The sequence below is a fragment of the Talpa occidentalis genome, unplaced genomic scaffold (assembly GCF_014898055.3).
Source record: "Talpa occidentalis isolate TD23 unplaced genomic scaffold, MPIMG_talOcc4v2.1 talOcc4.9, whole genome shotgun sequence".
Classification (NCBI taxonomy): Eukaryota; Metazoa; Chordata; class Mammalia; order Eulipotyphla; family Talpidae; genus Talpa; species Talpa occidentalis.
In genome coordinates this window covers 34,606,786-34,750,964 of record NW_023605305.1, presented here as the reverse complement: position 1 = coordinate 34,750,964, position 144,179 = coordinate 34,606,786, and the positions used below count along the sequence as shown (strand labels likewise).

At 46.1% G+C, this 144,179-nt stretch overlaps 1 protein-coding gene, 1 non-coding gene and 1 pseudogene across 2 annotated transcripts; 2 read left to right on the top strand and 1 right to left on the bottom strand.

The window, feature by feature from the left end:
• Positions 1 to 31,421: 31,421 nt before the first annotated feature.
• On the bottom strand, positions 31,422 to 138,260 carry SH3PXD2B (SH3 and PX domains 2B). The gene is made up of 13 exons (XM_037500256.2): positions 138,157 to 138,260; positions 108,757 to 108,837; positions 96,381 to 96,456; positions 89,963 to 90,039; positions 79,253 to 79,344; positions 70,118 to 70,143; positions 63,517 to 63,651; positions 59,513 to 59,617; positions 55,689 to 55,806; positions 52,670 to 52,896; positions 49,675 to 49,724; positions 48,463 to 48,588; positions 31,422 to 37,549 (listed from the first exon to the last, which is right to left on the bottom strand). Exons 1-13 carry the CDS (start codon positions 138,229 to 138,231, stop codon positions 35,966 to 35,968), a joined length of 2,772 nt encoding a protein of 923 aa, XP_037356153.1. The 5' UTR covers positions 138,232 to 138,260; the 3' UTR covers positions 31,422 to 35,965.
• LOC119235819 (60S ribosomal protein L4-like) lies at positions 44,757 to 47,026 on the top strand (annotated as a pseudogene).
• On the top strand, positions 47,609 to 47,681 carry TRNAM-CAU (transfer RNA methionine (anticodon CAU)). Its single transcript has one exon. It is a non-coding gene; the product is annotated as a tRNA-Met (tRNA).
• Positions 138,261 to 144,179: the final 5,919 nt, after the last annotated feature.

Sequence of the window (144,179 nt, the reverse complement as noted above, 5' to 3'; positions counted from 1 at the left end):
GGGGTGAGAGGATTCACCAGAGACAGAGTGAGGAACAGAACAGGCAGATCCACTGAAATACACTGCTGAGGGGAGGAGCAGGGCGAGGCAGGAGAGGTCTGCTGTGTCCTATAGGTTGGCAAAGCTTGATAGCTCAGTCTTTAACCCCTGCGCCACCAGGGAGGCCCCTCTTATCCCTTTTAATCCCTCTGTACTGCACCTCCGCAGCCACTTATCCCCAGCAATACATTATGTTTTACATCACTATAGATTATTTTACATTTTCTAAACATTTCTACAAATGGAATATACAGTAAGTACTCTTTTTGGTAGGTCTTCTTCTACTTAGCCTAGTAGTTTTGAGATTCATCTATATTGCAGGGTTTATTGCTCTTAATTACCACGTAGTCTTTCCATTGTATGCATATACCAGTTTGTTCAATCACTGGTTGTTGAACATTTGAAATGTTTCTAGCTTTTCCTGATTACATGTTAAGTTGCTATTAACATTTGTGTACAGATATATGTGTGGGCACAAGCTTTCCTTTCTCTTGGGTAAATGCCTAGCAGTGGAATGAATATGGTAGTTTGTTTGTTCTTTTATTTTTTTTTTCAGTTTGTTCTTTTAATGGAATTGCTAAATTATTTTCCAAGGAGGTCTTACTATTTACATTTGACCAATATTGCATGAAAACTCCAGTTCCTCCCCATCCTCACCCACACTGGAGTCAGTTCAATATTGGCCTTTCTAATAGGTGGATAGCAGGTATCTTACTGTAATTGTAATTTTAATTTTCATTTCCTTAATGACTAGTGATGTTGAACATCTTTTCATGTACTTATTTGCCACTTATTTATCTTTTTTGTTAAATGTTCAGATCTCTTGCTGATTTGTAATTCGGGTTGTTTTCCTTTTACTGAATTTTGACAGTTCTTTATATTTTGTGCATATAACTCTTTTATCTGAACAGTGATTTGCAAATATTCCCAACCTTTGGTTGTCTTTTTATTCTCTTATCAGAATCTTTTGAAAAACAGAATTTTTTTTTAAAGATTTATTTATTTATGCATACAAGAACTGGGGTACAGACCCGAGGTGTGGAGCATGAGAGGATTCACCAGAGACAGAGTGGGGAGCAGAACAGGCAGACTGACTGAAATACACTGCTGAGGGGAGCAGCAGGTGAGTCAGGAGAAGTCTGCTGTGCCATGTGGGTGGCTCCCTGGCTGGCCTGGGATCGAACTCGTGCTTTGGTGGCTGCGGATAGCTTCATAGGTTGCACCTTAATCCCTTGCACCACCAGGGAGGCCCTTGAAAAAGCAGAATTTAAAAATTTGGATGATGTTCGTTTGATCTATGTGTTCTTTTATGGATCATGCTTTTGGTGTCATGTGTAAGAAATCGTTCCCCAATTTAAAATCAGAAAGGGGGCCTCCCTGGTGGTGCAAGTAGTTAAGTCTTAGCACTATGCAGTTATCTGCAGCCACTGCAGCACAAATTTGATCTCTGGCCAGGGACCTGACCCACATGGCACAGCAGACCTCTCCTGACTTGCCCACTGCTCCCCTCAGCAGTGTATTTCAGTCAATCCACCTGTTCTGCTCCCCACTCTGTCTCTGGTGAATCCTCTCTCTCCGCCTTCTACATCTGGCCTGCACCCCAGCTCTTGTATGCATACATAAATAAAACTTTAATAAGAAAAATAAAGTCAGAAAGGGTTTCTCCCATTTTCTTCTTGGTGCTTTATTGGGTTTTACATTTAGGTCAGTTATCCTTTTTGGATTAATTTTTATATGTGGTCAGAGGTATGGATAAAAGTTTCTTGTTTTGTTTTTCCTTTTGAATATAGAAATCCATCTATTCAGCAACATTTATTGAAAGACTATGCTTTTATGACTCAACTGCCTTTATGTCTTTGTAAAAAAAAAATTGTATAGGTCTGAGTATATTTCTGGACTCTATCCTTTTTAATTGATCCATTTGTCTCCCTTGATGTCAATATCACATTTTCTGATGACCTTAGCTTTATGATAAATCTTGAAATCAGGTTATATTAATCCTCCAACCTTGTTCTTCCTTTTCAAAGTAGTTATAACTATTCTAGATTTTTTGCATTTCTTTATGCATTTGAGAATCACCTTTTCAACTTCTTCTTCTTTTTTAAAGATTTATTTATTTATGCATACAAGAGTAAGGGCACAGGCCAGAGATGCTGGGTGGGGTGGTAGTGAGAGGATTCACCAGACAGAGTGGGGAATAGAACAGGCAGACTGACTGAAACACACTGCTGAGGGGAGCAGCAGGTGAGCCAGGAGAGGTCTGCTGCTCCATGTGGGTCACCTCCCTGGCTGGAGATTGAACTTGTGCTACAGTGGCTGTGGATAGCTTCATAGTGCTGTGTCTTAACCATATGCACCACCAGGGAGGCCCCCATTCTTCACTATCAAGTATGATGCTAGCAGTAGATTTGTTTGTTTTTAAACACTGCAGCAAAAAATGCATAACAAAGGGCCTCCCCGGTGGCGCAGCGGTTGAGCGCTGGGTTGCGAAGCTGCCCGCGGCCTCTGCTGCGCCGGTTCGATCCCCGGCTGCTCCCCGGCCACCGGAGGAGGGTCCCACATGGCGCGCAGACCTCTCCTGCCGCCCGCTGCTCCCCTCAGCGGTGTGCTTCGGTCCTTCTGCCTGCTCTGCTCCCCGCTCTGGCTCTGGTGAATTCTCTCACCCTCCCGCGCTTCTGACTGTACCCAGTGCATGTATAAACAAAAACAAACAAACAAACAAATAAATAAAAGCATGCCTCTATTAAAAAAAAAAAGTTTAAAAAAAAATGCATAACAAAATGTCATCATTTTAACTATTTTAAATATATTTCAGCAGCATTAAGTACTTTTATAATGTTTTGCAATCATCACTATATCTAGTTCCAGTAGTTTTATACCATCTCCAAAGAAGACTTGGTATCCATTATAGTCACTCCCCATTGCTCTTCTTTCAATTCCCCAGCAATTTCTAGAGTTTTATTTATTTTTTTTTATTTATTTTTTTTTAATAGAGGCATGTTTATTTATTTATTTATTTGTTTGTTTGTTCTGTTTACACATGCACTGGGTACAGTCAGAAGTGCGGGAGGGTGAGAGAATTCACCAGAGCCAGAGCGGGGAGCAGAGCAGGCAGAAGGACCGAAGTACACTGCTGAGGGGAGCAGCGGGCGGCAGGAGAGGTCTGCGCGCCATGTGGGACCCTCCTCCGGTGGCCGGGGAGCAGCCGGGGATCGAACCGGCACCGCAGAGGCCGCGGGCAGCTTCGCAACCCAGCGCTCAACCACTGCGCCACCGGGGAGGCCCTCCCCAGCAATTTCTAATCTGCTTTCTGTCTCTAAGAATTTGCCTATTTTGGATATTTCATATACATCGAATCATACAATAGATGGCCTTTTGTCTAGTTTCTTTCACTTAGCATGTGTCAGTACTTCAATCCTTTTCAAGGCAGGATAATGTTTTATTGTGTAGATATAACACTTTTATTTATTTATTCATCTATTGATGCACATTCATGTACAAATTTGGTTTGTTTTCAATTTTGGGGGATATATCCTGCCGCGGACCAGCACAGCAGTAGACGATGAGGCCACCTCAGGGTTGAGAGAAGCGTGCAGGGTGGTCAGGGCGTCGGCGAAAGAAATGACAAACAGACACACTTCAAGAGTGAAAATCTGAGTGTAATTTTCTTTGAGTTTGTGACCAATATATATATGTTTTCCAAAAGCACAGGAATGAATATCAAAGAAATTAGCTTGCTCATGGGCTCAGTCTATCACCATCAGGGAGGTGATCTACATAACAAACAATGACCATTATGGAAGAAAGAAGGAAGTTTAGAAAGACAAATAAGGGATTAAAGTTTGTAGTTCTAGAAAGAGGGGGGGGGGGGGGGGGGGGGGGGGAATATTTTTAGCATTCTTGTAGTGGTTCTTGGTGGTCGTTATCTATTGATAAGCTTCTGCCTTTTCAGGGAACTTCGTTGCACTTCCTCTGCTTCAGGCTGTTCTCCCCCCCTCACGCTGGTTGCCCAGCCGGATCTAGGGACCGTGGCGAAAGCCATTCCTAAAGATCACTGCGGGGGGAGGTGCAGCAGGTAGGGTTTTGCTGTTCTTCCCCTGCGCTGGTTGCCCAGCCGGACCTAGGGCCGGTTAGCCCTAAAGGTCGCTGCAGGGGGAGGTGCAGCAGGTCCCCCTTTGTTTTTAGAACGGAGCTGGAAGGCGTACATATCTCGTTGAAGATGATGAATGGACCTGTGAAGTAAGCGGACACAGAGGGGAAGGAGTAAACAAAGGAACAGGACGAGTAGGGAAAGAACAATAAAGGAGAGAATGAGATGATACCAGTGAGTAGGAGTCAAAGATTGGAGAGTAGAAGCTAAAGAATGAGCAAAGGAAGAGAGTGAAGTGTGCAGAAGAGACTTACTGACAGCAGAAATTTCAGCTTGGAGAGACGAAAGGTCATGAGAAAGGTCATTGTCTTGCCAGATGCCTAATAGGTGATGTTTGGTAAGATTCCAATGTAAGGAAGAGTTATAATGTAAAGGCGTAACACAAATGAAACAAAACTGAACATGGCAACGAGTAGACAGTTGTTTGAGAAGTTGAACCTCATTGCCAATAGCAATAACAATTTCTTCCAGAGCATTTAACTTTTTTTTTTCTAACTTATAATCAATGTCCCGCTGTATTGCGAGCGCCATGGACACGTTTTTGGTAAGCTAACAATAGAATTGATCTTAAAGAATTCTAATTATCGTATGATAATTTTATGTTTAATTTAGTGAGGAACCACCAAACTTTTTTCTATGGCGGCTGCGTCATTTTACCTTCCCACCAGCAATGTTTAGGTGTTCAAATTTCCTCAGTTCAGGGAAGGGGAGGAAGAGGGGCCTAAACAGGGGAGGGAAGAGCACAAGGGACCATGGTGATGGTTCACGTTGCTGTGATGGTCGGAGAATTATGGCGACTACACCTGAAAGGAAAAATCAAATATTGTACAAAAATGAACAATGATATAAGAAAATAAAGAAAAAGGGACTCCCTGGTGGCACAGAGGTTAAAGACAGCACAATCAAGCTAATGCCAGCCACTGCAGCAGGAGTTTGATCCCAGGCTGGCCAGGAGCAAACCACATGGTCCAGCAGACCTCTCCTGTCTAGTCCATTGCTCCCCTCAGCAGTGTATTTCAGTAGATCCTCCTGTTCTGTTTCCCCACTGTCTCTGGTGAATCCTCTCACCCCCTGTACCACTAGTCTACACCCCAGTTCTTGTATGCATAAATAAATAAATCTTAAAAAAGACAAGAAAGAAAAAAAACCCAAACAAATTTCTTCACTTCTTAAACAACATTTGCTCTTTTCTGAATAATTGTTACCATCATTGTCATCATCTGCCTTATGGGGTATGCAGTGGCATCTCACTGTGGTATTGATTTGTATTTCTCTTAAGACCTTGAGCATCTTTTCATGTACTTGTTGGGCAATCTTCTTTGGAGAAATGTCTATTCAAGCCCCTTTGTCCATTTTTAATTGGCTTTCCTTTTTGTTGTTGTGTTGTTAAGAGTTAATTGTAGGTTTTTGGGCCTCCCTGGTGGCGCAGCAGTTGAGTGCTGGGTTGCAAAGCTGCCCACAGCCTCTGCAGCACCGGTTCGATCCCCGGCTGCTACCTGGCCACCGGAGGAGGGTCCCACATGGCGCGCAGTTCTGCCTGCTCTGCTCCCCTCTCTGGCTCTGGTGAATTCTCTCACCCTCCCATGCTTCTGTCTGTACCCAGTGCTTGTATAAATAAATCTTTAAAAAAAAAAAAAAGAGTTAATTGTAGGTTTTTAATAGATAGCCGTTATTAGATTGAGGAAATTCTCTTCAATTCCTAATTTAGTGAAAGGTCTTTTTTAAAAAAAAAAAATAAATAAGGGATGTGTTTGGATTTCACTAAGTGCTTTTTTTTTTTTTTTGCATCTATGGAGATAGTTATATGGTTTTTTTTAAGTTTGTGATTATGGTAAACTACACTGATTGGTTTTCAAATATTATCCAATTATGGATTCTTTAGAGAAATCTGATTTGATTGTGATATTAGTGCTTTTCATGTACTGATTTATCCAATTGGCTAAAATTTCATTCAGAATTTTTGCATCTATGGAGACTATTTAGTTATAGTTTTTTTTTTAAGTTCTTTATCTTTGGTATCACATATCAGTTTTATGGAAGGGAAAAAGGAACTCTAAAGAACAGAGGAGTGATGGACATAAGAAATGGGAAAGCTCTTAGAGCTGAGTGTGCTAACAGAAGAGGTTGCTGTAAAGCCAAACCTTCTTTAGAGAGGCGATAACAATGGCTTGGTGAATGGAAGAGAGGTAACTATAATGCCACAACAGAGAAGTTGCTGGAAATCCACTTCCCAGTGCTGGCTGTAAATTTGCCCGGTAGGCTGCTGAAAAGATGCACACAGGAAGTATATCAACCTGAGCCATTTTGCTGCCTGAAGTGGAGTGGTGACTAGATGAACTCCTGCTTGCTAGGTATTGTTGACACCTGTGTGTTGCAGAAACTGTGCCTTGAAGAAGCTGTTGACACTGCAAGAGCTAATACTGGGGCAGCCATGTATCCTGAAAGAAATGCAAGGAAGAAGCTGTCTGTACTGAAAAAGCTAGGCTTTCGACAGGTTGCACATATAGCAGGAGCCTGGCCCAGCAGAAGAAGCCACCCATGCTGCTGGTGCCTACTGAGTGAACCAATGGGAATTCTTCCTGCAATGTCTCTCTAATGCCCTCTACTGTCAGAGCTAAACATTGTGCCAAATGGCAAAGGAACAATATTTAAATGGCTCTTGTCCATTTTCACAGAGTATGCAATGAAGAGTGAATTTGCATCTGAGATGCCATAATCTGACAAGTGGCATAATATTCCACCTGAAAACTTAAAAACCTTTATTTAATAATGCTTGAGAATAAGGGAATTACAGAAATTACACAATCACTATATATCAGAATCTATGATACATATACAAAGCACATATCCCAAGGGAAATGCATGACCCTGAAAGTTATATCAGTAGAAGTTTAACAATGAATTTAAATTAAAATTTGTTAAGTTTCAAATTAAGGTTAGAAAAACAACCAAAGAAACCACAAGGAGGGCCTCCTCTGGTGGCGCAGCGGTTGAGCACTGGGCTGCGAAGCTGCGCGCAGCCTCAGCAGCGCCGGTTCGATCCCCAGCCACGGGGCGAGGGTCCCACATGGCGCGCAGACCTCTCCTGCCGCCCGCTGCTCCCCTCAGCAGTGTATTTCGTCAGTCTGCCTGTTCTGCTCCCTGCTCTGGCTCTGGTGAATTCTCTCACCCTCCCGCGCTTCTGACTGTACCCAGTGCTTGTATGAATAAAAAAATCTTAAACAAAACAAAAAAAAAAAAAAAAAAAAAAAGAAACCACAAGGAAGAAAATTATAAAGACAAAAGCAGGAAGTAATGAAGTAGAAAACTGGAAAATACTAGATAAGAGAAAATAAAAATTCTGGTTCATTGAAAAAAGTCAAAGAATAGACAAACCACTAGCTAATTTAATTGTAAAAGGGTGGGGGGACAAGAAGACAGAAATATGTAGCATAATAAATGACAAGGGGAAAGTATTAATACAGAGAAAGCCAAAAAAATCATAAAAGAATCCATTACACACATAGCCCTATGCAAACAAACATGTAAAGGTAATGAAGTGAACAATATTTTGGGAAAATAAGTTGACCAAAATTGATTCCTCTAACAAATAACAAGTTAAAGAAATCAATTTATTTGTTTATTATTACTTTTAATTTTATATATATTTTTACATCATTTTTCATTTTTGCACAATGAAATCAATTTTAAGGAAGAACTATAGATGTTATCAAAGAGCTATTTCATATCAAAATACCAACCTCAATGTTTTCACAAGGGAATCCTACTTAATTTTTTTGAAAATTCCCATTGCTACAAAAATTGTTCCTTAATAAGGTAAATGAAGGTAAATTTCTAATTTTTTTTTTTTTTTTTTTAAATAGAGGCATGTTTTATTTATTTATTTATTTATTTGTTTGTTTTTTTGTTTATACATGCACTGGGTACAGTCAGAAGCGCAGGAGGGTGAGAGAATTCACCAGAGCCAGAGCAGGGAGTAGAGCAGGCAGAAGGACCGAAGTACACTGCTGAGGGGAGCAGCGGGCGGCAGGAGAGGTCTGCGCGCCATGTGGGACCCTCCTCCGGTGGCCGGGGAGCAGCCGGGGATTGAACCAGCGCCGCAGAGGCCGCGGGCAGCTTCGCAACCCAGGGCTCTACCGCTGCACCACCGGGGAGGCCCTAAATTTCTAATTTTTTGTGAAGCAGATTAACATTGGTACTTCAAGCTATAAAATTACTACATACAACAAGATAAAAGCATAAACCAATGTCATTTACAAATATAGTTTTAAAACCCAAAATAAAATATTAGTTAACGTGCAAATATCACATTAACAACATTATAAACCATGATCAAGTAGGATTTATAACAGGAAAGGATGGTTTGTATAAGGATGGTTCAGTATAAGGAAACCTATTAATATAATTCATGGGATTATCCCCATATGTGCTTTAAAAACTTAAGTTAAAAACTTAACCCCACTACTATTTAATACTGTCCTGGAAGTATAAGCCAATGTAATTAGACAAGAAGTCAAGATAGGCATAGGAATTGGGGAAAAAATAGATAGGTAGATAGATGTCAAGGACTGATAGTATTCCTGGTAAACCCTAGATTATCATAATAATTTTAACTCAAATAGTAAAAGAATTCTACAAGTCTTAGTATATAAATTAAGACAAGTAATTAATCACTTTCACACAGTAATCAGAGGAAGATGTAGGAAAATATTTTTACAATAGCAACATAAGTAAAACCCAGGAATAATTTTAACAAGAAGAAAAAAAGTCTTATAAGGAAAACTTTGACACATTCATGAAAAATATAAAGGTAAACTTAAACAGAAAAATATCCCTAATTCTTTGATAGAGTGATACAACTTTCTCCCTGAATTAGTTTACAAATTAAACCTAGTCCCAATAAAAACACTGACAAACTAGTTTAGCAAGTCAGACAAGTTGACATTAAGTTTCATGTGGAAAAGATAGAATTTTTAATAAATAGTGTTGGGGCCATTGGAAAACTATTTGCAGGAAAATGGTAACATTAGGTTAATTCCTAACCACACAAATAAGAAAAGCCCCAAACATATCAGAGCTTTAAACATAAACGATGAAACCAGATGACTAGATAGATATAGATTAGATGAAAACATGGGTGAATTTTTCTATGCTCTGGGAAAAGCTTTAAAACTATGTCTCAAAATGCAGCTGCAATATAAGAAAATGTTTATTCATTTGATTATAAAGATAAAAACTTTTGCATAAACTAAAACTTCACAAGGAGGTTTAAATGACAAATGACCAATATGCCAAAAATATTTGTAATTGACATCACAGATGAAGGGTGGATATCTTTATTTATTATCTTTAATACGCAAAGAACTTCAAACAAACCTGAGGAAAAAAACACCAAAAAAACTTACTATGGAAAATTTGGCAAAAGACATGTCTAGGCAATTCACACAGAAGAAAAGATGTCAAAATAACTTAAATATATGAAAATATGTTTACAAACTCATAATAAAATAAATAAAAATAAAAATCACACTGAGAATTGAATGTCAAGAAATAACCCCTTTTTTTGAGGAATAAGCTCTGTAAGATCAGGAGAAACAGATATAAGTTAATTTACCTGCTCTTAAAGAGGGTTTCAGAAAAGGGGTTAAGTTTTTTTAAAAAGATTTATTTCTTTATGCATACAAGAGCTGGGGTGCAGGGCAGAGGTGTGGGGGGTGAGAGGATTCACCAGAGAGAGTAGCTGCGGATTGCTTCATAGTGCTGACGCTTAACCAACCCTTTGCCACCAGGAAGTCCCAAAGGGTTTCAGTTTTATTATTACCAGATTAGAGTGCCTGGGGCCCAATAAAAATTAGAGAAGAAGAGAGGTAAGATCTAGGTTGTCAAGAATAATCCCTGAGAAGGTGTTCAAAAAGAAAGAAAGAAAGGACCTATTTTTATGGTCAATTGCTTTTCCATAAAGTTACCAAGGTAGTTCTTGTTTCTCATCATATATAAAAATTAACTCAAAATGAATCAAACACCTAACCTAAACATAAAAGGCAAAACTATAATACTCTTAGAAGAAAATGTAATGTTAAATCTTTATGACTTAGGGCTAGGCAACAATTTCTTAAATATAATACCTAATAAAAGAAAAAAATAGATCAATTGGATTTCATTAAAACTTTTGTGCTGAAAAAGAACACAAAAATGGGAGAAAGAATTTCTAAATCATATAGCTGATAAATTTCATATCCAGAGTATGTAAAGAATGCCTATAACTCAAGAACAAAAAGACAACACAAATTGTCAAAGGATTTAAAAGCCAAAATGATAAAAAATTAATTCCTAGTCCCAGGAACAAGAATTAACCCCAAATAGATGAGAGCTTTAAACATAAAAGATTGAAATCAGATGACTAGATAAAGATGAGATGAAAATATGGTTGAATATTTTTTTACAATCTAGGGAAAGACTAAAACTATCTAAAATCCAGATGCATTCTCTCGTCCTCAAGGCAGACAACAGCCTCCAGTTCCCCTGGAGCTACAGGAACAGCAGCTGGGAGGAGGACTAGTTGGTCAAGATGCTCCTGACCTAGCAAAGAATATGCAATGGAACACGGACAGTTTGTTCAATAAATGGTGCTGGGAAAACTGGATCATCACATGCAAAAAAATGAAACTAGACTACTACCTTTCACCGTGCACAAAAATCAACTCAAAATGGATAAAAGAACTGGACATAAGACCTGAAACCATAAAATATATAGAAGAAAATATAGGTAAAACACTACAAGACATACATTGCAATAACATCTTTAAATACTCATCACCCAAAGCATAGATAGTCAAGGAAAAGATAAACACCTGGGATTACATCAAACTGAAAAGCTTCTGCACAGTAAGAGAGACATTAACCAAAACAGGGAGACACCCCACTGATTGGGAAAAAAATCTTTGCACCTCAGTTAACTGATAAGGGACTGATCAAAAAGATATACAAAGAACTCACATGACTCAACAAAAACAAAATAAGCAATCCAGTCAAGAAATGGGCAGAAGAACTTAAAAGACATTTCTCCAAAGAGGAAATGCAAATGGTCAACAGGCATATGAAAAAATGTTCAACATACCTTATCATCAGGGAAATGCAAATTAAAACCACATTGAGATACCACCTGACATAAGTAAGAATGGCACATATCAAAAAAAACAAGCAACAACAAATGTTGGCAAGGATGTGGTGAAAAAGGAACTCTCCTACATTGCTGGTGGGAGTGCAAACAGGTCCAACCACTGTGGAAAGCTGTCTGGAGTTTACTCAGTCTACTAAAAATGGAGCTGCCATATAACTTGGCAATTCCACTCCTAGGGATCTACCCAAAGGACACAAAAACATTGATTCAAAAGAACACCTGCACCAGTATGTTTATTGCAGCACTATTTACAATAGGTAAAACCTGGAGAAAGCCCAAATGCCCAAAAATAGATGACTGGATCAAGAAGATGTGGTATATATACACAATGGAATATTATTCAGCAATCAAAAAAGATAAACTCATGCCATTTGCAGCAATGTGGATGGAGATAGAAGGAATTATGCTCAGTGAAATAAGCCAGAAGGAAAAAGAAAAATATCGGATGGTTTCACTTATAACAGGAAAATAGGGGAACCAAATAAGACATGAGTATAAAAAAATAATAACAGTACAAAACACAACAAAGCAAAAACAGACAATTATAAATCAGAGATATACTGCAGGGGAGGAGGAGGGAGAGGGATTAGAGGGAGGGAGGGAGGAGCACAGTAGACTGAGGTGATGGTGCATGGGAGCATTGACGAAGGAAAGTGTGGGGACTACACCTGAGGGGGAGGCAAATATTGTTTAAAAATGAACAATGAGGGTCTCCCTGGTGGTGCAAGTGGTTAAGCACTGTACTATGAAGCAATCCAAAGCTTCTGCAGCACGATTTCGATCCCCAGTCCACCAGGGAGCAACCCACATGGCACAGCAGACCTCTCCTGTCTCTCCTGCTACTCCCCTCAGCAGTGTATTTCAGTCAGTCTGCCTGTTCTGTTCCCTGCTCTGTCTCTGGTGAATCCTCTCCCCCCCCCACCACCACACACACCTCTGGCCTGTTCCCCAGCTCTTGTATGCATAAATAAATAAATCTTTATTAAAAAAATTAGATTATGGTGATAGATATACAACTCTGAAGATACTCTAAAATGTCGAACTTGGGCCTCCCTGATCGTGCAGGGGTTAAAGTCAGTGCTATCAAGCTATCAGCAGCCACTGCAGTATGAGTTCCATCCCTAGCCAAGGAGCTGACCCACATGGCACAGCAGACCTCTCCTGTCTTGGCCATTGCTCCCCTCAGCAGTGTATTTCAGTACATCCTCTTGTTCTGCTCCCCACTCTGTCTCTGGTGAATCCTTTCAGCAGCCCATGCCCCCCTCCCCACAATTCTGGCCTACACCCCAATTTTTGTATGCATAAATAATAAAATGTCAAACTTCACATGAAAGTCAGTGATATAATTCAGTCTGAATTTAAAGGCATGAGAATCAGAAGAACTGATGGTGTAAATCCTGGTTCAAGGGCAGAAGAGGAGATAAGATGTACCAACTTAATCAATGAGACAGAAAAATATAGAGGTGAGTTCCTCTTCCACCTTTTGTTCCATTAGGCCTTCAGTGGACTAGATGATGCTCACCCACATTCGGGAGGGTAAAAAAGAAAATCTACTGAGTCTGCTGATGCAAATACTAACTTCACAGAGACATCTAGAAATGTTTAATCTGAGCACTTCGTGACGAGTCAAAATGATGTAAAATTAACCATCATATGTACATTCACATGTGTGTGTTCACACACACATATATCTACTTATGTGTTTATATCACTCCCCCCTCTCCCTTTCTCCTCCTCGTCCCTTCTCCCCCTCTAGCAAATAGATCTTGGTTTCCAATACCCCTCCACAAGAAACCAGGACTCCTTGTAAATATGACATGTTCCAGGGCTGAAGGAGGGAATGAGCTCAAAACATCTTGTTATGCCATAAAATAAAGAAGTACTAAAAAAAGAACGATGGGGACATGTTATAAGAACACAAGAGTCAGCCTGAAGGAACTTTCATTGGCCAAATCTAGGGCAATTTGAGCACCAAAAAAATTAGAGTGGTCAATTATAAATCATTGAAAATAATGGGACTCCATTAGTGTATACAAATCATAATTAGCTAAATAAATAGTACAGAAAAGAGGGTTTTTGCTTACAGAAAAATCTTGCGTGCTGACTGGTAAACATGAAGGAAGTGCTGGAGTTGGAAAATCATCATTTTTCAACTATAGTAGTTGCTATGGTCTGATTGTTGTGCCCCTTGCTTATATGTTGAAGTTCTAAATGTGATGGTATTGGGTTGGGTAATTAGGTCATGAGAGTAGAGCCCCCATGATAAGCTTAGTGGCCTCATAATAAGGAAGAGAGCTAGCTTCGGCCCTCCCACCCATGCCCCCAACTTGCTCTGTCATCTGAGGTTGCAAAGAGAAGACAGCTAACTGAAAACCAGGAAGAGAACCTTTACCGGAACCTGGCCTTGCTGGCACCCTGATCTCAGACTTCCAGCCTCCAGAAGCAAATGTTTGTTGCTTAAGCCACCTACCTGGTCTATGTTATTCTGACATAGTAGCCTGGTCTAAGACAGGAGTAAAGACTAGTTCAGGCAACCATCATCAAAGGATGTAAATACATTAAGGAAATTGTGGTGAGGAACTGGGTATTTGCATCATCTTAAAATACCTCCCAATGGATTGCTTATTTATTGCAAGGAGAAAAAAATAGTAATTCTACAGAAGAAAAAAATGCACAATACCTTGACCAAATGGACATCATGTGCTTCCAGAGGGATTTCCTGAAATAACTGTTACTTCTATTCTGACTGGTATATAACCTGAAAAGAATCTTGGGGAATATTAAAAAAACCCATATGGAGGACATTGTATTTAAAAAGGGGTAGGGGGGCCTCCCTGGTGGCACAGCTTGTTGAGTGCTGGTTCCATTCCCAGCTGGCCAGGGAGAAACCCACATGGCGCGGCAGACCTCTTCTGTCTCGCCCGCTGCTCCTCTCATCAGTGTCTTCCACCCGTCTGCCTGTTCTGCTCCCCACTCTGTCTCTGGTGAATCCTCTTACTACCCCGCATCTCTGGCCTGTACCCCAGCTCTCATATGCATAAATAAATAAATCTTTAAAAACAAAAAACATGCCCCAAATAATTCAATCTACCATAGGTGCCAATAGGAATACATGATGATGCCATTTTAAAAAAATACTTGTGAAATTGTAACCAACCAGTAGCTAAGTTTGTAGGGATGAAAAGATTGTTTTTTCCTCTATTTTAGCCCCTGGAAGTATACTACTGCAGCTAATAAGTAGCAAAGAGAGATTGCTTCTGTGGGCCTGTCTTATTTAGTAGAGCCTGTCTGTATCTACTTTCTTTTCTTTTCTTTTTTTTTTTTTTTTTGTCTCTACTTTCAGAGGCTTTCCAAGTTCAAGTACCTGATTATATCTTTTCATTCAGGGAAATTATACTCTGGGAAAGGACAAGGAGTACATGTATACAATGGACCACCACACTACTCATGGACGCCTGGGAGAGAGCTACCCAGTCCTGGTCATCTGTGCCTGTCTCGCTCCTAGAGGGGCAGGTGGGACCTGTCAAGAGACCATGTTCACAAAGTTGCCCGTTAAGCAAATAATTTGAGCAGATGGAACTGGATATTCCTAAAGAATATTTTATTATGTTGTGACTACTTTTCTTTCTCTAGTCTGCATATAAAGAGATCAATTTTCTCTGGATAGCTGGAACCAATCCTGAAAATCCGAGTATTCTTTTCATTGGAAAATGTTCAAAAGACCCTAAAAAGTCTTGCCCTCCAGCACAATTTTTCGGATTCCATAAGGGCACACTGTATTATAGCTGGACAATGGATGTATTGCAACAGCAGAATGAAGGTTAGATTTCAGTCTGTGTAGTTTGTGCTTGTCCAGCATCCATTCCTCCTTCCTTTAGTAATAGTGCCCTGAATTCCCTTTGAAAGATCAATTCCTCTGTCCATATGGCTGTGATGGAGTCCACTCCATCCCCTACTCCAGTATGGCCCTGAGACTCACACTTTAGCTGATAGGTACAGTCCAAACCTATAACTGGTTTAGAGTAGGCATGCCACCCAACTTGGGCCAGTGAGAGTCAGATCCAGAACTTAAATTTTTTTTTAAATTTATTTATGCATATAAGAGCTGGGGTGCAGGCCAGAGATGTGGGGGGTGGGGTGAGAGCATTCACCAGAAACAGAGTGGGGAGCAGACTAGGCAGACTGACTGAAATACACTGCTAAAGGGAGCAGCTGGTGACACAGGAGAGATCTGCTGCACCATGTGGGTCACTTCCCTGGCCTGGGATTGAACTTGTGCTGCAGTGGTTGCAGACAGCTTCATAGTGCTACATCTTAACTCCTTGTGCCACCAAGAAGCCCCTCCAGAACTTTTTTTAAAAAAAGGAATTATTTTAAAGAAAGAATATCACTTTTTCTTAACATTTGGGAAGAAGTTGGAGCCATAAAGGGAAAAACCAGAACTGCTTTACAATTAGCAAGAGCCCATCCAAGAGGGATGCCAAAACAGTGGGATGTATTCCTGAGAAAAAGGGAAAAACCAAATCATCTGTGTTGGATCCAGTGATGCCTTCATCTACTTTCTGGAACTTTTAGTTTCGTATGTCCATCAATTTTATTTTATTTTACCTATCTATTTTTGGTGCTGAACCCTGGGGGTGAATTTTAATTTTAATCCATATCAATTTTGTTCCTTGTAGCTTGTGAATGCAGTCTTCATGCTTGAGGGGATAGAACAGGTTTTACTTACCTTTGTCTCCCAAGTATCTAGAACAATGCCTGGCATACTGAAGAGCTTTCCCTCTGTGCCAAGGTGAAGGGCTCAGAGGTTATCTGGGGTAGGCGAGGAGGAATCCAAGGGCTTTAAGTAGCAGACACATGAGGTATCTTGGTTATTGGGGCTATAGGTAGGTAGCACTTGGTGCATTTGCTGCTTTCAAAGCAAGCAAGGGTGCTGTGAGCACAGTGTCCTTACCTTATAGCCCACCTAGCTGAAATTACACATTTTCTGACACAGGCAATCAGAGCCATGACTGAGTGACAGTTCCCCCTGTAGGTATTTGAAGAATTAGGGGTTCTGTTTGGTAGTTGTCTCATTTCCTCCAGCTCAGTTTATGGACTTCTCCTCTTAGGGCACTTCTAGGTGTGGGTGAGGCTGGCAGTCACACATTCAGAATAGTCAGTGAAGCACTTCGCTCTTCATGGAGACTGTAGGCATTAAAGGACTCCTCAGGCTGCAGGTGATTGAAATCCAACTGAAATAGGGAATTGTGTGTATGGCTTCCAGAATCCAGGCAAGACAAAGCTGTTAATTGTCTCAAATTATCCCATGGTAAAGCATCTAGACTCCCTTCCTTCCTGGACAATTCTATAGCAAAAATAATCTTCCTCTGGCTCCTATTCCCTCAAACTCCTAGTCTCTCAGTTGTGTTACCATGTGAGTGTAGAATTTGCACTGCCCTCTAGAAGTGAACCTTGAGGGCAGTGACAGTCTTTAACCCCTAGTGTCCTTAACACCCACTGTTGAATTGATTTGGTGAAACTGAAGCTCTCAATCAGCTTAATTGAAGATAAACAAACTCTTTGACTCCCTGTGTATATATTAAGGCTCTTCCATGACCACTGACTCAACTCAAACTGAGTTAAGGAAAAACAGAAAGAAAAAAACAATCATTCACTCACCATCAGGCTTAGCACAATCCAAACAATGACATCAGACTTGACTTTGCTTTGGTTTCATTCTCAGGCAAGCTTTATAGTCAATCAGGCACAAATACCATCACCTACAGGCTAAATTCTGCCAGCTTAATAAGCTGAAGAAAAGAACTCTTCTTCCCCAAAATCGCTATCAAAAGTCCTGAGATCAAATCTCATTGGCTTGGCTGAGGTCATGTGTCTTTTCTGAACCAATTGTAGTCAGGAGACTTGGCTGCCACTGATGGACCATGTCTGGGGTACGTTTCCATTCTTGGAATCAAGGAGTGACCCAAATCATATGGATTGAGACTAAGGGGGATATGGTTCCCCAAAGGAGAAAGAGGGCGATATTACTTGAAAAAAGGAATTAGATTATGGGTAACTAAAATTCAATTGCAACTCTAGACATTTGATAATTGGGGTGTGTGTGTGTGTGAGAGAGAGAGAGAGAGAATTAACAATAGTGATAGCTACCATCAATTGGGTGCTTACTCTGTGCTAGTATTTTTCTAACTGCTTTACATCTCCTCATTCATTTAATCCTTACACCAACCCTATGAGGTAGGTGCTATTGTTATTCCTCCTTTTAGAAACAAGGATTTGGGGCCTCCCCGGTGGCGCAGCGGTTGAGCGCTGGGTTGCGAAGCTGCCCGCGGCCTCTGCGGCACCGGTTCGATCCCCGGCTGCTCCCCGGCCACCAGAGGAGGGTCCCACATGGCGCGCAGACCTCTCCTGCCGCCCGCTGCTCCCCTCAGCAGTGTACTTCGGTCCTTCTGCCTGTTCTGCTCCCCGCTCTGGCTCTGGTGAATTCTCTCACCCTCCCGCGCTTCTGACTGTACCCAGTGCATGTATAAACAAAAAAAAAAACAAACAAACAAACCAGCAAACAAATAAATAAAGCATGCCTCTATAAAAAAAAAAAAAAAAAATAGAAACAAGGATTTGGGTCTGTCTAAATGGAAATGTATCACCATGTACCTCGGCTCACATTAAGGAAACATAGGTCAGCAGCAAGTAAAGTATTGGTTTGATTTTTTTCTTCCCCTCCTATCACCTTACTGGAAGGGCCCAGTGACATAGCAAACACTAACATTGTAAGTTTGAGTCTCCTTCCAGATACTCAGGATACAGAAAAGTAACAGGAGGTCCTTGCCTGGAGGGGGCCATGTCTGATGGCAGAACAGGCACATAAGCACAGCATTATAGTGCAATGTGATGTTCATTATAGTGACATTCCCTCCAGAGTCCTCGCTTTTGTTCCCTTCTTCACAAAGTTTTTTTTTTTTATTTTTTTTTATTAGATAATAAATTTTATTGTTATATTCCCCATACAATTGCAGCGCCCCCATTCTGACCCCAATCCCTCCCCTCCCGCCCCTGCCCCACTAAAAGTGTCTCTGGTTCATAGTTTTTTGTTGATTTTGATTTTCACTTTCTTATAGTTATTCATTTTCCTGGTCCCTTATTTAAGTTTTCTAGATTCCTGCTATGAGTGAGACCATCCGGTATTTTTCTTTTTCTTTCTGGCTTATTTTGCTGAGCATGATCCCTTCCAGCGCCATCCATGTTGCTGCAAATTGCATGTGTTTATCTTTTTTGAATGCTGAGTAATATTCCATGGTATATATGTACCACATCTTCTTGATCCAGTCATCTATTTTTGGGCATTTGGGTTGTTTCCAAAGCTTAGCTATTGTAAACAGTGCTGCTATAAACATAGGGGTGCAGGTGTTCTTTCACAAAGTTTTTTTGGTAAAGATTTATTCATGCATACAAGAATTGGGTTATAGGCCAGGGGTTTGGGGGTGTGTGTGAGGATTCACCAGAGACAGAGTGGGGAATAGAACAGGCAGATTGACTGAAATACACTGCTGAGGAGAGCAGTGGGCGAGTCAGGAGAGGTCTGCTGCACCATGTGGGTCACCTCCCTGGCTGGCCAGACATGGAGCTCGTGCTGCAGAGGCTGCAGATAGCTTCATAGGTTGTGTCTTAACCCCTTGCATCACCAGGGAGGCCCCACAAAGAGTTGTTTTTTTTTTTTAATTTAGTGTAACTCAACAGTGTTATGAAAAGAGCATCAAAGAATTGCAATGAAAATCAAAATTATTTCTACCATGGGCCTCCCTGGTGGCGCAGCGGTTGAGCACTGGGTTGCGAAGCTGCCCGCAGCCTCTGCAGCGCCGGTTCGATCCCCAGCTGCTCCCCGGCCACCGGACGAGGGTCCCACATGGCGCGCAGACCTCTCCTGCCGCCCGCTGCTCCCCTCAGCAGTGTGCTTCGGTCCTTCTGCCTGCTCTGCTCCCCGCTCTGGCTCTGGTGAATTCTCTCACCCTCCCGCGCTTCTGACTGTACCCAGTGCTTGTATAAATAAATAAATAAATATTTTTTAAAAAAAAAATTATTTCTACCATGGACCTCACCAGACATTATGAGATCCAGAAAAGTGTGATCAAATGGGTAGTCCTGTTGCCTTCCAGAGTACTATGACCAATCTTTCACATTTCTCTTGTCATGTCTAGACTATGTTCCGGTAAGGATGATCCGTGCCCCCTTGACCTAATAAAAGTATTAAAATTAACCCAGTAATTTTTAAAGTGTGGGAAGGGAGAATTTGGAGTGGTATTTTTGTATGTATGAAACGACATCGAATTCTACCAAGCTCATTTTTACCACTTTCTGTACTCTAGCAATTCTTCTGTTTTAATGAAGTCTCAAATCACAGTTTGGTGTTAGTTTGTCTTTAACACCTCCTTAACACTTGCTAATGGAGGGCGGGTGGAGAGAGAGAGAGAGAGAGAGAGAGAAAAGAGAGACACACAAGAGTGAGCAGAACTTTGAATAGATATCTGGACCCAACTGGAGCCCAAAGACCACTTTTCCTCTCACTGTGTTTATTTTTAGTTACCATCTATGTGTGGAAAATAATGACAGATTTTCCAATTATCGTCATGCAATAAAGAAACATTTTTGACTCTTGCCTACATCAACTGAAATTAAAACATTGAGCAAAGGCTAGTATAGGTGGGATGTGGACATAGCAACATTTGGAAAAGTGCCACTCAGTTTGATTTTGGGAGACACTGCTCTCGTCTGTAGGGTCCACTGATTTTGTCCTCTCAGACAGCTTTTCCTAATTCCCACATACAGCCAGGTTCTTTCCCACTCCATGCCCCCAAAACAATTTGTGCAGTAACTTTCTCCTAATTGTTGCCAGCATTGCTGGAGTTGTCCGCCAGTCTCTCTGGCTAGAATCCACTTCTCTTATTCATCTCTTCATCCTCAGCTACCAACCAGCATGTAGTCTGGTGAGGTCCAGAACAGGGTCCAGGATTAGGTTGGTTATTGGTGAAGATGAAAGCTTCAGGATTGGCCACCCAGCCTCCCAGTCACCTGGTACCCAGGTAGTGCTGCCTTGTGGAAATCTGCCTGTCATGGACCTGCTAGTGTCTGTGAGGATGTAGACTCAGTTCGGGCACCTTGGACCCCTAATTGATGTTAGTGGCAAAGGGCCCGGGGTGTGTTCTTGGCTGCTGTGACTAGATGGTGAGGACAGACTATCCCTGAAGGGGACATATTGCCTTGAAAGGGGACGCAGGCTCCTTCTGCCACTTGCTAGTCCACTACTGGGCAACCATCTCTTCAGCCCATATAGAAGGGTCACTGCAGTTCATGCTGTAACATCCAGCTTCCAATGAGCGGTCAGCCCAGAAGTGGTCCCTGCACCTACTCCTTGAATTGGAGGGGAGGTAGGGAGGGTGAGAAGGTTTGGGTGGAAGCACCTGAACATTGAATCTTGCTTGGTCTCACCTGAGTCCCTGGTCCAGTTCTGAATACTTGAGGGGCACCAGGAGTTCCCTTTCCTCCCCACCTCAAACTTGCACTCCATAGCTGAAACACTACCGATTTTTTAAAAAAGGTAGTTAAATACAGGCAAAACTTAATAGAGGCATTCTGACATGTGGCCAGAAGAACGAAAAGAATTTGGAAAAGTAGTAGTTTGTCAGAAGAACTCGCTTTTATAAAGAAACCCTTTCTGCTTATACTTAAAGCATAAGCATGGGATGTATTTGGAGGGTTTTGCTCACTCTGAGAATCTCTACAACTCATCCCCCTTGGGGTATCTGGTTTTGATTGATAATAAACCCCAGGAGTAGAATATACCTGGAAGGAGCAAATCTCCTCTTTGGCTATGCCCTACTTACCAGTGGCAGGAATGAAGAATCACTTGCTTTCTTAGACTTTACTTACTTAAGTTTCCTTCAGGCACCTGGGGCCTGAGGCCTGGCCGGGAGCAGCCCACGGAAGCCAACATTTCTTTGAAGTCTGCAGTTTTATCTTAAAAGGTCAGGTGATTTTTCTATCTTACTATACATAACTTAACCCTGTTTGTTTCCACTTAAAAATGTGTATAGGGCCTCCCTGGTGGTGCAAAGGGTTAAGCACAGCACTATGAAGCTATCCACAGCCTCTGCATCACAAGTTCAAATCCCCACCCACCACCGCCCAGGCCAGGGAGCAATCCACATGGCGCAGCAGACCTCTCCTGCCTCGCCTGCCTGAAATGTGTGTAAAAAAAAGAAAAGAACTTACTGGTTCAATTGCTTAAATCTCTACTCCCAACATTTTTTTCTCTTGCCAGTTTGTAGGTAAAAACAAATTTCCAGAAGCAGCTTTGGGTGTCTCTTAACACGCTTCTGCTGTGTGCTCCTGGGGAGGCAGCCCAGTGTGAAAGCAAGTCCTTGGGTGATCCAGCAGTTTCTGAATGCCTTCTGGAGTAAACACAGAATGTCTGCACACACCCCTCCGGGGTGCATTCAGAAGATGAGAGGCTGGTGGCAAAAAGACTTCCCAGTTGGAGAGCATCTGTCTACTCACCCCCAGGGCTTGGCACAGTTAATAGGAAGGATTAGGTTTAAGGAGACAGTGTTCTTAGGTATGAGACTTCTCTATAAAAACGTTTAAGTTTTACATTTTCACATTGAAGATTTTTTTAAAGATGGATACACATTAATTCAATGTGTAATCTGAATGTTGGCTTCAATAACTGAGTTCTGCTAGGAGATGAATTAGGACCCCAGGTGAGTACAGTAAGTCCTCGTTGTTGATAGGTTCTTGGGAAATGTGACTTTAAGTGAAATGACCTATAATGAAACCCAGAGAAAACTCATGCAGATGTGGAGAAAATGTGAAAACTCCACACAAAGAGTGGCCCTGGCTGGGGATTGATTTTTTTTTTTTATGTTTATATTGTAACCGAAAAGCACTATTAGAGGGCCTGCTGTGCTTCCCATTTTACAGGTTAATGAGAAAAGAGCCAAGTTTGAGTTCACACATGTTATAGAATGAATGTTTGTGTCTCCCCTGTGGCCTCTCTTCCTCCTAAGGCCTCTGCACCTGTGTGCACATGGCCTCTCTGCGCACTTTGTGTGTGTATGAAAGAATTGGGTAAGGCACTCCTGCGTGACTGCCTTGAGACAATACCCACATTACAGGTGGCTGGGGATGCCTAGATAACTGTTGACTGATTGTGTGGTCAGGGTCCGAGACGGTCTGGGAGTAGCTCGGAAAGTACACCAAGTACCTGCAAGGGGAGTACTCCCTCCAATGTGACCGACGTGTCTCCTCATGTTCCCCATAAATGTTCATTACCCTTTGTCTCCTCTGGATACGGCTCCCACAAAGCTGACTATCCTTTGTGTTCTCCTGGGCCCCATTTCTCCTGCTGTTGTCACATAATCAATCATGCATGTACACTATTACTAAATAAATAACAAGAGGGCTGTTAACTGGATAGCAGAGTGTTCCCTAGCAAACCTGCTCCCTGATTCCTCTCTTTGCGTGTCCCCGGGGATACACTGGCATGTTCTTGACCACCAGACTCCCCCAAAAGTCATATGTTGAAATTTTATCCCAATGTGATGATTATCTGGAGGTTGGGCCTTGGGAAGTTATTTAGGTCAAGAGGGTGAGGTTCTTGTGAATGAGATTAGTGCCTTTATAAGGGACAAGATAGCTTGCTTGCTCTCCCTGCCCCCTGGCACCTACAATGGTGGAAGCTGGCGGTCTGCAACCCAGAGAGGTTCCAATCAGAGCCTGACCATGCAACCTGGTCTCAGACTTCCAGCCTCCAGAACAGTGAGAAATAAATTTCTGTCATTTATGAGTCTATGGTACTTTGTTATTACAGCATGAACTGATTAAAACAACACTTAAGTGATGTATATGCATCAAATGAGGGCCACATGTACCACAAGGTGCTACTTTAACAAACGTTTCCCCGTTAACAGAGAAGGATTAGTCAGCACAAGGCACAGAATATACAGGCAAATCAACTCCAAAACACTGTTCCAATGTGGTTGATTCTGTCACTGAAGGTGGAGATACAGTTTTGGCAGAGCAACATCAGCTCTTATATACATTTTACCATTAAAAAATAGTTCTTTAAAAAGCTGCCTTCATTCTCCTGATAATGTTAAGATGAACTCTTTTGGTTTTGTGGTTGGGTGTTTAATCTCTAAAAGTGTTCATTTTTTATTTGTATAATAGCTACAAAGAGAACACGTTTATGCATGGTTTATGCTAGGTAATATAATAATAAAAGTCCTTTAAGTCTAAACACTGTGAGTCTGTAAAAATTTTATTGTCTTTTTAAAAAAAAAAAGATTATTTTATTTATTTATGCATACAAGAACTGTGATACAGGCCAGAGGTGCAGGGGGTGAGAGGATTCACCAGAGACAGAATGGGGAGAACAGCTGATTGACTGAAATACACTGCTAAGGGGAGCAGCAGGCAAGTCAGGAGAGGTCTGCTCTGCCACGTGGGTTAGCTCCCTGGCCAGGGATCAAACTCCTACTGTAGTGCCTGGCAATTGCTTGATAGTGCTGAGACTTTAACCCCTGCACCACCAGGGAGGCCCCAAATTTTGTTGTCTTTAAGGTAAACAGGTAGAAATAGAAATTTGGAAAATCATTTTTTAAATATATGGAAAATTGTGATTTACATGGTTATTTGCTCTTCCTCCAGCTCCTGCCACAGAACCCCTAAAGTCCCTGGAAATTTATAAGTGTGAGAATAACAAAGGTATCTTTTCTTAAGTTAATGAGGATAGGAGATGGTTTTCTGGAGAATCAAACCTGTGATGAGAAGGTTGGAACTTTCAGTACACATGCTGACCTGGGAGAGTAAGGGCAGGAGGTTGAATCAATCCCAATGGCCAATGGTTTAATCCGTTATCTCTATGTCATGAAACCTCCATAAAGCCCCAAAGACAAGGGCCCGAAGAGCTTCTGGGTTGGTGAAGACAAGGCAGGGAAGCTGTGCACCGTTTCTTTACAGCTTGCCCGGTCATCTCCTCCCCTTGGCAGTTCCTGGACTAGCAATTGAGTAAGTAAAATATTTCTCTGAGTTCTGTGAGTCTCTCAAGCAAATCAGTTGAACCCAAGGAGGGAGTGGTTAGGATCTCCACTCTGTAGCATGTCGGTCAGAGGCTCAGGTGACAACCTGAACTGGCAACTGTTCCTGAAGTGGAGGGAGGGTCAGTCTTGCAGGACTGACTCCTTAACCTGTGGGGTCCTGACAATATCTCTGACAGTATCAGAATTGAGTTGAATTATAGAACATCTACCTGGTGTTAGAGACTTGCTGGGCGGTATGGGAAATACCACCTTCTTGCCCTCTCATCTCCATTCCTGCCAACGCATTGGAATTGGTAACAGAATATTTAGAGTTCCCCTCAAAAATGGGTCCAGGGCCTCCCCGGTGGCACAGCGGTTGAGCACTGGGTTGCGAAGCTGCCTGCAGCCTCTGCAGCGCCGGTTCGATCCCCGGCTGCTCCCGGGCCACCGAAGGAGGGTCCCACATGGCGCACAGACCTCTCCTGCCGCCCGCTGCTCCCCTCAGCAGTGTACTTCGGTCCTTCTGCCTGCTCTGCTCCCCGCTCTGGCTCTGGTGAATTCTCTCACCCTCCCGCACTTCTGACTGTACCCAGTGCTTGTATAAATAAAATAAATGAATGAATGAATGAATAAATAAATAAAAATTAAAAAAAATGGGTCCAGAAATTAACAACAGACACACAGTGTAAGTACAGTCACTATAGAAAATAATATGGTGATTTCTCAAGAAATTAAACCTAGAATGACATGTTGTAGAGTAAATGGTTTTCAGGCTTTTCTGCCCTCAGCCATTAGGATTGCCCTGCCTGATGGGGCACCTGCATTTTGTTACATTGTTATAAGTTATGTGTACTTCTGTGGGCCATGGCAGCAGTATTGAGATACTCACCAAGAGAAGCAGAGGCGGGAGAAAGATGCCCAGGGTGAAGACTTGCCAGGGGCTTGGAGGCCTACCGGCCTCCTGGCCCTCTCCCCTGCCCCCGGCACCCCTGCCTGCCATGTACCTGGTTCCTGCACCTCATGTAAAAGCTCAGTAAAAGCCCGAGAAAGCCACCGAGGGCTGAAGCACTCTCCCTTACCCATCTGGTCTGCTCAAATTATAGATATCCTGCTCTGTGGCCTTCCTGCCACTACACATGTAATCCAGCAGTTCCACTTCTGCGTTTGTAAAGAATTGAAAGTAGCATCTCGAACAGATTGTTGTATATTCATGTTCATGGCAGCATTATTTACAACAGCTGAAAGGTGGCACAACTCAAGTGTCCATTGATGGATGGATGGATGAATAACAAAATGTAAAATATACGTACCATAGAATATTGTGTAGCCTTAAAAAGGAAGGAAATTCTGATGTGCTACATACAGTAAGATGAACCTCGAGGACAGTATGTTAGTTGTCATGAGTCAGTCACAGAAAGGCAAATGTCTATGATTCCACCTACATGAGAGCCTTAGAGCTGTCAAAATCATAGAGACAGGGCCTCCCCGGTGGCACAAGGGTTAAGCACCGCACTCCGAAGCAATCCACAGACTCTGCAGTACGAGTTTGATCCCTGGCTGGCCCAGGAGAAACCCACATGGAGAGGCGGACCTCACCTGTCTCGCCCGCTGCTCCCCTCAGCAGTGTATTTTGGATCTTCCTGTTCTGTTCCCCACTCTGTCTCTGGTGAATACTCTCACCCCCTGCATCTCTGACCTGTACCCCAGATCTTGTATGCATAAATAAATAAATCTTTAAAAAAAAAATCATAGACAGAAAATGAATGGTGGTTGCCAGGACTGGGGAGGAGGGAGAGTTAGTATTTAATGGTAAAGCATTTCAGTTGGGGCAAAAAAGAGTTTCGGCTGGGGAACACAAAAAATTTCTGAAGATGAACAGTGATGATGATTGCATAACAATGTGAATATACTCAACACCCCTGAATTGTGCACCTAAAATTAGCTGAAATGGTAAATTTGCTGTTATGTATATTTTATCACAATGAAAATAATATCGTGGAAGTAGTTTGGCAAAACCATCTTCATTGTAACAAAGACGTGGGCTGCTTCTCAGGTCTCCTGAGTGCACAGTGCTGTTATTGGATCTCTTGAGCCTATGAAGAGGGAATTCCTTGCTCTCCAATTGACAGTTCTACGGTCCTGACATAAACACAGACAAACCCAGCAAATGCGCACTTCTTTCAAACTGAAGGCCAAGGTGGCCCGGTAACTCTGCTGAGGATGGTAACTAACACATAACATCCAAGTCATAGCCCTCAAATGTATGCATTGTAATTGAATACAGTGAAATTCATTCTAGAATCTACAGCAGCACTTTTCCAAAGTATATAGTGTGGGATGCTCATTAGGGTTACATGAAAAAGAATTTTGTTGTCAGATGCATTTGGGAACATTGCACTCAGCCGGGTTAAATAGCTTCTCCACCACAGGATTCTCAGACCCTCACTGTGCTAGCGTGTGACCTACATCTCTGAAGAGTGAGGCTGTGAGGCTACATAAAAATGACTGCCAAGTGGATTGAGCCACACAGTGCTTTCTCATGATCATGTGAGGGACTGATGTCCCATAAACACACTTTGGAAAAACTTTGATTTAGAGAAAAGCAATAAAGTAGGAGGTGGGGGATGCACAAGGCCAGGGTTTCGTAAACTGTAGCCCTTGGGTCTAAATCCATCCAGCTGCCTGTTTTCTCACAGAGCTGAGCTTGGTTTTTTACATATTCAGATGATTACATTTTAACTACTTATGTAAGTCCTTGCGTAACACTTTGGATTCTACTCTTGGCTCCTCAAGTCCCACATATTAATGCCTGTTTAAGTAAAGTTAATGAATTTTTGTACTGAACCATGAAAATATTGGAAGACTTCATTCTTGGTACTCTTCATAGAAACAGTAATGACTAGGTTGTGCTATTAGAAGTGCCTACTGTAGGCAAGGCCTGCGTTGTTTCCATTAATCCCCACGACAACAATCCCCCCAGGCAAGATAGCCCATTCTACAGATGAGGATGCTGAGGATCAGAGAGGTGAGGGTCTCAGAGCCAGTGGCAAACTCATGTCTGCCCAATCCCAAAGTTCCTCTGTCAGGGGTTTACAAGGTGAAGTCTATGCATCCCAGGAGGTGGGTAAGACCAACCATCGCAGTGCAGTGAAAAATGAGATCTTTCTCCCTTTCCTCCTCATCCCTTTCTCTCTATATGCATACGTAGGGAGAGAGTTAAGAGAGATAGGTCATCCTTCAGACACTTGGAATTTTATATATTTGTTTGATTGTAAAATATAATTGTTACAGTAATAAACCAGCTCAAATTGGCCTAATCAGTAGCCAATAGATAATTTTTAAGGAGCCTCATATCTTGTTTTCTTTCCTCCTTTAATTTTTAATGATGCTACATACACCATGAAAACCACTGGAAGACTCCATTCCACACTAGGCTGTGCAAGTGTGTGGCCAAGTTGCAAGTAGTTGAAACAGAATCAGACAACAGAGTATATTGTAGGAGCTGGGACCTGTGGTTCTTAAGAGGATGTTAACCTGGGCTTTATTAACTTGACTTTGAATGCTCTGAACACTGCCATGAATGTACAGGCCTCTAAAGGAAAACTTGATTATAAGGTGGAAAACAAATTCCACTCCTGGCAACTGTTTTCTGAAGTTTCCTATGTGCCTTGGTGACCTTACTATGGGGTAACCCATTCTGATAGCTCCAAGTTAGACCAGCAGCAAATAGGAAACCTTGAAGCTCATGAGCAGTTGTCCACTCAAAGAAGTTCTTTTCACGATCCTGTGAATGTTAACCTAGAAGATGAAGTTGCAGTAAGGGATGGATTTCCTCCTGGAATTATAAGGCGGCAATCAGCAAAGGATGGGAGAACTGATAGAATTCAAAGTAGAGTTGAAACAAAAAAATTGACCTTTTCCAGAGTTTGTGACATGAAACACTGTTCCTTCTAGATGCACTGTGAACTGTTTCAAGGTCAAGTACATTCGAGGAACCCACATGTATTCCTACTATCTGTTATCATAAAAGAAAACTTCAAGAAGAAAAAAATAGACCAAAAAAGTGCAATCAAAAAGCTACTTAACTTTATTTCACTCAGCATTTCTCAGGCAGTGTCTGCAGAACACTTACTTCAGGCATTATGTATTGTTGTTTGTTCTGGAAAACACTTTGGAAAATGCTGAATGGAAAGATGAGAGATTTGGGATTTGTGCTGGCCCATGCTTATGAGGGACTTTGGAGTTAGATATCCAAGTTCCTCCTCACACTGTCTGTGACCACAAGCATACCACCTCTCAGACTATTATTTCCTCATCCACAAAATGGGTATACTAATTCCTACCCAGAAGAATCTTCCAGTGGAGATCAAAGAGACACCATCTCGAAGGAACTCAGCCAATAGCAAGTACTCAACAGAAGTTAGACCTTTTCCCTTAGAGACAGAATTAGCTTTTTGAAAGAGGTAGTATTTCTTGAATGAGATCTTGAATCCAGGAAATAATTATATCAGGATGCGAAATGTGCTTTGGTTAGCATTTGGGAGGAGACCTGTGGGGTGAGAGCCAGCTTTGGGGCAAGACATATCATTGTACTGCCTTTGCCGTTCCTGAAACATAGTGCCTTCAGAGCTTCCTGAGGACCAAATAGTGTATGTGAAGTCTGGCCCACAGGCCTGGCACACAGTAAAGGTTCAGAAAAATAATGGTGATATTGAAAATATTGTATAAAGCACTGTGTTTGAACAGTTTAAACTATGCCAGGCAGACAAGGTGCTGAGTCTGGCCTTTTCTCAAAAGTAGAACACACAGACCATTTCCTCACAGTGCATATGTGTGTGTGTGTGTGTGTCCTAAATTGTTTATTGGGTAAAAATTTCATAAACATAACTTATCAGTGGTAATAGTGGAGCTAGAGAGTATTGTGCCTTCTCTGAGCCTTCCTTTGAAAACCACCAATTGTCTGGTGGAACTTGGGGCCTTTTCTGAGGCCTGTAGATGTCTACACTCCTGTGACATGTAGATGTCAGTCCTTGCATCTCCCTGTGCTGTGGACAGTTTGGTGGTCTGCTGGGTGTCAGGATTTCTACTGATAGCTTTGTGGAAGGATCCATGATGATAACCCCCAAGGATATCTATGTGGAATCCTCAGTAACCCAGTGAAAGTTCAGGATACTCAGAGCCACACTGTGGCATCTGGTCTCTGGTGTCAGCAACAGAGTGAAGGCTTCCAGCAAACTTGAGCAGGCTAATACTATGATGGAAAGACTGTCGTAGGTTGCACCCTTAGGAGTGGGTGGGATGTTTGTGGTCACCACGGTGCATACAAACCTGATACATGACATGATGTTGCTTAGCTTTTTATCTCAATCTGCGTGATTTACTTATTTTTTTTTAAAGATTTATTTTTGCATAGGAGAACTGGGGTGTAGGCCAGAGATGTGGGGGGTGAGAGGATTCAGAGTGGGGAGCAGAACAGGCAGATCTACTGAAATACAGTGCTGAGGGGAGCAGCAGGTGAGACAGGAGAGGTCTGCTGAGCCATATGGGTCAGCTCCCTGGTTGGGGATCAAACTCAAGCCACAGTGGCTGGTGACAGCTTGATAGTGCTGAGACTTTAATTCCTGCACCACCAGGGAGGCCCTCAGTCTGTGTGCTTTATGGGACCAGGTGGGTTGGGGGCGGGGCCCTGGGAGCACTGACAACTAGGGTACTGCCAGTAGCACAATCTGCGAAGAAAGCACATCACATGGGACCGTTTCTTCCTCTAGCGCTCCTGGGTGGACTTGCAAGCACCCATCTTGGCTTACCTGATGACTGCCACCAGATGGAAAGACCCCACATTGAGTTTTGTTTTGTTTTTTTATCTGAAAAAATTAGGTTTATTAGAAGAAAGGTTGCAGACACGGCACAGGTAGGCATTGAGTTTTTTCAGGAAGCAGAGTCCTGCTGGTTGCAACTTTTAGGAGGTGAAGTCCAGGGAGGTGCACTTTGATAAGCTAATCTGTAGGGTCACTAAAATTTGGGAGCCATTAATTGGGCGGCGTGGTTTGCACAATGCCACGGAATTCTACCTGGACCGGAATGACATTAAATTGAACAGGGGTGGACATTAGAGACCCTAGACTTTAAGTGACTCTATGATGTGAGTCTTAGATGGACAAGTTCACCTTTGGTGCAGGAAAAGCTTGCAGGTGCGAAGCCAGATGTGTCTGGTGTGATATTCTGGAACATAAAGGGAATGGCATATGTGCCAGTCCCAAATGAGACCTGAAGAAAGGTAATGGGTAAGAGGCCCTGAGTGACGAGTCAGGGTTGGCCCCTAACCATGGCCCTTCTCCCTTCCCACCCCATCCCATCAGGCCCGGATGCCCCTCCATGCCCACCCAGGCAAGCCCAGGCCATTGCCAGTTTTATTCTTGTGAAGCAACAGCACTCATGGTTTGGAAGATTTGGGAGGAAATGCTCCCAGGGGAGTCTGGAGACACCTAATCATTTTCCCTTATTATGGGGACAGAAATTATTACATGAATGACCATTATTTCTAAGCAAGGTCACTGAAAGGTCATTGTATTCTTTAAAATGTTTCCTCCAAGAAAGGATGCCTTGTATGTCATCCTTTGAAGTTCCTATTCAGTGACTCTGCAGTTTCTGATCTTCCCTCTAGGAAGTTGGGGTGGTGGAGTCATTTTATTTAAAGACCTACCCGGGACCAAGGACATTCAAAATTGGAGGCTGGTTCTGCCTCATCCCTGCCCTCTGGAAAGTAGTAAAAATGGCAGGCAATGGCCTCCACCTTCCAAGATGTCACCTTCCAACTATGGCCACACCCTTGCCCACCACCTTTTGCTGCCCATCAGGAAATGCCTCCAAGGGCTTCAAGTCTCCCTGGACAGTGGAGTTTTCCACCTTTAAGCTGAGAATGTGGGCGATACCCAATGAACACAATGAAGCATCCCTTGGTTTCTGGACACTGTAGTATAAGAAACAAGCTACGTGAGGCCCTGGTAGTGGAGTCACCCCTATTTCTGGGTAATTCCCAAACATAGCTCACACAGGCTTTCCTGTTCTTTGATCCCCAATCTCCCTCTCAAGAGGCACAAAGCTACGCACCCTTTCTTCAGTCAAATAAGATTCAACAAGACTGCATTTCACCATGAAGCTTGAAACCAGTCAAGCATTTTTTATTAAAAAAAAAAAAAGAAAAATTCTAACGGTATATAGTCGATACGTGCTACAGCTAATTGTCCATCACCCCCCCTCACATTATATATCCTCATGTATTTTTTCATATTAAAAGGAAACAAACACCACCACCAGAATGTGTCAGTTTGCCATGAGGGTATGAACAGTGATGAGAAATCCAGGGACATGTAGGTCATCCAACAGCAGAAATGAGGTGGGGCAATGCTGTCAGTGTCCACTGTTCCTGGAGGGATGCAAATGGACTAGTTAACTTGGTGGCTCCCTGAAGCAGGGAATGAGTTGTAGCTAAGGTGGCCATAGTTTATCATCACCCCTGTAAGAGGGAAAGGGGCACAGCCATCAATTACATGGCACCAAGGCATTGACAGGAGGACACTGGGATACACTGTGGACACCTTAGCTGTGTTAGGATTGCTTATTGCTGTAACAAGCCTGCTGGGGCAGTGCCTTCCGTCCGTTTATAGACCTCAATGTGAAGGCTACTGGCTGTGACACTGGGTTTGGCCTCTTCAAGGACAACAGAGGTTGGACCCCTTGTCCTGACTGGAGCTATGGGATAGATAATAAAATGGAGAGGAACGTGGAATGCTTAGTAAGATGAGAGGCTCCACAACTTGGCAGGGTAGCCCCAGAAACCAGTCATTACCTCATGGAGCTGGACGTCAAATCTGTGGGGTCCTCAGAAGGTGAAGACTATGGCACCTCCTGGTTTGAACCCCGTGGTTCCACCACTCTGCTGGGGACCCTCAGGGCTATGGTCTGTCTAGACATTAGAACCTCAGCCGAGTTAGGAGCAAGCCTACATGGTGAGGGAGGGCATCCCACACTCTCAGGTGTCAATGCAGTCAATTTCCCATTCAAACAGGCCACACGCTTTGACATTAGGTAATCTTTGGTCTATGGTCTGGTATGGCTGTTTGCAGTGAAAGCGCTGAAGGATGTGCCTGGATAGCCAAGCAAGGAGCAAGACCTTCCAGAGGCAGCCTGATCCATCACTTAAGAGGCGAGGCCACAACGAAAGGAGAGAGGACATGCCAATTATGTTCTTGTTCTCAACCATGTCTGCTGGCAATTATTTTGAGGGCGGGAGCAATTTCTTCTTTCCCCCACTCAGTGCTGGGTACTTGCTGCAGGCTCAATAAATATTTGACTGTCCACACCTCATTCTATTGTCCTGCCAAGACTTGGGGAGATTCAGCACCTGCTCTCCAAGGCGGCAGGTTTGTGTTGCTATGTTAAACCCAAAGAAATCCCCAGTGGGTTCAAAAGTGATTTAAGGCCAAAACTGCCAAAGAGATGGATGACACCGAGGGGCTCTGGAAGTCTGTTGTGGTTTCAGCAACTTTCAGTGGGTCAGGACTTTAAAAATGGCTGGAGCTAGTGCCCAGCTCTCCACAAGTCTCAGCCTGGGACAAGGACATAGACCCAAATGGCAAGGAGATACTGAATTGAACAATCTGAGCAAAGGCCTTTTTTTTTTTTTTTTTTTTTTTATCAAGTGGTGCTCCTAAAACTTGGATTTTCCAATGACACAATGGCACATGCTGTAGTTTTGTCCCAGGATATTAGAGTCATCACAAGGAAGCAGGGCTGAGGAAAGGGGGAAAAAAAATTCTACCTTTGCCTGCCTTTAGGGTTGGCATGTGGCCTATGACCCACCGACATGCACGATCCTGGGGTGGAGGGGGAGGGGAGCTGAAACCTAAATTCAGAGAGGTTAGCTGCCTCCTTGGAAGCTGCATGGTCATCTCACTGCTGATGGCAGAGGCAAAGTCAAGGGTATTGGGGAGAAAAAACCTGATTCCAATCTCAGCTCAGTCACTATTTAGACAAAGGGGGCATGTAACTTCATCCCCCCTCAATTTTCTCACCACAGATCGGGGCTGGTCCTCTGCACCTCACAGCATTGTGAGGATACAGATATATAAAGGAGGGGGTGTATCCAGGCACCGCTGACCTTCCTGGAGCCTGGCAGGGAGTTCTAACATTGGCCTGGGACATTTCCCATGGCTGAAACTCCAAGGGTTTTGCAATATGTTCTGTCAGATTCTCACAGAATAGTGGCCACGGTCCCAGATGCCGTGAACCTGAGTGCCCAGGCAAAGACGGCTGGGGAGGGCCACTGGCCATCAAGACCTTCCAGCTGCCCAGGGATGTGCCCACCACTGTGGTAGGAGCTGGAGAGGTGTCCTCAAAGCCAGAGTGCCCTGAGGAAAGACAGTGAACAGGGAGGGATGTGGCCTCAGTACCTTCAGTTCACATCAGAATATGACAAGGACTACTACTACTACTACTGCTGCTGCTGCTGCTGCTGCTGCTGCTACTGCTGCTACTACTACTGCTACTACTACTAAAAAGGCAGTTCTTTCCTTTGCAGGAAAACTTTCTGTCCAGAGAGAGGTGGAAACAGTTCATTCCCACTCAGTCATTGCCCAGGAAGAGGGAATGAGGCCAGAGACAAGCCCATTCAGTGGAATCAGCAAATAAAACTCACAGTTCTCCACAGCCAGGCATGGAGTCCCATGCACCTTGGACTACCTAGCACCTAGCACCTAGTAGGTGCTCACAATGAAAAGGTCAACGAATGCAGAAAGGAATCAGAAAAAAAGTAAGAATTTTACGTTTTGAAATATAGCAATTCCTGTGGCATAGCTTCACAAAGTCTATTTAAACCAAAGTGGATTAAAAACTCAGAGAAGTGTGTTAGAGGGCTCTCCCCCAGCCTGGCTGTCTTCTCCCTCCAAGGCTCCTGCAAAGGGCCTCGGCAAGTTGGGCGACAAGGGGCACCTGGTGGGTTCCCAAAGCAAAAGCAGCCTGCATACCTCAGCAAACCACATCTGCAAAATGGGTGGAAGGGCTACCCTGGCTTCCTCCTAGTGGCATAACAGAGAGGGAGAGTACATGAGGAAAAAAAAAAAAAGAAAAGAAAGCTACTCTACAGGTGCCATGGAGCAGGATGCCGCTGTGCAGAGGGACAGGTTTGTGTCTGGCCCTGGGTCCCTACCTCCTTTTGGGGCTACGGATTGCTGTGCCCAGCTTGGAGACGCAGCTGCTTGAGCCACCAGAGCCCCTTGAGGCTGGCACGTGAGGCCATCTTGTCTCTTTTTGCTCTGTGAACCACCCCCTAGGGGGAGCACCAGCTCAGGAGTAGGGAATAGGGCTCTGCACCAACCACCAGGGTCCAGGGCAGCTTTCTGTCTATGCAGCAGCGGGTGGGAGAGGTGGTGGTTGTGGGAGTAGCCACAAATGCCACTCACCTGAATCACAAGGAAGCCACGTAGCCACCTGCTCTCATACCCAGCTTCTCAGTTTTCTCTCCCTGGTTCGCCTCTTCCAGGAGGAAGGGCACAAGCATTGATGTCAAAACCTCTTTCCTCCTCTTCTTAGCTAGCATGCCCTGGGCACACTGACCCCAAGTTTCTGCATCAATAAAATGGGTATATTACGAAAGGGTTGTGTAAAGGCCAAGGACAGCAATTGGCACCTACTAGCTACTCAGCAAGGGGAATCTCACAAGGCAAGAGTAGGCTGTGCGAGGCCCCCTTATTTAAGCCAACTTCAAGATTCTTGCTCTAGGTAGACAAAAGTGAAATACCCCAAGAAGGGGCATGGGTTCTTATTTCAAAGTCCTGGATGGACAGGAGCCTGCAGAGGAAAGTGACTCAAGCTTGTAGGACCGATCAGGGTCCCAAGACACCAGCTGGGAGGCCGATGGCCCAGTGGCCCTCCATGCCCAACTCCCGGGGCAGCTGCATCTGGTCGACCCTGAGAGGCCTGTGAACCTGAGGCCTCAGAAAGAGGACACCTCCCTGGATTGGCAAGGGAGCCGGCTTCTACAGGATGTTCTCTCTAGTACCAGGCATTTTGGATACTGAGTGAATAAAGTCACTGAGCTCTAAGAGACATGGGCAAGTGGAGCAGGCCATCGTGGACTGGGTCGGGTAGCAAGGAGAGTTGCTCCTCTTATGCCTGGTCCAAACAATCAGAGACCTCTCCTGTAGTTTGCCCAGATGGTGGCTCCTGTCCTAGAGAATCTGGAGCATCAGGGTCCCACTGCTAGGAGGGCAGGGACACTGGTGGCAATGCCATCGGCCTTAAGGCAGCGATGCTGATGTGGAGAGAGACAAGGGTGTGGCCTCTGAGCCTCCAGAGGATGATGTGATGGGGGATCACTCTCCACCCCCAGGAGGGAAGAAACCACAGTGCTCCAGAGTCTTCCTTCCTTTGGAGCTGTGTGGAGAATGATAAATTAAGAGGCATATTAAATATAGGGGTAAAGCCAGCAGGGGCGAGTGGGACCTCCAGGCAGGAGGGAGGAGGCTACGGCTTCTTTCTGAGATAGTTGGAAGGAATCCACCCTTCCCAGGAGGGTGCCCCGCTCAGGACCTGGCAGAACCACCAGCCGCTGCTGTTCTTTTCCCGGACCTCAAACACTGTCCCCTCCTGGAAGCTACTGGTATCTTCATCTCCTTCAAAGTTGGCCACTGCCACATACAAAGAGTCCTTTGGGCCATCGATCTGGGGGAAAGGGGCCGCGGTCATCACTTTTTCCCGGTTTTCCCCCATCTTGCTTGTCCCACGTGGCCCTGGCCCACCTCTGCCTCGCATGTCATCTTGGCCCCCAGAAGAGTTGGAGAGAAAAGGTTTGGCTTTTGGAGGGATGAGCAGTGCCCGGCCTGGGGCAGGAGCTGCCTTGCCTTCATGGGCCTCACGCTGAGGCCCTCTGACATCTGGGAGGGGCCCTCTGACATCTGGGAGGGGCCCTCTGACGTCTGGAAGCGGCCTGGATGATGAGGTTTTCTTGGGGGGTGGTGGCCTCCGGGGTGGGACCACAGGCCGCTGCTGGAGAGCCTCTTGGAGAGGACTGGGAGCATTCTTAGGCACGAGGTCTGCAGTCTTGGCTGGCCTGGGTGGGGCTCTGCAGGCCACCTCCCTTGAGCCAAGCCCATCCTGCTTGCCTGTCCGGTCCTGGGCACGGCCAGGTCCCTCTGCAAGGAGGAGGTTGCGGCCGAAGGCCACATCTTGGCCCCCAACAGCCTGGTGGCTGCTCTCCCCATCCAAGAAGGGTTTCTCTTGGGACCTGGCAGGCCTGAGCTTGCTCCTGAGGTTACAGATGTCCACTTGGTCTTCACCCTGAGGTGGCTCTGTCCTGGGGGAAGGAGCTGGCTTGGGCCTAACCTGAGGTTTGGATTTCAAGAAGGGATTCTGTGTAATGGCTTCTGGCTTCTCCTCTGGGGGGTCAGCTTTGCATTTGGAGATAGGCCGGAGGTTGGGCTTCTTCACTTCTTTGACCAATACTTTGTGGCCACACTCCAGCCCCATCTCATTTTTTAGCTGGAACAACTTGCTTTTATCAGGTTTGGGCTCTGGTCTCCTGCTGTCCCGTGAGAGGGGGATGTGTTTAGCTGGAATCATTGGCAAAATCATGCCAGGAGGCTTAGGCGAAGAGCCCCTGAGCTGCTCCATCCTCTGCCGTTCCCGCTCCTGCAGCTCCCCCTCTGACTTGATGATGGATTCTTTCCGGGGAGGGAGGCTGGGTTTCTCCTCCAGGTCCGGGTCTGAGATCTCCTCATACCCTGCACACGAGGACATGTCCAAAGACACCTTCCTTAGGCTCTCCTTCCCACCCTTCCAGTCTTTGGACCATGATATCCCAGGGTCCACAGCACCATGGGGAGCATCAGGCAGGGGCCGGGAGGGGCCCATGGCTTCACTGCCTGTGTTGTCTATTGCTGCTGCATCCCCCAGCCGGAGCTGGGTCACCTCATTGGGCAACGGAGCCAGAAAGTTGGGTCTTGAGGCATTGCTGGTCTTCTTATATTTGTCAATGAAAGTTGCTGGGGCCCATCCTTCCTTATCTTCAATCTGAATGTACCACCAGCCACTCAAGTTCTTCTCGATTACCTGGAAGGACAGAGGATAGCACTTAGTAGGTCTGGCTCAAGGGTTGGCAGACCCAGGGTTGGCAGGATTCACCTTGATGGGAATTCTACAAGTGGGGTTTTACACTCAGTAGATTCCCAGAGAACATGAATGGCAGACCATCTGCGGAGACTTCACTGTGCTGCAGGAATCTCTTAGGTGGGGTAGATTCCTGTCTAACTTTGGATTTCCCAAAAGTACTCTGAGACTCGGACTTAGGTCCATCTAGTTAACTTGAGAGATGGTTTCCGGAAGCACAAGTGAGGAGGTTGGGAACTTGAGAGCCAAGGAGAGCATGGGCCGCTGGGGCTTACTCTACCAGGGTCCATGGACGGAACATGGAGAATAAGACTCAGTCCACTGTGGGTGGGGACCTTTGTCTCTCAACTCCTAGTCTCTCCCCTTAGGAAGGGGAAACTGTCAGCTTCAGAGACTTGTGTGTAGCTGCAGTCAACTCAGGTGGGTCTGGACGCAGGGTAGGGCCGTCAGCACCGTCTGCTATAACTAAAGAAGTTCAAGGCAAAACCCACATTCAGCTCTAATTAGCCTTGATCACTGCTGCTCTCACCAGAGCACTGGATAAAGGAGTTGGCTGGTGTCTAGGCCACGCTGAATGAGAAATACATATCCCTGAATGTGAGAATCACACTGGGCTCATGTTTAGATACAGTGGAACTGCTGCTGATGGAGGCAAGACAAACGCTCGAGTCATCTTCTCCCACTGGGAGACACACCCATTGAAAGGAATGGTGGGCAGACTCACCCAGGTTATTTAAGGTCTTATGTGTCCTGCCTCCTTTTTGTTCATAAGATATAGCTGAATTCACACAGGGGAACATACTTTGTGTTATGGGCTGAACAGCACCCCCCGCTCTGCCATCCATATACACATTTAAGTCCTAACCCCTATACTTTAGAATGTGACTATATTGGAAAAGAGAGCACTTTAAAAGGTAATTAAGCTAAAATGCAGTTGTTAGGGTGGGCCCTAATTCAATATGACTGGTGTCCTTATAAGAAGAGGAGATTAGGATACATAGGACAGACAGAATGAGGGGTGACCACAATGGACATAGCGAGAAGGTGGCTGTCTGAATGCTCAGGCGAAATCAACTCTGCTGACAACCTGATCTCAGACCTCCGGCCTCCAGAACTGTGAGAACATAAATCTCTGTTGTTTTAAGCACCCAGTTTGTGGTATTTGCAGAGCTAATGAATACACTGCAATTCCCCAGCAGGCTCTGTGCATAGGGGATGCGATGCTTACAACTGCCTATAAGGTGGGGCTTATCATGTTCTTTTACAGGTGTAGAGCTGAGCTTCAGCTGAGCTGAGGTAGTCACAGAGGGTCAAGCAGAAAGCCAATGGTGGAGGTAGGAATCAAAGGCAAGGTAGGGGGCTCTAGAGCGCCAGCCTTTACCACCACATCTTACCTCGGAAAGAGGACCAAGTGTGGGGAGGAGCCATGCCTGAGGTGAGGAAGTACTGGGGGCAAAGGCTGCTGCCCAGCTTAGAGAGGAATGGCAGCCACAGACTCATTTCTGGGAGCAGGGGTTAGGCCCTGGGCTGAAATTCTGGGTTATAGTCCTGCCTTCACCACTTGCTGCCTGAATGGCTCTGCCCAAGCTCCATGCTCAGATTCCACACCACAGAATGTAGCGATAGCAAGAATAATAACTCCCACTTGCAGGATCTGTGGAATGCCGTGTAAGCTAATGCATGCCATAGCACTTGGCAAATGCTGAAAGGTAAATGTTACTTATTAAATTATAAGGCGCAGTGGTTGAGCGCTGGGTTGCGAAGCTGTCTGCAGCCTCTGCACAGCTGGTTCGATTCCCCGGCTGCTCCCTGGCCACCGGAGGAGGGTCCCACATGGCGCACAGACCTCTCCTGCCGCCCGCTGCTCCCCTCAGCAGTGTACTTCGGTCCTTCTGCCTGCTCTGCTCCCTGCTCTGGCTCTGGTGAATTCTCTCACCCTCCCACGCTTCTGAATGTACCCAGTGCTTATATAAATAAATAAATAAATCTTTAATAAATAAGTAAATAAGTAGATTATAAGGGTGATCACTGAGAAAGCAGGGTGCGTAAGACAGGCATACACATAACAATCTCACTGGATTCTCTCCAGGAAAGGGTACAGATAAATGCGAGTCCTTCACATTGAGGGTGACCAGCGTCTTATCAATCTGGCAGCTCTAATAACAATTAAAGGTAATTCTGAGCATGAGAGTCATGGTTGGCACATCCAGGTAGCACTAAGACAGTCTGTGAGCAAGTGAATACAGGTCAATAATCAAAGTGAAATGTACCAATGAGGATTTGCTAAGCTTATATTCTATGCAAAGTACTATGGCAGAAATGCTAAACATGTATTCTCTCTCTCTCTCTCTCTCTTTTTTAAGACTTATTTATTTATTTACCTATCTATCTATCTATTTATTTATTTATTTATACAAGCACTGGGTACAGTCAGAAGCGTGGGAGAGTGAGAGAATTCACCAGAGCCAGAGTGGGGAGCAGAGCAGGCAGAAGGACTAAAGCACACTGCTGAGGGGAGCAGCAGGCGGCAGGAGAGGTCTGCACGCCACGTGGGACCCTCCTCCGGTGGCTGGGGAGGAGCCGGGGATCGAACCGGTGCTGCAAAGGCTGCAGGCAGCTTCGCAACCCGGTGCTCAACCGCTGCGCCACCGGGGAGGCCCTTTATTCTCTCTTTTGTTTTAAAAGATTTATTTATTTATGCATACAAGAGTTGGGGTACAGGCCAGAGATGCGGGGGGTGAGAGGATTCACCAGATACAGAGTGGGGAACAGAATAGATGTACTGACTGCAATACAATGCTGAGGGGAGCAGCAGGCAAGTCAGGAGGGGTCTGCTGCACCATGTGGGTAGCTCCCTGGCCAGCCAGGGATTGAACTCACACTGCAGTGTCTGCGGACAGCTTCATAGGTTGTGTGTTAACCCCTTGCGCCAATGGGGAGGCCCTAAACATTGTGTTCTTTTTTTTTCCCCTTAAACTTTCTTTCTTTCTTTTTTTTTTTTTAAAGATTTATTTATTTATACAAGCACTGGGTAAGGTCAGAAGCAGGCGAGGGTGAGAGAATTCACCAGAGCCACAGAGGGGAGCAGAACAGGCAAAAGGACCGAAGTACACTGCTGAGGGGAGCAGCAGGCGGCAGAAGAGGTCTGCGCGCCATGTGGGACCATCGCCGGTGGCTGGGGATCAAACCAGCACTGCAGAGGCTGTGGGCAGCTTGGCAGCCCAGTGCTCAACTGCTGCGCCACCAGGGGAGGCCCTAAACATTGTGTTCTTTTTTTTTTTTTTAAAGAGGCATGTATTTTTATTTATTTATGATTTATTTGTTTGTTTGTTTGTTTTGTTTATACATGCACTGGGTACAGTCAGAAGAGCGGGAGGGTGAGAGAATTCACCAGAGCCAGAGCGGGGAGCAGAGCAGGCAGAAGGACCGAAGCACACTGCTGAGGGGAGCAGCGGGCGGCAGGAGAGGTCTGTGCGCCATGTGGGACCCTCCTCTGGTGGCCGGGGAGGTGCCGGGGATCGAATGGGCGCTGCAGAGGCTGCAGGCAGCTTCGCAACCCAGTGCTCAACCGCTGCGCCACCAGGGAGGCCCAACGTTGTGTTCTTAATCATGATTTTTGGAGTTTCCATTTATTAGAGAGAAGCTAAGAGCTACTATAAATAAAAGCAAATGCAAAATCACAAGAATGAGGGGGAAAGAAAAGAGGGGAAGGTTTAAGACCTGGGTTCAAGTCACTGTCCCACCACTTATTAGCTATGTAACATTGAGCAATTTACCTAACCTTTCTTTGTCTCCTGTAGATCTGTAAAATCTGAAGATATAGACCTCTTAGAATCCGAGTGAAGATTAGTATCAAGTACTTAAGATACCTGGCACAGAAGAAGTGCCTATATCATTATCATCCTCATCACCATCAAAACATGTGATGACATTCCAAGTAGCTGGAATGTTGACGTTCCACTAAGGAATTCTGAAGGCGAAGATGACATGGAACCAGGAAGCAAAATCAAAGGAAAATATATAATTTATCACAAGGAAAGACCAGTTGGTTAAACCAAAAGCTACTTCTCACTTGAATCTCTCAATGCCCTTAAAGAATCTATGTAGAGGGCCTCCCCAGTGGCGCAGTGGCTGAGCGTTGGGTTGCGAAGCTGCCCATAGCTTCTGCAGCGCCGGTTCGATCCCTGGCTGCTCCCCGGCCACTGGAGGAGGGTCCCACATGGCGCGCAGACCTCTCCTGCCGCCCGCTGCTCCCCTCAGCAGTGTACTTCGGTCCTTCTGCCTGCTCTGCTCCCCGCTCTGGCTCTGGTGAGTTCTCTCACCCTCCCGCGCTTCTGACTGTACCCAGTGCATGTATAAATAAATAAATCTTAAAAAAAAAAAAAAAAGAACCTATGTAGACACCATGGAATAAGAAAGCAGAGAAGTCTTAAGGGAAGGTGACAGTGTGCTTCCTGGAAAAGAATGCTGGACAGGTGGATAATTAGCAAAAATAGACAAGAAAAAGGCCAAAAAAAAAAAAAAAAAAAAAAAGGGGGGGGAGGTCGCAGTTCTGGCTGAAATGGGGGTTGAAGTCTCTCTGGAGGAAGAATCCTTAAGACCTCCAGAAAACCCCAGAGATCCATTAACTGCCTATTACATGCTGGCCCGCCCTCAGCTTCAGTGCATTTCCCATGACATCCTGAGCTGCACTTGGCAGATTTTGGGATATTCTGAGCTGGGGAGTGGTGCTGCTTTATCAGCAAATGTTTAATGGTGTGTATTTGTACAAAATGCTAGAAACTCTTTGTCTTAAAGGAGAAGAAGTTTTAAATTTTTTTTTCCCCAACTCTCTTAGGGGATAAAAAAACCAATTGTATCTTGACTTAAATGATTAAGCCCAGTTTCTGGTTTCAAGGTGGAAGATGGAATGAACAACAATTTCCCCTGTATGCAACAAATCTAGGGACTAAACAAAGGAATACAAAGGCCAGTCAGAAGGAGAAGGGGGAAAAGTCAATAAAAATTGTGGGGAATCACACTGGTGGATAGATGTTGTAGCCCAGGATGCCTCAGAGGTTTGGCTGCAAAACTTGGGGACAATGCTGACATTGCCAGACTTCAAGGTGGTAGAGTATGAGGACGGGGAGGCTCAGTGCAGTGATGGCAATTATCAGGAATACTATGGCAGAAGCAGCCAGGCAGGCTAACTCCTCATTAAGCCCCTTACCCCATACTTGTAGGGCAGATGAAAAAAGATGGTGATTGACCACAGTGGGAACAATGAATGTGGGAGCTTTGGTCTGAAAGATCTAACATTGTTCAGTGTTTGGTTCAGAATCCCTGATATGGCACTGAAACCAGTGGAAGCTGATCAGTATCTTGAGTACACTCCTCAACTGGGCCATGTGACTGTCTGCTTTCTTTTCTTAAGATAGTCCAAGAATTGCCCTAACACCATAAACAGAACTGAAATAAATACCATTGCCACTGCAAAGGATTTACAACTGTGGAAAGAAAATAAACGGTAAGATAGGACCTTAAATATTTAATAGCCTTCAGAGATACAGAGGGCATCAACTTTGGAAAAGAACAGGATATTATGAAACAAGAACAGGTAACTATGATATAGAATCCAGAACAATTCTTAGAAATGAAAATTGTAGCTGTTAAAGTTATAGAAGCAACAGATTGAACTGTTAAAGATCAAATTAATAAGCTAAAAGATGGAGCAGAATGTGGCAGTGGGATGAAGGTGAAAAACAGGAAAGGAAACTTAATAGACATGAAAATAGGAGCAGAACTTCCCATGTCTATTTAATAATGGTATGAAAAGAAAAGAACAAAAGGAGAGAAAGAAGTCAATATTTAAAGAAGTAAATGTGGGGAATTTTCTAGGAAGACTTCCTGAGTTTTAGATTGAAAAGGCCTGTAACATGCTAAGCAGGATAAAAATGAGAAAGCAAACAAACAAACAAAAAACCAAAAAAACCCCCAAAACTCACACCTAAATACACTTTAATGAAAATGCCAGCATTTTGGGCCTCCCTGGTGGCACAAGGGAATAAGCACAGCACTGTGAAGCTATCCGCAGCCACTGCAGCATGAGTTCGATCCCCGGCTGGCCAGGGAGCTACCCACATGGTGCATCAGACCTCTCCTGTCTTGCCTGCTGCTCCCCTCATCAGTGTATTTCAGTCGGTCTGCCTGTTCTGTTCCCCACTCTGTCTCTGGTGAATCCTCTCACCCCCTGCACCTCTGGCCTGTACCCTGGTTCTTATATGTATAAATAAATAAATCTAAAAAAAAGAAAATTCCAGCATTTTAAAGATAACAAGGAACTCCTGATTCAGAGAAATGGCCAATAATGAACAAAAGAACAAGAACTGGCAGATAGTAGATGTTTACTAGCAACAATGAATGCACGAAGGGAACAGATGATGGACTCGAAGTGCTGAGGGAAGATGACTTTAAAACCGCAATTCAAGATACAATTACTGAAGAATGAGGGGAAAATACCACTGAACAGTAATATGTGAAGAAAGCATTAGGTACAGAGGTAAGGGGCTGCCTTAGCTAAGGGCTGTGATACAGGGCAAAGAAGCTGACACAGGGCAGGGAGGGAAACCTATGTGAACTTGAGAAGGCAGGGATATGGTGAATGAGTTGGATTTGATGTGGCAAGTTCAGTTCAAAAATGGCACTGAGTACCTTCTATGAAGGCAGGTAGAAGGCTAAGGAGCTGGGTTAAAGGAAGCTCATTGGGTAGGGAGGTGGGGAAAGGTCAGCCTGAGCTGTGGGGCTCAGAGGAAAACAATGGAAATGAGCGTGTTCATATCAGAACAGGACATATATACTTCACAAGAGCAAAATGAGGGAATCACTCAGGGAATTATCCTGTAGTACAAGCAAGATGTCTTTTGAGTTCTCTCTGTAGATTTGAAGTTGGGAAGACCAGAATGACAAAATCAAAAAACCAAAAACCACCCCCCTGTCATAACCTTGGGGTATTTCTGTTTCTCCTTGATTTCTCTGTGTGGATTTAAAGTTATAAATGTTAGTTTGAGCAGCTTCAGCTCAGGTTCTTTAAATACTCCTGTGGACAGCCCTCCTGTAGTGGGTTGAAAAGTGTCTGGAGGCCTGGGCAGAATCAAGGGTGGTGAGGTCCAGGATGCCACCCTGCAGCTCCCTGGGCAGCTGTCCTGGGAATGGAGGCAAAGAGAAAGAGGCAGGAAGTATGACACTGGAGGGAAAACAGAGGATGCTTTGGAGGCTGAGAGTAAGTAGAGACCCCAGGGAAATGTGCTGCACCTCTGTATTGACTCAACAACCATTCACTTACTCATAAGGGAATGGTCCAGTCCCGATTTTAGGATTTTGGGTAGGAATGAAGAAAACACTCCCTGACCTTCTAAGTGTTAAGCAGGAAGTTAGTAGGGAGACAAATTTTTATTTTTTCAACATTTATTGGAAACCTACCATGTGCTAGCTATGGGGATATTGCGTGAAAACAGTTATGGTCGCTGTCCTCCTGAACTTTCTAATTGTCGGGCAGATAAAAAAAGACCAGCTGTCCAACTGCCTGGTTTGGAGCATTTCTGCTTTTCCCTCAATTTCTGTGTGGATTCGGACTTGCGCTTCAAATTGAGACAAGACACATGTTCAAATCCTGGCTCTGCCACCTGTGAACTGTGACTTTGGACAGTACCTTTTTTTTTTTTAATGATTTATTTATTTATTTATACAAGCACTGGGTACAGTCAGAAGAGCAGGAGGGTGAGAGAATTCACCAGAGCCAGAGCAGGGAACAGAACAGGCAGACTGACGGAACACACTGCTGAGGGGGGCAGCAGGCGGCAGGAGAGGTCTGTGCGCCATGTGGGACCCTCACCTGCCGGCCAGGGATCAAACCAATGCTGCAGAGGCTGCTGGCAGCTTCGCAGCCCAGCGCTCAACCGCTGCGCCACCGGGGAGGCCCTGGACAGTACCTTTTTAAGAGCCAAGACTTCTTCACCTGGGAAATAGGAATTGAATAGTCCTACTTCCTAAGAGAAAATGACACTAAACTGTCTGGCACCTTATTGCTATCTCATAACTTAAAAGTTTTCCTAAAAATATGGGAAAAAGTTTTTCCTGTGGTAGCTGCCAGGTCGAGGCCCGCCTGCTGATATCTGTGTACTCCAAAAAGTGAGGTCATCTGGCAAAAATGTCACTTTGCCTGCTGTGTTCAAGGCTCCCATTTTATCAGATTCATCAACACCAACTTTCGCAAAAGTAACAGACAGCCCTGTGCTGTCAGTGAAAGAGCAGGTCATCAAACTAGTGCTGAGTCTTGGGGTACTGGTGGAGCTGTCTCCCCACTAACCTCCTGCTTAACACTTAGAAGGTCAGGGAGTGTTTTCTTCAGGGAGTGTTGAATTCCTAAAGTCTGAGCCAGTGGGACTCGCTGTTCTGGCCAGCGTGCTTTTGGAAATATGTGCTGTGGGGGCCACACGTTTGCACCAACCAAAACCTGGCACTGTTGGCACCACAGAGTAAACATAACACAGAAGTGATATGCCATCCGCTCTGCCCTGGCTGCCTGGGCCTTACCAGCATTGACCATTTGTAAAGGTTAGCACATTGAGGAAGTTCCTGAATTCTCTGGTGGTTAGAGATAAAGCTGAAGGTTACAAGGAGACCAAGGAGGCTGTTTTTGCTGCTTAAGAAACTTAAGGTCTAGAATGTTATCAAAAAGGCCTACACCACTCAGTGGACGAGCGCTGGCAACGGCAAAATGAGAAACTGTTGTTGCACCCAGTGCAGGGACCCTGTAGCACCTCTAGAGAGGAGAATGGGGTCACCAAGACCTTCAGAAACACCCCTGGAATTACTTTGCTTAATGTAAGCAAACCGAACATTCTGAAACTTGCTCCTGGTGGCCATGTGGGATGTTTCTGCATTTGGACTGAAAATATTTCCACAAGTTAGATGATCTGTATGGCACTTGGCAGAAAGCTGCCTCCCTCAACAGTAACTACCACCTGCCCATGCACAAGATGCTCAATACAGATCTTAGCAGAATTTTGCAAACTCTAGAGATCCAAAGAGCCCTCTGAGCACCACATAAGATTCACTACAGAGTACTGAAGCAGAATCTACTGACGAACCTGAGAACCGTGTTGAAGTTTAACTCATGTGCAAAGACCATGTGACAGAACATTATTCTTTGTCACACTAAGAATCACAAACACCAGAGAGATAAAGCAGCAGCAGCACGAGAAGTCAAATCAGAAGAGAAGGGGGTTCCAGGCAAGAAGCTTGTGGGGTAGAAGAAAGGAAAGAAGTCTGTTGGTGTGAAGAAACCAAAAAAGCCTTTGGTGGGACAAAAAGGTTGCAACCACCAGGGCCTACCCTGGTGGCGCAGGCAGTTGAGCGCCACCCTGTGAGGTTGTCCGCAGCCTCTGCAGCGCTGGTTCAATGCCGGCCAGCTGGCAAGGGTCCCACATGGCACAGAAGAACTCTCCTGTCTCGCCCGGTGATCCCCTCAGCAGTGTGTTTCGTCAGTCTGCCTGGTCTGTTCCCCACTCTGTCTCTGGTGAATCCTCTCACCCTCCCGCACATCTGGTCTGTGCCCCGGTTCTTGCATAAATAAATAAATAAACAAACAAACAAACAAATAAATAAATAAATCTTAAAAAAAAAAAAAAGGTTGCAACTACCAAGAAACCAGCAGCTGAAAAGAAGCCCACAGGAAAGAAATCACCAGAGAAAAAGCCTGCTGCATGATATTAAATTTGTTTATAAAATAAAGGGCAAATCATTTTGGATAGTTAAATTTGAATAAAGACCTGATCAAAGAGGCAATGAGACAAAACAAAACATGGGAAACACCTTTAAGCTCTAACTCCACAAAGAAAGAAAAGAGAAATGGAAGCAAGAAAATATTTACATTGGCTTTTATCCAGGGAACAGAATAAACTAAGGTGTGGAAAGAAAAGGAGAAAAACAAGAAGCAAAGTAGGGAACAGTAAAACCAGATCTGCCTCCTTAGCGCAGTAGGCAGCGCGTCAGTCTCATAATCTGAAGGTCCTGAGTTCGAACCTCAGAGGGGGCAGTTTGTGTTTTGCCCTCTTTATCCAATTAAAAAAAAAAGAAAAGGGAAAAAAGGACACAAGCCAGTAATGAAAGACCAGAGTGTATGACTCACTTTGTAAAATTTGGAAAGTAAGCACATCTACAGACAGTAAGTACATCAGCAGTTGCCTTAGGCTGGGGCAGGGTTACTGAGAGGAACTGTGGGGAATGGGGGGGTAGGGACGGCTAATGTGTTCAGTTTCTTTTCTTTTTTTTTTTTTTAAAAGATTTATTTATTTATGCATACAAGAGCTGGTGTACAGGCCAGAGATGGGGAGTGTGAGAGGATCCAGCAGAGACAGAGTGGGGAACAGAACAGGCAGACTGACCAAAATACACTGCTGAGGGGAGCAGCGGGCAAGACAGGTGAGGTCCGCCTCTCCATGTGGGTTTCTCCTTGGCCGGCAGGGGATCAAACTCATGCTGCAGAGGCTGTGGATTGTCCCATAGTGCGGTGCAACCCCTTGCACCACTAGGGAAGCCCCAGTTTCTTTTTTGGGTAAGGAAAATATTTTAAGATTGATTGGATGATAGCTGCACAACTGTAAATAGACTACAAACCACTGGATTTTATACTTTAAATCAGTGACTTGTATCTCAACAAAGATACAAAATCAGTGAAGTGTATCTCAACAAAGCTGCTACTAATACTATACACAAAGAGTTGGGAGGTGAGAGAAAGAAGTGAGAGACAGAGGAGGCAATGCCTCAGATCAAGAATCACAAATAGGCAAAGAAGGGACACCGGGCCCCCCACTCACCTCAACCTTTAGGCCGGCCTGGAAGCTGATGCCATCAGGGATGGTGGTCTGGAACTCAGCAATGGTGTAATATTCCTCCTCCACTTGGGGTGGGATGGGTGGCTTGGGCAGGTTGAGACCTCGAGGCTGGTATGATTAAACATAGTGCTCACTCCCATGTGAGTTTGTTATTGCGGCGCTGAGGTGGGGGCCAGGGATGGGAGCGTGGCCCTAAGGGACTGGGGCACACATTCACCCTCAAGGGTGCCCTCATGGACCCATTGGGATTCTTAGGGGCAAAATGAAGAGGCTCTCTCAAACCATTATCTTCTAGAAGGGTCCCCGGTCCTTTAGTCTTAGTGATGAGAAGAAACACGGGACACCTGCCTGCACCTGGGGCAAGACAGTGTTAACTGAACTTAAAGAGGAATCGAGGGCTGCAGACAGACAGGAGTCACCTAAAGACATTTTGGTCAATGACAAACTGCATCTATGATGGTTCCAATGGGTCAGAACACACAGCGTAGGTGTGCTGTAGGCGAGACCATCCAGGGTTGTGTGATTACACTCTATGACATCTGCACAATGCTGAAACTGCTTAAAGACACCTTTCTCAAAACGTGTCCCTGTCATTAAGCATCACATGACTACTATGTGTGCGATGCTGGGTGAACCATTCCCCTGTGGAGGCTCAGTTTCCTCTCCTGTATGTACAATAGGGATAGCTACAGAATCCACCTGGTGGGGTACCTGTCAGCACTCATTAAGTTCCTGTAATGAACCACCCGGCACACCTTGGTGTGACATTCAGCAAATGCCCAATTACACAGCACGCATTAAAAAAAGGCTTGTTTTTCAAAAAACTCATTAGAAAGGTACCTAAAAGAATTGCAAATGGATCATGAAAGTAAAATATGAGAATGGCACTACAAATGATACTTGTGCCTCATTCCAGTTTTAGTTTCAAGTTACTTTATATGAGAAGACTGACCTAAGGCAAAGCTAAGTGGGCTCACACAGCAGTGCGCACCTCCAAAGGGCACACTGTCGCAAAGCCATGGGCAAACGGCTTCACTTCTGGGCCCTCAGTCTTTCTACCTGTGAATGGGTACAGCCTGCTTCACAAGGCTGCTGAGTGGATCAGAAAGGCAGCATCTTCTGAAAGAGTGAGATGAGTGTGAGGGGCCAATCTTAGGTTAGAGTTGCCTCCCCAGTAGCAAGGGGTCCACTTACTATTGTCATATCGCGGCGAGGCGGGGGTCTCTGTCTCATCTTGGGTGATCCTATAGAGAAACAAGACTATTTCACTCACATGCAGAATATGACAAATAAGATTCCTGAGACCACCAGGAAAGATCTAGTCTTTCCTGCAGCAAGTAGCCATAGCGTTCTACCAGGCATTAGTGTCTGGGACCTTCCCCTGAGAAGAGCAGCTGACAAGGCAGGAGCTGCTCAGACTTGGCTTGGGACTGTCAATATGCTAGTTCCTGGAGCAATGAAAAGCCGACTTCAGAGATAATGCAAAGGTGGGATATAACAAGTTCTGTGACTCCTTGGGCACAAAGTCCTCATCTGTAGAAGGGAGATAAGCATTGCTTCCCAGGGGCAGTGGTGGAGATGAACTAAACAATACTTAAGTGAACTCTTGGCCTGTGGCAGGCACACAATGTTATCATTCCTGACTTTGTGCTCTAGAGCAAACCCAAATTAAACAATATAAAGTTGTTCTTTGAACAACACAGATTTGAACTGTTTGTGTTTGAAAAGTCACACTTATAGGTGGATTTTTCATTAACAGTCAGTTGACCCTTGAACCCAGTGCAGTTGAAAATATTGCAAATGTATCTTCTCATGATTTTTCTTTCTTTTAAAATTCATACAAGAACCTGGGTACAATTCATACAAGAACCAGATACGCGGGACGGTGAGAGGATTCACCAGAGACAGAGTGGGGAATAGAACAGGCAGACTGATGAAATACACTGCTGAGGGGAGCACCGGGAGAGACAGGAGAGCTCTGCTTGCCATGTGGGACCCTCACCAGCTGGCATCGAACTGGCGCTGCAGAGGCTGCGGACAGCTTCACAGTGCTGTGCTCAACCACCTGCGCCACCAGGGGAGGCCCTCTTATGATTTTTCTTAACATTTTCTTTTATTTTAGTGTAACAATATCGTATACAATACATACAACATACAAAATATGCATTAATTGCCTATGCTATTGGTAATGCTTCCAGTCAATAACAGGCTATAGTAAAGTTTTTGGGGCATCAATTGTTATAATGTAGATTTGCAACTGCATGGGGGATTGGTACCTCTAAGTCCCTTGTTCAAGGGCCAACTCTATAAACAAACAGAACCAAACCAACGTGGGCTGATGATCTCAGGGGCTTTAGCTCCGGAACTGGGTCTCCACATCAGGAGGGTGACAGCAATAGCCCAAGTTTCCTGGCTAAAGGTAGATCATTGAGGAAGTTACCCTATGTGTTGCCAGAACTGATTCAGTATGTATCCACCGGGGTAGTTTGACAGTTGGGATGTGGAGAAGGTTGCTCATCTTTTAATTATCCTGTTTCCTCCATGTTCTATTAGAATAAATAGCAAAGAATTTATCCACTTGGCTGCCTACATAAAGATTACATTTCCGGGCCTCCCCGGTGGCGCAGCGGTTGAGCACTGGGTTGCGAAGCTGCCCGCAGCCTCTGTGGCGCCGGTTCGATCCCCGGCTGCTCCCCGGCCACTGGAGGAGGGTCCCACATGGCGCGCAGACCTCTCCTGCCGCCCGCTGCTCCCCTCAGCAGTGTACTTCGGCCCTTCTGCCTGCTCTGCTCCCCGCTCTGGCTCTGGTGAATTCTCTCACCCTCCCGCGCTTCTGACTGTACCCAGTGCATGTATAAACAAAACAAACAAACAAATAAATAAATAAATAAAGCATGCCTCTATTAAAAAAAAAAAAAAAAAAAGATTACATTTCCTAGAACCCCTTGCAGCTAGGTATGGCCATGTGAAAAAGTTCTGGCCAATGGGATATGAGAGATTGAAAAGAGTACTGCTTTTGAGTGGAGTCCTCCATTTCTCTCTGCCTCCTTTCACTGGCTTGAATACTGAAGAACAAAGCTGGACCATGTAGATGAGGACAAGACAGATGCAGAAAAACAAGACTCATGGTTGCAGCGAGCTGCCATACCAGCCCTGAATATACACCTACTTTGTATGAAAGAAATGGATGTTTAAATTATTTGAGTCACTTTGTATGTGTGGTGGGGAGTCTTTGCTTGAGAATCTGAACCTATATCCTAACAAAGACAGAGGGTCTCAAATTTTCATTTGCTTCTATAGTATTAATGCAAATCCTGTGCTTTTGGCCATGATAGATTAGAATCACTAGGGATTGGCCAGAATCCCTGCCATTGGACATCGGAGAATTGAAAGCTCATTGACTCTGTTACTCTAAATAGCTGGGAGAAGCCCAGCCAGGGGCCAGTGACTTTATCTGGGTGGTGATTTGGAAGTTCTTTCCCAACAAATAAATTCCTTCTGCCCTATGAGAGCAGGACAGGGTGACAAGCCTGAGGCTGGAGTCCTGCATATGCAATAGACAACCATGAACCCTATTCTCAGGTGCCTTGGTATCATTAATAATAAAAGTAAATGGGGAAGCTTTGAAAAGCAAGATGGCTAAAGAACTGTCATTGGTGTAAACCTGCCACAGGGGCAACTTTTTCTTCTTCTGGTTCAGAAATGAGGCCATGCAGAGAGTGTACAGGTGTGGGAGTCAGACAGCTTGGGTTCAGGTCCCCATCCCACCATTTATTATCTGGGTGCTCTTGGAAAAGTCACCCCATTTCTATTTCCTCATCTGTAAAACAAAAGCAGTTACTCCCTCCAAGTCTATCACAAGGAGTCAGTGAGAATAATTATAAGATTCTTGGAACACAGTAGGGACTTGGGGAAAAGAAGCTGTCATGATCATTATGAAATAGAGGGAAAAACATGGTCTGTGGGAGGAAAGCAATGTCTCTGGACTCAGGTTTTGCTGGTTAAACGATCTGGAATAAGTTACCAGGGTTTTCTGAGCCTTTGCTTTCTTATCTACAGGATGGTGGGCAGCAGGGCTGTTGTGAGGAAGATGAACAATAGGGAAGGAATTCTGAGTGCACAGCGCTCACACAAAAGCTGGCCCACAGTAGGCCCTCAGCCGCTGGGAGTTTGGGTGGGTGTCACTCACTCTGCTTGATGTCACCATCGGGCAGTGGGCGGCCTTCAAAACGGCTGTCCCGCTGGTTGTTCAGCAGCTCCTTCTCCCTGCCCACCGAGTTCTGCTGGCGGGAAACTCCATCCAGGTCAAGGACGCCTGAGTGGGTGGGTGAGCCAGGGCCCAGCTTGGGGGGTAAGGGCTCCCCACTGCTCTTCTTTAAGTAGGAGGCTGGGGCCCAGCCCTCTTTGCCCTGGTATCTGGGAGGAGGAAAGATGCTGGTCATGTGGGTCCACGAGGCCACCCAGTTCTTACGGTAAATCACACTTTGGATCCCAGATGGCAGGAACACAACTGGCCAGGGCAGGGGCTGGCACACTATTCACTGCCCTGATGAAGCCCAGATACTCAGCTTGGCATTCAAGGCCTTTCCAGATTGGTCTCCATAGGCTCATTTCTCACAACACCCCCGCATCCCACCCACCCCACTAGGCTCTGTCTCCAAATCTTTCCACCCACCAGGCCTTGCTCTAGGAGACCCTCTGTCCAGAAAGCCCCAACCGCCTCTCCATCCTGCTCCCTCTTTCCCGCCTCTGCTGAATACCACTTCCTCTCTTACATCTTTCCTGAGCCTTGCAGAGAACAAGTCCTCCCTCCACGGTGCACCATGTCTCCTGCACACCATACCCCCAGCACCTTTAACACACAATGGCTGTGGCTGTTCTTTTTTTTTTTTCAAAAAGATTTATTTTTATTTATTTATGCATACAAGGAATAGAGTATAGGAATGAAGTATAGGTGGGGGGTGTGAGAGGATTTACCAGAGACAGAGTGGGGAGCAGAACAGGTGGATCCACTGAAATACACTGCTAAGGGGAGCAGAGAGTGAGACAGGAGAGGTCTGCTGTGCCATATGTGGGTTAGGTCCTTGGCAGGGTATCAAACTAAGGCTGCAGCGGTGACGGCAGTGCTGACAGGCATGTGGCCAGCACCCACTGTGTATGGGTCCCCTTCTAAGTGCTGGAGAGCAATGATGGATTTCAACCACTCAGTCCTGGGAGGTGGCAGGTGTGGATTCAGACCATGGCAGCCGGCACCCATCTGTGTTCCTAACCTCTGTGCTTTGTGCCTCTTCCTGGACGCCCAGCTACTGGCACAAAGCCTGGTGTAGACAGGGAAGATTTTATTCATGCTGGTGAACATGTAGATTAAACACGCATTCAGGTATGTACAAAGCAGGTTGGAGGTGGTTCCAGGGCTTAACGAGAGCTAACTGGGTGACACTGAACAGAGTGACCAAGACCCTGACACACAGTTCACTAAAGAGCAAAGGGAATTCTGGGAGTGCAAAGGTCACTTAATTCTCAGCACGAGAGAACCTGGTTGAGTAGCAAGGACCCGAGGTGTGGGCACCTCATACCAGCTGAGCGCCCCCTCCTACAGCTTGCTCCAACTCCATGACCAGTGACAGCCTATTTGGAGCTGGCAATTGGCCACGTTGTGAGTATTTACATCATGACAGGCAGACATCCAACTCAAGGGTGTTTTTCCTTAGCTGATTCGTCTGCCAGCGCCCCACTGATTTGGCCTATAAAACAGGTGCCCCCACCACTGACTGACCTAGTTGACTGAATACAATACATGGAAGGACCACTTCTCTTGTCAAGAGTCACTTTAAGAACTAAAGAGCATATGTTTCAATTAAAAAAAAAAAAAAAAAGGTCTGTTAAACTGGAAATTTCTAAGGGGACAGAAATCTATAGTTTGGTGTCTATTGATTTTAAAATAACTTCTGAGGGAATAACTGTCTAAAATGGAAAATGCCAATCCACAATCCACACCCTCAACATGAGACAGTTCTTCCTTTGGGGGCACAGAGCCATAAGCAAAGAGGCAGCACATGTGGTGGAAGGTGAGTGGGGTTTAGTGGCCTGGTTTGAATGCTGGTTGTCACCTACTAGCTCCGGTCAAACCTTCAGGTGACTGTAACCCTGGCTGAAACCCTGCTGTAATCCCAGGAAGAACCCGGAGCCCAGTGAAGCCACTCCTGAATTCCAGCATCACTAAATTTTGGGATAATTTGTTATTGAAGCAAGATAACACACTCAATGCATATTAGGTATTGACATTACTCATGCTTCAAATCTGTTCTGAAGCCTCTTTATAAGGAAGCTTCCTTGACTCCTGGGATAAGGGCCCCCTCCTGTGCTCCAAAGTCCCTTGTGCATATCCTCTAAGACACAGCTCACTGCCCTACCCTGTAATTGTGGGTGTCTGTCTTCTGTGCCTGTTGGTGTGAACTACTTTGTCTTTCTCACTGCTGACTCCCCAAATCCCAGAACAGGTTCATGCTGAGGGTTTATTGATTGACTGACTGACGAAATGAGTGAATACATGAATGAATGAACAGCCACATGTTTAGCCCCACATGAGTGAGGCTAACCCTGCCTGACATAACACAGACACCAGGCTGCAGGTATCTCAGGTTCCTCTTTTGTTCAAATTTCCTGTGGTCTGTCTTCCTTAGTCACGTGACTAAGGAAGGGGAATCCCAGGACCTTCTAAAAACTAGGTAAGTACCAGGATAACTGGGAAGAGCCAGCTACCTTACCTGAAGTCTGATTTCATCTAAGAGAGGGAAGAGCTTGACAAAGTGTATGAAAGGCAGGTCTCCTCCTGCTTTTACTACTGGACTCTGAGGGATGAAGGCAAATTTCAGTCCACCTGGTACTCATGCATGGTTGGTCACAGAGTGGGGAAGGAGAGGGAAGCACTCCCACAGGGCTGCTCAACCTCTAGATGCTTGACACAAGAAGCATCTGGAGGTTAAGAGAAACTCAGCTCAAAAAGTCACTGCTATCTGTGGTTCTGTGCATGTGAAGAGGTTTTACTTGTGATGGATAATTAGAAAAGGATCTGGGTAGGGAGGGGAAGCTGGACAGCACAGAGGAGAAGTCCTTCTATGGCTTAGGTAGAAACCTCACTCCATCTGCAACCACTTTGAGTAGCTAGAGCCCACATGACCTGCAACCTACCCAGTGGCAGCCAGTACCTGATTTTCCACCAGCCTTCCAGGTTTTTCTGGATGACCTCCACCATGGCCCCTCTCTCCAGGTTGATTTCATCCTGGTCACGAGCCGTATAAGGGTAGATTACTGTGTACTTCTCCTCTGTGGGGATAAAAGGATGCTGGGATAAGTAGAGTACACTGACGGCCCCAGGAGGCTGACGGGCAAGGCTATAATCTTTGAGTTGCCCTTGCCCAATGGAGGGAAGGATTTCTCCAGAGATTTCTGGATACTCCCAGGCCCTCACAAAGTCCTGATGGCCCTGTGCAAGCAGCAACAAGGCACACGACAAAAGGCAGGACCGGCCCCTTGCTAGTCCCTCAGCGATACACATTTGTCCTCAGTCTCCTCAAATCTGTGTTTCAAGGTCTCCTTTCTTGACCTTGCCTTATGCAATACAGTGACCCATGGCTTCCTTATTCCCCTCATCTGGGTTTGTTTCCCTAAATCAAGAATTACATTCCAACATATATACACTTTAGTTATTTATGGGATTTCATGTCTGTTTGTGTCTGTCTCATTCTTTCCTCTATCGCCAGCACTGGGCATGGTGGTGGAAATATTTAGTAACTGTAAATTCAGTTTTTAGTAAATGAACAAGTTCTGAAAGCCTGGTGGAAGCCGCCTTGCTCATACCAGAGGGATAAAGCCCTCTGAGGCTCCTCTGTGGTTCTTGTTGGAGAAGGGGGATCAGGGATGAGGTAGTGATTTCATTATCTAGTTGGTAATGGATCTTCATTTTTTATTACTTATGTTGAAGTCCTTGGATCCAACCAGGCCTGATGCCTCACTCTTCATTAATGGGAGTTAAATTCACCAAATTTCATTATGTGATCTCTTACGCCCTCTCTGTGCTTCTTTGCTCCCTAACCCCAAAGCCATGGGACCATCCTTATAGCCACCCCTGCTGGGAGAGTTGCTCACTGTCGCACTCAGACAGGGCTGTCCAGAGAGCAAGAGAATAGCTCCCCCTGCAACAGTGTCAGCTCTGGTCACTGAGACAGGGGAAAGCGGATGAGAATCCCAGGACAGGGCTTTCCTGTTTGGGTTACAGTCCAGCCCCAGGGAGTGACCGAGCCAGCTGTGGGCTGGTGTGATGGTTCGTGTGGTGGGGCTGACTCTCTCTGTGGGAAAACACCATGGCCTTCTGTGGCCTGCCCAGCTGGAGCAGAGGAGGCAGAAAACACACAGGGCATTTATTTATTGATTGATTTAGCCCACTGACCTGCTGAGAGGACTGAGCCGACTCAGGTTGCACAAATACTGTGCACAGAAGAGTCGGTGGATCCCTAGCTCAGAGTGGGGTGTAGGTGTTGTGAGGGGTACAGGGTATTTGAACCTGGGGGATGCACAGAAGTTCTGTTTGGTCAGGTGAGGAGTGGGCTGGGGTCCAATACTTATGGAACCTGGATTCCTGGAGCCCACACCCTTTTGTTGATCACACAGGAAGATTTTCCGAGTACCTGGAGGCCCCCTCTGGGCTCTGTACGATGCCAGGTGTGCCCTAAGGAAGCTAAAGGTATGAGACCTTGCAGACTGTATGGCGGGAAACAGCTGACACTGCCTGATAAGGAGCTGTCTGCCCTTTGTCTGGTGGTACAACCAACCTCTGTTCATATGGTTTGGATAAAGTTGCTCTCACCACCACCTGGAGGGAGGAGGTGGGCTCGTGACCATGGCCTAGCCAAAGTGCCACTGTGGTTGGTTCAGGGATTGCATATATCCAAGCGGACCAGTTGGAGCTAATGCTGGGACTGCTACTGAAGGAGAAGCACATTCCTTCATGGATGCCCAAACTATTGTCACCACCAGGCAAGGTGCCAGCAAGGTAGGAAGCAGAGCAGCGAGGTGGCCACAGTGAGTCCCTGGTCCTAATGCTTTCCAGCCCCTGGATCCAGCCATGCTTGAAGCCGATGCACTTTCCAGGCACTTTAACATGGTTTTTCTTTCCCTTGCAACTCAAATATGCCTGATGAAAGGAACAGTCACTAGCTCAACATGACACAGGACTCCAGGCATCACTTTTTAACTGGGAAACTCTAGAGCCCCAGGCGAGAGACATCCCAGACTCCCTTCTCCCAAAACTACAAGCCAGCACACACGGGGACAGACATGACCACTGTTTCTCACATGCAACAGGCACAAGCAGTCCCACAGCAGGCAGGGCATGCAGATGCGGACACCAGTCCCCAAACACAGAACCAGGGAGAAAACTCTGAGATGGGCACCTTGACGCCAGCTGATGGCATACAAGTCGCCCAGAGTCCGGCGGCGGCTTGCGGGCCGGGGCAAAGACCAGTACCTCCATGAGACTGGACAGGCGGCATGTGGAGGCGAACAGCAGAAGACAGAGGTGAGAAGAACGTGCTTTCTGTATCTCCAGGCAAAGGGGCAGCAAGTATGTATTCTCATTTAGAAGTCATTATTTCTGTGTCTATGTCAAACCCCAGGTACCTTAGAAGGACCAACTTCCTGAGTATTAACCTTGAACTTGAGAGAAGAGGACTGTAGTAGACAAAATTCTATGCCTAGCACAATTATAAAGAGGCCCTTGTGGCTAAGGGGGAAGAAAAATGTACAAAGCCTCAGGAAAATGTGGCCCCATACACTGTGTGACCGGGGCAAGTGTCTACCTTTCTGAATTCAAAATGGGAAGAATAATCCGTCTCTCACAGAATGCCCATGTGGCCACCGTTATAGTCCAAGGGAGCCACAGTTTCCACAAAGCACATCACTATCCCTTACACTGGGTTGATTCTTAAGCAGCCAGCCGCTAGTGCAGGAGCTGGGGGTGGGGGTGCGGGGAGGGGATTCCCAAACATTTTATGCTGAGGGGAGCTGGCTCTAAAAAAACTAGATGCAAAGCCACATATACTTTTTTTTTTGCTAAGCTTTGAGCACAGAAATATCCCCCTTCTTTTCACCCACTTTTCTGATAGTCACTTTATGCTTTCTCAAAACAGTGAACTGAAAGCCCCAAATATTCAACCCTAGGTAAGGTATGGTTACATAGTAACTATCTCTGGTTATTGTTTTTATTGTTTACTTATTTATTATTTTGTCTTTGCTAAGTGCTTTGTTCTTAGCAATCTCATATAATTAAAAGAAAAAAGAAACTCCATGAAATAGATATCCTCTTTTCCATTTTTAAAGGCAGCGGCTGAGGTGTAGAAAGGTTAAGTTATTGACCCAAGATCAGCAGTAAATGGTACAGCAGAAATTTAGATTTGAGTCTGACTCCAATTTATTAATTGAGGTGCATTTATACTCTAGTTTTGGGAATGCTTCTAGGAGGAAAGAGTTGGCTGGGCCTTAGTATTTCTGGCATAGCAGGAGTATGTTGGGAAAGTTCCCTGGGAAATGGAAGTGTGTGGGTGATCCAGGGGTCAGCCCTGATCTTGATGCCTGGTCAGGGCCACTAAACTAACAGAGAAAGCAGAGATATTTCCAGATGGATACAGATGTCTCACACATGAGCTAGAAGCAGCCCCAGCATCCTGGGTATCAGATAATCAGGGCAGGGAGGAGCGAGGTGACAGCAATCAGGCTGGGTCCCTCCTGAGAGTCATGGAGGTCTCAGGACCCCAGCTCCAGCCAGGCTCTCCCAGTTGGTTCCCAAAGAAGGGTGGGGTTGCCATTAGCTCAACCCTGAGGCCAGGCTTCAGGTTCATGGGTTACAGAGCCTGAGGCATGATGTCACTGAATTTGGAGGCAGAGGCCAAAGGGAAGGGACTGGGTAGAAGACCCCAGGGGGAAATGACTGGCACAGGTCTCCCCAGTGAGCTGGAGGCCCAAGCCCCTTGCCTACCTTCTTCAGGCTGTAGGGAAAACTCATCTTGCACACCATCCTGCCCTTCTAGGCAGGTGGCAGGGACCCAGCCTTGCTCTTCGGCGGTGCTAACGAACCACCAACCTGGGAAAAGGGGAGTGAAGACATGTTAGTTGGATCACAATATAATGATATATTCAGTCACTACACCAGTCAAAGCTCAGGATAATGTTGAAAAATCACCATTTCATTGGTGGAACACAACTACCCAAGTTAGCTACCTGCTAAGACAGGCTAGCAAGAACCCTGCTCCCAAGTGGGGGGTGAGGGGTGGGGACCAGGGAGAGAAGGTCCTGCTAAATGATGAGTAAAGGATGTAGCTGCCTTTACTAAGATGTGTGATGCATGAATCATTTTATTTTTTTCATCATTTCCTTGATTTTTTTTTGAATCTCAAGTTTTAAAATCTATTTTTCCTACCACGATCTTAAATCTGTATCTATTTCTCCTTCCCGTCCCTCTTAACCTCAGCACTCTCACTGCATTTATTAATATCCACTCATTTTTGTATTTTACTTTGCCAAATTGTCTGTTATGTCAATGTCTAGTATCGTTTATCATTATGACTTGCTCTATTCTATTTCCCTTGAACTCCCTCCGTTTTGCTGTAAATGACTGCATTTCATCTTTCCTTATGGCTGAACAGTACTCACTAATAATTTTATACTCATGCACCCCTTAATGACAGGGATATGTTCTGAGAAATTGTCACTGGATTGTTTCATTGTGTGAATGTCGCAGGTTGTAATTACACATGTCCAGGTGGTCTTGCCTCCCACAGACCCAGGCTGTGTGGTCCAGTCTACCAGGACATATAAGTGTGCTGTTGAAAGCATTGTTAAACAAGGTATGGCTGTATTTGTATTATCTTATATAATCTTGTCCCGACTGCACAGATGAGGAAACTGGGTTCCCAGGGGCAGACTTGTCCAAGGTCAGCTTCGGCAGAGCTACGATTTGCACTCAGGCTGTCTGATACTGAAGCCACAGCCCTGATCACTTATCTGAGACCCACGATGCTATTGGATCTGTGCATCTCAGGTAAATCTGACTCAGGTTGAACAGCTTGAGAGGCCTCCCACCCAGATTCCGCACATTCCTCTTTGAGGAAAGCCTTGCATGGAGCTTATGGTAGAAAGGATAATGACCCACAAAGATGTCCACATCACTACCTCTGGAATAGGGAATAGGTTAAACTACATGCAAAGAGGAATGGAGGGATTAAGGTTGCGTATTAGCTGCCCCAACCTTCAAATAGGGAGATTATCCTGGATCACCTGGGTGGGTGCAAAGTAAATACAAGGATCTGCAAATATGCAAGGGAGAGGCAGAAGAGCCAGGGGCTGTGGTTACAGAAGAAAGGCAGAGACAGATGGTGGTTTTGAAGAGGGAGGAAGAGGCCATGAGCCAAGGGAGGTGGGCGGGCACTACAGGCTGGAAAAGGCCAAAACACAGATGCTATCCCAAGCCTGCAGAAGGTAATGGGCTAACTGCCTGGATATTAGCCCATTTTAGGACTTCTGACCCATTGAACCGTGGGATAACAAATCTGTTTTGTTTAAAGCCACTGAGTTTGGGATAGTTCACTATAGCATCAAGAGGAAATTATCATAAGGGCCAAACAGCTTATTTGGATCTGCTCCCCAAGGTCACACACCTCCAAGACTTGGTGACCCCAAAGAAAAAAGAAGGGACAGACTCTTGAGCAAGCTTTCTGGTCTTACAGGGAGTCCTTTGCTCCTGACCTTCCTGAAGTGGAAGGAAGTCGCCTTCTGCTTTATTCAATTGGATGTGCCTTTTAAAGTACATATTATGGTGCCTGGGAACTCTCTGTGAGAATGAATGGGGCAGATGAATCTGACAAGCCATAAATTAGAAGATACGTCATATGCCGTCGTAGAACTCATTATTTGTAGGTATGTATGGGCGGGGAAGGGGGGAGGGGGAGGAAGGATAAGGAATCTGTCATAATAGCCCTGGCATGCAGTGACAGCAAAGATGCACCTGCTGTCTGAGAGCTTCACATCTACGCACTGCTGATCAGCTGGCTCCCCCTAACAGCCGTAGGGAGTATGTATTATTCCTGCCCCTATTTTACAGGTGAGACTTGGAGAAGGCCAGTGACATGTCTGAGGTCATGAAGACAGAAAGTGATGGAGCCAGAACTTGAACCCAGGCTGTCCAGCTTCATAGTCTGATCTTGACCATCTGTTAACAACTTATGCATGGCCCGAGGGACAGTAAATCTATTATAGATGATGACCATTTGCAAGCAGGCGATTGGGCTGCATCTTAATGTTTGAAATGTGCTTATCTCATAGTCCAGCAGTTCTACCTCTCAGTATGTGGTTTGATGAAACACTTACCAGCGTGTGCACAGAAACGCTATTCATGTTAGAGAAAAACATGGCTTATTTGGGTCTAATAGTATATAGCTAAGAGAATAAGAGCTAAATGTTGACTGAAAGCAGCATGTCTCAGATCAAAATGAGTTGACACCAATGGGTTTAAAACTCCCCCGACCCAATTATATGCACATACACGCAAATAAGATCTACGTATGTGTACGTGCATACATGTATAGACACAAATATAACACCCATACACACACAGATTACATATACATGAATAAATATCTCTGTGTAAATATGTGAGTAACTGATCTAGAAGGATTTGTACCAAACCATTAAAGGTAGTAGAAAAAAAAGATTTTAAATTTATCATTGAGTTTCAAGTTTTAAGTAGATTGCATTACTTGGATAAGTAAAATATAACTAACAATAATGTTGCCTGCTTCTTAGCCCCTTGAAGATGTGACTATTTCTATCTGCCTTCCCACCTACTCCCTGACTTTGGACATTCTGGGTTGTCCCCAACACCGGCTCCCGGCTCCCCCTTCTTTTGTCCCCACAGTCATCTGAGCCATATTGCATAATCTGCATGTACTCATTTTCAGGAATCAGAAAGTCATGTGGTCTTGGGGCTGGCTGGCTGGGCTGGAATTTTAGCTCCACAACCTCTCATGAGATGCTGAGTGAGTGACTGAATGACGTGGAAGCTGGGTGTCCTAGCTGTGCAGCAGGGGTAACAATGGCTACAGTGAGAAATCAAGGGACCTGGGTTGGCTAATGTTAATCTTCTGACTAACTGGTGACATGATCTAGATGCTTCTAGAAATAGACTTTCCCCTAGTTGTTTAACTTTAGTCACTGGGGCATCACACAGATTGAGTTGCTAAAAGTATTAGCATTTAGCCACAACAGAGGCAATGGGTTTATGTCACCTTTCTCTGTAGAGGGGCCCGCCCACCCGGGGCCCACCCACCCCTGCCTCTTGCTCTTTGCCTTCATTGGTTCTCAATGGCTACTATGTGGCAAAAAGGAAGGAAACCCACAATTTTGAGTACCTACTGTTTGCCAAATACAGGATTACATACTTTGTATGTATTAGCTCATTTAATCCTTGTAACAGCTCTATGGAACACAACTTTTTAAAAAATTTTGCAGATAAGAAATTGAAGGTCAGAGGCTAAGTCTATCATACCACATTCTGTCAGCCACCTGCCAGTATACATGATTAGTGGTCCTTGGGATGGGCAGGTATGCTGAGGTAACAAGAGGTATGTCTGTCCCACCAGAGCCCACAGCTGACGCAGTCATTGTGGATTAGAGGCATGGTAATCAGAGGCAAATCAACAGAGAGACTTTCTGAGGAATGCTGGCCTTTGTGTCTCCAAGTACTCTGAAACCAGAGGGAATGTTCATCATTTGGTTCAGAAATGAGTCATGGAACAAATTGGTAACATCTGAACCAGCAGGATGCTGGTGAGTTGTGACCAAGTTGGATGTTCAAGCACTGGGATCAAACGGGGACAGCTTTCTAGGAGGCAATCTGCTGGAGCTATAGGAACTGACCATGATTGCATTTTCTGTGTTTTCTGTTGTGGGGGCTTGGTGGGGAAGGAGATGATCTAGGTCCCCTACCTGACTCGTTCTTCTCGATGATGTCCACTACTTGCCCCACACTGAGGCTAATCTCCGAGCTCTCTTGCTTCTGGTAGTCTGCCACCACCACATACTGCTCCAGGACCATGGGGTCCACTGAGGTCAAGTCACCTCCTGTAGATACAAAACCCTATCAGTTGTCACATCTGGCCACCATCCATGCAGGATCCAGAAGCAGGACCCAGGGAAACAGACATTTCAGGGCAGGAGGACATTCCAAAAAGAAAAAGGAGTTGTTTAAGAATTGGTCTCAAGGGTGACACCATTGTTTCATTCATTTGCTCACTCAACTCTCAAAATTTACCAAGTGCCTAATCTGTATAGGCATTGTTCTGGGAACTAGGGGTTCAGTTATTAAGATATGATACTTGCCCTGAGGAAGCTGACAGTCTAGTAGAAAAATTCATTCATTCATTCCCATCCATCCATCCATCCATCCCTTCATCAACCATTATTCATCTACTTGTCATCTATTTGAACAAACATCCATCCATCCAGATTTTATCACCCATCACCCACCCAACTATATATACATCCATGATCATGATCCAGCAAAACAAACATCATCCATCATCCATCTAACCAAGCATCCACTCATCTACCCAACTAAACATCTATCCATCATCCAATCAATTAAACATCCACCTATTCACCATTCATTCAACCATCTATCCATTTGTCATCCACCCAACTCAATATCCATCCATCATCCATCCATCCATTCATCCTATTAATTCATGAAGTCACCAATGATGTTCCAGACACTATTAGGTGCTGGAGTACTAAAGTTAGTGAGACAGAAATATTTCTAGCCTCAAGTAACTCACTCTTGTTGGGGAGACAGACACATAAAGAAGTATATGTGTTCAATAACTATCAGATAATGTAAACATGGGTTATTGACAGATGCTGGAAACAGTCATAATGCTGGGCCAAGAAGGAATAGGAAAGGGGACATTACATTAAATGGGGTGGTCAGCCAGCCCTCCCGAAGGAAGTGACATAAAGCAGAGACCTGAGGGAAAAGGAATCACAAGGAGATAGGAAAGAGTGGTGCCTGCAGTCTCTGGGATGGGAAAGGGCTTGGAACCTTCTAGGAACCGGAAGGAGGCCAGGGTGGCTGCAGTCCAGTGAGTGAGGGCAGGGTCCTAACTGAGGTCACCCCAGGAGGTGAGGCAAAGCAAGATGTTTGGATTCTTTTAAAAATCCTGAAGTAGAAAGCCACTTAAGGGCTTAAAGAGAGAACAACAAGTTAAGATTCACATCTTTAAAAGAATTCTGACAGCATGCAGAGAGTGGATGAAAGGCAGGCAGGAACAAAAGCAGGAGGACAAATGTAGGTCACAGAGATGTTAGCCAAAAGATGATGGTGGCTGTGGACTGGGGCAGAGCAGCAGGGGGTAGGGGTTCTGGGAGAGGCTGTTCCACAGCTGGTGCTCTCTGCAATTGTGCAGCCCTGGTTAAGTACCAAGACCTAGCTGATAAAGAAATGACAAGCTGTTGCAGAATGAAGGTTATATAAGGGACATCTGAGTTCAGAGACTTGAAAGGGAAGGGGACAGCACTCCAGAGCAGCAGAATATATGTGGGGACCACAGGACGCTGATTTTCTTAATATTCTGATTTAAAGGATTCGCTCCTGTTTCCATCAACATCTGAAACAGTCAGGCAATCCCCATTTCTAAATACACCCGGTGGTAGAGTGGCATGCGAGAGCTGACTTATACTGAGTTGATTTTGTGCGTCTCTTGCCAACTCTATTGCCTGATTTGTACTTCCTAGCACACCGTGCTCTAGCCTCAGTCATGAGCAGCAGCACAAAGGCCCTTTGTTAGAACCATGCATGCTGACATTTGGTGAAAACCCCAACAGGGCACTGAAGCAAGGTGAAGGGTCACAGTTTCTTGGCTCTGTGGGCACATTCTGGTCATTCATGCTCTCAGTGACCTTGCCACTTGCACCATGGGTGGAGAAAGCAGGAGGAGAAAAGAGACACACACAGATAAATAGAGAGAGAGAGAGAGAAAGAGAAAGAGAGAGAAGGAGACAGAAGATGGAGGGTGTAGGTTCAGAAGGGAAGGGTTGGGAGGGAAGCAGCCCGGTGAATGCCTACACACAGTCTACACACCTTACACAAATGATGCCAACACAACCACCCTGGATAGTGGGTACTGAACCCCCATCTTACAGACAAAAAGACAGGCTCACAGATATCAAGTGACTTGTCTTGAATCCCACAGCTAGTTGGTGACACCTGGGCTAGGTGGCAGTGGTTGTTAAGAGAGTATGATAGAGAAGGAAGGATGGCTTGTGGCCTGCTTCTCCATCGGTCCCCATGGCCGCCCTGGGGACCATTAGGCAGACTCTTATGTCTTTGTGTCTATTCAAGGCTTGACTGTTGGCAAATGGAATTCCTATGTAATCTCCTCGGAGGTCAGGCTGCAGGGCTGGCCTCTTCCCAGCCTCAGGCACAAGAGCCCACCCAAGCCAGCTGTCTTTCAGTGGCCTGAGAGCAGACTGGTCTGCCTCCTCTCTGCTGCCCACATTAGAGCATGAAATTGTAGGGCAGCGTTTTGGCTGTCTCAACACACTGGAACTGTGCTCCTAAAAGGAACCATCACATGAGTGAGTAAATAATACAGATGCTGGATTCCTGGGGGCCTTTGGCTCCCTGTCCTGGTCATTTCTAGGTGGGGCTCCCCAGGGAATGCAGTCAGTAGAGATCTGAGTCTACAGTGTATGGCTGAGATATAGCCTACCTGGGGCTCACAACCTGAGGAACGGAGCTAATCCGTTTTGGCCCTATGTGGGCTTCCTCCAGGTAACTACTGTGCTTCCCTGTGCCTGAACTGGAGAAGGAGCTGGAGAGGAGGAAAAGCACCCTCTTCCCAGCCTGGCTAGAGGCTGTGCCTGGGCCCACATTCATGCTCAGAGACAAATACAGGTCTTCCAGGCAGGCAGTCAGTGGGCTGGTGGGGACACAGCGGAGGCTGTGTGCAGGTGTGGGGGCTCTCTGCTGTCACCTGCAGTGGTTGCAGGACTTTCTCACAGTACAGGTTTTGTGCAGGCAGACTTCTTCCCTAGCGCTCCATGACCCACTCATGCACAATCTCACTGAGTGACATCCTCTACACTAGAGTCTGAAGAGCTCTCTTGGATGCTGGGGAGCGAAGAGGGGATTCCCGTCACTGGTGTCTATCATGCTTGGAACTTCCAGTCTGTCCTCCATACTGCAGCCATGGTGCTTACACTCAAATGCTATTCTGATCACGCCACTCACTGCTCAGAGCCTGATATGGCCCCCCGGTGCTCACAGGTACCCCACAATCTGGACTCTGCTTGTCCTTCTGGCTTTGCCTTTTAACGACCTCAACCCTGGTTCACCCATAAAACTGGAACTTACAACTGATGGTGACACAGCTGTAACTGTATACAATTTTCAGGACTCTGATTAATGGAATGATCTATTCAATTCTACACCAACTCTCCTATCCAGACTGCCCGGGGATTTGGGTTAACTATGAACAGTGACAGAGTCAGGGCATCATGAACTCACTGTGAACAAGACAGGAGACCAGAAAATTGGGAGGGAGCAGGGTTTCAGACTCTGGGCTGGCATGCGTGGATCAGCTACTAGCACAGGGCTTAGGTATTGCCTTCAAGGCTTGTTCAGGGACCAGGTCCTAGTCTTACATCTCCTTGTTTTACTATGACAGTAGCTTTGAGACTGATGTTAGTGTCTGAAGAGAGTACTTTAAGTTGCTTTTCCAGCACCAGTTCTTCCAGAGCAGGTTGACTTCCGGAGGAGTCAACCTATCAAAACGTCATTTATTTGACCAACCAGAAGTCTCAAACTAGGCTTTAGGTCATTTAGGTGTTAGGTGGTGACACCTACTAGTGGACAGTGATATTGTGGCCAAGCTCTACAATGCACAGTAATTGCAGTGCCCAAAAGTTGCTGCAGGTGGCTAATTTTTAGGAGCTGCAATGTGCAATCAAAGAAATCCCAAGGAACATCCTTTGGGTGGGTTATTAGGAGATAAGAGAGAAGGAGGTCAGCAGAAGGGAGGAGACTGCGCAGTAGAAGGGTGTTTTTAACACTGAGGAAGTGTTGTAAAATAGTCTCAAGAGGAATAGTGTCTAATCTACCAATGAGTTTTCTATTTAGGTATGTTTTTATTCATAGTGACATGTTTTTAATTTTTAAAATGATAAGTGCTGTGGATATACTTAACTGTGCCCCCCTCAATTCATATGTTAAAACACCTCATGATATACTTGAGGATAGGGCCTCTGGGAGCTTATTAGGGTTAAATGAGGTCATGGGGGGGGCCACCATGAGGATTAGTGTCCTTAAATGAAGAGGCACTGAGAGCTTGCTTTCTCTACCATGTAAGTACACAATGAGAAGACAGCCATGTGCAAACCCGGAGGATCTAATTTCAGACTTCTAGCCTCCATACCTGTGAGCAAAAAAGTTTCTTCTGTTTAGCTCACTCAGTGTATAGTACTTTGTTATGGCAGCCTGAGAACACATGCAATGAGGAATAATGGTAAAGTGGATTTTTTTCTAAATGTTCACTATACTGCCAGTTTTGGTGAAAAAGCCAGTAAATAAAAGACTACTTTAATAAGGGTAGAAAAATCAAGAAGCAAGATGCTCCTTAGACAACTAGACAGCCTGTAAAATCTGAGTGGGAGGATTTTTCCTGCAAAAGAATTTGAGAATACATTAACCGAAGGCTGCAGGAGCCGGCCAGCCAGCCAACCCTGACAGGGAAAGACTGCCTTCTCCAATTGAGTTTTCTGGCCCAGAAATCCAGCGCTTGGGCAGTCAGCCATAACTCCATTTCAAGTTCAATCAAGAAGGTAGGTTATAACATAAAGGAAGTGTTCAAAGGTCAGATGAAAAATAAGGCTAATTCCAGCATGGGTTCCTAGACTGAATGAGAAAAGACGTTATTTCTACCCAACTGAACTAGAAATAAATCTGTCCCCCATCATTGCAAGTGAATGATGTCACACTGGTCACCACAAAATTAGAGCTCTTCTGTCTTTTCCAGACCTGTCCCCTCATGAAGCCTGTTCTGACCGGACACTTCTGTTTTCACAAACCAGAGCTGTCTCTTTCCTCTCTCCTTCCCACCCACTCTCTCCAGGAAAGTCTCTGCACATGCAGAGCCAGAAATGCTATGACCAGCTGCTCCTCCTCTCCTTTCTGCTCTTTTCTAAGAAACATACTATTATCTTCAGGACTCAAAGACTATTTGCAGTTTTTGCAGGATACCACAGGTTGGCCAGTACCAATTTAACCAGAAAGCAGACTGGTCAGGAAGAGGCCAGAGTTCATTCCAGACGCCACACCCAGAGGCACAGAAATCCAGTTCATCTCCACAATTCTTTGCAAAAATGGCCTTGGAGTCTATAAAGCTGACCATAGGCCTTGTACCCAGGGACCCAAAGATGTTGAATTTGGATTTTATTCTGACGCCTTAAAGGGAAACTGTAGCAAACATATATCACTTATAACATGCCAGGCACTGGTCTAGGTGTTCTATACATATTACTATAAATCCTCTAATAATCCTACAGGGTAGATCACTAATCCCATTTCAAAGATGAAACTGAAAACATCTTCTTTTCCATACTTATCAACCCCCTCAAAATTCCTAGAGACCTAAATAAATAACTCAGAATTCTGGAAGGGTTGAAGACCACACTAGCTCCAGGTATGGCTCTGGTTTTTGCAAATGTGGGACATGATCTTGGGTCACAGGAAGAAGAGTTGGGCTGTTGTGAATGTAAATTTATCACCCCCTGGCCTGTGAGAAAGCAATCGATCCTCTCTGTACACCCAATTTCCCACCAACTCTTTTTCAATGAATGCTCTTGATAGGATAGTTGTGCCATCCAGGGAATGAAAGGCATTATGAAGGAGGAGAGTTGACTTTGAGGAGAGTGGAAGTGAGCATAGGAACTGTTTGAAATAGCAGTTGCCACTGTCCAGAAGAGTAGCTGGCAGACGAAGTACAGAGGCTGGGCATGGGGTTCAGGATGTCAGTGGGATGAAACTTAAATCTGGGCACTGTCCTCTGTCCCAGCATGCCCTTCACTGTGTGGAAGTACTGACTCCTCTTCAAGATCCTGGGTCTTCCTTTTTTACCCCTTTACAATACCCAAAAGGAATGCTCAGAGTTCCACATTCCTTTATCTAAAGTAGAACAAAGCATTAACATACTACAGCATAGTCAGAAGTCTGTCTGTTTCCCATTCCCCACTGAGGCAATCGGGAAAGATAGGATGATTCATCCACTTTGTAATTTCTAGGTATAGGATGAAACAATCTCTAATCCAATCAACAGGGTGGGGTATCAGTCAATTAACCATGCATGCAGGCATCCACCCATCCAACCACCCACCCACCCTCCCACCCAGCCTATACACCTTCCCTCCCCCCCATCCCTCTACCCATCTATCCATCCCATTCCCAATGTAGTGTCCAAGGCCTAGAGCATCATAGGTGCTCAGCAAGGATATGTTTAACATTGAACAAATAGTAGAAAATGAAAAATATTCTTACCAGATTTCTTTTTCCCAACATGGTCCCTGTATAAGAAAGAAAGGGGTTGGGGGAAGAGTAAAAAGTGAGTACATTTAGTGTATTGGCATGAGCTATTCCATTAGGAATTCTGAGTTTCTCCATCCCATAACATCTCTGTCAATCAATAAAATATAAGCCAGCCCCAGAGACCCAGACTCTTTAAAAAAGAATTCCTTTTATTTTTCTGTTTGCCTGATAAGTGTCCTGGTGCCCTGGGTACCAGCATCTCTACTCTGTTTGTAAAGCAAGGGACCCTGTGTTGGAGTCGCCAGGTGGGGGGTACATAGTTTGAAAATAGGGCTAGGCCTCCACATTGCACTGAGCCTGATGCCCACCTGGCCAGGCACAGCAGAGTTCCTTCTTAAAGCTCCCAGATCTTTAGACATGGAGCAGAAAGGGTTTTGTGGTACGCAGAACACACTCAACTTGAGTAGAAATGTGAATAGCAGTGAACACAGCACATGTCCCCATGGTGACATGGGGAACATGGCTATAGGCTAGAATTCATATGGAATAATGAGTAACGATTCCTTTACATCTGTCAACCACATCAGGGTTTATATATACAACTGCACTGCAAATAAAATACTATAAATCAGTGTCTACAAAAGACTTTCCAGTAAGTTACAAGGTTTCCGTATTATAAAGGGAAAAGGGTGACAACAGGATGGTTGGTTGAAACGTTTGCTATAATTACTGAACATGCCAGAACCTGCTAGGTACTTTTAGCTCACTCGTTGAATATGCATACTAACTTTAGGAAAGAAGTATTCTTTTTTTGCCCATTTTACAAATGAAGAAAATGAGGCACAGAGAGGTTAAGTTACTTGTCCCAAGTCACACAGTTAGCAAGTGCTACAGGCAGGATCTGAACCCAGTTCTAGCTAATTTTTAAAAATTGAGATGCAATTTACATACCATAAAATTCATCCTTGTAAAAGTGTACAGTTCACTTTTTAGTACAGTCACAAGGTTGTATACCCATCACTACTATCTAATTCCGGAAAATTTTTATCACTCTAAAAAGAAACCCTATAGCCAACAGCAGTCACTTTTCATTACCAGCCCCTGGCAACCACTGATTGGCTTGCTGTCTCTTGTTATTTATCTACTGCGGACACTATATGAATAGAGTCATAGAACAGGTGGCATCTTCTGCCTGGCTTCTTTTATATAATATCATGTTTTCAAGGTTCATCCATATTGTAGTATGTATTGTAGTAAGTATAGTGTTACTTTTGTAGTAAGTATAGCATTACTTTTCATGGCTGTATAATATCTCATTGTGTGGGTAAAGTACACTTTGACTATGTTCATCAGCTAATGGGCATCTGGGTTATTTCCACTCTAAGGCTATTATGAATATTGCTTCTATAAAAACATTTGTGCACATGTTTTTGTGAGGATACGTATTTTTCTTTTCTTGGTTACATATTTTTCTTTTCTTGGTTACATACAAAGGAATGGAATTACTGGGTGATATGGTAACTCTAGGTTTAAGTTTTTGAGAAATTGCCAAGCTGTCTTCCAGCAGCTGCGCACTTTTACATTCCCACTAGCAACATATGAAGGTTCCACTTTCTCCACATTCTTGCCAACACTTGTTGCTATCTGTCTTTTTGATTCTAGCCATCCTTGTGGGTGTGAAGTGGTATCTCACTGTGGTTTGGATTTGTATTTCCTGGTAGCCAATGATGCTGAACATCTCCATATGGATACTGGCCATCTGTGTCTCTTCTTCAGAGAAATATCAATTCCATGTCTGATCTTAAGTCTAGGTTTTTAACCACCACGTAATAGAGTTTTCAGTGTAGCCTCAGGAAAGGGGCGGGGGTTGACCTGGGAGGAGCTTGGGCTACTTTCCCATGTGTCTGGGAAGAGCAGCAGGGCCTGGCCAAGCGACTGGCTAGGACAGTGGGTCCCAGGCCTGGTGCTACCCAGTGAGGTTAAACTTTATCATCCCCTTCAGGGGAGCACGAGGATAACAGCACAATATCTGAGCTCACATATCCTGGTACGTGCTGTGTGCAGTGGTCAGAGAACCGTTCCTGGGCCAACCCACTGAATGCTCTCACCCAACTGTTCAGGGTTGTTTCACAGATGGAGACAAGGAGGACCAGAGAGGGGAAGCGCCTCACCCAAGACTGGAGCCCAGGGAGACTGGCAGACTTTTCTTGGACAGCCCAGAAGGTCAAGTCCCCCCTTAGTTGCCAGCTATAAGACATACCAAAAGGCTTCCAAGGCTGCTTCCATGCAAAGCACCTTCTCCCCCAGGGGCCATCCAACCCTGCAACCTGAGGCATCTCTGGGTAACTTGAAGCCCAGTCTGCTGCCCTGCCACTTGACCAGTGTCCCAACCCAGTAGGGGGTTGGGGCAGTAGGGGTGATTGGGAGGTAGCAGAAGTAGCTGGTGTGGGCTCAGCAGGTATGTTATTTCCTTTGTGTGACCAGTATGGGGTAGTGCACAGTTTTCTTAAGCATGGCAGCAAAAGCTTCCTCTAAAAACTCCTGGGAAAGACCCCTGACTTGGGATTAGTTTTGCTAGGGGGAAAAGGATGTCCTAAAGCTAATTCCATACAGGCTTTGTGGACTCTACCCCCACCCCAGGCCAAAGCCAAAGACACTGGGAACTCCAAATCCCATCACCACCAAAGGGAAGGTGGCTGGGACCTGAGGGTGGGGTTAAGCAGCCAGGCTGGTATAAAGCCAGACACGTGGGTTTTGGAGGGGATCCCCCCATTTTTGGCTCTCCGCCAGCTAGAAGTGTCCAGTCAGCTCTGAGAGTGACTTTGGGTTTCCAGGTCGGTGGATCGGGTAGGACACATTAAAGACTTTATTTCCCTATTTTCTCCCTGAGTTGTACATTTTCCTTATTTCCTTTTCCCTTGTAAATAAACCTTTTATTAACCTTTTGTGTATGCCTGTAATGGAGTATTAATAAGTCCCTTTTAAGCGCGCGGGTGAGGACCCACAGCCAGGCAATCCGTTCAATATCGGGGCTGCCCTATAACAGTTTGAGGATTCTGATCTGGAAACACTTCCCCTCACTGTGCATCACTCACAAAACCAAGAACTAGTGTGCAGCATAGACTTCCTGTTACGGTTCCAGAGCCACTCCTCTGGCCCTCAGCAACATCTCTCCTTCCTTCCCTCTTCCCCTTCCAAGTCTGGTTTAAAGACCTGAAGGCATCACTAGGACCTGTCTAGTACCAGACACTATCCTTCATGGGCAGGATGGTTGGTCTGTGTGAGTAGTAAGTCTCTGAAAGGACTGGGGACCACAAGAAGGTATACACTCTCATGGGAAGAGCAGTTTTCCCTCTCAGGCCTTCCAGATGGTTCTGCTTCCCCTGAGTCTCCCAGCAAAAACAGCAACCAAGATGTCAGCAAGGTTAGCCCTGTCCATTTCTACTGATGAGGAAATAGGAGCTCAGAGAAGTCAAGTCACTTGTCCAAGGATACACAGCAGGGAAGAGACAGAGATCAGAAACTTTTTTTTTTCCTTCCAAGAAGCCTCTGAGAACCAGATACAAATACTGCAGCAGGATGCTGGTTAGCTTATCCCAGCTGTTATTTTGTGCTTTCTTTGGTACAGTCTAGGCTGTTAGTATTTCCAGTAGATGTTCTAATTGTGTGTCTGTCTCCACAAGTTTTCACAGCTTGAGGGCTGAGGGTAGGAGCTATTTTCCCCTTGTATTCTTCCTGAAGAAGAATGGCAAGTGCTCATTAACACGATAGGGAGTGGTCTTTTTTGTTTTGCTTTTTAAATGAATGGAGCAATTAGATTTCTTCTAGCTGTAGAAAGGTTCTTAAACATTTTTGAGATTCTTACCACATGCCATACAGGGAAATAAATTCTAACTAATTTAACGAGAAAAGGTTAGAAGAAAACCCAAACTATAAATCATCTAGAAAAAAATTATGGTGGATTTCTTCTATTCAATGTTGCCTGCCCCTTAAAGCCTGCAAGTAATGGGAGCAGTCAGCAGAAAAATAGTCACCAGGGCCTTCCCTGGTGGCACAGTGGTTGAGCGCTGGGCTGTGAGGCTGCCCACAGCCTCTGCAGTGCCGGTTCGTTCCCCGGCCGCCGGCGAGGGTCCCACAAAAAAAAAAAAAAAAAAGAAGAAAAGAAAGAAAGAAAAATGGTCACCAGATTTGACTTCACAAAAACCTATAATGTGCATACATCATCAAAATCACAAAGAAAATATAACGCACAATAAATGGGGCAAATATTTACAAGGATGGTGAAGACTAATATTAATATATGAAGAGCTTATAAAAATCAATAATCGAAACAGCAAAACCAACAGGAAAATGAACAAAGAAGATTTTCCTTTTCAACTTTGATTATTATAGAATCCAGAGCCTCTGACTCTGTAATTCCAATGCCAACCTGGCTTGAAGTATTTTCTGGCTGAAGAAATTCCCACCAGCCCTCCAGCCACCTAAAGGCAGGATTTGGGTGTGTTTTTCTTACTTTCAGTGTGTGTGGTGGTTGTGGAAAATGTTTGGGGAATGGGGCCTCCCTGGTTGTGCAAGGGGTTAAGATGCAACCTATGAAGCTATCCGCAGCCACTGCAGCATGAGTTCGATCCCCCAGCTGACCAGGGAGCAACCCAGATGGCGCAGCACACCTCTCCTGACTTCCCTGCTGCTCCTCTCAGCAGTGTGTTTCAGTCAATCTGCCTGTTCTGTTCCTCACTCTGTCTCTGGTGAATCCTCTCACCATCCACACCTCTGGCCTGTACCCCAGTACTTGTCTGCATGAATAAAAAAATCTTAAAAAAAGAAAATGTTTGGGGAATGAAGGCATTTGAATGAGGTGCCCGTGTCTTGCCGTTTTTGCTGGGAGACTCAGGGGAAGCAGAGCCATCTGGAAGGCCTGAGAGGGAAGACTGCTCTTCCCACGAGAATGTGTATCTCCTTGTGGTCCCCAGTCCTTTCAGAGACTTACTACTCACACAGACCAATTAACGTCTCTGTTATTATCTCACAAGAGAGAGCGAAATTCAAGCATCTTGGCCCTAAAATGCTACAGAGCTACAGAGCTGTGAAAACGGACTCTTCCTACTATGTGCTCGGCACTTCACACACATTGTATACCCAAGCCTCCCATCACTCGCAAAGTAGGTATTATTATTATTATTCCCATTTAAGAAGTCAGTGTAGGACTAGCCTCCCTAAAATGTTCAGAGGCTTTTTCCTAGAAGTGTCACCTTGATATATGGAGCTAAGGTCAAAAGAGGCCTATGGCAGAAACTACTACCAATAAATAATGTAGATCACTTACATTTAGGGGCATCTCCAGAAAACCTGTGTCAGAGAAAACTTTCTTACGGCAGGGAAAACTCCAGAAGCAAGGTCTGGTCCCATGAAGTTTATTTCCCTCCTTGACATGTGAGATCTGCTCCCCCTCTCCTTGATGCCCCAGGCCATTTAGCACAGAATATAAACCCTATTTACTCTAGAACACACAGCCATATATATAAAGCTTCTATACACGTTATTAAACTTTTCTCCTACTAATCTGTTGTTAATTTGTCCAGTCTCAGAAGAGCCCCCTGGTGGGTGGGGGATTTCCCCCTCCACGATGACCTAATGGAATGGACTCCCCTTAAAAGTATCAGAGCAAAATTCTAACTACAGGAAACTGGGGAAAGGTTTACCCTTTGAATTATTACATTATTAATTAATACCCACAGGTCACCATGACTTCAGAGCCCCAAACTCAAAAAATTCATTGTTGACCAAGCCTTCATTTTCCTAATCCCTATTACATTTCAGCCTCTTAATAAACCTGTAATATAAGCAACTGAGGCAGAAAAGGGGGAGGGGTGATCTATTTGCCCAGGTAGAACAGCTGGCTGCCTGGCTGGCAGATGGTCTCTGTCATATTGGCCCTATCCACACACCCCTCCCAGACCCTGCATCTGCCCTCTTGTGCCTAGGACTCTGGCCGGCCCTCAATACCCATAAGCTGATAAAAGAATGCCAGCACCCATAGCTGAGAATAGCATGGGTCTAGAATGTCCTTTCTAGCAAATGGGGAAAAGTGCTGCCTCGACTACCAGAGAGTGACAACACCCCCATGTCCCAGCTCCCCTACAGCTCTGACTCTGCCCTGTACCCTATCCTGTGTCCTTCCTTCGTGAGCAAAGGTACCCAGACTCTTCTCAAGCACAGCAGGTTGCCCCTGGGCTGGCTTTCTCCTGTTTGTGTCCAAAAATTGGTCAGATGCCTGTTCAGAGGCTGGGGATCCACTTCTCCCAACCTCTCTAGGCGGGAGGCCAAGGACATCCTAGAATTAACATTCAGAAGTGGCACCAGGGCAGTGGTTCTTAACCAAAATGTGGGCTTTGGCATAATCAAGGGGCCTCCTAAAACTGAGAGAAACCACCTTTGGGGTGAAAGAAGAAAGCTTTTACTGGATTCTCCATGTGGTCTGTGATCTCCCCAAAAGTTAAATTTTCTGGAACTCTGAGATGAAGTAGGAGAGAACCTAGATGTTGCTGAATCCTGCAACCCAAGGAACCCACATCCGGTCAATTTTCACCCTCAGGGGGCTGGTGTTCCTCCTTCTTGTTGCCCACAGGCACCAAGCCAGGTGTGTAGCACACCTGCCAAAAGCTTCCCAGCAGGTTCCCAAGCAACACTACAAGAGGTCTTGCAGTCCATCTCACAAAAAAGGAAAGTGAAGCACAGGGCTGGGAAGCAATCTGCCAAGCTCACCAGTCTGAAAGTGGTCAAGCAATTCTCCCTGTTGAGGGTCCATCAGCTGGACATCCTGATCAACTCCTGGAGTAAAAGCAGCTGTGGTTGGGTGTTCAGAGAAAAGATGTCATGGGCCACCACTTTTTGAGCACTTGGAAAGTCAGTGAAATTTTTACTTAACAGTCATTCAATTTCCACTGTATACCTAAGGTGGGCTGCTATTTCCATTTTGCAAGGGAGGCCCAGGGTTATGTACCTCAAGTCAGGTGGAGGTGGGATTTGAACTCGGGTGTCACCCACTGCAAATCCAGGCTCTTTCTCTTAAGCCTGGTGGCCCCTGGCATGGGAAGTGCATGTGCGCACACGCACATATACGTCGTGTACACACACATGCGCACATACACACACAAAGGCTGCACTGGGCTTAGGTTAAGATTCATGCAGAGCTGGGAAAAATTCACTTCCAACTCTTTCCAACTGTGTGAACTTGGGCAAGTGTCTTTTGTCATTCTGAGCCTCAGCTTTCTCATCCGTAAAATGGGAATAACAGCTCCTACGGTAGTTTGCTGAGAATGAGGTGGAAACTGAACACTTTAAGCTCCATTGTCTCGGATTCATCTCACTATAGAAATTAGAACTGAGGCTAGAGGTTGGCAACTTAACTGTGAAACCCTGGGAGGACTGCAGACAAAGTTTTGAGACTCTTTCACCATATCTTGTTATTTCAATAAAAATTATGCAAGGGGGGGCCTCCCCTGGTGGCGCAGGTGGTTGAGGACCACGCTGTGAAACTGTCCACAGCCTCTGCAGCGACAGTTTGATCCCGGCCAGCCGGTGACGGTCCCACATGGCGCAGCAGACCTCTCCTATCGCTTCTGCTGCTCCCCTCAGCAGTATATTTCGTCAGTCTGCCTGTTCTGTTCCCCGCTCTGTCTCTGGTGAATCCTCTCACCCTACCACGGATCTGGCCTGTACCCTGGTTCTTGTATAAATAAATAAATCATTAAAAAAAATTGTGCAAGGGGGTCTCCCGGCGGTGCAAGGGGTTAAGTCTCAGCACTGAAGCTATTAGCAGCCACTGCAGCGCAAGTTTGATCCCCAGGCAGGGAGCTGACCCACATGGCACAACAGACCTCTCCTGTCTCATTTGCTGCTCCCCTCAGCAGTGTATTTCAGTCAGTCTGCCTGTTCTGCTCCCCACTGTCTCTGGTGAATCCTCTCACCTCTCTGGTACCGCTGGCCGACACACCAGCTCTTGTATGCATAAATAAATAAAATAAATCTTAAAAAAAAATTGTGCAAGGTTTACCAGACACAAATGCTAAAGGCACCAAGAGCAGAAACTGCCAGGATAGGCTGAAGGTTCATTATCAGACTTACATTAACTCTGTATCATTAAAAAAAAAATGCATGTGTTATTAAGACATTTCCATTGAAAGGTTCACTGTGGCCACTTATGAAGTGTTCCGCTTGCTTAATTTCAAAGCCTATGTGCTAGCTCTCATCAGCTGCATTCGCTCACTGTTCTTATCCTAAGAACTGGTATTTACTGGAATGTTTATTGCAGGGAGTTAAGTTTACTCATCTGTGTGGCCATTAAACCACTAGTCCTGAGTGATCAACTCACTGTCTTTGACTTCTGAACTTGGTTCTGCAGTTGGGCATATAAATATAAATGGGCCTGACTTCACTGTTAAAACTCTCTGCTGCTTTGTCTTTACAGGTCGATTTAAAAAATAAGCTTCATGGTTTCAACAGATTTATTTCCGAAAAGCCATGTTGCTCTTTCAACTTGACATACGCATAGCACTTAGCACATGGCAATGTTGACAAACACAAGCCTGGCTCATTACTGCTGTTGGAGCAAGAAATGCAGCTCAGAGCTGAGGGGTCATTCACACAGTCCACTGCAGGGAGAAGCTGGGGAGGCAGAGACTGCAGTGACATGGACTGCTCTGGTGCCTGGCTGATCACAGGTGCAAATCCTGGCCTCCCACTCGCTAGTGATGGGCACTTGAGCAGGTAGATCTCAGTCACTCACTCATTCATTCACATCCCAAATAGCCCTGAGTGCTTCTACATCCAAATCTATCTCAGTCCCTGTCTGGTGTGCTCATGGTCACTTCAGTTCCAGTGCTCTCTGATGAATGCTGTGGGCACACCTGGGGTGTTAGGGGACTACAGGAGGAAAGCTCAGCCAGCTCCTTCATCTGAAAGCACCACGGTCACTGCCCACTCTCAGCAACTCTGCAAGCATGTGAAGCCGGCTTGCAGGGGCTCAGCATTAGGACCCAGTTTAACTTGTGCTTGGCTTTCCTGCAGATGCTGTTGGGGCTGGCTGACCCAGCGGGAGGGAGGGCTGTGAGGGCATGCTCTGGGAAGGGCCACAAACCAACTTACTCTTTGGGGGGATTCAGGTCCTCAGGTCTGGTCTCAAAGAACTGCAGCACCTCATCACACTGAGAGATATAGGGCGGCAGCTGGATCAGGGCCTGGGAGAGACAGACACAAGTGAGCCAGAGGAAGGAAAGGAGCACCAGGGCTTCTCAAACTTGGGTCGGCATCAGTCACCTGGGGGACTTGTGAAAACGCAGGGTGTTGGCCTCCGAGTATGTCCTAACTCATGGATCTGAAATGTTGAAGGGACTTTTTTATGATCTGGGTAGAGGCTATAATACCCTGGGATCTCCCCACCCAATTCCAGGTTAATCTGCCACCCAGCTCATCAGCAGAGCTTCAACTGTCTGTGCCAATGGGCTGAGTAAGGAGGTGGGAAGAGGGCAGAGTGGCACTGGTATTTGTGGTGCTGCCTTATCTACCCACAGATTCATCCAGTGATCCAATGGACATTTTCTTTGTGCCCAGCCTTGTACTGTGCCAAATGAGAGAGAGGTATAGGGTGATCCTGTTCATGCCAGTGTCTGAAACCAAGACAAGGCTCTGTAATGAATGCACAGCTAAGCTTAACAATACTTACACCCCGCTAGGGCCCAGACAGATACAGATGTGACTGCAACAGATTTCATGCACATATTTTATTAAGCCTGTGCTGTGCTGGGGTGTACAGGGCACTGCCTTTCTTTCCACCCTCGTGTGCCCTGAAAGGGGATGGACTCTGCTCCTCTGCCCAGGCCTCAGTGCCCCAGTGTGTCTCATGCTTTTTTGTCACACAGTGTGACTCTAGGTGGGAAAGACATGTCTTGTATTTTCCTACAAAATGTCTAAAAGTTTATCCCTTCTAAGTAATGTTCTATCCCTAATTCTGGGCTGTGAGGGATTAATGGGGAGATGAATGGGGGTCTTCAAAATGGTATCTTCTACAGGGTTTTCAGGGTATTTTAATCTTAGTGATTTATTTTTCAAAAGATTTAATTAATTGTGGTAAAAGACATAAAATTTGCCATCTTAACCATTGTTAAGTGTACATTTCAGTGGTTTTAAGCACATTCACATTGTTGTGTTACCGTCCTGACCATATATCTTCAGAACTCTTTTAATCTTGTAAAACTCTTTTAATCCTGTACCATTAAATAACAACTCCCTATCTCCCCAGCCCCTGGCAACTACTATTCTACTTTCTGTCTTTAGAAATTTGACTGCTCTAGGTACCTCATGTAACTGGCATCATATAGTGTTTGTTATTTTGTAACTATCTGATTTCATACTTATTATAATGTCCTCAAGGTTCATCCAGGTGGTAGCACATGTTGAAAATTCCCCTCCTTTTCATGGCTGAATAATATTCCATTGTATATACAAAACATTTTGTTTATCCATGTATCTATCAATGGACATTTGGGTTGCTGACCCTATGTAACCTTTGAGTTAGGATGTGACTTTAAGACAAAGCCTTCAGATATAAGCTACTCTAGACCTAAGGTGGAAACACGTGGGATGGATTAATCTGTTTTAGTAGGGTGACTTATCTGGTCACTGTCTAGTCTCTATTCTTTTGCAGGAAAGAATGCTTTAAAAGGGCTTGGCATTTGTGGTTCATTGATTTTTTTTTTTAACTAGCCTTGAAGTATTTCCTTCACTGCAGCAAATCCACAGGGGCTGACCTTTTTCTAGGTCAGGGACTGAGAGCCTGAGGGGAGAGAACAGGAACTTCCCAACTCCCATTCTGACCCCCTTTTCCTTCTGGTTTGGAGCAGCAAGCATTCATTCTTCTGTCCTGGGGCTCCCTGTGGGTCTCTGTTTCCTCTGAAATCCTGCAGCTCTTGCAGTTGGAACCACATAATGAAGAGCTGATTATATGCTGGACTGTGGTGTGTCCTGGCTGCTTCGTGTGCAGATATCTTGTGGCTGGCCCCAGACTGTAATAACAACATTCCCTATGTTGGCTCAGTGCTCAATGGCTCGCAAAATGCATCTGTCTGTGTCACATCATGTAATAATCCTGGGAGGCCTGGCCCATTTTAGAGATGGGGCAACAGAGGCTCTGCTGATTTGAGATCTAGCTCCTTTACCCCAAATCCAGAGAGCAGTGCAGGGGTATGGGCTGTTCCGACCCCACCTTCCTGTGTGTCTAGACAGTGTGGGGAAGATCTTGGTACCTGGTTGGAAGTATTCACTGGATAAATAACATGAGGAAGAGGCCTGAAGATGATCATGCGGCCCTGTTTGGGGAGAGCTGGGTGGGCCTTGAGTGGCCACATTCTCTGCCTGGAAGGGGTCTCCCAAGGTTGCTCCTTGCTGAAATGGGCAGACACCAAATGGACCAGTGAAGAAAGGACAAGGATACCTCCCGACAATGCCAAGTTCACTTTTGGTTTTGAACAATTCCTAGGCAGTAAAAGCCAAACCAAACCCCCAAACCATAAAATAAAGCTAAGTTACTAATAAAAGGGGACAGTGAATGCTTTGATACTTGCGCTTGCATTTTGAAAGGACAGGCTAACAGTAAAAAACAAAAACAAACAAACAAAAAAACCCACCACTATCAACAAAAACGACCTGGGGCTGAGAAATGATTTGGCTTCTGAAATACTCCAGGATTGTGTTTGGTCAATAATGACAAAGAACCACAGTTCCAGGAAAACTCTGTTCCAGAAGGAATCCTGGCCCTTTGGACAGATGTGGGTGGTCTACCGAGGGCTGAAGAGAGAACAGAGTGGGTTCAGCTTGCTGAGGATAATGAGGAAAGTTCAGACATTTCCAACTCTCAGTTCTGCTTGGTTACTTCCTACTCATGTGATTCTGGCCAAATGCCATCCTCTCTCTGAATCTCAGTTTGCTGAGCTGTAAAATGGACATACCATCTCTCTTGGAGGGTTGTGCTGTAGAGCAAGTGAGGAAGAAGCGGTAAGGTTTCCATTGTATATTCGGTGCTTGAAAGACGTTAAGTGCACCCTTCACCTCTCTGTCCTGCACCAAGCACAACAGCATGATGGCGACCTTAGAGTCAGCAGATGATCATGTCAAACAACCACGCCTCGGTGAGGGGGAAAGAGTGTGTTCCCTCAGTTCTCTTGCAATTCTCTTTGGCTTCAAAAAGAATACCCCAGAGAGTGAACAATTCCCTCAACTTTTTTTACATTTCATTTTATTGTGGTAAGAACACTTAACAGCAATTCTCTGGAGCTTATTCTTCCTGTTTAACCAAAACTTTGTGCCTGTTGATTAGCAACCCCTTATTTCCCGTCCTCCTGACAACTACTGTTTCACTCTTTGATGCCAGAATTTGGTGGTGGCTTTCCATACCTTACATAAGTGGAATCAGGCACTATTTCTTTTCCTGTGACTGGCTTATTTCACTTAGTATAATATCCTCAAGGTTCACCTGTGCTGTTTCTTACAACAAAACTTCCTTCTTTTATAAGGCTGAATAATATTCCATTGTGGGTACACAGTTGTCACTTAATGGCTTTTTTTGGTCAATGGTGGTTCCAACAGGCTAGATCCCATGGCCTTGGGGTGCAGCAGGCCAGGTCACCTAGGTTTGTGCAATTACACTCTGTGATGTTGGCAGGATGACGAAATCACCCAACGACATGCTGTGCACCACAGTGAGGCTGTTTCCACATCTTAGCTATGAACCTGGCAGTGCTACTATTGCTTCAATGTCCTGATTTCATTTCTTTTGGATAAATACCAGATGTTGAATTTCTGGATCGTATGGTAGTTCTATTTTTAATTTTTTGCGGAGCCTTCATGCTATTTTCCATAGCAGCTGCACCATTTTGCATTTCCATCAACAATGTGCATGGGTTCATGTCTCTGTAACCGCAACCACACGTGGAATTTTTTTTTTTTATAACAGCCATCCACACAGGTGTGAGGTTATATCTCATTGAGGTTTCAATTTGTATTTCACCGATGACTAGTGACACTGAACATTTTTATGTTCAGGTATACATATCTGTTGGTTGTGTAACTTCTTTAGGGAAATGATATTCAACTCTTTAGTCCACTTTTAAATTGAGTTATTAGTTTGGGGCTGTTGAGATGTAGGAATTCCTTATCTATTTTACAGAGTTTAACCCCTCATCAGATACTTGGTTTGAAATATTTTTCTCCCATTTCTGTAGACTGCTTTTTCATCCTCTTGATTTTTCCCTTTGCTATGCAAAGCTTTTTCAGTCTGATGTAGCCCCACTTGTTTATTTTTATTTTTGTTGCCTGTGTTTTTGGTATTATATTCATGAAACCACTGCCAAGAGTCCTGAAACTCATGTATATGGTCAGCTGATCTTCAACAAAGGTGCCAAGAATACGCAATGGGGAAAGGACTGTCTCTTCTACAAACAATGCTGGGAAAAATTGGATATTCACATGCAAAGCAGCGAGACTGGGTTCTTATCTTGTACCATAAACAAAAATCAACTCAAAATACATTAAAGTTTTTTTTTTTAAGATTTATTTATTTTTATACAAGAGCTGGGGTTCACCAGAGACAGAGTGGGGAACAGAACAGGCAGACGGACTGAAGTACACTGCTGAGGGGAGCAGCGGGCGAGACAGGAGGTCTGTCCCACCATGTGGGTTTCTCCCTGGCCAGCCGGGAATTGAACTCATGATGCAGTGGCTGTGGATTGCTTCATAGGTTGTGTCTTAACCCCTGCACCACCAGGGAGGCCTACATTAAAGATTTAAACCTGAAACTAAAGAGCTAGAAGAAAATACTTCTCTAAATTGCTTCCTGAGAGCAGGACCAGGCTCTGCAGACCTCAGGTAGGCAGGCCATAGCAGAGGCAAGATTTAAAATCCTGTTTTGTTGTCATTGCTTCAATTTTTACTTTGATGTCATGTGAAGCCAGGTTTATATCATGGTTATGATCTAAAATTTCTTATGAAATGTATCTTTTTAATAAGTGAGTTAATTTAGGGAAAAAAATAATACAGATTATATAGTAAAAATCTTGAAGGGACCTTGGTCTCAAGTGACTGGAGTCTGGCAAACACTCCTATTATATTAAAATATTATATGTGGTGTATGTGTATGTGTGTGTTACACATGCAAACATGCTAAATTTAAGCTATACCCTAATGAAGTTAATATCCAAAGTACCTCACGGGGAACAAACACTTTATCAAGCAAAAGACTAAGTACAAGCCCTCATTTCAGAAATCGTTATTGCAGGTAATCAGCTGACTTCACCTGTGATCAACATCACAGTCTTTATTCACTTGCATAACCATTGTACGAAATGATTTTCTTTACTGATGGAATGAAGAATGGTCTAGAAATATTCTCAGATACTCTGGCCCTTGCCTGAACAGAACTTTCCAGCTGGGCCTCCCTGGTGGGACAAGGGATTCAGACGCAACATATGAAGCTATCCGCAGCCACTGCAGCATAAGTTCGATCCACACATGGCGCAGCAGACCTCTCCTGACTCACCCACTGCTCCCTTCAGCAATGTATTTCAGTCGATCCGCCTGTTCTGTTTCCCCACTCTGTCTCTGGTGAATCCTCTCACTCCCCCCCACCCCCACCACGCCCAACACCTCTGGCCTTTACCACAGTTCTTCTATGTATAAATAAATCTTAAAAAAAAAAAAAAGAACTTGCCAAGCCCAGCAGTGTAAACCCTTCATAATGATCAGAATCTCAAATTCTGGGCCTCCCCCTTAGCACAGCGGTTGAGCGTTGGGCTGCAAAGCTGCCCCCAGCCTCTGCAGCACCAGTTCGATCCTCGGCTGCCAGGGAGGGTCCCACATGGCATGCAGACCTCTCCTGCCACGCCCGCTGCTCCCCTCAGCAGTGTACTTTGGTCCTTCTACCTGTTCTGCTCCCCACTCTGGCTCTGGTGAATTCTCTCACCCTCTCACGCTTCTGACTGTACCCAGTGCTTGTATAAATAAATAAATAAATCTTAAAAAAAAAAAAAAAAAAAAGAATCTCAAATTCTGACTCCTCTGAGTCCTGCCTCTTCTGAAGAGTTTTCCTGTTAGACCATTTTGAGGATTAGCTGATCTTGCCAATAGGATTATCATTGCATCTGTCCCAAGGAAAGTTTTATGCAAAGTGGTGTCAGGGAGACAGCTGGTATTTCAATAAGCTTACAAAACAACTTGAGAGGTTGTTTGGGAAGCTTATTGATAATAAATGCCTGTATGTGTGGCATGACTTGGCTGAGTCTTGCTTGAATTGTGCCTTTCAATGAGCAGAAGTTCTTAAATTAACATAGTCAAATAAATTAATCTTTTTGTGGTTGGTAACATGTATTTTTGGAAGTTCCTCTATACCTAAAGATTATGGAGATAGCTTTCTATTTTTAATTTTTAAGACCTCTTAAACCATTGCCTCTCACATTTAGGTCTTTAATTTCCTTGAAAATGATTACATATGCGGCATGAGGTAGGGATTAGTTCTTTGGTTATTTTTCCTCCACAAGGATACCCATGTAGTGAGGAATTCAACCTTTCCTCAATGACCTGCAAGACTGTCTTTGTCAGTATCAAAATACATATGGATTTCTTTCTGGTGTGTGTGTGTTGGGGGGGCAGGGGGGGAGGTATCTCTGTTTTATTTCAATAGTTTGTCTATTCTTGTGTCATAATAACCATAATATGTTAATTGTTTTAACTTTATAGCATATCTGGTAAAGCAAAAATGTTTCTTTTGTTGTTAATATACACCTGATAGCTAGGTTTGGAGATATCTACAGTCTTCATCTATCTTTATTTATTGGCAACTACCAATTTCTACTAAAATAAAGCTAACTGTGATTGATCAAATTGGCTTAAAACAGCTTGCAATGATGACAATACAGATATCCAAATTTTATGTAAAAGCCTACCCAGTCTGGGAAAGACTTTATAGACCTTGTTGTAAAAGGGAGGTTCATCTCCTTCCAGGAGGGCAGGTCCCTTGAAACTAAGTATGAGGAAGTTGGCCAATGCCTTCCCCCGCCACTCCCCAATATCTACTCTACTTTTTATACTTCATAGCAAAGGGCTGTATCTTGCACATGGTTCATATAACACAAGCAGATCTTTCCTGGTTAATGCAAGAAAATTCAAAACCTTTGTAACATTTCAAATATCAGTCAGACGTAGGTAGGATATCACTTCAGGATTTAAAATGTCCACTTCCTAATCAAGTGTCCAGGGGTTCATGAAGCCCTGGATGTAAGGAAAAGTTGGAAACTCTGGAAAGAAATTGGTGGGCTGGGAAGAAACTGGATGGCATAATCTGGGCTGAGGGACAATAGCTTTTGGGGAAAGTACCAATAGGAACCACTAACTCAGACAAAGTGGACCCAAAGCTCTTGCTAGTAAGGGCTGGACAATGGAAGGTCATCTCTACAATGGGAATTTCGGCTCAAAGAGAAGGTCTAATTTTTCCTCTGAGAGCTACAGGTAACAGCGGTGTCTTTGTGTCTGTCTGACAGATGGTATCCTTAGGGCAGAGGGGAGTCTGAATGGTTGAGCTTTTTGAAATGTTACATTTTTAGAAAGCCCATAAGAGGTATGTGAGTGCAGAGGCCAAATTCCATATCCTCCGATACTGGTATTGTAAGTAACTGCTGGGTCTCTACAGCTTCATCTACACAATGGGGAAATAACAACCTACTTTTCAAATTTATTGGATGGATGAAACGAGGTCACACCTGGCAAAGTCAGGAGCTGATTTTCTGCCCTTCCACGGTGTCTTATGCCAAGAGGGGCCATCTATCCCTGCACGTCCCCCCTTTAAAGGTTTTTACAGACTTAGTGAAGCATATACTTTACATACCATAAAACTCACCCATTATAAGTACACTGTACAGTGATGTTTAGTAAATTATAGTTTGTGCAATTACCACAATCTGGTCTTAGAACTTTCCCATCACCTCAAAAATTTCCCCCAACCTAATTTGCAGTTTGTCTCTATGTCCACCACCCCTGAGGCCCAGGAAACCACTATCTGCTTTTTGTTTCTATAAATCTGCCTTTTCCTCAAATTTCACAAAGATGGAATCATATAATATGTAATATGTAGTCTTCTGTATCTGGCTTCTTTCACTTAGTGTCCTGCTTTGGAGATTCAGCCCTATTAGCATCTGCTAGTATTTCACTGCACTTTGTTATTGAATAATACTCAACTGGGTGGACACTGCACAATTTCTTTATTCACAAGATGACATATCTGGACTGCTTCCAATTTGGGACTATTATTTATTAATGCTACAGTGAACATTTTTATTCAAGTCTTGGTGTAGACATAAATTTTCAATTTCATGAGTACATCCCTAAGGCTAATCACATGGTAAATTTAACTTCCAAAGTGTTTTCCAAAGTGGCTTCCCATCATATGGTGCCACCAGCACAAGGGCTTCAGTTTCTCCACATTCTCACCAACTCTTGGTCTTGCTGACTATAGCCATTCTCGTTGCTGTGGGAGTATCTCAGAGTTTTATTTTGTACTGCCTTAATGATTAAAGATAATTGAACACCATTTCATGTGTTTATTAGCTAGCATGTCTTCCTGGCTGAAAGTTCTATTTAAACCTTTTTCTATTTTAAACTAGGTTGACTTGTTATGATTGAGTTTTAAGAGTTCATAATATATTTTCAATGAAGTCCCTTATCAAATATATTAACAATTATCTCCTAATCTGCAGTGCATCTTTGCATTTTCTTCAAGTTATCTTTTGAAGTATAGAAATTTGTAAGTTTAATAAGGTCCAATTTATCAATTTTTCTCTTGGTGTTGGTATCTAAGAACTCTGACTAAACGAGTTCATGAAGATTTTCTGTTTTCTTTCAGAATTTTTGTAGTTTTTGCTCTTATATTTAGGTCTGTGATCCATGTTATGTTGATTTTTTGGGCATGGTGTGAAGTAAGGGTGCAAATACCAATAATTATTTTTTACATATGGATATCCCTTGATCCCAGCTTGTTAAAGATGAGCATATTCCCATTGAATTTGGTGGCACCTTTGCTTAAAAGGTCTAAGTTTACTTTTAGATCTCAATTCTGTTCACTGATCCATCTACTCACCTATCCTGATGCTACTATTTTGATGACCATAACTTTGTAGAAAGTTTTGAAAATGGCAGTACAAGCTCTATCCTTTAAAAGCGTCTATCCTTTAAAAAAATTGTTTTGGCTATTCTATGTCCTTTGATTTTCTTTATCTATTTTAGCACCAGCTTTTAATTTCTATAAGCCTATTAGGATTTTTTTACAAAAACTTTTTAAAGATTTATTTTACTTAGTTATGCATACAAGAACTGGGGTGCAGGCCAAGGGAATGGGGGTATAAGAGGACTCACCAGAGACAGAGTGGGGAGTAGAACTGGCAGACTGACTGAAATACACTGCTGAGGGGAGCAGTGGGCAAGACAGGAAAGGCCTGCTGTGCCATGTGGGTTAGTTCCCTGGCTGGGGATTCAACTCATGCTGCAGTGGCTGCGGATAGCTTCATGGTGCTGGGACTCAACCCCTTGCGTCACCAGGGAGGCCCTCTACTAGGATTTTGATAGAGACTGTAGTGAATCTGTAGATTAACTGGAGGGGAGGGGGTGGAAGGAGATGGGGGACTGCCATTTTAACACTTTTAATCCATGATTATGGAATGTCTTTCTATTAAATTAGAGTTTCTCAAATTTCTTTCAGCAATATTTTGCAGTTTCAGTACACACGTTGTGCTTCTTTTATTAAATTTATTCCCAAGTTTTCTTTTTGATGCCATTGTGAGAATTATTTTCTTAATTTCATTTTGGGGTTCACTGCTAGTGTACAGAAATAGAATTGATTTTGGTATACTGATCTTGTAACCTGTGATTTTTTTTTTAACTGTTATTGAAATACCATTATTTTACATCCTTGCTAGTATTTTGACAGTACAGCATTTCCCCCTGCAGGTGTAGTCACTATAACATACTGCTATCACCAAAGAACCCATAGTCCTCCACCATAGTCCACTGTGGTCCCCGCCTCCATCCCCTTGTTTTTGCCTCTCTCCCTCTTTTTTCTCCTCCAAAAGTTGAAGGTCTATGGTCAGTTTTCAAAGGTTGGCCTTAAAGTTTATCTTCATCTGAACCTTTGGTTTTTCTATGTTCCACATGTATGTGATACCATTTGGCATTTATTTTTCTCTTTCTGGCTTATTTCACTTCACAAAAGCCCTTTCAGCTCCATCTATGTTGCTGTAAAAGGCATGAGTTAATCTTTTTTATTGCTGAGTAGTATTCCATTGTGTGTGTGTGTGTGTGTGTGTGTGTGTGTGTGTGTGTGTGTGTGTGTGAGAGATACATCTTGATCCCCTCACCTGTTTTTAAGTACTTAGGTTGTTTTATATTCTGTGCTCTTACTAAACTTGCTTATTAGCTCTAGTTGTTTTTTTATGGCTTCTTTAGGATTTTCTATAATGGAATCATGTCACCTATGAATCAAGGCAGTTTTCTTGCTTTCCAATTGGTACAACTTGTATTTTTTTTTTTTTCTTGCTTGTTCACCCAGCTAGAACTTCCAGTAAAATGTAGAACAGAAGTGGTGAAAGCAACTTGGTTCCGATCTTTTTGTGAGTTGAGGAGTTAAAAAAGTGCTAATTTCTTTAACTACACAGATTTTTCACAATGAACACTTTGTAGCCAGAAAAGGAAAGGAAGGAAAACAAAACTACCCACAGAGAGAAGATCTGAGTCACAGGGAGGTGTTGCATTTCCTGGACTTACCTTACAGTATTCATCAATTGGTATCAGTCGTTTGACAGCCACATCCCGAATATGACTTCTTCGGAAGAGAATTTTGCCTGCAGAAGATGAGTGGGCACAGAGTTGGAAGGGAGCAGTGACAGGCTCTCAGCAACCTATGAAGGCGTGGATATGGCTGCCTCTTATAAGCCTGAGTGGTACCCGTACTCCTAGCTGCAGCAGTACCCAGGCTGGATGTTCTCACGGCTTGGGTGACCTCCAAAGTCTGGTTCATTGCTCCAGAGCAAATTTGAGTGAGTGGAACCCAGTGGGTAAACTTCGGTTAGTTAAGAGAGGCTGGAACCAACCCATGGAAAGATGGGACCCTTAGTGAAAAAGGATGCTGAGAAGACCTGCTACCTGAGGTTCCCTATCCAACTCTCAGCTTCTCAAACTAGTTTGAGTGGGACAGCAGACACTCAGATATGCCCTAACTTTATAGTTCATTCTCCTTTTCTCCTCCTACCTCATGCATCTTCTGTTTTAGTCTTATGTTCCTGAAATAGTCCTATACTCATGCTTCTGTGCCTTCCTGGCTGCCCGGAATACCGTCATCCACCATCTCTGCTGGGAAACTCCTCCCTACCTGAAATGGGTCAGGAGTTTCTGTCTCTTTCTGATAGCACACATCACTGTTGATTTATAGCAACAGTGCCATAGATCCTTCCTACCAGTCATGGGACTTATACAAAGATGGGCTGAGACTCAATCAACTCTGTGTCCTTGCCATGTGGCATTCACATTTGATGAATGCATAAAGGTGGATTCCACCTGCCAAGATGACACATTCCTCCCATTCCTTCTCCAGTTGTTGTCACAGAAGGGTTCCAAGTCTCCTGATTTGACCAAATACTAATGGGAGTCCATCCACTATTTGTTGGTGACATCCTGAGCACAGTGCTGAGGTACCAGAGCCTCCCATGCAACATATTGGCAATGGCACATAGATAAATGATACACCCAGGGTCTCTGGAACAGACACTGAAATGTCACGGGTAAGTTTGCTTAAAGCATATTAGTGGGTTCCCAAGATTTTGACATGTGATCCTATCATGGGGAGATGGTGGCAAAGTCCATGCACTGAAGGGTAAGGCAGCCTGGGCTCACTGTCACTTAGACATGGGGTAGACAGCATCAGAAAGAGACATCAAGGAGTGTCAATGAGGTGGAGGATGAGAGGAGCACTCTGTCAAGCATGGGCAGATCGCTGGGTAAAGGGAAGGTCAAAGAGGAAAGCCACGGCCCCCATGCAGCAGAGCATGGAGCTCCAAAGAGCTTCATCTGTTTCTGGCCTAAGGAGGTGGATCATGGAGAGGAGTATGGACAACCAGCCTACCACGCTAAGGAGAGATTAATCACTGTTAGATGGTTCTGGACAAACTGCAGTCTCTACAGACCAAGTTTAGGTGAGTAGGAACAGGACAGTGGGAAAGGGTCAGTGAGAGTTTTTCTAATACAGCAGATGGGATCCTGGGAAGTAACTCATTGATTTTAAAGATTTGCACTGTACGATGACAGGGAGATTTGCATCCAAAAATACTATTCAGTTAATCTGACATTGAAAATAATTGGATAACTTGCTCTTGGGCAAAAGAGCACTCTTAGGAAATTGGTAGACACGGTCAGTTTAGTGGGGAGCTCTCTTTTTACTTAATTCCATCAATTAAAAAAAAAAAACAACCCAGTGAAATGAAGTACATATTCTTCATACTCCCTGAGCTGGGCTCTCCTTTATTGACAATGGTCATGGTTTTAATGCTGCCAGGAGTCAAACTTCTGAAATGACATGTTTGTTAGAAGAAAAATAACAAACAGGGCCTCCCTGGTGGTATAAGGGGTTAAGAGGTAACCTATGAAGCTATCCGCAGCCACTGCAGCACGAGTTCAATCCATACATGGCGCAGCAGACCTCTCCTGACTTGCCCGCTGCTCCTCTCAGCAGTGTATTTCAGTCTGCCTGTTCTGTTCCCCACTCCGTCTCTGGTGAATCCTCTCTCCACCCACACCTCTGGCCTGTACCCCACTTATTGTATGCATAAATAAATCTTTTTTTTTTTTAAAAGTAACAAACAGAAGAAAATGCATCCCAGGATTCAAGGCGAGGAAATTTAGAGGCCTTTTGTTTTCCTTTTTATGCTTTCCCCAAAGTTCCTACCATAAATATTTATGGCTTCTGGAGTCAGGATAACTTCATGATATTTAGAATAAAAAAGCCAATGATGCAGCAAAGCAGGAGGAGGTTCACAACCTGGCATCCCTGGAAGTGAGGATCTTGTTCCTTCATTCCCTGAAGTGTGCTGGCTCCGGGTGAGCCCTCACTGTTCCTGCGTTGGGGGCTGCCTCCTAGAGCTGACATTGTGGAGCAGGCCTTCCTTGGGTGGGGGTGTCCCCTGCCTTGCTGGGTGGCTACTGTCCCTGTTCCAAATCCTCAGAAAGCCCAGAGTTTTCTTCCCACTCGTCACTGTGAAACCAAGTTAGGATTTCACCAGCTCTGGTAGATGAAGGGACCCACATCTTAGAACTCTGAGGAGCATCCTAAGTCTTCTGGAAAAGTAAGGAATGCATAACTGTGAAGAGAAACCCCAAGCAGCAAATACTTCTTGCCCTCTAACCTATTTTTCAAAACGAGAGAAAAGTCCCTACCAAAGCATTTTGGTATAATTGCAGCGGAAAGGCGGTCAGTGGGGTGTAGAAATTTCTCACTGAGAAGGCAGGAAGGCAGCTTAAAGGACAAGAAAAGGGATGGTACTGGCACTGGCCCAGGGAGCAGACAGACCCAGGCTGGTCCTGGAGCACCACCACCCAAAGGCCTGAGAGTGACAGGTCACCGGGGGTCCCAGTGCCTCTGGGGGTTGTAACACAGGACAAAGTGTCACTCCTATTCCTCTGCAGCCTCAGTGGGACTGGAAGCCCCCTGTACAGTGGCTGTCTGTGGGCAAGACTACAGGTTGAACCCGCCTGAGGGTTGCCTCTGACCAACTGGGCTGCCTTGGGAAATTCACTTTCCTCTTATAGTCTCTGTCTTCTCACCTGCAAAATGGGAGAGCAGCCCCACCTCTTTGCAGGTAGAAAAACTCCATGACACTCCCAGCATAGGGCTCAGCGCCCTCCACAAAAATAACAGGAACTTTTTTAAAAAAAAAAAAAAACTGTTAGAAGATACCACATTACATGCTGCGATAAGCGCAGGTTCTTCCCTATACTTCCCTATATATGTTCCCTAGATAATCATACAGTGTTGGAAACCCACATCACCCTGATAAAAAAAAAGATACAATTAAAAAAATAACCAAGGACATGTTCTTTCCTTAATGACCAGCAGAGATGGAGTCACAGGGCAGAACTGTGTGGCCAGCACCTCCTTGGGTGGCCAGTGCCTCCGGGGTGAAATGCTGATGGGACAGCCGCCCCCATCCCCACCTGGTGTGAACTGTTTCTGCGGCAGCCATGGGGAAGGAGGGCAAGCAAGCCTCCCCAGGCCTCACCTTCCTGTAGAGGAAAGAGGACTCAGTGGAGGGAACAGTCTGTGGAGGGAATCAGCAGGCTTTTGTTTTCCATAGTGGAGGAAAGCCAAACTGTAATTCTTATTTTTCAAGCAGCATCCTCTGCCAAGTTGCTCCCCCCAACCACCCCCAACACTGGGGTGGAAAATCACACAGGGCCCCTCCTGCTGCCTGCCTCTGTGCTCACATGAGACTTGCTTTTGTTCTGCTGATGAGGCAGTCTTGGCAGAAAACTGACCCCTAAGAGAGGGGACACTTCTCCCAGGCGCCCTGCCCTTGGCCTCCAAGAAAAGCTAAGAGGTGGGTTGTGAAAGATGCCCCAAGCATCCTAGGGTGCAGCGGGACCTCACCAAGCTGCAAGTGGGCGCCCCGACCAGGGCAAAGGGGCCAAGTTCTTGAGAAAAGCATTTTTATGAATTCTTGGGTGGAAAAGGATGATGTAACCACAAAGGCTTTCAGGGGCTTGGGAGAGGGTCGACTTAATCTTCCCTGTTTTGGGAAGTTTTTCCAAGAGCTGGAGAGCTGGTTTTTGTCTTTTCTCCAGAAGAGTTAGATCTTAAGTACTCTGCTTTCCTCCCTTGAAGAAACACCTACATTTAGAGCTCAGTTCAGCTTGAATATCCAGACTTTTTTTTTTTTTTTGCGTGGAGGAACTGGGTGTAGGCCAGAGGTTTGGGGGATGAGAGGATTCACCAGAGACAGAGTGGGGAGCAGATTTACTGAAATACACTGCTGAGCAGTGGGCAAGAGAGGAGAGGTCTGCTGTGCCACATGTGGGTTAGCTCTCTGGAGGAGATCAAACTCAGGCCGTAGCAGTACCAGCAGGTGAGACTTAACCCCTAGGCCACCAGGGAGGCCCTGAATACCAGATTGACTATTAAATGGGACCCCAAGATATGAACTGCCAAAAAACTTCAAAGGAAGGTCCCAGGACCTCTTTTCTGCCTTTACTGAGGACCTACTAGTGACAGGGAAAGAAGCTGGTGAAGCACAGGTGATTGTCCCATTCTGTAGATGTGGATACTAAGGATTGGAGCGGGGAGGAGATGTCGTCTGCTTGAGATCTCAGGACTGGGTGTGTCTGACTCTAAAGCACATGCCTTGGAGCACTGACATCTGGCTGTTGTAGCTGGCACACTGGGTTTTCTCCAGTAGGAAAAAAAAAAAGAAATTCCAGTGCAATTGCACACTTTTCCCGTGGAAGAACTAAAAAGTTTAGCTTGTTTAGGCAAATGGTTCTCCCAGTAAATGGGGGTCTGGCAAATACAACCACCCTGCTCTAAACTACTCAAGGGAACATCTAGAAGAATCCACTGATGGCAGAATCCTGGAGTGAGAGAGCGAAGACTGAGCTCTTACACGAGTCTCTCCTATCACTGAGCCCGCTCCCGTGTCTGTTACATGAAAAAGATCTAAAGGGCCCTTCCAGCTTTATTTAGTTGTAATTTAGAGGGATTGTCAACTTGCTAATTATTCATACATGAAAATAATAGTAAGTACTTGATGCCTGCTAATTATGTGCTAGGAGCTTACCTAATCCTCACCCAATCCTATCATTTAAATACCAGGATTATCTCCAATTTGCAAGTGAAGAAAGGAAACCTGGTGTGCTTAGGTGATTTACCCAAGGCAATAGTGGATGATGGGGTGTCCTACAATGTGCATCTGGGGAATCTGGCATGGATTTTGCAGTCAGCCAGCCATACCTGTATTTGAATCCCAGCTTTGCCATGTGTGCAAGTGATTATAATTCCTCTGAGGCTCAATTTTCCCATCTGTGAAATGGGCACAGTCATGGAGAGTTGTTCTGAAGCCTGAATGAGGTTATGAATGTAAAGCACTTAGCCCAGCGTCTGGCCCACGGCAGATATCCCACACAAGTTAGCTAGTATTACTTGATGCAATAACACTGGTTTGAGTAAGCCAAATTTTCTTGAGCTGAAGCCTTGCTGCTGTTCTTTTAGTAAGGAATTTGGGGGGGAAAGGAATACTAAATGCACTGAAAGCAAGGACTAGCTACTTTTGTATTAATTCTACTATATCCCGAGTGGAACCTGGCACTTAGAAAGTGCTTGGTAGCTGCAGGCAAGCAGGATTTCTAAAATGGCCCCCCAAAGATACCCCACCCCAAACCTCCTGTCAATATGGTGAGATCTCATTCCTGGAATTTTGTTACTTTATACTCCACAGTTGACTATAAAAGAGGGAGGCCATCCTGGATCAGGAGACCTAGCTGGGCATAATGTAATCACATGAACCCTGAAATGCAGATAATTTTCTCTTACTGGTGGCAGAGGGGATGTCAGAGAGCCTAGAAGCACAAGAAAGATTCCACTGCCCACTCGAAGATGGATGTGACTGCAGCAACTGTGGGAGCCGAGGGACCTCCCCACTGACAGCCAGCAAGGAAACAGCACCTTGGTTCATAGCTGCAGGGAATCGAACTCTGCCAACAACCTGAGACCAAAAGTGGATCCTTCCCCCAATCCTCCAGGTAAGAGTCCAGTCCAGCCAAGACCCTGACTTCAGCCTCCACAGCCTGGACTTCTGACCAATGGAACTGTGAGATAACAAATGGGTATTGTTTTAAGCTGCTAAACAGGCGGTAGTTTGTTATATAGTGGTAGGATACTAATACAGCAGCCACGATAACAGATGGCACTCATGACAAAAGCTTTCTGAACTCTTATTATTTAGAGGTAAGAGACCCTGAGGACCCAGGGGTGAAGTGTGTTGCCTAAGGTCATACAGGATATCTGAGCCCAATGTTCACATTCTTAGCCTAAGCATGACTGAGACTCTGGTTGTTGGGGTAACCCCTGAAAGAAGATGAGCAGAGTGATCTGGGAGCTATATCAGATTCCCCAAGGCCCGATGGACAGCTGTGTCTCACTTACCTGGCAGAAAGGGAATGATCCGCTGTTTGGGGTCCTTCTGTCCTCCCTCCATGGGAAATTTGTCCAACATCTGCATCTAAAAGGGGGAGGGGCGATACCAATGACTATGATCAATGCATCTTTAACATTTAAAAGGACTCTGTGAAAAATGTGTTTTGATGTATAAAGGCTCACTTTGTTCAGCTTTTCACAAACCCCAAGTAGCAATGGGGAGGGCAATGCCAGTTAGGCCTAGGAGCTCCAATGAAGAGTTGTCTGTGTCCACGGCTGTCATACTGGTGAAGCCTAAGAGCTGGATGGGACCATTCTCAGTTTTCTGGGGGTCGCCAGCCACAAGACTGGAAATGTGAGTGACATTCCCAGGGTCTGTCTCCTAAGAATTACAGGTGATGGTGGTAGGTTAAGGGAGGCTTATATATATGTAGCATTGAAGATGTACCCTTGAAATTTATGTGGTATCATAGACTGATGGTAAATCAATAAAATTTTATTTTAAAAAAGTAGCAAATTTCTAAGTAAAAGATTTGCAAGTTGATGCTAAGGAAAAAACCACTGAGGTTCCATTAATCTGGTTAGGTCTCTGTCTACCAGATCATTCTACTTCCCTGCCCACTGAGAATTGTCCAGGTTGGCTCCACAGTCAGCTCTGTGGATCTGGGCTAGGTACATGGGGTATAGCGACGAAGAGACTCCATCCACAGAGGAGAATGAAAAGTAAATCGATGATTTACAGAACAAGCTTAGGCTGCTGTGGGGGTAGAAGGAGGAACTGGGACAGACTAACCAAAATGAAAACCTTTAATAGTGCTATCAACGCCTTTCTGATATTTTAGGAAGTTAATGTGGAATATTTTTGATACACAGAATCACAAGGATTAGTAACTTGGGGGAAGCGACCATAAATGTGGGCCTCATCTTAAATTGGCCATACTATACCCATGTTTTAGATTCAAGTTGGGTTGGGGTAGTCATTCACACTGTCTCCAAATATTCTGGTTCTTTGTTGAGCCCATAGTATGTGTGTGCTTCCCCACCCTCTTGAAATGAGATGTGGCCAATTACTTGTGAGCAGGAAAGACATATGTCACTTTTGGATGGAAGCATCAAATGTGATTCACTGCTCCCAATTTCCCTCTGCTATGGTGTCTGGCCACACTCCAGACAGTGCCTTCTCTGCTAGCCAGGGTCCTGGAGTGAGGGTGCATACCCCTCTCTTCTGATGGAGTGAGAAATTAACCCTTGCTGTCTAGTAAGGTTATCTGTCATAGCAGCACATTCTAACCCATCCTGACAAGGATTCCAGCAGAGGGGTAGGGAGCCCTGAGCTTCCTAAAGCCTCCCATCTCCTTTTACCTCAAGGAGAAAGTAAGCCTGGCACTGTAGATCTAAACTTCTGAGAAAAATAAAGAAAGCTTTGACTAGCTGGAGAGAAATAAGTAAAGCTATAGTATAGGCATTTGGGGAGGGCGGAGGGAGTCTGAAGGGAAGAATAGAGGAACATGTAGAGACACCAAGCATGGACTTGATTCTTTGGAAATATTCTCACAAGAAATCTTCAGAAGACTTTTTCAGGATGGATATTATTATCCAGGAAATAGGCCCAGAGAAGTGGGGGACATCTGCCGTGGGTCTGCAGCCGGCAAGTGGTGGGGCAAGAGAATGAAGACCGTGCAATCTTTGCCCTCATAGCACCCCACTCTGAGATGCTAGAAGACAGTTTAAAAGGACTGCGACACAGTGCCATGGAACAGCATTCCCAGCCCCCTCTGTTGTTTTTGGTGACACCTCTGGGTAGGGAGGTTCACTTCAGCTTGGCTGGCACCAGGAAGGGCTGCTGAGATGCATGGGTGTGCTCCAGAAGCCTGGGCTTGAGATCGTATCTCTGTTCATGGAGGCTGTGGTTTCCAACCTGGCCCTGCTCTGTGCTGTATTCCGGTGGGGAAATGCTTGGTCCACCATCCTATAGCAATTGATGTGTTCACATTCAACCTTGCTGGAAAAGGCAGGCTTCCCTTTTTGAATCATGAGCGCTTCAATGCTGGCAATAGGCACTCAATGGAAATTGGCTAAACCAACGAATGCAACTGAGTGAAAATTTTGGGGGAGGAGGTGTTTGTCAAGTATGTTTGATTAATACTGTTCATATTATTAATATTAAAGAATAGTAACCACTACTAACATTTGTTTGGGAGTGCACAATGAACCAGTCTTGTCAGATACCTAATTTTAGCAGAGTTGCATAAATAGCCTGTGAGATATATACATAATCCCCATGTCACAGAGGAGGAAAGGAGGGAACAGAGAGAGACAGGGAACAGCCTGGGGTCACACAGTTAAGTGATGGTCCCACTAGGTTAAGTATCTTAATCTGAATCCCATTCTCTTTCCCATGAGATCACTTCAGAGGTGGCTTCATGAAAAATCAGGCTGAGCGGACGTAAGTTTAATATTTCATGCACAGGTGAACAGCTTTGCTTTCTTTTTTTATAACAGAGTAATTTAATCAGTCTCAACTTCAGAGTGTTTTAGAGATCTACAGGCTTTGCCTAATGCGATCTTCTTTTTCCTTTTTAATGTGTGTGTTATGCTGAAGCACCATCAAAGGAAACTTAAAAAAACGAGGAAAGTGCCACAAATACACCCACCTTACCGTGCCCACTTCTACTCTGATTCTGATGAATGCTGTCTGGATGTACACACTGTCTAGAGAGGTTCAACCCAGCACAGTCTATCAGTCCTCCCTGGGGTTGTCACGGTTCCATCTTAGGAAGTTACTCTTTCACTCTTTGTCCTGACTTGCTTTTTCCCAGATAAGGGTGGTCCAAAGAGCCACAGTGTCTCCCCTAGTGTTATTAAGCTGAGACAACAAACCTGGGTTTGAACACCACAAAGTCAAAACACATTCAGGCAGCCCCTGATTTTCTAAAGGTCATGTTATGCCACTTTGCTTTTAGGAAAGACCTACATTAGAACCCATTTGCATGAACTAAAGGAAATCCAAAGAGGATTTTCATTTTTATTACAAAAGACGAAAAGCAAAAAGTGTTCCATGTTGGTTTTGCTTTCCTAGAGGCACAGCACCCCAGCAGTGAGTGTGGCCCAACCAAGCTCCTTCCCAGGGCTTTCTACAGGCTGTGTATTTATCATATCATTCCTTTTTTTAAAAAATTAACCATTAATGTTATTTTAGGTTTTATGTGTTATTTAGTATGATCTGGGAAGTTATTTTTCAAGTCTGGGAATGTTCAAAAATTTTCCATCTAAATTACTGGTAAGTGCTTTTTTGCTTTACACCACTTTAGCTTATGGGGAGGGTTTTGCGGAAATTCTCCACTACCAGATAGCGAGGGGCACTTGTATGCCCCTGCTGAGCAGACAAACTTGAGTTTTGAAATCTCATGCTGTCTCATGCCAGCTGTGTGTCCTTGGCCAGACACTTGCCCATCAGGTCTAATTTACCTGCAGAATGAGCACTGCCTGCTGGGGGACTGTGTAAAAAAGTGCTGAACATAAACTCTCCAGAGACATACTAGGTGATAAACAAGAAACCCCCCTCTTTGTACTCTGTCCTAAGGTATACATTATTCTGAGAGTTACTTGGGAGTAACTTTTAATAGTTTGTGAGACAGTTTATTTTTTTATTAAGTATATATAACATAAAATTTATCATTGCAACTATTATAAAGTGTACAAATAAGTGGCATTGAGTACATTCACACTGTTGTACAACTATTGCTTCTAACCATCTCCAGAACCTCTTTACCAAACTAAAACTCTATGTTCATTAAACACTTAACTCCATTTCCCTTCCTTAGTCCTTGACACCTACTATTCAACTTTCTAGCTGTAGAAATCTATACTAGGCACTGCCTATAAATGGAATCTTACAATCTTTGTTTCTCTGCGACTATGTTATTTCACTTAGCACAAGGTCCTCAGGATTCACTCCTTGTTGTATGTGTCAGAATTTTCTTCCTTTTCAGGGCCAAATAATATTCCACTGTGAGGCTGTATTTCAAGATTGACAAAACTCAAGCTATCCAAGTGTCCCCAGTGACCCGGGCTGAGGTGTCCAACAGAATTTTCTGCAAAGGTGGAAATCCATATTTCCATTGTTCCACATGGTAGTTAAAAGCTACTGGGCACTTAAAATGGGGCTCTGTGCCTGCAAATGGAACTTTTAATTTTATTTAATTCTAATTAATTTAAATTTACATTTAAGTAGTATCATGTGACTAATGACCACCATGTGGGACAAGGCAAGGCTGAATTAGAGAAATCACCCTCCTTTTTTCAGTCTCTTCCTGATCTTCCTATCAATGGTAACTGTAGTCCATAAGATCACTGTTTGCAAGGACTGGAGGAAAAAAAAGCCTTTTGATCTTAGTGTATCTGAGTTCATTGGCCACGACTACTTTTACGAGAGAACTATCATACTTGGCATCCACAGGCAATAATCTGGACACCCCACAGGGACCCCTGACCCAGAGGCAGGCCGAGAAAGTCCAGTCTCTGGGAGATGTTATCTTTGGAAACTAGAAATCATCCACCACCCTTTCCCCCAGATAATAAAAAGAAGTGGAGCTGGGCTGAGGAGGACTGAAACCCAGGAAGCAAGTGAGTCAGCTGCGGAGTGGGCAGGAAGGGAGAGGGAGCCACGTCAAGCTGCCACATCACAAGCATGCAGGGGAAGGAGAGAACACTCCATCAGCAATTTTCAAGACATCAGCTTGTGGTCGAGGAAAAGCAGACACGCTGTCCAAGGAAAACACTGAGGAGAAGCACACGTGGTTCGTGTTAGTGGCAGACTAGACTTGGAGGGGTTTACTCTCTTAGTATCACACAAGTATCTAAGCCGCATCCGAGAAGAGCAGGAGCAGGAAGTAGAGAGGGCCATGGTGTATCGGTCATAGCAGCAGACCGACAGGAAGCCACACCACGCCTGGGCCACTCAGAGGCCACCATCTCTCTCCCATCTGCATCCTTCTGTCCATCCTTACTGCCACTCCCCAGTCCAGGTCTGCATCAGCTATCAGGCTGCACCCCTTTCCACTCCACCACCTCCTGAATGAATCAATGAACAAATGAATGAAAAAAAAAAAGTGGTGAACTGGCTGGGTCAGCCATTGTCTAGGAGAGAGGAAATTCTGTTCCAGGCAGCAGCACTGGACTTGGATTTGGTGCAACCGACCAACAAATCTTGCTGCTTTCTATTTTAGAAATAGAGACTTGTTATGTGGAAAATGGCAACTACCACCATGTATTTTCTCAGCTACACACCATTGACACGACTACAGCTACAGCATTTCAAAGCAAATGGGAAAAAATGTTGCATTAACCCTGGGGGAGGCTTGCCATAATTTCAGAAGATGTCTGGGGAAAATGGGGAAAAGAGAGTGTCTAAGGGACCCAGCAAAGGTGGTATTTGGATAAATAGGGTTGGTGGTACTCTGGGCTAGATGCTGGCTCCAGGATCTTGCTGGACAAGGCTGCCTTGGGAGTGAGAACTCATTAGTTCTGCCCCCCTCCACACACATAATTGTCCCCCAAAAAAGAGGGGAGAAGATACTCTCTTCCCTTGGGTATCTCGGGTAAAGTGTGGGGTCTTTTGGGCAGACTGTTGCTTATTAATGCACTCGGGGCTGTCAAACCCTCAGAAGGGGGACAGGTCAGTAGTGTCTCAATCGAAAAATGGAAATGGCTTTTTCCTGTACAACTTGGGATAGCCGCTCCTGACTCCAGATCTCAGTTCCCTTCCCCATGGAGAAACAAAGGCACAGAAAACTCCCAGCATTCCTTCAGCTCTGTGATTGTACCTCGGAAGCAACTCCAACTCAGCCACAACTCCATGAGAATCCCCATGCCTGCGAGCAGCCCAGGGTCCCTAGAGCACAGTGTCCCAGCCTACACGATAGCTTCTCCTGAGAGCTGCTTGCTGGGCGGACTGACGCCGTTGGCCTCATGCCCTGCACCATCAGAAATCTGCAAGACACTCAGCTAAATAAAGGTGCTACTCCTCAGGTCTCTGCACGTTTGCACCCATGGTTTCCCCTATGTGTTATGTTCTTCATCCAGTTGGTGGGTGAGCACCTTATTCATTGTGAACAAATGTCATAATGTCACCTCCTCAAAGTCACCTCCTCCAGGAAGCAAGCCCTGCCTGACTTGGATAAATATCTGCTGGCTTAACCATGCCTTCTGTGAGGGAAGCCTTGTGGCCTCCAGGACACAATGAACCAGTGGGGAAACTGAAGGGGCAGGTCACATGGCACAGCATAAAGGGGGCCCCTCCCACATCTGAGGACTGTAGGTGAAGGGCTCCAGCCCTCTGCAGGAGAGACTGCCCACCTCTCATAGGGAGGAGCCAATGGGCTTTCGAAGCTTGGCTGCAGGCAGACCTCTGGGAGGCAATCCTCTCTTTGAAGAGACAGATGTGAAGGCAATCGGGTATCAAAGAGGCAGAGGTGGGGCACAGTTTTCAGACTCAATTACAGGTGAGTGCGAATCCCAGTCACACTACTTTCTGGGCACATGACTGCCTCTCTGGGCCTCAGCCTCCCCCTCTGTGAAATGGAAACAATATTGACTTTGTGCTTGTGAGGACTAAATGAGAAGGCACATAAAACAGGCACCTGCTGCATTTCAATAAATGGCCACCGATATTGTTACTACATGGCTCAACCAAACCACATTTCCTCTGGGCTCTGCCCTCACTCTATGGCCAGTGTGGTCATCTCCATTGACCGGTTCAGATGTCAGCTCCCTCTGCCAGTCTGATGAACTCTCAAGCCTAGATCCAGGCTACTGCAGAAAGGGAGGCTCAGAGAGGGCGAGTGGCCTGTCCAAGGTCACACAGCTGGTAAGGCAGGGGTCTGGGACCTGATAGCAGGCCTTCCCATGCTATTCCCAGGATCCTGTTGCCTATACCCGCATATGAACAAGATAGTGGCCAGATGTCAACTAGTCTTGTCTGACATGACTTTTAGGGTCCATGTCTTAGTTTTGCAAAGACAAGAGTTAGGAAACTACACTAGAACCACATTGCAGGATGAACTGTCATAGAGAAGATCTTCTCTCTGGAGACATCAAATCTCTTTCCACAAAGGAGCCTGAGGGATGCGCCTTTCTTCTGTCCCAGGCAGCCTCTGACTATAGACTATTTCTCCTATTAGAATGTCCTGCCCCCACCAGAGTGGACACTTACTGTCTTCTGTCATCTGAAGCAGGTCCTGCCTCTTCTTTGGTAGCAGTTCTCTGATTTCTCTTGTTGATCCACATGTCGGATCCACATGCACTGGTGTGACAAGGATTCTACCCCATCCTTGGGCTGGCCCTTAACAGCCCGACCATTGACCCCCAAATAAACAAGAGACTTTTGGAATGTCCTCTTTTTCCCTGAAATCACTGAGCTGACTTGTTGGCGACAGCTTGGAGATGTGGTCACCACTGTCGCAGACACCACCCTGCCTGGAAGTGGAGAAAGACAGGTCCTTGTAGACATGTTGGCCTCTTGATCCAGCCATACCTGAGCCAATGCCCTTAGTCTTCTCAGTAACATTTAGCTAATTTATGTTCTTTTTAAATAATTCATCTTGACTGGATTTCTGTCATCTGCAACTATAGCAGTTCTGACTAAAACAAGATCTCACAGCCAGTTAGTGGCAGGATTTGGATCAAAGCCCAGGATCTTAACCACTCTATTAAACTGGCATCATCCCCTGTTCTAATCTTTATGCCAATTTCTAGCAGCAACCCACGCCCATCAATAATACCAACAGGTGGTATTTGCTCAGGGTTCGACAACCCAGAAACTGCTCTCACACACATCGTCACTTAAAAGGAAATTGAGATACACATCACATAGCACAAAATACACCCCTTAAAAAGTATATGATTCAGCGGGGTTTTAAGTATATGCAACCATGACCACTATGGAATTTCGAAACTTCATCTTCACCCCCAAGAGACACCTAGTACCCACGAGCAGTCTCTCTCACTTCCCCTGACCCCAGCTACTAGCAACAACTAATCTGTTTTTTATCTCTGTGGCTTTGCCTCTTCTGGTCAAATTATCACTTTTAACTCCATGGGAACCTATGAAGTAGCCACTAGAGGGAGGAGCTTTGGGCAGCGGAGTGGCCTAGGTCATAGAATCTGTGAAATGGCTTCAAATTAAAGTTTTGACACTTCCAAGCTGTGTAACTTTGGGTAAATGACTTCACTTTTCTGAGCCTGGGTTTCTACATCTGCATGATTTGATAAGCTTGATGAGGATTACATGAGTCACTCCAAAATGCTTAGCAGTCAGTGCTCCAGAAATGTCAGCTGTTCCTTGATCATCAGTTCATGGTACTGATGACGATGAGCAGGCACAGAGGGGTTAAGGCATGTGCCCAAGGCCACACAGCACAGATGGCTGGGCCCCAAGTCTCCTGACTGAGTCCTCTGCATTTTCCATTACGCCACACTGGCTGAGCTGTTTCTCCACGAAAGCTCGGCCCTCCCCATACTTTTTGAGCCAAGTTACTTCTGAAAACACACACACACACATATATACACACACACACAAAAAAAAAAAAAAACCCAAGGCTACTTGCCAGACAAGAGGGAGGGGAGGGTGGAACCATGAAATCATCTAACTTTAGGGTGTGCGGGCCCCACAGGGTTGGCCTCCTTGTTTGTTCCTTGGGAACAGCTGACTTTGGTGGGTGGGGGTCTAGCCCTAGTCTCTTCCAGCTTCCTCTGCTGAAGAATGGGGGTGGGGGTAGAGAAGGTTGTTTCCGGGATGAGAGGGACCCTCTGGAATTCCACGACTTTCCCACTCCAGCCGCCCATCTGGGACTCTTTAAAGTCGGCTGAAACCTTGCTTTCAGAAGATTCTGTTATGGACGGGCGTCTGAGGCAGCTATTTATGTTATAGCAAACTCCCAATTATTACCAATTATGCTGAGCAGGAGGAAAAGCTCACTTTTAAGTTATGTTAGAAACACGAAAGTTAAATCAGAACTGGAGGATGAAGGGAGTATGGGTTTTGTCCAGGGAATCTTGTGATCCAAATCTGGTACAAGCACTCCAGATGATGTCACCTTGGCAAGTCCCATCTGAGAGTGGGGGAGCAGGTGACAGCTAATGTGTTGACTGACTGAGACACGTCTCATTGACCAGTCACAAGAGAGACAAAGGAAAAGTGCTTTTCTTTTTCGTAAGTGCACAAGGAAACTCAGGCTCAGAAACAGAGGGAACAGCAAGCTGAGTCCTGAAAAGACCAAGCTGAGATTTGAACCCAAGCCAATTCAACCTCAGAAGCCAAGGTCTTCAACTCTGAGTTCTGCTGAGATAGGGGATGCCATAACCTGGTCAAGCTGCTCACACACTACCTGGTCTATGTGCTTCAGAATGACAGCAAGTGACCTTTCCTTATGAGCTTCTAGGGCATCTTCCCCACGCCCCTTCTCAAGGAACCTAGTCCTCCACATGCTGCTGGCCTCTGGCTAAGGCAGACAGATTCTGACCCAGGGTCCTTGGATGATTCTCTCTCCTGGAATCCGGAGTCGGTGCTCAACCTCCAGCTTGTTGACTATGGTGAAAGACACTTTACCTTTGAGGGCTGAAGGTGCTGCTGGGGATCCTTTGGGAGACAAGGATGAATGACAAGCTTTCTCCGGGGCTGGTCAGGAGAGACCGGCAGAAAAAAGAGCAAGCGAGACAGGAGAGCCATGGGCACCATATCATACGCCAAGGGAGCTGCCAAGTCCCTGGAGGGTCATTCTGTTGCTGGGTCCAGCCACTGTGAGGCTGCCTGCATTTCCCTCCTCTAGTCCATGGTGCACACCATAAATGCATCCCCATTCCTCTCTGCCAGCCTCAGCTAGTTTAGTGGGTGTTTGCTCCATGGATGGTACTATCCCCAGGAAGCAACCATGTCTGGTGCTGCTCTCTGCTCTCCTGTGGATGTGTCAGGCAGGCCAGAGGCCTCTGAAAGCAAAATGCAGGTAGTCTTCCCTACATAGACCCTAGACCCTTGGTGCTTGAAAAGTCAGTCTAGCAAGTTGCCAAATATTTGCAATGTTCATCCTCTGAACCGAAGTCCTGCCGTATGGATCTGTGTGAGTCGCCTGGGCATCTGGGTCTGTGGGTGAGGGTCTCGGGCATTCTCACACAGGGCTGTGCTCATGGCATTCAGAAGAGGTGGGCAGTATTACTGTCACCTCCCTTCTATCCCAGGCCTCAGCCTGCTCCTGGCCCTCCTGTTTGTTCCTGTGAAGTCTTTTCTGGATGGTATCTTAACTTCTTTAACATACAACCTCTTTGTGTACTTACTTTCAGGACATGTTTGCTGCACACCAGAAGAAAAATATAATGTTATGATATTGTTTGATTTTGTTGCATACTAAACACAAACCGCCCCTAAGGGGTTCAGTACATTTGAAAAATTAGGTAACTCATGTCAACTGCTTTCCATTAAGCAATGATTCCTGGAAGTTTGTTATGTAGGCGTTAGAGATTATTTTAGTGATACTGGGGAAATGGGTTAAGCTCAAATCATTACCTCCCCCTACCCTTAAAATAAAGGAATACAGGCTCTGCAAATCCTGTTTGGCATTTTTAGGAACTGGTTAGGTCTATGTAAATCAAGGATGTCTGTGGCTAAAATCAGCCAATCTTCAGAAAAATCTGTGAGGCCAACAGATGAATGGTGTGGGAGGATGGAATGGTGCTGGATGGTATGGGGGACCAGATGGTGTGGAGGGCAGGGCTATCATCTGTCCCAGCAACGCCTACCACTTTACATCTGTCATATCTGTCATAGCTGTTCTGACTGCAGGGGCAGAGCAGGGACCCAGATAAGCCCATCACATTCCACAATTCTATCGACTGGCGAGGGAGAAGTCTACGAAACACAACACTATGTTTGCTGGGACCTCTGGGAAGTGACAAGAAACTCTTGTTGAGAGTGAGCCCAGACAGGATCTGAGGATAAAGCCAACACCATGGGAACAGGAATGCAGAACGAAAAGCTAGGCAAGGTGACACTGTGAAAACTCTGGGTCAAGCTGTGCCTGAAGCCCACAAGGTTCCTTTTCCTAGAATATTCAGTTACACCAGCCTTTCCCAACACCCATACCCATTTACTTAAGTCAGTCTGAGTTGGTTTTCTATCACCTGTCACTGAAGTGTCCTAGCTGGTATGCAGAGGAAGGATGAAGCCTTGTATTGGCCTGAGAGGTGACATGAGTCCCTCACCACAAGGCAGGGAGGACTCACAGGTTCAGAAAACTCTCATCTCCTGTTGAGAGCCATGTTTTCTAAAGAGTTTGGTCACATCATGAGGCACTGTGCCTTCTCATATGGACATACTTGCTTTGAGTTGTTTGCTTTTGGTGACATTGAGATGAAGCTGACCCATCTTTTACCCTAGTGGACATGGGCTTACACCGGGCTGTGCCTTCTCCCTGGTACTCATGGTGATCATTCATTCATGCATTCATTCATCAAACATTGACTGGTCACATGCCATGTCCTTGAATAAAACATTAAGAGGAGAGAGGAAGACATGGTTCCTGCCCATGACAGTCACAATCTAGAGGGGGAAACAGACAGACAGACAATCTCAATACAGGGTCAGGACAGAGGGGTGAACTGAACTATAAGGGTACAGAAAAGGAGGCCCTAACTGTCTGGGGAAAGAGTCAGGCCAGGTTTCCCAGAGGATAAGCATTCTAAGGGGTAGAGGAGTTCCTACACCAACGAGTGTGTTAGGAGGGCACAGAGTGTGTTCCAGGTGAGTCACAGCAAAGGCCCTAGCAGGAGGCAGCGTGGGACGTTCAGGGCATGCCACGCACTTCAGGAGCCTGACAAGGAGAGGAGGCCAGGTGAGCAAGAGAGGTGAATGTGTCTGCAGAATAGCACATCCACTTGAGATCTGACCATACAAACTGAACTCACCAGCAAACACAATTATGGTTCACAACACAAGTTCAAATCTGTACTCCAAAGACAGAAACGATTTCCAGGTTACCCTCCAATCTGGAGCAGTCACAAGTAGCTTTTTTAAATTTGAAAAATCCCAAATACGGAAGCATAAAATCAACAAAGCACATTACATCTTTCCCCAAAGCAACAGACATATATATTTTTAAAATATGGAATGCTCCACAAATTTGCATGTCATCCATGTGCTCATCTTCTTTAACTTGTTCCAATTTTAGATTATGTGTTGCTCAAGTGAGCTCATGATGTCATTTTGAAGTCTAGGAAATAGAACACCAAGTGTCCACTGTGGGTGGGGTCTGGACTCTGAAGCAGGAATGGAGTGTAAGTCCAATTCACAGTCCTGCCTACCCTGCAGAGCTCACTGGAGACCCCAAGTCCTTACCTGGAGGTCAAAGAACTTGCTGTAGCGCCGGTAAATGGCCTCGGTGGCGCCGCTGGACCACGTGACTCGGATGATGTAGACCTGCAGGAGGGAAGAAGAAATGGGATTAACACCACGGGGGCCTTTCCAGGAGAGAGTGAGGATCCGATGAGGCTAAAGACGACAGCTACTTTATTAACCACAGGGCCACCTTTGTAACCTTTGTCACAAGTCACAGCCCACACAGAAAATAATACATTGATGACAACTGGGCAAACCTCAGTGGCAGCAGGAGGGCAGAGGCCCCTGGCAGGGGACTCAGGTGGTCCTGGACTTGACCAAAGGCTAAGGGATCAGCATACTTATAACCCATTCTTGGCTTGCACAGTTTATCTGTTGTTAGAGGGTAGTATGACAGTTAAAAAATATAGTTGACCTTTGGACAGCATAGGTTTGAGCTGTGGGATCCACTTCTATGCAGAGAGACACCACAGAGAGGAAAGAACAGAAGATGATGGAATGCAGATGGAAGGTGCCCTTGAACGCCAAGCTATGTAGTTAGAAATGGCATCTCCACATCCAAGGTGGGTTTTATGTCAAAGGAAAAAGGCAGAGAGGAAGGAAATTGGGTTCTAGTGCCAAGAAGCTCTAGACGTAAGCAATTTCTTACTTCTTGGGGCCTTGGTTTTCTTATCTGTAAAATGGGTCATCGAGCCTGCTGACCCCACTCCTTGTGGTAATTCACGAGGCTAAGTTCTGAGTTCCTTGCCTGGCTGGTTCAAGAAATCTTAGTGCCTTGTACTCTGATTCCTCCATGTGTATGCACCCCTCTCATAAGAACATGCTATTCTAACTCTGGGGATCTGGGCATCTGGGCCCACTCTTCTCCCTTGTCTACCTCTCAGAGCCAAGGCATCCTTTAGGACGGAGAATCAGCTATCATCCCAGAAAGATGATTTTTTCCAACAAAGAGCTGGGTTGCCAAAGTCACCCAAAGACTTATTGATTTTATTTTTTTTTAAAGATTTATTTATTTATTTGTACAAGCACTGGGTACAGTCAGAAGTGCGGGAGGGTGGGAATTCACCGGAGCCAGAGTGGGGAACAGAACAGGCAGACTGATGAAATACACTGCTGAGGAGAGCAGTGGGCACGGCAGGTGAGGTCTGTCACGCCATGTGAGACCCTCGCTGGAGGCCAGGGATGGAACTGGCGCTGCAGAGGCTGCAGGCAGCTTCCCAGCACTCAACAGCTGCGCCACCAGGGGAGGCCCAAGACTCATTGATTATATTTTGAAAAAACTTCAATTCTGCTTCATCAAGACTCTAGCATGTTCTATGTGATCAAGTTATCCCACTTCTGGGTATCCATTGGAAGAATACAAAAACACTAATTCCAAGAGATATCTGCACCCCCATGTTCACTGCAGCATTATTCACAACAGCTGTTGTTTCCAACAAGCACTGGAAACAACCTAAGTGCTCACCAATGCATGCATGAATGGAGAGAGGTGTCGTACAGATATACAAGGGGGCGGTACTGGTATAAAAAAAACAGATGAAATCCTAATATTTGCAACAACGTAGGGGGGACCTAGAGGTACTGTGCTATGTGAAATAAGTCAGGTGGAGAAAGACAAACACTGCATGTTTTCATTTAAATATGGTACATGAAGAAAGAAAACAATCAAACTAAATAAACCAAAAATAAGTGTTTAGATTATAAGACCAAATTAGTGGTCATCAGATGGGAAGGGGGCAGATGGGTAGGTAAGTTTGGTAAAAGCGATGAGCTATATGAAGGACAGAACTGAATCTTTAGGGGTAAACTTATAGTAGTATAGACAGATGTTGATTTATAATGATGCACAACTGACACTGTTATAATGCAATGTGGCTTCAATTAAAAAAAAAGATTCCAGAGTCTCCCTGGTGGTGCAAGGGGTTAAAACACAACCTATGAAGCCATCCGCAGCCACTGCAGCATGAGTTCGATCTCTGGCCAGGGAGCAACCTACATGGCGCAGCAGACCTCTCCTGACTTGCCCACTGCTCCTCTCAGCAGTGTATTTCAGTCAGTCTGCCTGTTCTGTTCCCCACTCTGTCTCCGGTGAATCCTCTCACCCCCCCACTCCTCTGGCCTGTACCACAGTTCCTGTATGCATAAATAAATACATCCTTTAAAAAAGAAAAGATTCCAAAGTGGAGATTTTGAATAGCTCCCATTCATTCATTCATTTAGTCTGTAGCACTTAGTAAGTACCTATGTGCCAGGCCCTCTGCCTGGTACTGGGGTACACTGGGGAGCAACACAGATGCAGACCCTCCATTTGGAGAGCAAGAAGACAGGCCACAAACCAGCAAATAGGTATATAATTATCAAATGACAGTGAGAGCTAATAGTCCCGAAGTCTGCTATGATAGTGCTTGCGGTGGGGAGCTGTTGGACACTTTACGGTGGCCTTGGAAGGGGAGGCATATCTGAGAAAGCAACTTTTGAACTGAGACCTAAAGACTGAAGAGTTGGCCATGAGAAGAGCTGAGGAAAGGGGCCCAGGCAGAGCGGAACAAGGAAGGGCAATGCTCACGTCTGAGGAACAGGAGAGCATTTTGACAGGACAGAGCTGGGGGAGGAGGGGATAAGGCCATGAGAGACCAGCAAATGCATGACAAAGGCCGCAGGCCACAAAGAGGAGTTATTCTACTCTATTACAGAGCTTTAAGGGCAATACGGCGTGCCATGTGCTCCAACCTATGATTTTAAAAATATCCACATGTATTCCTCTGGCTGTTGTGTAGAAGACAGTTTGAAGATGGACAGAACACCAGTAAGGGGCCTTTCTGTCACTGAAAGCATTAGACAACTCAGCCAATCCAATGGCCATACCTCCCAGATCTGTAAACCTTGACCCAGAACCTACCAGATTCCGGTCACCGAAGGAGGGGTGTTATATAAGCAAAGTTTGAATGACTATCTGTCAATGACAATGCCAAAATGGATGAAAACACAAGGGGGGGGGGAGAAGAAAAATCACCAAGATTTTATTTTATCCTAAAACCAACAAAAAGCATATTTCCATAAATGGAAACAAAATTCTGCTTACCCAATTCATTCTTGAGCTCTTGTTTATAGTTTTTAAAGTTCTGTATGTACGGTACAAAGGACTCCGTAGCCGGCCTAATTGGTTTATTGGAATCAACCTCTGAACACAATTTGATGTCTGCATTTTTAGGCACAGATTTAACTTTTTAATGAGAATTGTCCCAAGGCAGGGCTTTGGCATTGCCCAGGGTTTGGGGCTGGCGCACTGGGTTCTAATGCCAGCTCAGCTGCTGGGTGAGACTCATGAGGCACCAATCTCTCTGGCAGCGGTGCTTTCTCTCTAAAACAGGTGCATGCCCAATGCCTGGCACTCATGGGCAGGACAAAGTTTCACTTTCCTCTTAGAGTAGCTGTCCCCATAGTCCTGTCTGGTTCCACCTCCTTTCCCCTTATTTTGGTAGCAACACTCAATTCCCTTGGAAGATCATCCCACTTGCCCTTTGTGATAGGGAGTGGCACGTGTCCCATGCCTGGCTGACCAGCAAAGTGTCTGTCCCTGGACATAAGGAGGGGTCAGCAACAGGCACATGACCCCAAGCCAGGCCCATGAGACTCAATTCTGGGACTTCCACTGTGAAGGCTAGCAGGGAGAACTCTCCACCAAGCGTTATGATATGGTATGCCCTGTCCCACAAAGGCAAGCAGAGATAAGAGGGACAGAGGAGCTGAGTCCTGCGGCATCACTGCCACACCTGGACATTTCAGTGACACAAGCCCAAAGCTCCCCTTTGATGTTTAAGTTGGTGTGAGTTAGTTTTTGTGGCAAGCACATCAGACCATAAACATCATCAGACCTGGACTTTAGGTCACATCCCCCACTCACGTAATACCCAGTAGCTTGGCGTCAAGGAAGTCAAAACAGACTTCTTCACAGCAGCATTATTCACAAGAGCCAAGAAATGAAAATAGCCCTCATGTCCACAGATGGACAGAGGTCTAAGTGACATGTGGCATATCCATGCATGGAACATTATTCAGCCCATACAACAATTAATCTGGAGGACATGATACTAAGGGAAAGAAGCCGAACCAAGAGGACAAAATCTCTGTAATCCCACCTCTGTGACGTGCGTAGAGCAGTCAGAATCAGAGACAGAAAGAAGGATGTTAGTTGCCATGATCTGGGGGAAGGGTGAAATGGGGGCTTATTATTTAATGGGTACAGAATTTCAGTTTTAGAAGGTGAAAAGGGTCCCAGAGAGGAATGGTGGTGGTGGGCGCCCACAGACTGAGTGGGAAGCTGCTGAGGGGCACACTGCGAAATAGTCAAAATTTTATGTATATTTTACCCCAATTAAAAAAAATAAATTTGGGGAATGAAAATTTTTCCTGTAAAGATTTATATACTTCATGTCATGTTCCCTGGAAATGACACTCCCTCCATAGTACAGCCCTCAAACCATGTGCTACATGAGAAAAAAATTCTCAAACTCAACAGTAAGAAAATAAGCAACTCCAACACAAGAGGGACAAAAGACTTGCACAGACACCTCATCTGAGAGGACATACATGTGAGCAAACAAGTGAGGAGATATCCCAACAACTAGCCAATTAGGGAAAGGCAAATTAAAACCACCATGAGATAGGACCACACATCCATTAGAATGGTAAGATAAAACATGCTGACAATAACAAGTGCTGACAAAAATGTGGGGCCACCGACTGGTGGCAGCAAGATGGCAGGTCACTCTGGAAAGATCCTTGAAGTATGCTAGACTAGAGTGTAGAAGTTATAACTGAAACCAGGTGATCAAACTTAGTAACAGAGATAATTACTGCATGGCCCCGAAGTGAATTAATATGAGGCATATAAATTCTTTTATCAAATATCATCACCAAAATGTTTATTAACTTGAATCTCAAGTCTCTTACCTAAGTTCCAATTTATAGCAGGTAAGAAGAAGTAGGGGAATAAGCTAACTGATAGCATAAGGAAACAATCAGACAAATGTGGGTTCTTCTACAAGTCTAATAGGGCATAATTCAAATGCAGCTTCCTACGGGAAGCCCTCCCTGACTTCTCCCTCTCTACTAGCATTAACTTGGGTCTTCCAAATATATTTATCTGTCCTTGGCACCAACCACAAAGTCCGTTACACTTTGCTGCATTGCTTTCCACAAGTGTCTGCTTTCCACAAGGTTCTAAGTTTTGTGAGCACAGGAACCATGTTCATCTTTCTCAGCACCTAGAATAATGGAAAAAGTCTATGCTTCCGAATAAACAAGGAAGAACTCAAAGATAGGGAAGCCTGTCCTAGGCAGGCCTGAGGTTTGTGGGAAGGGACCCTGGCTGTGCCTGATATCTGCCCCTATCCTGCTTCACCACAATCCCACCCCCCAACCCCCTAGCAGGGAGTCTCTGAGAGCAGCTGGGACGCCTTCCTCTGGGAATGAGGAATCACACACACCACACTGATGTTTGAGGGCTGAGGAGGGTTTCCTCCTGCTCCCCAACATGAATGGGAATTAGCCACCATCAAAGTCCCTTCTTGCACAACCTCAGCAGCAGGGCCTGTGTGATTTATAAGTTCCAGATTCCCCAAGCCCAGGTTTCCCACTGGGGTTCAGGGTCATCAGGGCCTGAAGTCCCGTGTTTCTTCACTTCCCCTAAGTCACGAGGAGATGAGCTGCTAGAGGGGAGGGTTGTGGTAGGGCTGAGCCATGCCAGGGCGCTCGGGGTAGCAGGGATAGGCAGTTGGGCCTTGTTCTCTCCCAAATCCCCATGAGCATGGAGGGCCTGAGTGCAGTAACAGATATCACACAGTTTCCCAGTGCAGAGCAAGGACTCTGACCCAGTTACCTCTAATCCAGATGGTGTTTCTGCATCAGGATATCATGCCCCCACCCAGCAGCTGGGCCACAGCTGGATATGGCCTAGTAGGGAGATGCCTGCTCCTTTCTTCTAAATGTTCCTGAGTGCCTGCCAGGAGGATGCAGAGTTCAGGGATTCAGAAGCCTTGGGTTCACCCTCTGTGTCCTCTCAATTAGCTCTGTGTCTTGGGAAGTAGCTTAACACATCTCTGACTCAGATTCCTCTTCCATGAAAAATGGGGATAGTGATGTATCCATTCACTTCAGTATTGGGGTGAGAATTAAAAAGAGCAGGCACACAGCGTGCCCAGCATGGCATGGGGCTGGGGCTAAGTGTTCCGTGAAGTCAGTATGATCACTGCCATCATTGCATGCTGAGGAAGGCCTCATCCCTGCTCGCTGCCACTGCATGACTCCCTCCCTCCACAGCCTACCTATCCGCCTACAGGGGGCCTGTGCCCCCATGGTCCTGAGACACAGGTTTCCAAGTTACTGGATGAGTCCAGACTCTGTTCCCTTCCCAGGGGTGTCTGTGGAGAAGCCCTGACACCACCCCCCACACACACTCCCGGGCCTCAGTCTGAACTGATGGGAGCCAGGTGTCAGGCCCAAATGCCAAATGCTACACACCATAAGCCTGCCCTGGCTATTTTCTTTTCTGCTTAGGGTTGAGGACAGTCCCAGGGAGTCCAGGTTGGTCCCAGTTGGCTAGGAGCTGTCACAGAGAGGACGAAGAACCCTATCTGCTCAGGGTGGCATTTAATGTCTTTCAGTCTGGCCCACAGGGCCAGACGACCCTGACGACCCTGATAGGCCCAGCCTATCCCCTGACGACCACCCTGTCCTAGGGTCTGCAGAAACAACTTTTCTTAAATTCAGACTGTTTTCAGAAGGTAGAAAAGAAATTAAAAACCCTCCAGCAGATGCGGAGAGTCTATCTATGGATCCCCGCTTGAAAAGTACCACCTGACCTTCCTGTCCATGTCCATGGATGAACTGGTCCTGGGTCAATTCTGACCCAGGCCCAGCCTATCATGTTCTCACAGGAATTTGTAACCAGGCTTGAGCACATGGACTCCACCCCAGCCACCTCCACATACTGGTACAGACACTGGTCTGCAGAGAGGGATAAATGAAGGAGAGACAGGGAGCTCTCAGTTCCTATTTCCAGGACTGTTAGCCCACCCAAGGCACCTGGGACACATGACTGGGGCCTGGGCTTTTCAGTTAATTCCCTTTTGGTATGAAAGCAATGCAAAGGTGTTTACGCAATGCAAAGAATTCTATGATCTACAGGGGAAAGTTCAGGCATTCACTTATATTAAAAGTATAGGCTAAAACAATGTTATCTCAACCTCAAAAAAAGCTCCACCTGCTGCATATAAATGTACGTGTGCATGTAAATACGATGCATGGCAGTTATATTCTACAAAGTCACCTTGAACACTAATTAAGGGTTTTGTTTTTTTTTTAAGATTTATTTATGCGGAGAAGAACTGGGGTGTTCTCTTGTGGGGCGGGGGGAGGAGGGTAAAAGGATTCATCAGAGACAGAGTAGGAAGCAGAACAGGCGGATCTACTGAAAAACACTGCTAAGGGGAGCAGTAGGTGAGTCAGGAGAGGTCTGCTGCGCTACGTGGGTAGCTCCCTGGCCGGGGATCAAACTCAGGCTGCAGTGGTGATAGCTTGATAGCACTGAGACTTTAACTCCTGTGCCATTAGGGAGGCCCTGATGAAGTGAGTTAACCATGGCTCCTTGGGGAAGCAGGAGGGCAGGGTCCTGACAGCCTCTGGTTGCCTGGTTGTGTTTGTTTAAAGATGCTTTACTGAATATACACTGTTGATTCATGGCCATGGTGCTGTGACTTGGGCCTCAGTGAAGCTTAGCTAACACATGTATTTTCTCAATAAGGACATCCCAAGCCTTCCTGTGCTTGGGAATGCTGGGCAGTGCTTCAGCACTATGCTAGGGGTCCACTTTCAACAGCAAAATTACCAACAAAAAAGGGAGGAAAAGTGACACTAAACAGACCATGAAAAAGACACTTGTTTAGTGAGCCAGTGTGTTGGGAGTGATATAATTTTTTTGCGATTATGCACATACCCATGTCTGCAAATGAGCATGAAAGCGCTGTGGGTATTGATTTATTGGGTTACAAGTAAGTTTTTGTAAGCTGGAAAACCTGCAAATACAGAATAGCAAACACAGAACCACAAACGATGAGGAATGACTGTTCTGTACATACATGTGTGCCTATTGTATATAAACCACTAACACACACACAGGGGTTGCTCTAGGTTTGAAGAAATATATAGCACTTAAATAATTCTGTTCTTGAAGTTTCCTGGTATTTTCCAGATTTTCTACAGTGTGTTTTCTTTTATGATCAGAAAAAAAAAAATGCCACTTTCCCAGAAAAGGCAAAAAGGTGTCTGTGGAGCATGTTTTTGTCTTGAACCCGCAGCCAGCACCTTCTCTGGATACTCTGGCTCCATCCTAGCCACTCCTCTGGAACATCCTTCCAAATCATGGAGCCCCTACTCGGTATGGGTGGAGCACACAGCCCAGCACTCCGGCCCTGGGGGTGTGAGGGAGCCTGGGCCTTAGCCCTGATCTAGTGAGGCCTATCTTTGTCTCTTTGAACCTCTGTATTCTCTGAAAATTGAGGATAAGAATGTTTATCCTTCCTACCTCTTGGGCTATCATAAAGATCTTATCATATATTTTTAAAGCTCCAGAAACGGAATTTACTTTGATTAGAGTCTCTGGTTATGATTGTGAATTGAGGGAGAACGTTCACTGAATGCTCCCTTCCCCCTCACCTCCCTTGGCAGGTCCGACCCAGACCAGTGGGGCAGCCTTATCCCTGCAGCCCCACTGGCCCAGACTTCTGCCCTTGGAAAGGCCCCAAAACTCCATCGATACCCCTCCCCAGGGCAGGATGATATGAAACAGCTGCCGCGCTGCCTCGGGAGCCCTGTGATCACATATGCTTTCATCATATGAACTTGAAAATATGAGAAGGTGTTTTTGTCCCGTGAATAAAGTCTCTGAGGCACAGGGGAATGTCCTCCAATCCCACTTTGCTTTGCAAATCTATTTAGTGGGATTTTAGGGTTGACAAAGAACCTGACTAGAATCCCCACTGGTATTAATTAGAAGGGGTGGGGCTGATGGCACTGGTCATGTGAGACAAAGTGCTTACAGTCTGCTCCGGGTTGCAGGGGCCAGGTTTGATTTGGGGGAGGGATGGGTGGGGTGGGGGTGGGGGTGGGGGTAGGGTCTGGTCCCAGGGCTTTTCAAAGTGATCATCTTTCTTGGATTGCCATTTCTCAAGCCATGCAGGAGCTGAGGTACAGATATGGATTTAGGTGATTTCCGGACTCAGCACAAACTGCAGGGACTCCCACTGCCAGTAGCTAGTCTCTGCTATTCTCTTCCCACGTTGACTGGCTGAAAAAGGAGGCAGGAAGGGTCCATAACACCCCTCCAAGGCTGCGAGTCTCCCTTCTCAAAGGGACCCAGGACCTCACAGCAGGCCGCACTAGCCAAGAACTTAACACATTGATTTTCTTTTTCCTTTGTGTTTAATTTCTTTCTATTTTTAGTAAGTGCTACTGGTTTTCTATTTATGGCAGACAACTAAAGTTTCCCTTTAAAAAATAATTTAAGCAAAAGAGTAAATTTAAAGAATAACCCTGAATTAAGAAAAAAAACATATGTAGTGGGCATAAGTATGTATCTCTCCAGCACAAATAGAAAATACATAGTATGGGGACTGTGTATTATCACAAATATGGTGGTGTGCAGAGGAGGATTGGGAATGAGGGCAAGTACTGTTTTAGTGGAACTCCTAGCAGTGGGGTGGAAGAGCCTGAGCTGTTTCCCTTTAGAGATTGTGAAAAAGGGGCATCAGCAGGCCAGAGCTCCAAGATCCATTAGCCATGTCTGCCGGGGCACTGGGCCTGGGAGCCTGTGTGCCACTGACTTGGATCTTGATTACCCCTCCACTTTACAAATGGGGATGTGGAGGGGTCCAGAGGTGTAGGATTTGCTTAGTTTCACACTCCTATTTACACTCTGAGCTGTTAACTCTGCCAATTCCATGACAGTGTCCAAATTTCCTTGTAAGTTTCATATCCCTCTGGGCCTCTTGCACAATGACTTATCCAGAGAACTATAATTCTGGGTCTCTTAGAAGTGATTAGGCCAGCAGTGAACTTGGCTTGCAAGAAGCGCCAGGCTCCTGGTGAGGTGGGTGGGTCTCTGGGCTCTCCACCCAGGTTTCTGCAGCCACTTTTAGCTTTTCTATATATGGTAGAGGGTGTAACCAAATCATCAGACCATATGGGTCCACTCTGCCACAAGGCAACTGTCAGTGGAGAAGTTAGATGGGGCCTGGGCTCCGCCACACCCTACAGTCCTCCTTCACCTGCTTCAGGCAGCAGTAGGGGGTTCCAAGACTTTAAAATATCCCCAGACCATTATAGTTGGGGTTTAAGGTCAGAGAGGCGAAGGGACTAGCCAAAGTCACATAGTGAGTAGAGCCCATTTTGGAAAGAGGGAAGACAAACTGTCTTCTAGGCAGCATACTGAGGGGGCTAAAGCTTTTGTTCACAGGCCACACAGATAGTGCAGGGTAAACACGATAGTGCAGGGTAAGTAAAGCTGTTCTGCTCTGCAGCCAAGGTAAACTTAAATGCAAATGTGGGGCCTCCCAGGTGGTGCAAGGGGTTAAGATGCAACCTATGAAGCTGTTCGCAGCCACTGCAGCAGGAGTTCTATCCCGGCCAGGGAGCAACCCACGTGGTGGCCAGGGAGCAACCTACATGGCGCAGCAGACCTCTCCTGACTTGCCCGCTGCTCCCCTCAGCAGTGCACTTCAGTCAGTCTGCCTGTTCTGTTCCCCACTCTGTCTCTGGTGAATCCTGTCACCCTCCACACCTCTGGCCTGTACCCCAGCTCTTATATGCATAGATAAATTATTTTAAAAAATTAAATAAATGCAAATGTGCCTTCAGGCCCGAAATCAAGCACAGCGTTAGGCTCAAGGTCCAGATGAACCCATTTTCTGTAGGGAAGGCTCCCAGGAATATGTCTCAGGGTGCCCAAGGAGTCTATGGACCCTGGGTGAAGAAATCAACTTTAAAAGGGGCGTAGTTCCCCTTCTGCATCTGGGTTGGGGTTCCAGGCTGGAGGATCCTGGGAATAGCCTGGTTATGACCAGCTACGTTCCAGATCCACTCTGGCAATATAATGCCCCACAACAAGGCCCAAGGTGGATAAGCACAGCCTGCAGGGGGACAGAATTGGGAGGGAGGGAAAGAGAGAAGGAAGGAGGGGAGAGGGAGAGAGGGAGGAGAGCAGAGGCAGCTGGACAGGCTCCAGGGCTTAACTAATGGCAAACATGATTCTGCTGTTCCCCATGGAGACCACGAGTTCCCTTTGGTTCCAATCTGTCGGCTCAAACCAGCTGTCTGCCCAACATCTGGTCTATGTAGGTCAGCGCTCCCAACCTCTTTTTGGAATTGCAACACCCCACAGTTTGATTTCCCCAAACCCCCAAACATTGCAAGTGCTGAAGAGCGCAAATTTGGCTTTTTCAGGAAAATACATGAAGCTTATTCCTAGAGAAAGGCTGTCAGGTGTTCCACTGCCTGGCAGAAGTATGAGGGACTCTTGGGACCTCATATTGAGGCAGGACCAAAGTGAGGTGAGGGAGCAGGATAAAATCAGTGGCCATGGTGGGGACCAGTAGGTGCAGGCACTTTAGGACCATTGTGTGCCATCCTCACTAAACTCCACCAGGGAGGGGGGTGCCAACCCTGAGGTCATGCAGCTGTGAAGTGGGCAAGGTCGGTCAATCCCAACCCTTTCTGCTGGCTCCCCGAGGCCAGACTCAGCTCTCTTGGCTCTAGGCCAGAGCTTTCCTGTCCCAAGTCAGCGTCAGGAATCACTAAGTTCAGGCGCCAGAGCAAGTGACACACACTGTGGGGTGGCAGGCTGCCAATTCTTTTTTCCCTTCAATCTTTTCAATTAAGTGAATGCTTGGAATGAGGCCCAAACACAAGTGCTTGTGGTGTTAGTGGCAGATAAGATGCTCTGGTTTAGGCCTGTGTTCTGACCACTCCTTGTCCACAGGGGCACGAAGTGAATGCTGGGGGAGGGATGGTGTGGGGGGATGGGTGAGGGTCTCTGCCTGTATCTGTGTGCTGGTGGGAGGGGGAGGTGAGGGGGGCTTGACTGTGGGCGAGAGGAGAGGCCTCCCAAAGTGAAAATCGAATCATGTCTTACTTCTCTGCTTTAAACACTTCATGCATTCATTCATTCATCCGTTCCTTCGTTCAGCAAATACAGACAGAAGCCTACTGTGTAACAGGCTGCCTTCCAAGAGCTAGGGAAGTCCATGACTGAGAAAGACAGAAGCCTCTGACAATAAAGACACATCTTGGGGTTTAGGTCTTCAATCTCTCTCCTCCTTCAGCTCCCACCTGGTCAGGCTCCCTCTTGCCTCCTAGCCCCTGCACATGCCATTGCCGCTGATGGGAATGTCTTCTCTCCCTTAGCCTGATAAGCAACTCTTCATTTCTCAGGTGTCAGCTTAGAGGCTGCCTCCTCTCAGAAGTCTTTCTGGGGACCTCAGATTTGGGTCTGGTCCCCATTCTCTGGTTCCCACAGCTCTTAGGGCCACCCTCTCTTCTCAGCATCTGTTACGGTGGGTATGTTGGTCTGTCTGAGTGACTGTCAACCCCACACCCTTGGAAGTCCTTCAAGGGGCAAGGCCAGGACTACCTGGTTTACTACAGGCCTTCCAGTACTGGGGGACAGTGTCTTGGTTCTCAGGGAAAGTCTGGTCGAAGACAAGCAGGCAGAAAGATAGGCAAACAAAAAGACAGGACCACACGAAGATCAAGGTGTCCTCACCCGAGGCTCTCTGTGAGTAACAAAGCTCTTGAAAGGGGTTGAATGAATAGCTCAGCCACCAAGGGGTTCAGAAATAGAGCTGCCTTTGTTACACAGAACGCAGGTGCGCCCCACCCAGAAGAGAGGTCCACGTGTCCCCCCAAAGCTTCTCTGAACAGGCCAAGTAGAAAATGAGCACACCACAGGAGCCAGCCAACTCCATCCCACTGCACTGAAGAGACAGGCCTGCCCCAGGGGATTCTTGGCAGTGATGGAATTGCTGTGCCCTGTCTTTGACAGTGGCTACGGGAACCCACAGGATGTGAAAACTCATATGATGCAATACCAAAAAAGGGAATTTTTCTGCATACATGTAAATGAAAAATAACAATCACTCTTTAGTGCCATTAAAACAACAACAACAAAATACCACCAGGCACTGGCTTAGGAGACCTGGGCATGGCTCCAAGTGTAAAGCAGCTGCGTGATTTTGCCAGCCACCTCACAGCCCCGCCTGCATCTCCTCATCTGTAAAATGGAGAGAATAATACTCTACTTGATAAGGTGGGCTGAGCTAGCCATGAGAGGCACTTGGCACACAGACTAACTAGAGCTAGCCTGCAGCCCAATCCCCAGAGAGTGCGCTACAGAGAGCATTGTTACAGGAATGGATGGCTGGTTACAAAAAGCAGGAATGTGAGCTTTCTGGAGTTTTTCCATTGTCCTGGATTTCTCTTTACAAACCTCTAAAACCTTAGGCCCTGGTCATCTGTGTTAAATCCATTATGCGAATGGTATTTCAGGTTGTGTTATAATTGCAACCTCCACTGATTATTCAATACTGTAACCAGCAAAGAATTTGCTTATTTTTATACTTACATCCTCTAAAATCTGGTGCTCTAGTCAGTAAAATGATACAATAAGAAAATGAAACACGGCTGCCATTACAGAGATGATACCCAGGGGGTCACACCAAGTCTGTCTCCCAGGCCTGCTCACATCTTTCGAGGTTAAGTTGTGTTCAAAGCTGGGGCGCTGACTCTTGGGCACCATCTTTGCCTCAATGTGGAGTCTGATCCAGTTAGGATAGCAGAGCCATTGCAGGCTAGCTAGAAAGCCCCCTCTGTCCCTGCCTGAGACAGGGAGCTGGTAGACATGCCCACTGGTCTGGGGATGCAGCTCCAACCTGGGCTACTGGCTGCCAACACCATCCTCATGCACATCTGGCGCGTAGCGGCACAGGGAACTTTCCAATGGCAAGCGGAGGTGCTGGCAGCTGGAGTCCAGACTTAAGCTGAAACCAACCTGAAGGCTGGCTTTCTAGGAAAACCTCCAGGGCAGGCACTTAGGTGGAGATTTCCAAGGCTTCCAGACCTGAAAGGAGTCCAGACAATGCAAGAAGAGGAGCTGGGCAGAAAGATTTCAAGTCAGGGGTCTCTCCTGTGCTGACAGGGCTGCCAACAAGCACATCTACTATGTGCAAGGTGTACAGGCAGGAGGGGGAAAACTAAAAAGAACCAAAATGGGGTACATGTATTGGGCTGATAACGCACCATGACAACACAGTCATGCACTGCTTTATGACATTATGGTCAGTGATGAAGCACATGGTCCCAACAGGCTGTGCTGTCTAGGCCCGGTATGTGGGAGGCTATCCTATCGAGGTTTGTTCAATTACACTCTGTGAGGTTTGCATGATGACAAAATGGCCTAATGACACATTTCTCAGAACGTATCCCTGTTGTAAAGTGACACACAGTTGTACTTCATTTATGTTGTGTCATGGGATCTGGAGATGCAGAAGGGTAACTGGCTTACCCAAGGTCACAGAGCCAGCATGTGACACAGCAGAATCTGAACCGAGGTTCTATGACATGGCAGGAAAAGTCCAGGATATGTGGGTCTGATGGGTCTTGGGTCACATCTCAAGTACCTGGCACACAGTGGGTGCTCACGAGCCATCTAAGAAGCACTTAATAGCTGCTGGGGGAGCACTGAGAGGATGATGACTGATTCTGCTGGTGGAGCTTGGAGAATCTTTCAAATGGAAACCACAACTGTTCCTGATCTTGAGGGACGAGGAAGAGTTCTCCAGCTGAGAGCCAGCACCTGATGGGCACTTGCTAAATCTTAGCAATCCATTACACAGCAGAGAAAAGTGATTTTCAGAGGTCAGGACACTTGTCCAAAGCCACACAGCTGGTTAGGGAGGGTGTCAGGGTCTGGTGGGAGAGGGGAGAGTCAAGAGGCAACTAAACCAGGGCCTCCCTGGTGGCGCAGGGGGTTGAGCACCACGCTATGAGGCAGTCTGCAGCCTCTGCAGCATGAGTTCGGTCCCCGGCCTGCCAGAGAGCAACCCACATGGCGTGGTGAAACTCTTCTGTCTCGTCCGCTGCTCCCCTCAGTGTATTTCGGTCAGTCTGTCTGTTCTGCAACTCACTGTGTCTCTGGTGAATCCTCTCACCCCCTGCATCTCTGGCCTTGTATGCATAAATAAATAAATCTTTAAAAAAAAAAAAGAGGCAACTAAACCAATATGTGTGTGCCATGGTGGGGAGGATCAGCTTCAAAGCTGGGTGCCCTGGTGAGGTGACAGGCAGGACTACCAATAAAAAGAGATTAATGAAATTGGACTAAGATACTCCCTAGCCCACATGCTCCTCCTAATCCAGCCTCATCTCTGTGTGGCACTGGGCTTGAGGACATGAAAGAGGGAAAAAGAACCAGACAAGAACATGGAGAGAGAAAGCTCTCAGGTCATGGCAACCTATTCAGGGTGTCATGAACGGGGCACAGATTCCTGCAGGTAAAGGAGGGGGTTCTGTGGGTTCCAAACTTTGTACAACCAAGGAGTCCCTGTTCCTGCATGAAATCATCCATGTTTTTTGTTTGTTTGTTTTTTTAAAAGTCACTATTTATTTATTTATTTATTTATTTAATTTATAGAAGAACCAGGATACAGTCAGAAGCGTGGGAGGATGAGAGAATTCACCAGAGCCAGAGTGGGGAACAGAACAGGCAGACTGACAAAATACACTGCTGAGGGGAGCAGCGGGCACAGCAGGAGAGGTCTGTGAGCCATGTGGGACCCTCGCCAGCAGCCGGGGATCGAACCGGCGCTGCAGAGGCTGTGGACAGCTTCGCAGCCCAGCACTCAACCACTGCGCCACCAGGGGAGGTCCCATGCATGGTTTTTAATGGTCAGGCTGTTGGGTCCTCCTAGCCACCCCTGATCTACCCTTCTGGGCCCCTCATCTGGCAAAGACTACTCCCCTCAGCCCCACATCAAACCCTATGTAGTCTTTTCTGCTAGGTTCTCAGGCTTCATACGTGAGCATGTGAAAAGCAAATAGGAGAAACAGGGGCCCCTCTTTCTCCCTCCCTCCAGGATGCTTTCCTGACTCCGCCGTCCTACACTGTCCACCCATTTCCAAAGAAACCCGGGATACATAAAAACATAACATGATATACAATAGAATGTAATTGCTCACAATAACCAAGGTCCAGCGTGTGTTTCCTATAATGCTGCACCCTGTTTCCATTCTGCAGTGGAGGAAAGTAACGCCCAGGGAGGTCAAGTAACTTGTTCAATCCAACTGGCAATCAGCAGCTGGCAGCTGAGTCCAAGTTCTTAACAATAGACCCCACCAGAGACCACACAGTAGGCATATTTCTTCCCAGACACTCTCCTCGGCGTAGTAAGATCACATTGTTTATATGATTTGTCTTTTTTACTTGTGTTATAGGATGAGATTTCCCCCATTTCATCAAAAATCCTTTGAACACACCATTTTTAAAGGATCCTTACTAGTCACTGTATGATGATATATCATTATTTAATCATGCCTCCCCTATTAAGCATTTAGGCTATTTTCAACATTGTTTTAATTATCACACTGCTGAATATGCAAATATGTCAATCTTTGGGAAAATTGCTTTATATCTTTTGGGGGGGTATGGACAGGGATATCCTGGGTAGTTCATTGAGAGGCTATTTTTCAATATGTGGTCATTCCAGATTGCCTATGTCATATTATTTGGGGGCTGAATGGAAGGGGGCTTATTAAAAACGTACATCATGGCCTCCCTGGTGGCGCAGCGGTTGAGCGCTGGGTTGCGAAGTTTGCCCGCAGCCTCTGCAGCGTCGGTTCTATCCCCGGCTGCCGGCGAGGGTCCCATAAGGTGCGCAGACCTCTCCTGCCGTCCGCTGCTCCCCTCAGCAGCGTAGTTTGTCAGTCTGCCTGCTCTGCTCTCCCCTCTGGCTCTGGTGAGTTCTCTCACCCTCCCACGCTTCTGACTGTACCCAGTGCTTCTATAAATAAATAAATAAATCTTTAAAAAAATAAAAAAATGTACATCATGCAATAATGAGAATGGTGATAATACCTAATGATAGGCTATAAGCCTTTTATGTACCCCCAGCAGGTACTATCCTTAACCTCACTTTACAGATGAAGAAACTGAGGTACAGACAAGTTAAGGGACTTGTCCAAGGTCACACAGCGGGCATGAGAGCCAGGTCAAACCCATGCCATCTGGTCTCCAAGCCCAAATTCTGAAACTTCTACCAAGAAGTCTTTCATCTTTATTGTGGTATGGACCTCTTTGAAGCCTGTGGACTCCTTCTCAGAGTTATTTAAAATCAATAAAACGAAACATGGAGAACATCAAATGAAAGTAATTACACTGGATTGTAATTAAAAATGTTTCAAAAAGCAAAATTGTGAATAAAGGTACCCCTCTATGAATGCAATAAACACAAAATCGAGTGGGGGGTTGAATACTACCACGATGCTGAAAGAGCGCTCAGTACAAATAAATTCTTCGATTCAAGCAACAACTGAAAGTAACAGGAACCGACCAGTGAACTTCTACTGGTGACTACCATGGGTACCCCTAATATCACTCAGGGTCACTGCCTGCATTCATAACGGAAGGCAATGCTCAATTACTACTAAACGTTAGCGGAACTAAAGATGCACTTTCCTCCCCTCCAAGTTCAAGGACCTCTTGAATTCTAGCACATTAAGAACCTTTCTGCTAATTGGCCTTTCCTGCCTCAGAACACCCATCTCCTTTAACCCTGCTCAGAGGCACCTCTCTGTCCCAGCAGGGAATGGACAGCCCAAACGTCAGAACCCTTCTCTGTCCACAAAGTCCCAAGTCAGGATCCAGTCACAGCCCTTATGACGTGGAGAAGCCTTTCAAGCAGATGGTGACCTCTGTGAGGACACAGGCTGCATGGTCATCCCAGCCTCTCTGCGGCTCAGGGCCAGCCTTGGCCCAGGATAGACAATAAACCCACATCTGTGCAACTGACTGGCAGCCAAGGGTGGCCCAAAGCCACAGGCTGCTGATTCACACCTTGGCTGGGGAGGAGGAAATGGTGACGCCACCACACGGGTTTCTAGCTTTCTTTGCCAGTACAGTGGGCAGGGGAGGAGTCCAAGCAATTCTGCTTAATTAAGCAAAATAGAAAATATTATCCTTATGTGCTTAAAGGCACCATTTCCCTTCTAGTCTGGGGTGGGGTGTGGGTGAGTTGACTGAAGCCTATTTATAGTCAACATTAGGCAGGAGAGACATCTGTGATCCTGGGCAAAGTACCTCTTTCCAAGCCTCAGTTTCCATATTAGTGAACTGGGCTAATACCTAGGAACAGACATTGATGGTCCTCACTGCCCAGGCTCTGTGCCCTTTACTCTCAGCAAGAGCACCCTGAGCATCCAAGAACAAAGGTCTCTCCCACTACTTGCAATTCCAGTCGGACTGTCCAGGCCTGGTCAAAGGATGGTCAGGTGACCTGGATGGGCCATATTTCTCATTGGGAAACTGGGCTCTTGAGGGGCCCAAAGGACCAAGGGACGGGCAGCTGCTTGCCTCTGGCTGTGCCCTGATGCCCTCCTGCTGTATGGTTCCAGCTGTCCAGGTCCTTTCCATGACTGAGTGTGGCACTTTCCCCTTTGTTCTGCTAGAGCCATCTTTCTGATCCATTCTTGGGGGCTTAATTTAGCCAGGGTGGTTTCTCTCACTTGCAACCCAAGAATCCTGACCAACACTCCTCAGCTCACAAAGCTGCTGAATCTCTCCCAAATTTTAGAAATACTACTGGCTTACGGTCCCTCGAATACTACCCCCCTCCCTAACTTCATCTTCCCTGGTCCCACAGAACCCTTCTTGTGGACAGGGGTCTCCCCCAGTCTCTCACGTTAGTCTATGTTCTGTGCACTCCATTTGCCTGGAAAGGCCTTCCTACCACCACCATGCCAGGGGCGTGCCCTTGAATACAGGCTCCTCCTAACTGCAATGGTGACTGCCACCCTGGACACCCCTGCCCCAGAAGCCTGGGGCTTTAACCTTCCTGAGTATGGGATACATGACATTTTTTTTTTTTAATAGCTAAGTTCTTTTTTTTTTTTTTTTAAGATTTATTTATTTATACAAGCACTGGGTACAGTCAGAAGCACGGGAGGGTGAGAGAATTCACCAGAGCCAGAGCGGGGAGCAGAGCAGGCAGAAGGACCGAAGTACACTGCTGAGGGGAGCAGCGGGCGGCAGGAGAGGTCTGCGCGCCATGTGGGACCCTCCTCCGGTGGCCGGGGAGCAGCCGGGGATGGAACCGGCGCTGCAGACACTGCGGGCAGTTTCGCAACCCAGCGCTCAACCGCTGCGCCACCGGGGAGGCCCGGGACACATGACTTCTATTCACTTGTGGTTCCTGGCCCAGGCAGAAGCCCCCAAATCATCTGGGCCCTACCTATCTGCCAAGCTTCATCTCCATCACTCAAATCTTTCCTGCTTTTTTCAGATAAGCCACATGCCAGAGTTTCCACTTCCCTGCCCTCCTGTTCCCTCTGCCTAAAATCCCTTTACCCATCTCCACTTGGCAATATCCCTCCCATGCTTTGTGATCGGCCTGGGGGTCACCTCCACTGTGCTATCTTCTCTAAGTCCAACTTCCCCAGAACCTAAGGGCACAGCCTCTGGCCACCTATCAACTTCCAGACTAGTCCAAAATGGCCCTGTCTACCTGTCTCTCTTGGGACACCGAGCTCTCTGAGGTCTGAAATCCTGGTGTGCTGTATATTATCCCTGCCCTTAAAAGTGCCTGGCCTCTGGAAGGACCTAGATTTGTTCATTGAATTCTCAAGAAACACTGTCAATATTACAAAGTAGGAAGGCTCTGTGGTTGTCACTTTTTTTGAAAGCGGTGGTTCTGGCATTTTCTCCAGACATAACCAGTAAAATTTGAATTTCAAATAAACGATGAGTAACTTCTTAGTCTAGGTAGGCCCCAAATATTACATGTTTATCTGAAATTCAGACTTAACTGGGTACCCTATATTTTCAGTTGCTAACTCTGGCAACCAACTCAGCCCTGGGATGGTCTGCAGATGGGCCTGCAAAACGGGGGGTAGTGTCCTGCCTGCTCACTTACCCATGACAGAAGTACCCCTAGTCCCTTCTCTCTTTGCCGCTTGGAGAAGGTCTAGGGCTTGCATAGGGGCCAGCAAGTACAGGGAGAGAAAGCCCTATAGTCTGAAGAACTGGGTGGCAGAATGATGGCAAAGCTGGGCTCCTGGGAGGACAGTGTTTCCGAGGAGTGAGCCACACCAGTCCCTGACTCCTGGTCCACTGTGGGAGATGCCGAGCCTCCTGAGTCTATCTTATTGGCTAGTCAGCAGGGACGCCTGCTCCACCCGGAGTCCAGCTAACCCCACTGACAAGGAATCTGGGAAAGAGACCACGAGGCCCAGTGTGTGGGCAGCACCCCAGGCCAGGAAGCTCCCAGGACAAATGTCCCAGCAGCCACCCTTCTCTGGCTTTCTGCACAAAAGCTCATTTATTCTCTTCTCCAAAGTCACCTACTTTCCAGAGGGGAAGGCTCAGGGCCAACGACGAGCGAATGGAAGAACCAGACTGGAACCCATCTCTGACTGCAGAAGCCATGTGCTCACCCCTCTAGTGACGCCGGCTCCTTAATAAGCGCTGTCCTTTCCTTTAGCCAAGGGTGGGGGCCTGCAACTTGCTATGTGCACCCACTGAACTGATAAAACGCTCACACATGGACCCCCTTCCCATGGCTGCAGCGACCCACAGCTGGCCTTCAGCTCCAATGGGGAGAAGATAACTGAGTCATGCGCACCAAGCCCATTCTCCCTCTTGCAGATGCTTCTCCAAGGAGAGAGCATGCACCCTAGCAATCAGGCAGAGCATGCTAGAAGAGGAGCGTGAGGAATGCTGTGGTCCCACTTGTCCTTCCTTGGCAGTGCCTTCCCAGGTACCTCTGAGTGGGTGCCAAGCAGATACATAAGATAAGCAGGGAAGGGAGGGGGTACACCTCTGACCTGAACAACCTTTCTGGTGCCCCTGTGACCTTGGGCCAGACCATCAAACTCTGGCCCACAATTCTTTCCACCCTGCCTGGCTGCCAGCACTCTGGGAAGGCCTGGCCCTGCTGAGTGAGGAGCATTTTAACTAGAAAAGCATCTGCTCAGGCCTCCCCACACAGTATTTTAAACTCATCTTTTTCCACTGCTTGGGCTTGCAGACTGCAAAGCCACATCTAGAGACCTCCTGCTGGGATGTGAGCCTGGAAAGCGTCCTGGAGGTTGGCGTCCACCTGGGGTGGGGAGGACAGGCCCTCAGAGAGGGTGAGGAATCTCAGGGTGGCAGGATGTGGGGACCTAGCTGGAGCTGCCACAGCTTGGCACTGCTTCTTTATAAAAATGAGCATTTGCTGTTTTTTATTTTTACTAAAAATAGGAATGTGTGTTCGCTGCAGAATATTTGGAAAACAGAAAAAAGCACACATGAGCAAAAAGAAAAAAGTGGCATCTATTTGCTCAGCTACATTTCTGTGCTTACATACACATTTTCACCCTTCATTTGTAATCAGGTGGGAATCAGCCTGAGCACGTTGTTTTGCAATCAGCATTACTATTTAATATTCCCAGGACAGAAGACCCTCTTGATTTGAGCTGTCTTGATGATGTTCTATCCTGTGGATGTAGGACGATTTAGTCTCACAACTGGTGGGTGTTTAAGCCTGACCAACTTTTTACAGTTGTAAATGATATCACAAGGCAGGCAGTAGCGTCCTGCCTGTTTGCTTCCCCATGGTGAAAGCACACCTAGTCCCTTCTCCTTTCACCACTTGGAGAAGGCCAAGGACTTCTCCAGAACCACTCCATGTAGGAGCACATGTGCACTCCTACTGTAACTCACAGTGCCAAGATCTTAGGACAGGGAAGGCCCACTGACTCTTCACTTTACCGTGTGAAGGTGGATCTCTCATTATCCCCATTTGACAGATGAGTAAACTGAGGAGCAGAGAGGATAAGTAATTTGTCTAAGTCACATAGCTGGTGGAATGCAGGGCAGGGATTTGAACCCAGGTTGTCTGTTTTTCTTTCTCTGCTTCCTAGAAGCACAGAAGGGTATACAGATTCAATGACTGAGATAAAGTGACATTTCAATAATCTGAAGATAAGGCAATCTGCCTCTGTGCTGTCCAGACAACTGCAGCAGCCCATGTGTAAAGGGAAGCAGACAATGATTTCTCTGAGTGTGGATGTGCCAGCAGGAGAGGCTCCTGGCATCGTGGGCCATAGGGAACAGGGGGCCCATCACTGCTGGTGAGGTCCAATGTTCTTCAATCAGAAGAAAGCAACAGTCTTTTTCTAAAAATCCGCCTAAGGGGCCTATGTGGTGGGGGGCAGGCCGCTACCTCTGTGTGACACAGATAGGGTGCAGGCCAAGAACCTATGTGGATCCCAGCAACATGGTTCCAGCTGGGGCAGGCACCCCATTAAAAGCTGGAGTGACACGAACGGAAAACACATCGCCTGACCTCAGGGTGGCAGGAAAGAGCCAGAAATTTGGCTCTGTTATCATTGTTCATGTTGCTTTTCACGACTCCCATAGAGTGGGACTGCCTTTTACCAGGAACACCAGGCTAGGTCTTTTTTTTTTTTTTTTTTTTTTTTTTATAGAGGCATGCTTTATTTATTTGTTTGCTGGTTTGTTTGTTTGTTTTGTTTATACATGCACTGGGTACAGTCAGAAGCACGGGAGGGCGAGAGAATTCACCAGAGCCAGAGCGGGGAGCAGAGCAGGCAGAAGGACCGAAGTACACTGCTGAGGGGAGCAGCGGGCGGCAGGAGAGGTCTGCGCGCCATGTGGGACCCTCCTCCGGTGGCCGGGGAGCAGCCGGGGATCGAACCGGCGCCGCAGAGGCCGCGCGCAGCTTCGCAACCCAGCGCTCAACCGCTGCGCCACCGGGGAGGCCCCAGGCTAGGTCTTATGGGACACAAGTTTACCTTCACAATCACCCTCTACTTATAGGCAGGAATGGTAACAATCCCAGTTTACTCAGACCCTCAGCAAGCTCGTCTACCAGGCCAGGAGTGTGGGAAGAGGAGAGGGCTCAAACCCAGTCTCTTCATTCTGAAGGCAACAGTGGGTCTGCAAGGACTGCCCTAGATGCTGGATTTATCCCCCTAGCAGGAAGGAAGAAGTGAGGGGGGAGTAAATTTCATTAAAAGGCACAAGAAGGAAGACATTTTGGGTAAGTTCTCACTTAACATCTTGGGCAGGATTTTGGGAACCTCAACTTAAAAGTGAAACATCCTGTGATGAAGCAGATCCTTCAACAACAACATTTCCTTCAAGGTTTTTCTCATCCAAGCTATAAGGAAATGATGTTACTAGGGGACTGGTGTGCTCATTTTGTAGATGTAGAAACGAAGACTGGGACTGAGAAAGTCACCCAAGGCCACGCAGGACTTGACCCTACATATGTTTGTCTCTGACACACCAAGTTCTTTCCACAAATTCAAGTTCGCGGTTTGCTCCAGAGCACTGAGCTCACCAGCCAGAAGCCTCCTAGAGACTGAAACAAGACAGCAGTAACACCAAATCTGCTCTGCAAAACTCAGCTGCTCGGAACAGTGAAGCCTGGGCTCTTGAGTCTGGCAGAAGGAGGAACACAGGGTGTGTGGCTCATCACTCCAGGGTTTTCCTGCAACAGATGACTAAAGGGTTGGGGGTGGGCTGTGTGTCATCCATCTAGGCTGAGTAAAGGTAAGATAAAGGATGGAGAAACAGGCACCCAGAAACCTAAGTGAACCCACTTGAGGTCACTTGGCTCATGGGTGGGAATCCCAAGGCTGCCACCTCTCCCAGATACACAAACATCTAGCTCAATTCCCAGGCCACCACTCCTGCTGTGTGACCTCAGGCACATGCCTCCACCTCTCTGAGCCTCCAGTTTCAAGGGTAAAATGGGAATGCTAATGTAACCACCTGAAGGATTAGGATCCTGAGTATAATTAAATCATACACATTAGAAGACAGCTCAATCCCGAAAAGAGGGCAAAGGATAAAACAGGCAATTCACAGAAGAGGAAACTCAAATGACTGGTAAGATGTAAAAAGATGCTCCACCTCAGTAGTGAGCAGGGAAATGCAAATACACACCACCATGAGATACTATCTTATACCCACTTGACTGGGAAAAACTAAAAAGTCTGACAATTCAGAGTATGAGCAAGAACATGGAGCAAAGGGACCCTCAGACATGGCTCTCGGGAATGTAAATAACAAGGTGTGTTACACAAATCCCCAGAACCAGCAGTCCTACCTCTGGAATATGTGCAAGGAGCAGCTATGCAGTTTTCTTGCTGGCAACATCCTAAAGGCCCTTCTAGGAGCTCAAATCAACAGGGGTATATTCATAAATGGAATATAAAACAGCAGTTAAAATGAACTGGATTTTTATCAGCAGAGATCTCACATGAGTGATGTTTTTATATAGTTTTAAAACATTCCATACAAGATTTTGGGGGACTGTTAAAAAGTTAAAACATTAAAAGGCGTTTGGGGCTGGGGTGGGAAGGAGACTAATTGTAAACAGGGGCAAGGGGTCTTTGGCGGGGATTGGACATGTTATAAAACTGTATTGTGGGGCCTCCCCGGTGGCACAGCGGTTGAGCGCTGTGCCCGCAGCCTCTGCAGCGACAGTTAGATCCCCGGCTGCTCCCCGGCCCCCGGAGGACGGTCCCACATGGCGCGCAGACCTCTCCTGCCGCCCGCTGCTCCCCTCAGCAGTTTACTTCGGTCCTTCTGCCTGCTCTGCTCCCCGCTCTGGCTCTGGTGAATTCTCTCACCCTCCCGCGTTTCTGACTGTACCCAGTGCATGTATAAATAAATCTTAAAAAAAAAAAACCAAAAAAAAAAAAAACTGTATTGTGATGATGGTTACACAACTGAATACATTTACTAAAATGGTCAGCAAATCATATACTTAACAAGGGGTGAACTTTATGGCACATGTATTACATTTCAATAAAGCTGTTAAAGAAGAAAACATCTACTAGTGTGTTTTTAAAATGTGCATGGGAGGGCCTCTCTGGTGGCACAAAGGGTTAGGATGCAACCTATGAAGCAATCTGCTGCCTCTGCTGCACAAGTTCGATCCCTGGCCATGCAGGGAGCAACCTACATGGTGCAGCAGACCTCTCCTGACTCGCTCACTGCTCCCTTCAGCAGTGTACTTTGGTCAATCTGCCTGTTCTGTTCCCTGACTCTATCTCGGGTGAATCTTCTCACCCCCCACACTTCTGGCCTGTACCCCAGCTCTGGTATACATAAATAAATAAATCTTAAAAAAAAAAAAGTGCATGGGAATGATAAATATCAAATGTATGCTGTTTCTTTGGGGGGTAGGTATTAGGAGGGCATAGAAGAGGCTTTGCATATGCAATATCTTATTTCTAAAAAAAAAAGATTTAAATGAATGTGGTAAAATGGAAACATCTGGCAGAGCTGGGTGGTAGATAGGTTTTTTATTATTATACATATCTGTATAATGATTTTATACAGGGTTATTTTTAGGGTTGCTGTGATGACTAATACAAAGGCCTTAATCAGTGCCTGGCCCACAACTGATCAAATATCAGCTATTAGGATTACTGCTGCTCTAACTATTACCACCACCATTTTGTTCCCTTAGTATCCAAAGATCTCAAGAGCAAGGCAATATCTCCTGGATCCTGCTAACAGAATCGCAGTCCCAAGCCCAAAGCTTTTACACATCCCTCTCCAGTGCAGGAAATGGAATAATCCAAATAAAACCCCCAGAATCTATAGAGAGCACTTCTTCCTCTCTTCAGCTCTGAGGATAACATAGCTGGAAAGGGTCTCCCTGGGGGTGGGGGAGTCACACATGAGTTCTAACCTTCCTATTCATCCAGAAAGCCCTGGCATAGGCAGAGAAAGGTTGCAGCCTCCGAAGACTTCACTTTCCTACCTCCAACAGAAGGTGGTGGGTCCCTCTCCAAGTTATAATATGGTTGATATTATCACCAATGATAATCTCAATCCACCTTGGGGATTTCAGAAGCTCTGGGGGCTTTTGCCCCTGCATTCTCCAGACTGGCCTGTGGCTCTGTCCCTGGGCCCACAGAGGATATCTGCCCACAGGTGAAGGAGGCTGGGGTAGTACCTGAAAGGCTGCTTCCCTGATCATGAAAAAGATGCCACTGCAGGTAGAACAGGTGGCCCAGCCCTAAAGTTCCAGATGCAATTCTCCAATGACATCTAAAGTACTTGTGACCTGTTCCCTCCAAGGCAACTGAGAGATGAGCTGGTGGTGGTCCAGGTGGGGAGGGTGGTGGAGAATGAGAATGAGGGGCATGGTGACCAGAACACCCCATAACATGTGCACATTCTAATATACTGGGTGGGTTCAGGGTTTGGGGAAAGAGCCATTTTGCCCCTCCATGGTTGGTTGTCATAATTGGGGATTCTACTAGCATCTAGTGGACAGAGGCCAGAGATGCTGCTAAACATTCTATAATGTGCAGGACAACCCCTCCGCCCAACAAAGAATGATCTGCCCAAATGTCAACAGTTAAATTCTACTTTAGAGGGAAGCAGCAGGGTTTAAAATGTACGGATTATAGATGGTGGAGCTCAGAGTTCAGAGAGGTAAATCAACTAGTCCACGGTCACACAGCAGATCGTGGCAGAACCAGGAACTGTCCAACTCCTCTGTTCATGTTATCCTCCCAGGGTGGCTGGATTTGGTTCAGAAAGGATGATGCCCAATGAGATGAAATCCAGGCCCATGCTAACAGCTGTTTCCATGCCCATTCCTTCCAGAGTGGCAAGGGTGAGTATGGCGTATGAACAGGAATGGGGTGTGGGTGGCTGCCATTCTGGCACTAACTTTACTCGGTACCTATAGATTTCAGTTCAACAGGCTTCAGTTCAAACCACAGTCTCTCTTCATCTGATAAAACCACGTGGCTGGTTACAGGGAGGGGGGCCCCTTGAATCATAAAAGTGACTAAATTATAAAGTACAAAAACAAGTTGTTGGTGAAATCCCTCCTCATGTTCCCAATCAGAGTGACGTGGACACCACGGGGCAGGGAGGCAGGCATGGAAGGTTATGGAACACCAAGTCTCCTCCAGGAAGTGGGAACCTCATTCTCACTTTACAGAAGAGAAAATGCAGGCTCGGAAGGTGACACATGCAGCAAGTGGGAAGCTCAAGATCTGCATCCAAACCAGTGTTGTAACATTTAGAATCAAGTCAAGGGGCTCCCAAATTGGGGGTGGAAAGAGTAACATGCCCCTCAAAGATGCAGAATCACTAGAGTTGGCAGTGAGGCATCTAAGTGAGCAAAGAATGAAAAGTCTCAGATCACAAATGGCAGATTTCTCATTTTTTTTAAAGGGAACCTTGCTTAGGAAAAATGAAGGGTGTGGCCTTTGGGAAGGTGTTTGGTTTGGGATACACCACTTCCTGGGCTCCAACAGACTTGGATTTATATCCCTGCTCTGCCCTTGACTGTGACCTCAGGTGCACCGCCTCACCTTCCTGAGCTTTAGTTTTCTCATCTGTCAAATGGATTTAAGAACTTCTTCCTGAAATGCTGTGATGGGAGAGAAAGGAGAGAGCACTTGGACGATGATGCCCAGGTTAGACAGCGGTGTCCAGCCTGCTGTCTGCCAGCTCACAGGTCTGGTAGGAGAGAGCCTGGGGAATTTCACACTTCCTCCCATTGCCATGTTGGTGAAAACTGTCTTCATAGCAAAGAGGCTACTCAGGTTCACCCTCAACAGGCTCAAACAAGAAACCAAGATTTGGCAGCATTTGAAACAGTTGGCAGAAAAAAGGGGGGGAAGAAAAAAAGACAATTTAGCTCAGCCCTGGAATCAAGGGAAACTTCACTCTATTTAAAGATGCCACAGGTCCAGGAAATAGCTTCCCACCTCCTGGCAAAGGGCTGAATAACTGGCTGCCCAGCCAATAACAATACAGACTCACACAGCACACCCTTTTTCTCTGAGTGCAGACTGGATGCCCAGCTATCTCCTTTCAGAATTTTAGAGGTTACTCATGGAGGGCATAGAGATCTGCTTTAGAAGAATGTGGCTCTTGTGAAAAAAGATCCAAAGATGACTTTTGCAGGGAGGCCAAGGAGCCGAATTTAGCCAGCCAACGCCCTTTGCTATTCATTGTTCTACACTTCTTTGTTAGGATTTTCTCCCTCCCTCTTGCTCTTTTTTCCCTTCCTGGTTAACTTCTCCCGCAGCAGCTCACAGCTGCCACTGCCCCCTTCTCACCACCAGAGACACCACAGCCCCTTCTCTGGTAGCCAGGCCTCCCCAAGGCCTCACCTGGGCCCAGCCTCCCACCGCCCCAATATCTCTCCACCAAAACCTCTGAAATGGTCCTAGGGCCCCTGGAACCTGCAGATTTGGCGCCCAAGCTGCTGTGGAAACCACTCCCCACCGACGTGCCCCTTGGGGCCCCAACACCTTCCAGAGGCCCGAAAACCTGAAAGCGCCTCCCCATTCTATAGCTTGCAGCCTTGCTGAGCCTCAGCCTTCCCATCTTTGACGCTACTGGCCCATTTCTCAAGTCCTCGCCAACTGGAAACCAGATCACTAGTTTACAGAGAGAGACACCTGGAGAAAACTTCGGTACATTCTGACGCAGAAGTTACTGGGGTGAGGGGGAGCAGGGGCTATTTTAACCCTTTTAAGGGGCAGGGGCGATTTTTAACCCTTTCAAGGCGCAGGTATACTCAAAGCATCGGTGCTGGGAGAGCTCCCCTAACGCTCAGGCCGGTTTCTCCAGGAGGACGAGGCGGAGCTCGGCGGGCGATCCCTCCAGGGGGCTACCTGTGGCTGGGCACCGAGGCCGAGCGCCCTGGACGGCAGGGCAGGACCGGACGGGGCGGGCGGCCTGCGGGCGCTGCTTTCCCTCCCTCCTCCTGTCCCTGTCACCAACACCGGCTGGGGACAGGCTTGTCCACGGATGGGCAGGACGAGAGTGGGGGGCAGCAGCGGCCGCGAGGAGCCGGGTGGGTGCGAGGCGCGAGGACTGGAGGAGGAGCAGAGGGGGCCGGGAGGGGGGAGGGGAGAGGGGAGGAGCCGGGAGACCCGCGCCGCGCAGCAGCCAGGCCGAGGGCCGAGAGGAGGGGGTGGGGGCAGCGAGCGCCGAGGGCAGAAGTTTTCCGAGCTTGGGGGCTGCGGGTCGCCCCCGGCCGGGCCCGGCGCGAGGGGGCGTGGGCCGCGCGCACTCACATAATGCTTGTTGGGCACCCGCCGCTTCTGCACGTCCAGCACCTTCACCTCCACGATGCTGCGCCGCGGCGGCATGGCCGCTCCTCCGCGGGGCCGAGCGCGGGTCCGGGGGGCGCGCCGCGCGGGCCGGCAGCCGGGGACACAGCGGATCCGGAGCCCGGGCCGAGCACGAGCCGTCAGCGCCGCCGCCCTTCGCTCCGCGCGCCCTCCAGCCCGGCCCGCGCCGCCGCCCGCCCCCGGCCCGCCCCCCGCGCCGCCGCCCCGCCCCGGCCCGCCCCCGGCCCGCCCCCGCGCGCCGTCGCCCCGCCCCCGGCCCGCCCCCCGCCGCCGCCCCGCCCCCTTAAAGGGCCCGGCCCCGCTCCCGCCCCCGCGCGGAACCCGCTGGCCACGTCCGGCCTCCGCCGCTTAGGGCCTTTGTCCCCGCGCGCAGCCGTCGCGGCCCAGGCAACGGTGGGTGCTGATTGACCCGCTGCTTCGTTCCCGCTCCCACTCGCTCAGTGAGCGGCGGTTTGAGGCCCACATTTGAGGTCTGGGCTCCAGAGTTGCAAAGCTGGCTTTGTGGCTTGTCCACTGTAGGGGCAGGAATGGACACAGTGCAGGTTTTCTAATATCCAGCAGACCGGGTAAAGGAGGAGGAATCGGAGTCCTCAGTGGCTTTTGCAGGTTTTTTATTTAGATTACCAGGTACACGGCAGGCAGGGGTGCTGGGGGGCCGGGAGGCTGGCAGGCCTCCCAACCCCCAGCAGAGCTTCACTCTGGGCTCTCCGGCCTTCTCTCAGATTCTGCTTCTACTGCTACTGCTTCTCGTCTCTGCTTCTGCTGGCGTCCCCGTGATGCCGCCCTTAAAAGTTCAGTTTCAGCCCAGGTGAATCCCATCTACCTATGCCCACACCCTACTCCAGGTGCCCGCCATCAGGCATGCATTCAGAACCGCAAGGATCCATCATCTGTCCTGATGGCAGGAGGGCAGAAAAGCCTGACATTTTCCTTATCCTACATCCACTCTGTGACCTTGGGCAAGTTGCTCAACCTCTCTGGGCTTGCTTGCTTATAAGGTGGACCGAGTGCTGCTGTTGCCCAACCAGAGTTGTCTGTCCTCAAAAGTCAGTGCATGTGAAGCCGTTGGCAACGTCTGGTCACAACAGAAATGTTGGCCTTGTAAACCCAGCCCCAAGATCTGGGGACTCAGTGGTCAGTGGTTTCTTCTCTTGGACTTGCAGTCTGACTTGGAGAAGGGGAGCCAACCGCAACTACACCCTAAGTGCAATGCTAGCAGTAACATAGGATGATAGGGAGGTGGTGGCTGAGAGGGGAGGCAGGTGTTTGTTGTCAATGTAATTGATTTACTCCTTGCCAGGCACAGTGTCTTCCGCTTTTTGAAAATGTTCTCTTTGTATCTTTGTGGCAACTCTGGAGGAAAAATTGGTTGAGCCAATTTACATAGGCAGTGACTGAGAGCAATCTCCAGAACTGGTGGAGGCAAAGCATCACTATCTCAGCATATTTTGTTGGGATGGCTGAATCCACTCCGTAATTCCTCATGTGCCTCCTAGGCCTGGCTTGGCAACAAATATCTGAATGAACGCATCTGTCAATGCCTGCATAGGAGGCTTAGGCCCCTGGCCAGCTTCCCACATTAGCAAGTAGGGCTCTTCCAACAAACCATACAGCTTCCCTCCAGGCCTGAAAGAGCCCAAGGCTCTTGGGTCCAAGGTCAGCTTGTGTGGGGGTGGAGGTGGTGGTGGTGGTGGTGGGGTCATCCATCCAGGGAAGGCCACTTCTCAGCAGCCCTGCATTGGAGGCCACTGTATATAGTACGTTGCTGATTCACTTTGGATCTGCCCCCCTGATTTCCTTGCTGGGTTTTATACTACCCTGCTTGGACCTGGAGACTGACCCTTATAGATTTCGCTACTGGGCAACCTGTCCCCTGGTTTCCTGTTGAATGGCCAGAGGGAGCCCTGGCAGGAAACTGAAGGTAGGAGGAGAGAGCGCTCCCTTCCTGCAGAGTCGTTCTTACCCAGGGCATTGTTGCCGGACTGTTTCAGGGTTCCAGAACCACTTTGCATGAAGGGTGAAAAGAGTCCTCCCATCACACATTGGAGGACTTCACCAGCCTATCTGGTTACCTAAGCCCTGCCTACACCTTTGTAGAAGAACTCTTTGGTAAACTTTCCTGTAGACCCCATTTGGTCACCAGGACCCTTGTGATACAGCACCTATAATAAGGCACATTCTTCTCAAGCACAACTGCAAGTCAAAGGACTTGGAATTGTCCAGGATGGTGAAGGTCTGGCTTGCTGTGCCTCTTACCTCATCCTCTGCAGTAGCCAGGCCTTCCTAATAAGGCAGAACCACAGAACAGATTAGATAGAGGAAATCTGTGATTCAGCCAGCTTACTGGATTTTCCCAGAAAGGCGATGAGAACCGACCCTGTCGCACCACACGCTGCATGCAAAGCTGAGTCCTTCCTCTTCTGGGTGCTCACTTCCCCTTTGGGGCATGTCTGGCCTTGGAAGTCGAACTTTCTTCCCCGCCTGTTCTTAGCAGAGGTGGAATACCTGTTTCCATGCCCATCCTTTGCCTGCCTGCCTTTCTTTCCCTCATCCTTTCCCTTCCCTCCCTCCCTCCCTCCCTCCCTTGTAGCAAAATACATATAACTTGTACCATTTATAAATGCTCGGTTCTGGGCTTCCCTGGTGGCCAGAGGGGTTAAGACACAACCTATGAAGCTATCAGCAGCCTCTGCAGCACGAGTTCGATCCCCGGTCAGGGAGCTACCCACACAGTGCAGCAGACCTCTCCTGACTCGCCCACTGCTCCCCTCAGCAGTGTATTTCAGTCAATCTGCCTGTTCTGTTCCCCTCTCTGTCTCTGGTGAATCCTCTCATCCCCCACACCTCTGGCCTGTACCCCAGCTCTTGTATGCATAAATAAATAAATCTTTTAAAAAAAATGTTCAGTGCTGTGGCATTAACCAAACTCACTTAATTGTACTATCATCCCTACCATCCATCTCCAGGACTTGTTTGATCTTCCCAAACCAAAACTCTGTCCCCATTAAACCAGACTTCCCCCATTGTTCATGCCTCAGCCCCTGCATCCACCACATACCAAGTGTGTGACCTTGTGCAATCCACTGACCCTTGTACCTCTGTCTTCCTGTCTGTAAGATGGAGTATGAAGAGTATGAAACTCAGGCTTGTTCCAAGGTCTGAATGAGACAGTACATGTAAAGCATATGCATTTTTAGCCAATCAGATACGGCTAACTATCTCTATTTAGCTGCACCCAAATACCAAACTTAATTTAATGCCAACTCTACCATGAATGGCAGTTACTCTTTCCTAGTCCTGATCCTCTTTTTAGCTCCTGATTACATGTCCAATCTCATCTCCGACCAATTGCCTCCCTTTCCCTCTTGTCCTAACCATCAAGATGATTTATCATTTCCAGAAGAAAATAAATTCTGTTTTTCCCCCACTGACTTGCCTTGGAGTGAGCTAGTCATTTCCTCACCTTGTCTGCTGTGACCTCTTATTTAGTCTTCAAAGCCCAGTGGGGATATCACTTCCTCCAGGAAGCCCTGCTTCCCTGATATATAATTGTTTCCTCCCCTGGCTGCCATGGTGCCTGGGCACAGCCATCATTCTGGGCTATAATTGCCCTCATTCTTATATCTGACTCCTGGCTCCAAGGTGCTGGGATAAAACTTATTCCTCTCAAATTCCCCAGCATGCAGCACCGACTCGCACAGAGGGGTCCCGCCAAAATTCTCTGAAATGAATGACCCAGCTCCGTTTCCTTAACTCTAAGCTAAGTCCTCACATATATTGATGTTCTCTCCCCTGTCCTCACTGATCCTAGGAACACTGGCCATTTCCCCGGTTAGGGTGTGGAGATGATAGGTTAGAAAAGGGGAATCTTTGCTGAATTTATTTATTCTTCTTAAGTTCTGTTCTAGAGGTTTGTTTTGCAAGCTTGAAAACTGTAGACCGTAGAAAATCAATATGGGAGCTAACGGACCACAGAATTCCATATGGTAGGCTCACTGGGGACAAGTTTGACATGTTCAGAGAGGCCTTGAGTCCATCAAGTTGATTGAGGTTCTGGTCTTTGAATTTAGACTGGCAAGCTGCACTTCTCTCAAATCACAAGGCCCCTGGATGGACAGCCAGGTCAAGAAGTGAGGCCTGCTTTTTTTGGATTTTTCCTAGCCACTGCTTCTGAGAAATAATCAAACCTTTTTTCAGAGCACACTCAGGCACTTGAAAAGAGATTCAGTCCCTTCAAGACTGCTATCTGGTGGGCTGGTACAGCAAGATGCTTATAATGACCACAGGTGGACCTGAAGTAGTAGCCAGGCATACATGGGCCTGTGAACTAAACCATGGATTGGAAGAAGCAGGCCTTAAAGCAAAGTTCCAGATGCCCAGGCTGCTGGGCTAAGCCCCAGGGGATGAGTTGGATGGTGAGTGAAGATATCTCTCAGGGGCAGGAAGGAGACCTCCATTTCCTTCCTTCCATCTTTTTTTTTTTTTAAAGATTTATTTATTTTTATACAAGAGCTGGGGTACAGGCCAGAGGAGCGGGAGGGTGAAAGGATTCACCAGAGACAGAGCGGGAAGCAGAACAGGCAGACTGACAAAATACACTGCTGAGGGGAGCAGTGGGCGCAAGAGCAGAGGTCTGCCACGCCATGTGGGAATCTCCCTGGCCGGCTGGGAATCGAACCCGTGCTGCAGAGGCTGCGGATATTCACAGTGCTGTGCTCAACCTGCTGTGCCACTGGGGAGGCCCCGTCCTTCCATCTTCTCCCTCTTTTCTGGCTGCCAAAATTATCTTCCTGCTGAAAGAAAACTGTTCATGATCTTCCCTTGCTCAGAAACCCTCACTGTTTCCCCTTGTTCACAGGTGTTCATGAGCTCTGGATTGGCGTTTGAAGCCTCCTTGATCTGGTTCCTTCTGTACTGCTTTCATCTCTGCCTACTTTGTATTCATACATTGTGTATTTGTGTGTCTTTCTCCTACTTTCTAGATGGATGTGTGTGTGTTAATGTAACTTTTGGGATAAGTACAGCAGCATACATTTTGTATTAACTTCTCTATCTAATTCTTCTAACACATATGCAGTATGAGTGTTCATTTTCTCCCTTTTCAAGTGAGAGAACCAAAGCTTGGAGTAGTTGTCTAGAATCATAGCTCAGGAAAGTGGTGAAACTAGAATTTGAACTCAGATCTCCTGGGTTGCTCGACCCATGTTCTTTCCTTTGAAGTTACAGCCCCCTTGTGCACTGGTCTTCTTAATATTTTTATCTACCCCCTTCCATTAAGTAGACCCCCCTCTGCTGTAGACTGAATGTTGGTGCTCCTCCCCAAATTTCATGTCAAAATTCTTTGGCAATTTGGTGGCATTTGGAGGAAGGAGTCTTTGGGAGGGGATGAAGTCATGAGGGTGGAGGCCTGAGGAATGGGATTTAGTGCCCTTATAAGGGAGGTCCTCACCCTTCTGCCATGTGAGCACATAATGAAAAGACGGTTGTTTATGAACCAAGAAGTGGGCTCTCTCTCCTACCAGACTCCAGGCATATCAGTGCCTTGATCTTGGATTTCTTAGCCTCCAAGTGTAAGAAATCAATTTTGACCATCTATAAGCTATCAATCTATAACATTCTGCCATAGCAGCCCAAATGGACTAAAACACCCTATAAAGTCATTCTCTAGTTCTAGCACTGTGCCAGCAGACTCTGAGTAAGCATTTGTTGGTTATATGAATAAGTCTCCTCTTCCCCACAGTGTCTGACCCCTGATAACTACACAGCAGATGTTTGTTGAATGAATGGATGAGCTAATGGATGTTTTAATATGTAAAAAAGCATGTGGATCACAAAAAAAATTGGGTTATCTTTCAGAGAAGTGGGCACATGCTCCACAGGACTCTGAGAGAGCCAAGTCTGTGGCTCCCATCTTTGTCAAAGAAACCTGGAGGGACTTGCAGAGACACCAAGAGTGTTAAAAGGTG

Excerpts from the sequence above, each read along its gene's own strand:
- SH3PXD2B (XM_037500256.2), bottom strand. The coding sequence starts at position 138,231 with ATGCCGCCGCGGCGCAGCATCGTGGAGGTGAAGGTGCTGGACGTGCAG. Across the intron at positions 49,725-52,669 it reads CGATGGTGACATCAAGCAGA|GATCACCCAAGATGAGACAG; the intron begins GTGAGTGACACC and ends GTTTCTCTATAG. Across the intron at positions 37,550-48,462 it reads AGGCCGGCCTAAAGGTTGAG|GTAATCGAGAAGAACTTGAG; the intron begins GTGAGTGGGGGG and ends CTGTCCTTCCAG.